At 42.2% G+C, this 135932-nt stretch overlaps 8 protein-coding genes and 1 non-coding gene across 14 annotated transcripts in view; 5 read left to right on the top strand and 4 right to left on the bottom strand.

The window, feature by feature from the left end:
• Positions 1-31301: 31301 nt before the first annotated feature.
• LOC112239598 (GDP-Man:Man(3)GlcNAc(2)-PP-Dol alpha-1,2-mannosyltransferase) lies at positions 31302-34416 on the bottom strand. The gene is made up of 5 exons (XM_024408039.2): positions 34091-34416; positions 33569-33790; positions 33080-33451; positions 32333-32916; positions 31302-32212 (listed from the first exon to the last, which is right to left on the bottom strand). Exons 1-5 carry the CDS (start codon positions 34147-34149, stop codon positions 31932-31934), a joined length of 1518 nt encoding a protein of 505 aa, XP_024263807.1. The 5' UTR covers positions 34150-34416; the 3' UTR covers positions 31302-31931.
• A 1655-nt stretch (positions 34417-36071) lies between these two features.
• Positions 36072-42643, bottom strand: LOC112239581 (leucine-rich repeat-containing protein 63). 2 transcript variants are annotated; one of them, XM_024408024.2, is made up of 10 exons: positions 42489-42643; positions 42035-42157; positions 38948-39445; positions 38578-38736; positions 38307-38461; positions 37884-37982; positions 37307-37443; positions 37096-37179; positions 36698-36937; positions 36072-36558 (listed from the first exon to the last, which is right to left on the bottom strand). In XM_024408024.2, exons 2-10 carry the CDS (start codon positions 42126-42128, stop codon positions 36345-36347), a joined length of 1680 nt encoding a protein of 559 aa, XP_024263792.1. In that variant the 5' UTR covers positions 42129-42157; positions 42489-42643; the 3' UTR covers positions 36072-36344. The 2 variants fall into 2 exon arrangements, with proteins under 2 accessions (XP_024263792.1, XP_024263798.1); XM_024408030.2 differs by lacking the exon at positions 38948-39445.
• Positions 42644-47790: 5147 nt separating this feature from the next.
• Positions 47791-55275, top strand: LOC112239565 (plastin-2). 2 transcript variants are annotated; one of them, XM_024408016.2, is made up of 17 exons: positions 47791-47952; positions 50390-50514; positions 50969-51045; positions 51177-51337; positions 51474-51603; positions 51910-52042; positions 52163-52244; positions 52391-52556; positions 52723-52865; positions 52996-53091; positions 53280-53475; positions 53601-53679; positions 53771-53885; positions 53991-54124; positions 54264-54384; positions 54532-54656; positions 54757-55275. In XM_024408016.2, exons 3-17 carry the CDS (start codon positions 50979-50981, stop codon positions 54887-54889), a joined length of 1881 nt encoding a protein of 626 aa, XP_024263784.1. In that variant the 5' UTR covers positions 47791-47952; positions 50390-50514; positions 50969-50978; the 3' UTR covers positions 54890-55275. The 2 variants fall into 2 exon arrangements, with proteins under 2 accessions (XP_024263784.1, XP_024263778.1); XM_024408010.2 differs by lacking the exon at positions 50390-50514 and having other exon boundaries at positions 47792-47952.
• Positions 55276-55492: 217 nt separating this feature from the next.
• On the bottom strand, positions 55493-61214 carry cnot11 (CCR4-NOT transcription complex, subunit 11). Of its 2 annotated transcripts, none has more exons than XM_024407979.2 (7): positions 60470-61214; positions 60175-60339; positions 59744-59896; positions 56764-56978; positions 56462-56664; positions 56255-56351; positions 55493-56007 (listed from the first exon to the last, which is right to left on the bottom strand). In XM_024407979.2, the coding sequence occupies exons 1-7, from the start codon at positions 60786-60788 to the stop codon at positions 55810-55812; spliced, it is 1350 nt and encodes a 449-aa protein (XP_024263747.1). In that variant the 5' UTR covers positions 60789-61214; the 3' UTR covers positions 55493-55809. The 2 variants fall into 2 exon arrangements, with proteins under 2 accessions (XP_024263747.1, XP_024263752.1); XM_024407984.1 differs by having other exon boundaries at positions 56776-56978.
• A 374-nt stretch (positions 61215-61588) lies between these two features.
• Positions 61589-71992, top strand: rpl31 (ribosomal protein L31). 2 transcript variants are annotated; one of them, XM_024407995.1, is made up of 5 exons: positions 61589-61633; positions 68543-68649; positions 70579-70704; positions 71490-71602; positions 71925-71992. In XM_024407995.1, exons 1-5 carry the CDS (start codon positions 61604-61606, stop codon positions 71954-71956), a joined length of 408 nt encoding a protein of 135 aa, XP_024263763.1. In that variant the 5' UTR covers positions 61589-61603; the 3' UTR covers positions 71957-71992. The 2 variants fall into 2 exon arrangements, with proteins under 2 accessions (XP_024263763.1, XP_024263768.1); XM_024408000.2 differs by lacking the exon at positions 61589-61633 and adding an exon at positions 64027-64098.
• On the top strand, positions 70958-71092 carry LOC112246326. The gene has a single exon (XR_002952905.1). It is a non-coding gene; the product is annotated as a small nucleolar RNA SNORA5 (small nucleolar RNA).
• Positions 71993-75838: 3846 nt separating the features above from the next.
• Positions 75839-103194, bottom strand: LOC112239517 (TBC1 domain family member 8). 2 transcript variants are annotated; one of them, XM_024407965.2, is made up of 20 exons: positions 102808-103194; positions 100376-100486; positions 98311-98429; positions 97867-98095; positions 97514-97754; positions 91843-92050; positions 91159-91344; positions 90853-91005; positions 82987-83137; positions 81050-81264; positions 80799-80916; positions 79831-80116; positions 79563-79704; positions 79367-79465; positions 79206-79274; positions 78822-79068; positions 78227-78292; positions 77953-78039; positions 77754-77881; positions 75839-77649 (listed from the first exon to the last, which is right to left on the bottom strand). In XM_024407965.2, exons 1-20 carry the CDS (start codon positions 102932-102934, stop codon positions 77188-77190), a joined length of 3444 nt encoding a protein of 1147 aa, XP_024263733.1. In that variant the 5' UTR covers positions 102935-103194; the 3' UTR covers positions 75839-77187. The 2 variants fall into 2 exon arrangements, with proteins under 2 accessions (XP_024263733.1, XP_024263736.1); XM_024407968.2 differs by having other exon boundaries at positions 77754-77854; positions 102808-103193.
• Positions 103195-104452: 1258 nt separating this feature from the next.
• Positions 104453-107507, top strand: LOC112239498 (phosducin-like protein 3). The gene is made up of 6 exons (XM_024407949.2): positions 104453-104606; positions 105483-105615; positions 105833-105923; positions 106147-106290; positions 106622-106830; positions 106986-107507. Exons 1-6 carry the CDS (start codon positions 104601-104603, stop codon positions 107126-107128), a joined length of 726 nt encoding a protein of 241 aa, XP_024263717.1. The 5' UTR covers positions 104453-104600; the 3' UTR covers positions 107129-107507.
• Positions 107508-132146: 24639 nt separating this feature from the next.
• The window catches only part of LOC112239480 (LON peptidase N-terminal domain and RING finger protein 2), a 10346-nt gene continuing 6560 nt past the window's right edge, over positions 132147-135932 (top strand). The window contains exon 1 of the mRNA XM_042319719.1: positions 132147-133860. Within this exon, the coding sequence (XP_042175653.1) occupies positions 133101-133860 (760 nt within the window). The 5' untranslated portion in view covers positions 132147-133100. The remainder of the gene's footprint in view (positions 133861-135932) is intronic.

Below are 135932 nucleotides of genomic sequence, written 5' to 3'. Positions count from 1 at the left end.
TGGCGTTGAAAAATCATAATCGGCCGACCTCTACAAGAGGGCATTCTGTCCTTTGCATATGTCAAAGTAGTGCTGGAGTGGTCCCAACAGCTTTCTTCTGCCTCTTACAGCATGCTGCAAACAGCCCTTCTTCTTGTCCAAAACTATGGTCCTCTCGCTCTTCCTCATCAACAAGAGGCACAGCTTGCTCAGTCCCTGTAGCATCTTGCAGAATCAGTTCTGGCAAAACATGTAAAAGCATAGCAGAAACAAAAAGGCCAGTATTAGAGTATTGGTGATGCAGTGGGTTACACTGAAAAAGTATTATTGTTGCAGTCAATTGGATTAAATGATGAGAAAAAGTTACTTTAAACTCAATATTTAGATTTCACTCTTTGTGCCACCTCCTCCTTGACCAGCACATGGTGCTCCACCCACATCAGAGAAAAAGCCAGATCCAAGGCAGCTGCTTTGAGGTAGACTGGATCTGAAAAGGGGGCAGTGATTCCATCTTGAGTTCTGGCCATTTTCACATGGAAGATTCCAATAAATATTTTGTTCAGGGATGCCTGGAAACCTCTGACCAGGCCGCTCAGGAAATGGACTTGAGGCTTCCGCTGCTCCAGGTGGTGAAATCATGGACAGGACCGAGGGAACAACAGAACTGATTGTGACTATCTTCTCCCCTGTGTCATATCTGTTGCTTCTCCAAATGGCTTCAGGATGTCCACCAACTCCTTCAACTTATTCCACTCCCATACTGTGAACAACAACTTCTTGTGCCCAACAACTCCTTGTGCCTAGCCTTTTCTAAAACATGACTGATCTTTAGATCGTCATATTGGATAACTGCCTTCACTTGTCTGTTGAGTTCCATCTTGTGTTAACAGCAGCAGGGATGCCTCTTTCCCCAAATTCAGCATCAAACACATGAATGTTGTGCTTGTATGTAGCAGTGAGCTGATTTTTGATAACTTTGAAAGAGGAGTCATCACTTTTGTTTCTTTCAAACCATCTCCCATCATCAGCTGGAGAGTGTGGGCAAAACACTGCAAGCGCTGTTTTTTTTGCAATAGCAGCATCCACTATTTGCTGGTCTTCCAGGGTTAGGTCATTCCAGAGCTCTGGGTCATCAAGGTGATCTTCGTCATGTACTTCATCTTCTTGTTCAATGGGGAAACACACCATGAATGCTTTTCTCATGTTGGCAGCATTGTCACTAATGATATTGTGAAATGTATCTTCAATGCTGTACTCACCACATATGGGCTCAAATTGCTCACAGATTCCTTCGGCCGTGTGTGGGCCTTTGAAGCGGTCAAAGGCCAAGAGATTGGACTTGAGCTATATTCTCTCTCCATCTTTCTCCATACAGTGCACAGTGACACCAAGGAACCCCCTCATCTTCCGGTCGGACCAAATGTCCACTGTGACTGAAACCTGGTCTGTGTTGCTCAACTGAGTTTTCAGTTTTGAACATCTCTCTGTAGCGAGGTTCTCTACTTTTGATGTCCATGTTCTTTTTTATTTATTTCACCTTTATTTAACCAGGTAGGCTAGTTAAGAACAAGTTCTCATTTGCAACTGCGACCTGGCCAATATAAAGCAAAGCAGTTCGACACATACAACAACACAGGGTTACACATGGAATAAACAAACATACAATCAAAAATACAGAAGAAAAATCTATATACAGTATGTGCAAATGAGGTAGGATAAGATAGGTAAGGCAATAAATAGGCCGTGGTGGCGAAGTAATTACAATAGAGCGATTAAACAATGGAATGGTAGAATGTGCAGAAGATTAATGTGCAAGTAGAGATACTGCGGTGCAAAGGAGCAAGATAAATAAATAAATACAGTATGGGGGTGAGGTAGATTGGATGGGCTATTTACAGGTGCAGTGATCTCTGAGCTGCTCTGACAGCTGGTGCTTAAAGCTAGTGAGGGAGGTAAGAGTCTCCAGCTTTAGTGATTTTTGCAGTTCGTTCCAGTCATTGGCAGCAGAGAACTGGAAGGAGAGGCGGCTAAAGGAAGAATTGGCTTTGGGGGTGACCAGTGAGATATACCTGCTGGAATGCGTGCTACGGGTGGGTGCTGCTATGGTGACCAGTGAGCTGATAAGGGGGGCTTTACCTAGCAGAGACTTGTAGATGACCTGGAGCCAGTGGGTTTGGCGACGAGTATGAAGCGAGGGCCAGCCAACGAGAGCGTACAACGAGAGCGTTCTACGACACACTGGGCTGTACTCACTGTCAACCACTGACAGAAAGTGACGAAAACTCTTGTTTTCCACAATTGACAGAGGCAAGTTGCAATCGATAACCAGGTCGGACAGTATTGCATTGTTGATAGCTTTCTGCTGTGGATGATTCATTCTGTACTGCCCTACACGGTTCTCCATGAACTGTCAGATTGGAGACTGTTGTGGTTCACTTGTGCCACTGTTGTTCATCTGGTATTGTTCAAATCTGTAAGCATATAAAATAAATATTGAGCGGGGTAGTAGCACAATCTTTCCTGGTCTCAATCTTGGGTGCAATGATCACGTTCCCGCACTGGCTGACTGCGTGAAGGCGCATTGATTTAATGTTATGTTAGCCTACATGCTATAGTAGCAAAGTTATATATAACTGTCGGCTATATTAGCCACGACTTACCGTTCTTTGTGCAGCTTCAAATGTCGAACAAAGTTGGAAGTTGTTGGGCCTCCATGTGTAATTTTCTTCTCACATGTTCTGCAAGTTGCAATCTGCCTTTTGTTGACTACAGCGTAGTCTGTATATACAAAAATAATAATTTGGGGTATCATCTCTCCAAGGGCTCAATCTGAATTCACCCGCCGACATTCCTCTGCATAGCCACACACAACTTTTTCTCAGCTGGTACAATTTAATTGGCTGCTGTCCGATTCAAACTCTAATCCATTAAATGAAGAGTTGATGCGCTGTACACTTTATTTAATAGCATCATTTTTATATATTTGGGCTTGGGGAGGGTTATCAAGTCAGGTCGAGTCATAAGGCTCAAGTCCAAGTCAAGTCACAAGTCATTGGTGTCAAAGTCGAGTTGCAAGTCATCATATTTGTGACTCGATTCCAAGTCATGTGACTCGAGTCCACACCTCTGGAAATCTGTCTGATTAAGATCCTAATGAGTTGGTGCTTGTAGAAGGGTGTCATGGGAGAGACGCCAGGTGTTTTTTGCTGGTTCACCTCCACAGTCAATGATGAGGGGCCAATGTGTTTTTCTACAGAGTACATAATGTACATGCTTTTAGTATGTTTGGTGAATAACCAATCCTCCTTACTTTCATTTCTCTGACTGAAATTCTGGGACTCATCTCGAACATCCCTGTTTATTTATTCATATGGATCACATCAAAATAGATTGAAGTTCAGAATATCTAAAAGACCACATCAGTATGACTCATTTTTGTTATGAAAGGCACAGTACAGGTTAGAATATGACGTGTGTTTGCATTGTGGGAACATTGCTCCCAGTTAGAAGAGGAATCTATGAAGCGCATATACACAGATGGCTAGCCATCCACTGACCCTGTGGGAGAGCTCTTGGCACCACACAGAGATGCTGGTAATGCAGGAGATTACATGTTGTTAAATAGTGGAATGAGTCTGATTATATGGAAAGAGTCACTGATCCCTCATGGAGGCCTTATGGCTAGCTGGTGCACATCCTTCTGTCTTTCTGCTCTCAGGCCTGGGCTATAGGCTTTAACTTACATTGACATTAGTTGGTCATGCTGCGCTTTATTCACTGATGTCTGGCGCACACACACTGCCTTGCATTTAAACTTTGGATGTGATATCGGCTGATCTTGTAACAGCAATATTGATCCCTAAGTCTTGAATAAGCCTCAATTCAGCTACCATACCAATACATTCACAGATTTCACAACACACTGTGTGCCCTCAGGCCCCTACTCCACCACTACCACATATCTACAGTACTAAATCCATGTGTATGTATAGTGCGTGTGTATGCGTGTCTGCCAATGTTTGTGTTGCTTCACAGTCTCCGCTGTTCCATAAGGTGTATTTTTCTGTTTTATAAATCTAATTTTACTGCTTGCATCAGTTACTTGATGTGGAATAGAGTTCTATGTAGTCATGGCTCTATGTAGTACTGTGTGCCTCCCATCTCTGTGAAGAGACCTGTTGTGGCATGTCTTGTGGGGTATGCATGGGTGTCTGAGCTGTGTGCCAGTAGTTCAGACAGACAGCTCGGTGCATTCAACATGTCAATACCTCTCATAAATAAAAGTAGTGAAGAAGTCAATCTCTCCTCCACTTAGAGCCAGGAGAGATTTAAATGCATATTATTAATATTAGCTCTCTGTGTACAGCCAAGGGCCAGCCGTGCTGCCCTGTTCTGAGCCAATTGCAATTTTCCTGTCCTTTTTTGTGGCACCTAACCACAAGACTAAACAGTAGTCAAGGTGCGACAAATCTAGGGCCTGTGGGACCTGCCTTGTTGATACCCTGCTAGATACCCTGATACCCTGCTAAAGTCCCCCCTTATCTCAGCTCGCTGGTCACCATAGGATCACCCACCTGTAGCACGCGCTCCAGCAGGTGTATCTCTCTGGTCACCCCCAAAACCAATTCTTTCTTTGGCCGCCTCTCCTTCCAGTTCTCTGCTGCCAATGACTGGAACGAACTACAAAAATCTCTGAAACTGGAAACACTTATCTCCCTCACTAGCTTTAAGCACCAACTGTCAGAGCAGCTCACAGATTACTGCACCTGTACATAGCCCACCTATAATTTAGCCCAAACAACTACCTCTTTCCCTACTGTATTTATTTTATTTATTTATTTTGCTCCTTTGCACCCCATTATTTTTATTTCTACTTTGCACATTCTTCCACTGCAAATCTACCATTCCAGTGTTTTACTTGCTATATTGTATTTACTTTGCCACCATGGCCTTTTTTTGCCTTTACCTCCCTTATCTCACCTCATTTGCTCACATCGTATATAGACTTGTTTATACTGTATTATTGATTGTATGTTTGTTTTACTCCATGTGTAACTCTGTGTCGTTGTATGTGTCGAACTGCTTTGCTTTATCTTGGCCAGGTCGCAAATGTAAATGAGAACTTGTTCTCAATTTGCCTACCTGGTTAAATAAAGGTGAAATAAATAAATGCAATAAATAAATAGTGTTGTTAAGAAGGCAGAGCATCGCTTTATTATAGACAGACTTCTCATCTAACAGGCTGACCACACCGCTCGCGTAGCAAAATACATTTAGAAATCTATGTTATTGGTTTACAGTTGCAGTTCCCTATAAGCATGCTGAAATGTTGTCAACTTGTTTACTGTAAAATAGCATTGTATCTGGTCAAACACACATTTTTTCCAAAAGTTTACTAAGGGTTGGTAACAGGCTGATTGGTCAGCTATTTGAGCCAGTAAAGGGGGCTTTACTATTCTTGTGTAGCGGAATGACTTTAGCTTCCCTCCAGGCCTGAGGGAACACACTCTCTAGTAGGCTTCAATTGAAGATGTGGCAAATAGGAGTGGCAATATCGTCTGCTATTATCCTCAGTAATTTTCCATCCAGATTGTCATACCCCAGTGGCTTGTCATTGTTGATAGCCAACAATAATTTTTTCACCTCTTCCACACTGACTTTATGGAATTCAAAAGTACAATTCTTGTCTTTGATAATTGGCTCTGATATACTTGGATGTGTAGTGTCAGCGTTTGTTGCCTGCATGTCATCCCTAAGTTTGCTTATCTTGCCAATGAAAAAGTCATTAAAGTAGTTTATCATTGGGCTTTGGAATGAATGAGCCATCTGATTCAATGAATGAAGGAGCCGAGTTGGCTTTTTTCCCCCCATAATTTCATTTAAGGTGCCCCAAAGCTTTTTACTATCATTCTGTATATAAATACTATCATTATTTTTTACTATCATTCTTTCTTTGTTTCATAGTGTAGTTTTTTTCTTTTCATTTAGTTCAGTCACATGATTTCTTAATTTGCAGCACATTTGCCAATCAGTTGGGCTGCCAGACTTAATTGCCATTTGTTCGGTAAAGTTCATATTTATATCCAACAATCTTAGTTTACATTGGCGCGTTACGTTCAGTAATGTTTTGCTTCCAAAACATCCGTTGATTTTGCAGAGAGCCACATCAATTTACAGAAATACTCATCACAATAACTGTTGATGACAATACAAGTGTTATGCATGGAATTAAAGATATACTTCTCCTTATTAATGCAACCGCTGTGTCAGATTTCAAAAAAGCTTTCCAGCGAAAGCACACCATGGAATAATCTGAGTACAGCACTCAGAGATCAAAACAAGCCATTATTGATACCCACCATGTTGTGGAGTCAACAGAAGTCAGAAATAGCATTATAAATATTCACTTACCTTTGATGATCTTCATCGGAATGCACTCCCAGTTCCACAATAAATGTTGGTTTTGTTCGATAAAGTCCATCATTTATGTCCAAATACCTCCATTTTGTTTGCGTGGTTAGTTCACAAATCCAAATTCACAAGGCGTGAGCACTAGGTCCAGATAAAAAGTCAAAACAGTTCCATTACAGTTCGTAGAAACATGTCAAACGATGTATAGAATCAATCTTTAGGATGTTTTTATCATAAATCTTCAATAATATTCCAATTCCGTTGTCTTTAGAAATGAACGGGAACGCAGCTCGCTCTCACGGCCGCGCACGTGATTTAGCTCATGGCATTCTGCCAGACCCCTTAGTCAAACAGCTCTTATTCGCTCCCCCTTCACAGTAGAAGCCTGAAACAAGGTTCTAAAGACTGTTGACATCTAGTGGAAGCCTTAGGAAGTGCAATCGGACCAAATTTACACTGTATCTTGGATAGGCAAAGACTTAATCCTACAAACCTCAGATTTCCCACTTCCTGGTTGGATTTTTTCTCCGGTTTTTGCCTGCCATATGATTTCTGTTATACCCACAGACATCATTCAAACAGTTTTAGAAACTTCAGAGTGTTTTCTATCCAAATAATAATTTGCATATCTTAGCTTTTGGGACTGAGTAGCAGTCAGTTTACTCTGGGCACCTTATTCATCCAAGCTACTCAATACTTCCCCCCCAGCCATAAGAAGTTAAAGTCGCAGCTGAACATTTGTCTCACTTAATGATTATACTTGATTGAGCAAAGACCACCTATATTAAATCAAATCAAATCAAATTTTATTTGTCACATACACATGGTTAGCAGATGTTAATGCGAGTGTAGTGAAATGCTTGTGCTTCTAGTTCCGACAATGCAGTAATAACGAACAAGTAATCTAACTAACAATTCCAAAAAAACTACTGTCTTATACACAGTGTAAGGGGATAAAGAATATGTACATAAGGATATATGAATGAGTGATGGTACAGAGCAGCATAGGCAAGATACAGTAGATGATATCGAGTACAGTATATACATATGAGATGAGTATGTAAACCAAGTGGCATAGTTAAAGTGGCTAGTGATACATGTATTACATAAGGATGCAGTCGATGATATAGAGTACAGTATCTACGTATGCATATGAGATGAATAATGTAGGGTAAGTAACATTATATAAGGTAGCATTGTTTAAAGTGGCTAGTGATATATTTACATCATTTCCCATCAATTCCCATTATTAAAGTGGCTGGAGTAGAGTCAGTGTCATTGACAGTGTGTTGGCAGTAGCCACTCAATGTTAGTGGTGGCTGTTTAACAGTCTGATGGCCTTGAGATAGAAGCTGTTTTTCAGTCTCTCGGTCCCAGCTTTGATGCACCTGTACTGTATTAATGAACTTTGTCATTTTGTATCATTTAACACTCAAATATTTTAATTATTCTCCCAGATTTATTTGTGTAATTCTACATTTCTAATTAGCAACACATCTACTCCTTGTTAAAAAATGTCAGTGTAGAGTCCTGAACTATAATAATAAATAAGCCATATCACTCAGCATTTTGTGGCAGGGCAGGCACTTTGTTGATTCTTGATGTTCAGTTGTGGAAAGCGTTCCACAGGTATGCTGGCCCACAGTTGTGCCAAGTTGACTGGATGTCCTTTGGGCGGTGGACCATTCTTGATACAAATGGGGAAACTGAGCATGGAAAAACCCAGTTGCGTTGCAGTTCTTGACACATCGCCACAGTGTTCCCTCCAATATGTATTTGGAAGGCTTTTTTAGAGCATTTTTTTGTTGTTGTTTTAAATGTTTAGAAAACCCCAATATTACACCAAAAAAAGTTGCAAGCTGTCTAGTACATCTAGTCTCTAGACTAGGCTTGTGTGGGCCTGGCGTTTTGGACAATGATGTATATGAAACCTGGATTGCTATTTACAATGTATTGGCAGTTGAGGCTTTCAAGCCACCGGTCGGCCATACTGGCACTCCCCAGTAGGAGCAGTCCTCTTTAGGAATGAATGGAATTCTACAGTATTTCCAATAAATGTTTAGATGACAAAGTAACATGGATTTAAGTATTTTTTGTTTTTGTTGTGGTGGGGACAGTAACAATAGTAATCTCAAAAAAGTATATTTAATTTTTTGTTTAGCTCACATTTTTTCCAAGTATGCACTAAGACATCTGTAGTAGAATAAATGTGCCAGGGCCTCCTGGGTGGCGCAGTGCTAGCTGTGCCACCAGAGACTCTGGGTTCGCGCCCAGGCTCTGTCGCAGCCGGCCGCGCCCAGGAGGTCCATAGGCCGACGCACAATTAGCCTAGCGTCGTCTGGGTTAGGGAGGGTTTGTCTGGTAGGGATATCCCTGTCTCATCGCGCACTAGCGACTCCTGTGGCGGGCCGGGCGCAGTGCACACTAACCAGGTCTCCAGGTGCATGGTGTTTCCTCCGACACATTGGTGCTGACTTCCGGGTTGGATGCGCGCTGTGTTAAGAAGCAGTGCAGCTTGGTTGGGTTGTGTTTCGGAGGACGCATGGCTTTCGACTTTCGTCTCTCCCGAGCCCATACGGGGGTTGTAGCGATGAGACAAGATAGTAACTACTAACAATTGGATACCACGAAATTGGGGTTAAAAAAATAAAATAAAAAATGATAAATGTGCCAAAAACGAATGTAGAAAATAATTAGTTAATTTCTATACCTTTCAAAATATTTTTTTTTACGGGGGAGTGCCAACTTGTCAGCACGGTGGCTTCAACAAGCGCAGTTTGTTGATGTTCCCACTTGTCTGAATTTTCCTTGTTTTACTATCCTTGTGAGGACTTCTGGTGCCCACAAGGATAGTAAAACCAAACACACACACAGACTCATGTAAACTATTTTGTTTCCACTCTCAGATAGTGGATTGGTTCGTACAGATCTCTCTGACTGAAGCACATCCACAACAGGAAGATTTTGCACAGCGACATGAAAGCACAGGTATTAAACTGCTCTCATATTCAGTTAAAAGCCACATAAATATCAAAGCACAGATACAGCTTATAACAACTTGATCTACACTAATCATTGTTTTGTGTCTGTATTGCTTTCTAGAATATATTCCTTGCCAAGAGTGGGATGAATGCCAAGCTGGGAGACATTGGCATCGCAAGAATGTTAAACTAGTGAGTTACTATGATAGTGGCAGAAGACGCACAGCTAGAGAAGAGACTACTGGTATTTTCCCCATGACTTTTCTCCACGATTGTTGATTACAGAGAGCTGCAACATGGTTGAGAAATGCTATTAACATTTTACAGCCTGTACAACCATACAGTTATATTGTTATAAGGTGAGAAAAGAACATTGGTGTGCAAATAATGAGTCTGGATCACTATATCACTTTTATATATTTTTAGATTAAACTGTTGGCTAGTGAGTCCAAGTTTGTTTGATTGTGATTGGTTAGTACCATGGAGCTAGCCAGGACCTGTGTGGGAAGCCAAATTACCTTTATCCTGAGATCTGTGAGAATAGACCGTACAACAACAAAACATATGTACTGTATCATCCTCCCCTCTTTTTCTCTCTGTGTCTAGGCCTACAAAGTGAAAGCCAAAATGTCAGTGTTTTAGTGAAGTGAACTATGGAGGGTCTACCTGGCACACCCACATGTATGCTCTAGTTGGCTGGCCCTCGCTACATATTCGTCGCCAGATCCACTGGCTCCAGGTCATCTATAAGTCTATGCTAGGTAAAGCTCCGCCTTATCTCAGCTCACTGGTCACGATAACAACACCCACCCGTAGCACGCGCTCCAGCAGGTATATGTCACTGGTCATCCCCTAAGCCAACACCTACTTTGGCCGCCTTTCCTTCCAGTTCTCTGCTGCCAATGATTGGAACGAATTGCAAAAATCACTGAAGCTGGAGACCTATTTCCTTCACCAACTTTAAACATCAGCTATCTGAGCAACTAACTGATCGCTGCAGCTGTACATAGCCCACCTGTAAATAGCCCACCCAATCTACCTACCTCATCCCCATATTGTTTTTATTTCCTTTTCTGCTCTTTTGCACACCAGTATTTCTACTTGCACATCATCATCTGCTCATCTATCACTCCAGTGTTAATTTGCTAAATTGTAATTACTCCGCTACTATGGCCTATTTATTGCCTTACCTCCTCACGCCATTTGCACACACTGTATATAGACTTTTTCCCCCCTATTGTGTTATTGACTGTATGTTTGTTTATTCCATGTGTAACACTGTGTTCTTGCTTGTGTCGCATTGCTTTGCTTTATCTTGGTCAGGTCGCAGTTGTAAATGAGAACTTATTCTCTAATAGGCTACCTGGTTAAATAAAGGTGAAATAAAAATAAAATGTTATTCTGTTATATGTTTAGACAACCTAAAAAGTATACGCTGTGTGTCTAAGATCAGTAGGTGGTGATATTTTACCTGATTGTTGTGTGGGCAGGAGGGACTGTAGAGCATTAGCTAGCGGTCTGATCAATCAACTATTTGGCTGTGTGCTCAATTTTATACACCTGTCAGCAACGGGTATGGATGAAATAGCTGAATCCACTAATTTGAAGGGGTGTCCACATACTTACTGTATATATAGTGTACTTCTTTAACCCGTCTACTCCCCTTCATCTACACTAATTGAAGTGGATTTAACAAGTGACATCAATACGGGATCATAGCTTTCACTTGAATTCACCTGGTCAGTTTAAGTCATGGAAAGAGCAGGTGTTCCTAATGTTTTCTACACTCCGTGTACTGTACATTCCATCAATCATTGATTCAGCCATGTCGTCAAGGTATGTATTGATATTTATGTTGTGGCGTATACCATTTTATTGCAATACATTTGTCTCTCATTAACCATGTAATAATAACTGAAAACACAATATATTTTTATGACTAATTTTAGGCTCTTTGAGTTTGACACCAATCGTTTGGATGGGCTCCTGTTACTTCATCTATCTCAGAAATGAACTGTGCTTTCATTTGGTAATTTTGCACAAATGCTAAACATTTGATTCAACATGGCCAGAATATTCCATTGAAAGAAGTGTAACATTGCCATAAAATCGAAATAACCCTCAAATAATTGCGGGCCGTTGAAATACGACACTCATGGTATTTGGCTCCAGGTAGACAATTGTTTGTTTGTTTGTAAGTAAGTCATACCCCTTGCCTTATTCCACATTTTGTTTTTACAGCCTGAATTCAAAATGTATTAAATATTTTTTTTTTCACACAACTACCCCATATTGACAAAGTTAAAACTTGTTTTTTTTTTCAATTGTAGCAAATTTAAATGAAATACAGAGACGTCTAATCTACATACTGTAAGTATTCACACCCCTGAGTCAATACACGTTAGTATATTGTGAGTCTTTCGTGGTAAGTCTAAGAGATTTGCACACCTGGATTGTACAATATTTGCACATGATTCTTTTTGAAATTATTCAATCTCTGTCAAGTTGGTTGTTGCTTATTTCTTGACAGCCATTTTCAAGTCTTGCCATAGATCTTTACGGTGGTTTAAGTCAAAACTGTAACCAGTCCAATCAGGAACATTCAATGTAATCTTGAAAAGCATCTCCAGTGTATATTTGGCCTTGTGTTTTAGGTTATTGTCCTGCTGAAAGGTGAATTTATATCCCAGTATCTGTTGGAAAACAGACTAAACAAGGTTCTCCTCAAGGATTTTGACTGTGCTTAGCTCTATTCCGTTTATTTTTATCTTTAAAAAAACTCTGTATTCCTTGCTGATGACAAGTATACGAAAAGTGGTACTCAGTGATGTTGTGTTTGCCCCAAACATAACACTTTGTATTCAGGACATTAAGTTAATTTCTTTGCCACATGTTTTGCAGTTTTACTTTAGTGCCTTATAGCAAACACCATGCATGTTTTGGAATATTTTTATTCTGTACAGGCTTCATTTTCACGCTGTAATTTACAGTAGGTTATTATTGTGGAGTAACTACAATGTTGTTGATCCATCCTCAGTTTTCTCCTATCAAAGCCATTAAACTCTGTTTTAAAGTGACCATTGGCCTCAGTGAAATCCCTGAGCGATTTCCTTCCTTCCTTCCTGTATCTTTGTGGCGACTGGGTGTATTGACACACCATCTAAAGAGTAATTATTAACTTTACCATGCTCAAATGGATATTCAATGTCTACTTTTCAAATGTTTTACCCATCCACCAATAGTTGCCTTTCTTTGCAAGGCATTTAGAAAAACATATTTTCACTGACATTACGGGGTATTGTATGTAGGCAAGCGACACAATCTCAATTTAATCTATCTTTAATTCAGGCTGTAACAACAAAATGTGGAAAAGGTCCATACTTTCTGAATGCACTGTATCTCTGGTATTTCTCTCTGTTTCCTCCTCTGATAGGTAGACTCAGTGATATGAGCTCATCATAAACAGTGAGGTGACTTTCTTCTTACAGAAATTAACATTCAAATATTTTCTGGTTGAAAGAGTTAAACAAAACTTGCACAAGCCAAATGTGCTAACTCCTCACACTTTGCAGAAGTCTTGTGACTTCTTGTTAAGAACAGATATAATTAGCTTGCGTGTGGGTGTGTGTTCACTTCAGGGTATTGTGCTGTTTCCTCACTCTGTTCTGGATGTTTCTAGGTGATTGAGGAGTTCAGCCACATGTTGCACAGAGAGAGCTGCTGTAGGCCCACAGGCTAGAGTGGGGGCCGCTCCAGCCCAGACCCCAGATACACATATTAGGGACATAACGCTAAAAGATCTGTGTTAAAACCTCCCCTTATCAGAACCATTAGCTTTTATCTGCTTAGTTTCAGCCACACATTACCCAACATCTAGTTTCCTTCTTGCATTCAGTAGGCTTGGCTTCACAGTAGCTGTGGGGAAATGTTGACAGTAGCACCACCTGGTGGTCAGTATCATAGCTTGCTCTCCATTATCTCAAATCAAAATAAAATAAAATTTATTTATATAGCCCTTCGTACATCAGCTGATATCTCAAAGTGCTGTACAGGAACCCAGCCTAAAACCCCAAACAGCAAGCAATGCAGGTGTAGAAGCACAGTGGCTAGGAAAAACTCCCTAGAAAGGCCAAAACCTAGGAAGAAACCTAGAGAGGAACCAGGCTATGTGGGGTGGCCAGTCCTCTTCTGGCTGTGCCGGGTGGAGATTATAACAGAACATGGCCAAGATATTCAAATGTTCATAAATGACCAGCATGGTCGAATAATAATAAGGCAGAACAGTTGAAACTGGAGCAGCAGCACGGTCAGGTGGACTGGGGACAGCAAGGAGTCATCATGTCAGGTAGTCCTGGGGCATGGCCGTAGGGCTCAGGTCCTCCGAGAGAGAGAAAGAAAGAGAGAATTAGAGAGAGCATATGTGGGGTGGCCAGTCCCCTTCTGGCTGTGCCGGGTGGAGATTATAACAGAACATGGCCAAGATGTTCAAATGTTCATAAATGACCAGCATGGTCGAATAATAATAAGGCAGAACAGTTGAAACTGGAGCAGCAGCACGGCCAGGTGGACTGGGGACAGCAAGGAGTCATCATGTCAGGTAGTCCTGGGGCATGGTCCTAGGGCTCAGGTCCTCCGAGAGAGAGAAAGAAAGAGAGAAGGAGAGAATTAGAGAACACACACTTAGATTCACACAGGACACCGAATAGGACAGGAGAAGTACTCCAGATATAACAAACTGACCCTAGCCCACCGAAACATAAACTACTGCAGCATAAATACTGGAGGCTGAGACAGGAGGGGTCAGGACACACTGTGGCCCCATCCGAGGACACCCCCAGACAGGGCCAAACAGGAAGGATATAACCCCACCCACTTTGCCAAAGTACAGCCCCCACACCACTAGAGGGATATCTTCAACCACCAACTTACCATCCTGAGACAAGGCTGAGTATAGCCCACAAAGATCTCCGCCATGGCACAACCCAAAGGGGGGCGCCAACCCAGACAGGATGACCACATCAGTGAATCAACCCACTCAGGTGACGCACCCCTTCCAGGGACGGCATGAGAGAGCCCGAGTAAGCCAGTGACTCAGCCCCTGTAATAGGGTTAGAGGCAGAGAATCCCAGTGGATAGAGGGAAACCGGCCAGGCAGAGACAGCAAGGGCGGTTCGTTGCTCCAGAGCCTTTCCGTTCACCTTCCCACTCCTGGGCCAGACTACACTCAATCATATGACCCACTGAAGAGATGAGTCTTCAGTAAAGACTTAAAGGTTGAGACCGAGTTTGCATCTCTGACATGGGTAGGCAGACCATTCCATAAAAATTGAGCTCTATAGGAGAAAGCCCTGCCTCCAGCTGTTTGCTTAGAAATTCTAGGGACAATTAGGAGGCCTGCGTCTTGTGACCGTAGCGTACGTGTAGGTATGTACGGCAGGACCAAATCAGAGAGATGGGTAGGAGCAAGCCCATGTAATGCTTTGTAGGTTAGCAGTAAAACCTTGAAATCAGCCCTTGCTTTGACAGGAAGCCAGTGTAGAGAGGCTAGCACTGGAGTAATATGATCAAATTTTTTGGTTCTAGTCAGGATTCTAGCAGCCGTATTTAGCACTAACTGAAGTTTATTTAGTGCTTTATCCGGGTAGCCGGAAAGTAGAGCATTGCAGTAGTCTAACCTAGAAGTGACAAAAGCATGGATTAATTTTTCTGCATCATTTTTGGACAGAAAGTTTCTGATTTTTGCAATGTTACGTAGATGGAAAAAAGCTGTCCTTGAAATGGTCTTGATATGTTCTTCAAAAGAGAGATCAGGGTCCAGAGTAACGCCGAGGTCCTTCACAGTTTTATTTGAGACGACTGTACAACCATTAAGATTAATTGTCAGATTCAACAGAAGATCTCTTTGTTTCTTGGGACCTAGAACAAGCATCTCTGTTTTGTCCGAGTTTAAAAGTAGAAAGTTTGCAGCCATCCACTTCCTTATGTCTGAAACACATGCTTCTAGCAAGGGCAATTTTGGGGCTTCACCATGTTTCATTGAAATGTACAGCTGTGTGTCATCCGCATAGCAGTGAAAGTTAACATTATGTTTTCGAATAACATCCCCAAGAGGTAAAATATATAGTGAAAACAATAGTGGTCCCAAAACGGAACCTTGAGGAACACCGAAATTTACAGTTGATTTGTCAGAGGACAAACCATTTACAGAGACAAACTGATATCTTTCCGACAGATAAGATCTAAACCAGGCCAGAACTTGTCCGTGTAGACCAATTTGGGTTTCCAATCTCTCCAAAAGAATGTGGTGATTGATGGTATCAAAAGCAGCACTATGGTCTAAGAGCACGAGGACAGATGCAGAGCCTCGGTCCGATGCCATTAAAATGTAATTTACCACCTTCACAAGTGCCGTCTCAGTGCTATGATGGGGTCTAAAACCAGACTGAAGCATTTCATATACATTGTTTGTCTTCAGGAAGGCACTGAGTTGCTGTGCAACAGCCTTTTCTAAAATTTTTGAGAGGAATGGAAGATTCGATATAGGCCGATAGTTTTTTATATTTTCTGGGTCAAGGTTTGGCTTTTTCAAGAGAGGCTTTATTACTGCCACTTTTAGTGAGTTTGGTACACATCCGGTGGATAGAGAGCCGTTTATTATGTTCAACATAGGAGGGCCAAGTGCAGGAAGCAGCTCTTTCAGTAGTTTAGTTGGAATAGGGTCCAGTATGCAGCTTGAAGGTTTAGAGGCCATGATTATTTTCATCATTGTGTCAAGAGATATAGTACTAAAACACTTGAGCGTCTCTCTTGATCCTAGGTCCTGGCAGAGTTGTGCAGACTCAGGACAACTGAGCTTTGAAGGAATACGCAGATTTAAAGAGGAGTCCGTAATTTGCTTTCTAATAATCATAATCTTTTCCTCAAAGAAGTTCATGAATTTATCACTGCTAAAGTGAAAGTCATCCTCTCTTGGGGAATGCTGCTTTTTAGTTAGCTTTGCGACAATATCAAAAAGGAATTTCGGATTGTTCTTATTTTCCTCAATTAAGTTAGAAAAATAGGATGATCGAGCAGCAGACACCTCGGGGGTTATGCACGGGGGATATGGTCACTAGTGTATGCACGGGGGATATGGTCACTAGTGTAGCCAGGAGGTGAGGCCTCATTTAACACAGTAAATTCATCAGGCTTAAGCCATGTTTCAGTCAGGCCAATCACATCAAGATTATGATCAGTGATTAGTTCATTGACTATAATTGCCTTTGAAGTAAGGGATCTAACATTAAGTAGCCCTATTTTGAGATGTGAGGTATCATGATCTCTTTCAATAATGACAGGAATGGAGGTGGTCTTTATCCTAGTGAGATTGCTAAGGCGAACACCGCCATGTTTAGTTTTGCCCAACCTAGGTCGAGGCACAGACACGGTCTCAATGGTGATAGCTGAGCTGACTACACTGACTGTGCTAGTGGCAGACTCCACTATGCTGGCAGGCTGGCTAACAGCCTGCTGCCTGGCCTGCACCCTATTTCATTGTGGAGCTAGAGGAGTTAGAGCCTTGTCTATGTTGGTAGATAAGATGAGAGCACCCCTCCAGCTAGGATGGAGTCCGTCACTCCTCAGCAGGTCAGGCTTGGTCCTGTTTGTGGGTGAGTCCCAGAAAGAGGGCCAATTATCTACAAATTCTATCTTTTGGGAGGGGCAGAAAACAGTTTTCAACCAGCGATTGAGTTGTGAGACTCTGCTGTAGAGCTCATCACTCCCCCTAACACTCCCCCTAACTGCACAACGCATCACCGGGGGCAAACTACCTGCCCTCCAGGACACCTACACCACCCGATGCTACAGGAAGGCCATAAAGATCATCAAGGACATCAACCACCCGAGCCACTGCCTGTTCACCCCGCTGTCATCCAGAAGGCGAGGTCAGTTGCATCAAAGCTGGGACCGAGAGACTGAAAAACAGCTTCTATCTCAAGGCCATCAGACTGTTAAACAGCCACCACTAACATTGAGTGGCTACTGCCAACACACTGTCAATGACACTGACTCTACTCCAGCCACTTTAATCACGGGAATTGATGGGAAATTATGTAAATATATCACTAGCCACTTTAAACAATGCTACCTTATATAATGTTACTTACCCTACATTGTTCATCTCATATGCATACGTTGATACTGTACTCTATATCATCGACTGCATCCTTATGTAATACATGTATCACTAGCCACTTTAACTATGCCACTTGGTTTACATACTTATCTCATATGTATATACTGTACTCGATATCATCTACTGTATCTTGCCTATGCTGCTCTGTACCATCACTCATTCATATATCCTTATGTACATATTCTTTATCCCCTTACACTGTGTATAAGACAGTAGTTTTTTTTTTGGAATTGTTAGTTAGATTACTTGCTCGTTATTACTGCATTGTCGGAACTAGAAGCACAAGCATTTCTCGCATTAACATCTGCTAACCATGTGTATGTGACAAATAAAATTTGATTTGATTTGATTTGATTTGATAACTGGGAGGGGGCCAGAGACAATTACTCGATGCCGACATCTTTCTAGCTGATTTACACGCAGAAGCTATGTTGCGCTTGGTGATCTCTGACTGTTTCATCCTAACATCGTTGGTGCCGACGTGGATAACAATATCTCTATACTCGCCAGTTTTAGCCTTAGCCAGCACCATCTTCAGATTAGCCTTAACGTCGGTAGCCCTGCCCCCTGGTAAACAGTGTATGATCGCTGGATGATTCGTTTTAAGTCTAATACTGCGGGTAATGGAGTCGCCAATGACTAGAGTTTTCAATTTGTCAGAGCTAATGGTGGGAAGCTTCGGCGTCTCAGACCCTGTAACGGGAGGAGTACAGCGACTGCAATTAGAAGGCATCATGTTAATGTTACTTCTTAGCTTCGGCTGTTGGAGGTCCTGACAAATCGTGTCCAGATAAAGCGTCCCCAGTGAAAAAGTTGAGGGAAAAAAATAATATATATATATATATAAACGGTAATTAAAAAGTAAAAACCGTAAAGTTGTCAGGTAGCAAAATAGGTTGGCAACAAAACGCACAGCAACTCGAAAACAAGTCTGAAAATAAATCCGATGAGGATCTGAAGATCCTCATCACATTCCATTCGCACTAGCTTTTTGGCATCAAAACCAGTTACACCGAACTGAAATGTGAGCCCATTTCAAAGATTCCTGGGCATGAAATGTAAATTACGTCAGCCATATCTCTCAGAGTACAATCATCAGGTGAATATCATTAGACTGTTGTCATTCTCTATGGAAGCATGCCAGTGCTGACATCTCTACTAAGTCTTCTCTACTTTTGGTTGCCTTAACTTCATGTTGTTTTGCAATTATAATATTTACAAAGTTCCAGTGTAACTTTCTGTTTTTCATCGGCAGGTTTTCTTATCATAGTCCTTCATTTATAAACACAATTTTTCTCCACACAGATATTATATATGGAATAAACGGGATATATGGTATAAAAATACTTCTTTGTTTTTAGAATATTGGTTCCGAAATAATATCCTGTCGGTGAGCCAACTGGTAAATGCAGAGGGTCTTTTACTCAGTTAAAAGGAATTCCTATCGCTTTACAAGGTCCCTGTAACACCTAAAGATTTTGCAATTGTTTTAGATGCCATTCCCTCAGGTGTTGCTATGTTATTCAGGAACGTGTCAAGACCTGACCCTCAGAGCCTACCTTCTATTGACCCTGTTGACTCATCAGTAGGAAAGATTTGTTTCTCTTTTGGTCCATTCAACAACAGAGCGATACGAACCTTGTTTCAGCAAGATGTTGTATCTATATACCTTATGTCATGCCTTATTGGAATGGATTTATTGATAATATCTGTTGGGAAAAAGTTTGGATGTTGCCACACATACCTACTTGTTAACAAAAATTAAGGAAGTTCTCTTTAAAATTATTCATAAATATTATCCTGCCAACCACTATATGAAGAAGTTTAAGGAAAACATCAACTCAAATTGCTCCTTTTGTAATGACCACCCAGAAACAGTGTTGCATCTTTTTTGGCATTGTTCCCTCACGTGCTTTATGTATTGATTTGTTGTTAAAAAAAAGAAGAAAAGAAGAAAACCGTGCAGTTTATTTGGCTACAAATCAGCGGCGTAGTCACGGGGAGCCTGGGTCGTGGTCTACCCAGTTTGATCTCGGGTCTACCCCCAAAAAGTTATTATTTTTCAATATAGTTTTATTTGTATTTATTTTATTAGTTTTAAAAGAAATGCATGTGATATTCATTTTCTATGGGCAATTTTAATATAATGTAACAAAAAAAGTCAGCGACAATCAAGTTGTCTTCCGACCTTTGGTTACATTAAAAAGAAAAATCATAAAGGTGGTTTACCTGAACGTCACGTGGATAAACTTTGTAGCGCATAAGCTAGAAAGCTCTTGCCTACCCCACCGTCTCCTCTCGTTCTTGATGCTGCGGGCGGGGGTGAACCTGCAGTAGGTCCACCGACAGATTTGTCTGCCGTTGATGAACCAGCCTGTCAACCAATGCTAGTAAAGTTCCCTTCAAGTATGATAAATGGTTAATCACGTTGCTTCTCTTCAAGGTGGTATGACCAGTACGTGTGGATTGAGTATAGTAAAGCAAAATATGCAATTTATTGTACATTTTGTGGGCACTTTCCTTGGGCAAATGTAGAATTCAGATTTGTACGAGATGGATTTAAAAACTCGATACTCACAAGAAATGCTTGCTGCAAACACGAGAATAGCAAATTACATGCTAGTGCCCTTACAAAATGTGAATCATACAAGGCGACCCATGGGCCTTGAAGTCGTGGGACTGTGTTGAACCAAATACATGATGATGCAAACATGGATTTTATAGAAAGAAACCGTGTATATGTTAAAGTGGTCATAGATATATTTCTAATGTGTGCAAAGCAGGATATTCCACTCAGAGGGCATAGAGCAACCAAAGAGGTAAAATACAAAGGTCACTTTTTAGAAATCTCTAATTTCACCTCAAAGTATGACTCAGAAATACAAAACAGGCTTAATGAGCTACCTCGCAATGCCACTCTTATGAGCCCCGAAGTTCAGAACGAGTTGCTGGAGTGTGCATCATTGTTACTGTGCAGGATAAAAGATGAAGTTCATTATGTGCCTTCCACCTATTTTGCCATACTAGCAGATGAATATAAAGAACAATCTAAACAAGAACTTATTACTGTGTGCATCCGATACATTCATGCTGGACTGATTAAAGAAAGAGCTTTTGGATTTATGGAAACCGCTAATTTGTCTGCATAAGGAATTTCTCGGAAAATACTTGAAGTGTTGCAACCCCTGGAGTTGGATCCCACTCTGTGTGTGGGTTTTTGTTTCGATGGCGCTTCAGTCATGTCAGGGAACAGAGGGGTACATGTCCTACTAAAGCAAACATTTAAGCAAGCGGTATATGTGCATTGCAACTCTCACTGTTTGAATTTGGTTCTGTGTGCCATGGCAAAAGCGTTGGGACATGTCAGTACTTTTTTTGACACAGTAAACAAGCTACACACTTATGAGTGGATCCCACAGACATGCTTGATTCATAGAAGTACAGAAAGAGTTGCATCCTAATAGACCATGTATCGAGATAGAAAGATCCACAGATGTACGTTGGAGTTCAAAATCAGGGTCATTGAATAAAGTGCTGTTACTGCTAGATGTCATTTTAGAAGTTCTTGCAGATTTTTCAGAGGCTTGTTAACAAACCAAACTAGAAGCCGATGCCCTCTTACAACAAATCCAGAACAAGAAGTTTTTATTCCTGTTAGTCACGTTTAGTAAATTGTTTGACACTAGTGATTTTGGTACAAAGGGATTACAAAGCTCTACATTATCTGTGATGGACTGTATTGGTTTAATTGAAATCCTCAAAAGCTGCTTTTTACATTCAGAGATAACTCAGCGGGAGACATTGATAAAGATCTCAAGCTAACTGAAGAGATGATGATTAAGCATGATATTAGTAAATGGGATGTGAGCACATCACTGCAGCGAAAACTACCTGTAAAATTGGCAGACAGTGTAGTCACAACTTCATTAGGGAAAACATCCAGCATCAAGAGTGACAGTGACCTGTGGCAATTTTGGAACAATATTCTAGACAGACAGATTACTGCGTTAAACTCAAGATTTCAAAAAGACACACATGGGATCATGCAAGCGGCAGCCTCCCTTTCCAAAGAATCCCAAACCTGCAGCCTTAAAGAGCAGCCAAAGACCACATGCGATCATTATGCAATATCAATTGAGGATGCTGAATTCACTGTTTTTATTCAGCAGTTGAGTTGCAAAATGAACATGGGAAAGAGTGATTTTTCCTCCATAATGAGTGTACTTGACAGCTGCCCTGATGATATTTTCCCTAATATAAACTCTCTGTTAATGATCATTGTCACACTTCCAATGACATTATGCAGTGTGGAGAGACTTTTCTCAACAGCAACTAGGATTTTAAAAATCATCTTCGCACATCAATGACAAGTGCCCGGCTGAACCACTTCAGTTTGCTGTCTTTTGAGCGTGAACTGACAGAAACATTGGATTATGATGAAATCATCACCATATTCAACTCAAAGCCTCGCCGTCTGCGCCTTGTGATGTAGGTCACGCCTTATGATACGTCTACTAAAGGTAAGGTACCTTTTTATAGTACTACTGCCTGCCGTGGCATAAATGGTAACATCAAATATAGGCTTGTTTGCCCATCGAGATTGAAGTGCACCTGAAGATGAGTTTTATGTTGTTAGCAACTGGTCTAAAGTTACTGTCTTATTTTAATATGCTGGGATAGGTCATTATTTGTATATGTAACGAGGTTGCTCCAAGTACTATGCACTAGTATAAAACTATTGTATTACAAAATAATATACGGTGTACATCGCAAAAGAAATGTAATAAACAAGTAGAAAACACCACTTATTTAAAATAAATATTGAGGGTCTGATTCTAGTGGCATGACAAATACAAAAATTCTCGCTCTTATCCATAATAATGTTATGTAGACTAGCCTACACGCACTGTATCTGTGAGCTGTTGGCTAGAGCGCAAGTGCTAAAACCAGAGTCGACACATTTGCTATTTAACGCAGCAGTTTCTGTGACAAAACTATCCGTAGAGTAAAACATGCGGTGGAACCACATTGAAATTTAGATTTGTATTCAGTACATGAAAACTGAAGCAAAAAAGGTACCATTTTTGTGCACTATGCCATCACGCACTGATTTGTATCTGAAAGAAGTCAGTTTGGTGGAAACATCACTGGTGGATTTTCATTATGGTCATTATGCAGATTTCAGAATATTCGCATGAAAATCTGTCGCCAATTGGATGGAAACCTAGCTATAGTCAATATACACTGAGTGTACAAAGCATTGAGGAAACCTGCTCTTTCCATGACAGACTTGACCAGGTGAATCCAGGTGAAAGCTATGATCCCTTATTGATGTCACTTGTTAAATCCACTTTTTAATTAGTGTAAATGAAGGGGAGGATAAGCTTTGAGACAATTGAGACATGGATTGTGCATGTTTGTCATTCAGGGGGTGAATGGGTAAGACAAAATATTTGATTACCTTTCAATGGGGTATGTATGGCGCACCAGTTTGTGTCAAGAACTGCTAAACTGCTGTTTTTTTCACGTTTAACAGTTTCCTGTGTGGATCAAGAATGGTCCACCACCCAAAAGACATCCAGCGAACTTGACACAACTGTGGGAAGCATTGGAGTCAACATGGGCCAGCCTCCCTGTGGAACGCTTTTGACACCTTGTAGTGTTCATGCCCAAGAGTGGGAGTGGGACCAGATATGCAACTCAATATTAGGAAGGTGTTCCTAGTTTGGTATACTCACTGTATAGACTGTGTTATGTTAACAACAGTGAGAATGGTATTAGAAATGTGTAGTGGTGTTATGCAAATGAGTTACTATTAAGTATTAAATGAGTTACTTAAGTATTAAAAGTAAATGTAGTTACTAAAATATACTTATGTATCAAAAGTAAAAGTATGAATAATTAATAAATTCATTCTATGAAGCCAACCAGGCGGCACACTTTTTACATTTTTTTTTTTACAGATAGCCAGGGTCACACTACAATATTCAAACATTGTTTACAAACAAAGCATTTTTGTTTTAGTGAGTCCACCAGGCCAGAGGATGTTCTCTTGATAAGTGTATGAATTGGTCCATTTTCTGTCCTGCTAAGCATTTTAAATTTATGGAGTAAAAAGCACATCATTTTCTTTAGGAATGTAGTGAAGTAAATGTTGTCAAAAATATAAATAGTAAAGTACAGATACCCCAAAAAACAACTAAAGTAGTACTTTAAAGTATTTTTACTTAAATACTTTACACCACTGATGCAGATATCACGTAGATGTGATTAAGAATGGTAGGGCATAGGGAATGGGAGAGAAACATTCATGTCAATATGTTGTCGTCTTTACCTCAGCGTCAGCTCTCTGTCATCTAATTTTAATATTGCTGTCTGATGTGCTGCAACTGCCGCAGATACTACACATATATGAACCTGAATGCTTCACAAATAAACAATAAATCAGTCACTTTTCTACACCTTCTCCTTCCGTTCAGTTTTACCTGCTGCCCATCCTGCCTCCTAACGTGGGGTATGTATGGGTGTGTAGAACGCCTTGCCCCTTGGTCCTGCTCAGGCTGTCGGTACCGCTCAGCGTCTGCTGTGGAGGGCCGCAGGCCCTGTGGGTCAAAAGAGGAAGGTTCAGGGGTCAGATTCACAGATTTTTAGTTACCATACATCTGCAGCATATCCAGTTTTTCTAGTATTTAACAGAAGCCAGCAAACTGCTGTTTCAGTGTAATACAGCCTGAGACTCTCCAGCTGTTTCTCTGCCATTAGCTTGTACTGGTTGGCCTCCTGTCTCCTCTGGAGGGATTCATTACGAGCAGCAGGAGCCACCCTGAAGGCCAAACATACACACACTAACAAATGCCTGCAAACCCTGTATCTCGTAGGGACTAGACTTGAAGAACACTTCATTGTTCTATGGTTATGCTTGACTGAACACTCACAATTGAGTGAGAAAGGTTCTTTGCGGTTCTCTCTGTCATCAGAGTGCTCCACAGGTCTCTCCTGAACCACTGGAGGATGATGGGAAGAAAGAGGAGGATGAGGACAAGTAGGAAGAGGGGGCAGTTATTAGGTCTGAGTAGTCTAGTATGTCTAATACTAGTCTGACATTGTTAGAAATATGTCTGTTCCTCATGAAGCCAGACAGTTTCATCAATGATTGCATCCAGGACTTCTTTAATTGTTTTTGCAAGTCGTAAGGCTAATATCTTATAGTCATTATTAAGAAGACAAATTGGACGCCAGTTATCGATGAGCAGCACTTATTTTTTAGCCTTAGTTATCAGTGTTATAAACTGAACATTGTTTTTAATACTCTCTAAAAAGACTTCAAATATGAAGGGAGCTACTTGTTCAGAAAATAATTTGTAAAATTCTGATGTACTTCCATCAACACCTGGTGATTTATTGTTCTTTAGATGTTTGATAGACTCTATAATCTCTTTAACTTTGATGGGTTCATCACACTGTTTAGATTCTATATCACTGATAGAGTGAACATTATTCAGTGAGTTAAAAAAGCATATCTGTGGACTCCTGACAGTACGTAGAGCTATACAATTTTCTGTAAAAATTGGTACAGTATTTAGCGATTAATTTTTGGTAATCTATAATAGCACCATCAGTGTTTAACTTATGGATAGTGTAGTTTTTAAGAGTGAAATTTCTCAAGTCTAAAGAAATAGGATGAATTCTGTTCTCCCTCCTCAATCCATTTTTTCCTAGATCTAATAAAGGCTCCTTCTGCTTTTAATCTATATATATTATCCAGTTTATTTTGTAACTCAATTAGTTCCATCTTCTCCTCCCCTGAGAGGCCAGCTGGGGACCTCTGAGAAAGGGAAGTTATCTTAATGATCACCTTTTCCTCCTCAGCTCTTCTGGTCTTAGCAAGATTACTACCATATTTTCTAAGGTATTTGGACACCTCAAATTTAAAGAGCTCCCAGTTCTTGCAATAAGATTTTTCTTCACAAGCCCTTTCCCAAAGTGTGAGAGCAGATCTTTAACCTCAAATGCAACTATATCATTATTTAATAATGAGCTTAGTTTAGTTTCAGTAGGATGAGCTACCCAGGTTAGTATCAGGGGTAAATATTTTGATATCAATGTAAATGGTCCTATGGTCTGTAAGGGGATTAGTACAAATATTTTTAATAACACACTCACTATCAATACATTTGGATATAAGCCAAAAATATATTCTGGATTGTCTGGAACCTGTTTTGTTACTCCAAGTGAATGATCTATCGGCCGGAAACCTCTCTCTCCATATATCAGTAAGATCAAACTTTACCATAAAAAGTATTAAACCCAAATTCTGATTGGTTGGCCTACCTGGGGGCCATCTATCAGTTGAATTATCTATAGTAATGTCAAAGTCCCCTCCTATCAATAATAACAAATTGGGAAATTTAGATAACCAATGAAGGATATGTTTCTCTATAGATTCAAGCAACTCATCATTCTCATGTTTGGTGTTGTACCCGTAGAAGTTTACAGTAATGAGAGTAATGTCATTGTAACTGATCACAAGACAAATAAAGTGACCAAAGGGGTCACAGTCCGAGTGTAGAATATTACCACCAAATGTATTTTTCATTGTAGTGACACCGGTGGAGCGTTCAGATCCTTGGGAGTGCCAAATATCGTTGCCCCACTGTGACCTCCAGAAGTTGGCATCAGCTGAAATTGAGTGAGACTTGAAAAAAAGCAAAAATCTGTTCGAAATTGTTTAGCTAATAAAAATAATGCCTTGCGCTTCACATTGTTTCGTAACCCCCTAGCATTAAGAGAAACTATAGACAAAGACAAAACAACAAATATTATATAAAAGTATAAACTGTAGTAAGAGACGTAGGAGCAGTCAAAGACGTAGGAGCAGTGAACGTAGTCAAAGACGTAGAGGCAGTGAACGTAGTCAAAGACGTAGGAGCAGTGAACGTAAACTATAAGGAACTGATATCTGCACAATTTAAGTCAATTTAAAGTGAAAATAGCTTATTCCATAACCTTTGAGCTAAACGTTATCCGGCTTTGAAATTCAACTCAACTGAAAATTATGTTCAAGACCAAACCAAGGGTTCTTGTAGTAAGAGAGACTAAAAACCCTCTTTAGTGTAATCAGGAACTATTCTGAGAAATAAAATACAAAATAACAATTTAAATAAATAAAAGAGTACCTACTATTTTAAGTGCATATGAAAACTGATCATAAAATAATTGAATAAAAAATGTTTTACATATAAACGTTCCTAAGACCTTTTTTGGAAATAAGTATTAGTAACTAAATAGAACAATAACCGTGTAGTCAGAGCAGACCTGTATGCCCTTTAAAACAGTATCTTAGTTACTGTATACATACAAAATAAATACAGCTTTCAATCTTCTTCGGAAGTTTGTAAACAAAATAGGTCTTCTGGTCATACAAGAACAAACTAATAAATTGAAGAACCTGAGTATTCCTGAAAAATAGTCACCTGATGCTTGTTAGGTAAACAACATAAGGACAATGAGAATACCATGGCTGAAACCATCAACCTGTTCCTTTTAGGGAGGAATATGGATTTCTGAACCGTTGATGAAGCCTCGTTCTCCGACGAATTAAGCGGCCTTTCCCTCATTTCGTGCTATCTTGATCGTTGGCCACAACTTGTTCCTTCTTTCTATGTCCTCCGGGCTGAGATGCTCGGCGAAACGCATACCATGGCTCTGAAGGAAGGCGTTCTTCCTAGCAGCTTTCCAGACAGCATCCCTGTAGAATCTGGCAGTGAAGAGGATGATGATACCCCTAGATCTTGAATCGTTTTGCTGTTGCTTCTTGCCGAGGCGATGCACAACGTCGATGGTATCACCAACTTTGTTCTTCTCTGCAAGCTTAACTTCTTGGCAGATGCGGATAGCCTCTCCTCGCACATCTTCATTCTCCACCTCTGGCAAGCCGTAGAGTCTCAGGTTCCATCTTCTTGTGTATTGTTCCAGATCAGTGAGACGTCTATGGTGGACATAGTTATTATTTTCCACACTTTTTTCAACTTTTGACACTCGTTTTCACATCATTGATTTCACCACATGCAAACTCCAGTCTTTTTCATGCCTTCGATAACCATGGTGTTCGCGCCTACCATTTTCTCAATGGCGTCACACCTGGAGTTGATGAGTAAGGAGAGGGTAGCCACGATGTCAGAGTTCATGTTTTTTTTTTTTTGGAGGGTGGAGGTTTGCACGGAGTAACCGGGGGATTCGTCATCTTCAACAGCATTCGAAAGCATGATATTATCCATAGGGCAAGCGTAGTTATGCCAGTTGTCTATAAGCACGTTTCTCTCTTGTTGATTAGCAATAGAACAGCTAACTTCTTCCTTTCTTTTTTTGTCACGACTGCCTGGACATGCCGAAATAAATTATCCAATTATTATTCCAGTCACAGGAAAGTCTTATATCTTGAACAAATAAAAATAGTAACGACTAAACTTTTTTCACAATCTTTCTGAAGTTTGGCACGGAGCTCGGTAAAAAAGCATCTGTTCAAGCCGCCATCTTGGCACCTGTCCTCAATTGCATGGTTTTCCGAGTCGTAGTGGGAGGACAACACACATCATATCATTGTGATTCCAAGTTTACTTCGATATGGTATTTATATCAATATTTGCGCATACATGCTTTTCCACCATTTCTCGCATAATTAATTTGAAGAGATAAAAAGATCCCACCATGCCAAACGAACAAATTATGTCATTATTTATACAATTATACCCGAAACTGTTTCCATTACAGCTGTAGTGATTTGTTTTATACAGTATGACTTTGCACGCATGGAAACGTGGTTATTGATATTAATTAACAGAACAGACATATTTTCAGCCCAGACACAGAGCCACCAGACAGAGACACCCCAACCTGCCCAGGTAAGACCAGGGGCTTAATGCCTTAATACATAGAAATGTATTGTGTAGAAAATACATGTCATGCACAAGAAATGACCATTTCAGCTTTATATATTAGATTTCTATCTGCAACATTTAGGATATTGAAGGAACCTTGAGACAGATCATTCAGATGAACAGTTGGGAGAGGAATGAACTACAGAGCACAAAGACAAGAAAGGAAAGGGAAGATACTAGTCAGTTGTACAACTGAATGCATTCAACTGAAATGTGTCTTCCACCATAATTAGCAAATAAATTCATTAAAAATCCTACAATGTGATTTTCTGGATTTTTTTTCTAATTTTGTCTGTCATAGATGAAGTGTATTTATGATGAAAATTACAGGCCTCTCATCTTTTCAAGTGAGAGAACTTGCACAATTGGTGGCTGACTAAATACTTTTTTGCCCCACTGTATCATCCTAACCAACTTGCCCACTAAATACACCTCTGCTGTTTTCAACCAAGATCTCAGCGATCACTGCCTCATTGCCTGCATCCGTAATGGGTCAGCGGTCAAACGACCTCCACTCATCACTGCAAACGCTCCCTGAAACACTTCAGCGAGCAGGCCTTTCTAATCGACCTGGCCTGGGTATCCTGGAAGGAGATTGACCTCATCCCGTCAGTAGAGGATGCCTGTTTTTTGTTTTTTTAAACACCTTCCTCACCATCTTAAATAAGCATGCCCCATTCAAGAAATGTAGAACCAGGAACAGATTTAGCCCTTGGCTCTCTCCAGACCCGACTGCCCTTAACCAACACAAAAACATCCTATGGCGTTCTGCATTAGCATCGAACAGCCCCCGTGATATGCAACTTTTCAGGGAAGTTAGAAACCAATATACACATGCAGTTAGAAAAGCCAAGGCTAGCTTTTTCAAGCAGGAATTTGCTTCCTGCAACACAAACTCAAAAATGTTTTGGGGCACTGTAAAGTCCATGGAGAATAAGAACACCTCCTCCCAGCTGCCCACTGCACTGAGGATAGGAAACTCTGTCACCATCGATAAATCCACTATAATTGAGAATTTCAATAAGCATTTTTCTACAGCCGGCCATGCTTTCCACCTGGCTACCCCTACCCCGGTCAACAGCACTGCACCCCCCACAGCAACTCGCCCAAGCCTTCCCCATTTCTCCTTCTCCCAAATCCAGTCAGCTGAAAGAGCTTCAAAATCTGGACCCCTACAAATCAGCCAGGCTAGACAATCTGGACCCTTTCTTTCTAAAACTATCTGCCGAAATTGTTGCAAGCCCGAATACTAGCTTGTTCAAACTCTCTTTTGTGTCGTCTGAGATTCCCAAAGATTGGAAAGCAGCTGCGGTCATCCCCCTCTTCAAAGGGGGGGGGGACACTCTAGACCCAAACTGCTACAGACCTATACCTATCCTACCCTGCCTTTCTAAGGTCTTCGAAAGCCAAGTCAACAAACAGATCACCGAATATTTTGAATCCCACCGCACATTCTCTGCTATGCAATCTGGTTTCCGAGCTGGTCATGGGTGCACCTCAGCCACGCTCAAGATCCTACACGATATCTTAACCGCCATCGATAATAAACAATACTGTGCAGCCGTATTCATTGACCTGGCCAAGGCTTTCGACTGTCAATCACCACATCCTCATCGGCAGACTCGATAGCCTTGGTTTCTCAAATGATTGCCTCGCCTGGTTTACCAACTATTTCTCTGATAGAGTTCAGTGTGTCAAATCGGAGGGCCTGTTGTCCGGGCCTCTGGCAGTCTCTATGGGGGTGTCACAGGGTTAAATTCTTGGGCCGACTCTTCTCTGTATACATCAATGATGTCACTCTTGCTGCTGGTGAGTCTCTGATCCACCTCTACGCAGACGACACAATTCTGTATACTTCTGGCCCTTCTTTGGACACTGTGTTAACAACCCTCCAGATGAGCTTCAATGCCATACAACTCTCCTTCCGTGGCTTCCAACTGCTCTTAAATACAAGTAAAACAAAATGCATGCTTATCAATCGATCGCTGCCTGCACCTGCCCAGCATCACTACTCTGGACGGTTCTGACTTAGAATATGTGGACAACTACAAATACCTAGGTGTCTGGTTAGACTGTAAACTCTCTTTCCAGACTCATATCAAACATCTCCAAATCCAAAGGTAAATCTAGAATAGGCTTCCTATTTTGCAACAAAGCATCCTTCACTCATGCTACCAAACATAACCTCGTAAAACTGACCATCCTACCGATCCTCGACTTCGGCGATGTCATTTACAAAATAGCCTCCAATACCCTACTCAATAAATTGGATGCAGTTTATCAGTGCCATCTGTTTTGTCACCAAAGCCCCATATACTACCCACCACTGCGACCTGTACACTTTCGTTGGCTGGCCCTCGCTTCATACTCGTTGCCAAACCCACTGGCTACAGGTCATCTACAAGACCCTGCTAGGTAAAGTCCCCCCTTATCTTAGCTCGCTGGTCACCATAGCAGCACCCACCTGTTGCACGCGCTCCAGCAAGTATATCTCTCTGGTCACCCCCAAAACCAATTCTTCCTTTGGCCACCTCTCCTTCCAGTTTTCTGCTGCCAATGACTGGAACAAACAAAAACAATCTCTGAAACTGGAAACACTTATCTCCCTCACTAGCTTTAAGCACCAGCTGTCAGAGCAGCTCACAGATTACTGCACCTGTACATAGCCCATCTATAATTTAGCCCAAACAACTACCTCTTCCCCTACTGTATTTATTTTGCACCCCATTATTTCTTCTTTGCACATTCTTCCACTGCAAATCTACCATTCCAGTGTTTTACTTGCTATATTGTATTTACTTCGCCTACCTGGTTAAATGAAGGTGAAATATATATTTATTTATTTTAAGTACAGACGCATCTTGCATTTTTCTAAACTGCAGGTTAAAGTTTTGACCAAGGGCTATCTATTCTTGCCACAGGTTAAAGTATAACATAAGCAAGCATTGACAAGATGTAAATTATTTGGGCATTGAAAATGTTTTGGTATCGTTGTTGCTTGGAGGGACTTTAAAGAGTAAATAAAAATTATATACAAAATACAACAAGTTTACGTTTAAGATTCAGACAAATTAACAATACATTTCCTTTTTTTAAAAAAAAGCATTGTTTGTATAATATCTACAATTCTGAACCATAGTCCCATAACAGAGCAAGAAAAAAAATCACAGTGAGAAAAAAAAGCACAATGTTTGATCCCTCTGCCGTATTGGACTAGATATAAGGACCAAGTGCTTTTTGAGTGTAAACATCAATAGAATTTCCAGCAAGTCCCTTCACTGGAACTCTAGCAAGACAGAGCAAGTTAGACAAGCATCCTTACTTATTCCTATGAATAAAGCCAGCAAAGGTCTCATAGACCATCAGTTTCCCAGCCAATCAGGCCTGTGAGTGCAGCAGAGAGGAAGGGTTTCAGTCTGTGAGGGGGGAGTGATTGGTTTTCCCTCATCACTCCAGCTTTCCCATCAGAGATTCCATGGAAGACAGGAAGCTGGCGTCAAACTCCTGGTCGGAGAAACGGTCTACAGACCGTCGAGCATTGCGCCGGATCTCCAGCCGTGCCGACGGCGACAGTGCCAGGATGGTCTCCATGGCAGTAGCGTAGCTGTCCTCGCTGTCGGCCAGGAAGCCAGTCTGCCCGCCCTCATAGGGAACCACAATGTCCAGCTTGGGGCCGCCGGACTTGTGAGCCAGAATGACTGTCCCTGCAGCCATACATTCTACCACACCTGAGACAGGAGAGAGAGGATGCAGAGAGTAGGAACTGGGATCAGATGGATATGTTTGGAATGTACAACACTTCTCTTAAAAACAGAAGATAATAAGATGGTATAGATAAAAATTAATACCTATGCCAAAATGCTCATTCCACATGGTGTGCAGACCAATGGTGGCATCCACCAGCTCCCTCTTTAACTCATCAAAGGGAACGTTAAGTTTAAACTCAACTCTTTCTGTCACACCCAGCTCCTGGCACAACCCCCTCAGCATCAGCACTCTATCATCATCCTCCTGGTTACGGCAGCCACCAATCAACACCAGCCTCAGAGAATCCCGCCCTCCTGGACCTACCCCTTTCCTGTCCAGAAGCTTCCGGAAGGCCCTAATCTGCAGCCGGTGGTCTTTCTCTGGTCGGAACTGACCCACAGACACTATCGAATGGCACTTCCTGTCATCGAGCCCCTCCCCTTCCACCTCATCCTCCAATGGGATGTTGAGGAAGGAGCGGACGTCACAGGGAGGGTAGACCACACCGGTGCGGCTGGGTGCGCGCCACAGGGCCAGGATGTGGCCCAGTGTCCAGGTAGAGTTGACCATGACGACGTCGCTGCAGGAGCCAGCTAGGCCGTAGATCAGAGCAAAGGCACAGTAGTACATTACCTTGGCCATACTAAGAAGAGGGTTAGCAGAGATATAGTCTGCATTGTTGAACCTGTTGGGATTATAGGAGGGAGTGTATCATCACAAATACTGCAGAGGCAAATTACAAGTTTGATAACAAAAACATCAACCAAACTATTAACAAATACATTATCTGTGTCACAATAAATAACCATATCAACATGCTTTATGCAATTAAAATAAACAGTTCCGACCTTGGGTTTCTCTCTCTCACCACAGAGAGCATGTCAGTACTGACGGTGGGGTAGTGCACATAGCTGCCCACCCTGCATCCTCCCAGGTAGCGGAAGATGGGCAGAGTGAAGGCATAGCCCATGGAGTCCATATAGAGGTCTGGTACAAAGGCAGTGAGGGCCTCCCAGCCCAGGAACATTGAGCCCATGCTCTGCCCCAGCAGGGTGAAGTGGGGGTAGGAGCTAGCCTCCACCAGGAGACGGTTCTTCAGGAATATGAAAGTCACTGGATGAGGCAGCCTGATGTTGAAGCGTTGTTGGGCGCCCTCGAGGATCTGCTCCCCTGTCACCCCATGGTCACCGGTGTACACAACGAATGAAACGTTTGGGTATCTACGGGAGGGAAGACACAGAAGAGACATAACATATCAAGAAGATAGGTTATTAAGCTCATGAGCACTCCACTAATGCATTAAAATCTAACTATAGGCTCAGACTGCGTAAACCTACCTATTCTGAAGCGCTCTGAGGGCACACCAGAGCACCCGCTCCCCGCCCCCTCCTGCATTGCAGTAGGGGTGGAAGAAGGCCACAGTTGGGGAACTGTTCTGAGCCAGGCGGGCTGTCCGACTCCTCTGCAGCCATATTCGGACACCCATGACGAGTAGAAACAGGAGCAGCGCCAGCACCAAGCTCAGATACACGCATGGCAGCACCATGGACCATAGTAATCTGTTTTCAAGACAAAAAATAATTAAGGTTATACTACTAATTATAACACCATGGTGGCTGGGCTGACTGGTTCTGAGTAGCTAGGCAACTAGGAATTTAACTAGTTTTTGACAATGGTTTGTCTATACAAATTACTCCGATTGTAAAATGTCTTCTCTTCATAGATATGGCTACTAACTAACGTTAGGTAGCTATGACGGTCACTTCATTCTTTTTTCATATCCAGTTTCTGTTGGCGAGAATTGTAAGGTTAGACAGGTATCAGAAACAAAGCAGCATCATTTATTAATTGATTATTACCTGATTAAGTCACATAAGCACAGAGACAGATGGTCACGATGATGATCATGGCCAGCCATCTTGATAACACAACACAAACTTTGACACCGGAAGTGCTTGTAAAAGCTTTCTCAAAAATATGTCGTTTCAGCCACCGTCATAAACCTCTACACTTTTTCTACAATTAATCTTCTTAAAATGTGATTTGAAACCGAACACAAACCTTAACCACACTGCTAACCTTAAAGTAAGACCAAAAAGCAAATGTTCATTTGCAAGAATTTATATATAGCACATTTTGACTTTGCCGCTGTGGTAAGTAACGTTAGTGATAGCCCAAAGATGTTCGTCTTTTCCTGTAGCTGTCTGCTCCTCCTCTTCTTCTATGGTATTATGGCGGTCTGCAAACATACTCGTAAATTAGCGGTGCATGCCTCCACCTACTGTGTAGGCTGTGTCTGCCTACTGTTCTGGAGTGTGAATTCACTAGCTTTTTATATATGTATTTGTCATGGATTCCTGGGGTCCAGCAAAATTAAGACAGTTATACAATTATACAAACATTACAATACATTCACAACATATTTCACAACACATTAAGTGTGTGCCCTCAGGCCACTAATCTATTACCACATATCTACAAAATATCTACAAAATCCATGTGTACGTGGGTGTACAGTGCGTATGTTATCGTGTGTTTGTATGCATGTGTCTGTGCCTATGTTTGTGTTGCTTCACAGTCCCCGCTGTTCCATAAGGTGCATTGTTATCTGTTTTATTAAATCTAATTTTACTGCTTGCATGAGTTACTTGATGTGGAATAGAGTTCCATGTAGTCGTGGCTCTATGTAGCACTGTGCGCCTCCCATAGTCTGTTCTGGACTTAGGGACTGTGAAGAGACCTCTGGTGGCATGTCTTGTGGGGTATGCATGGGTGTCTGAGCTGTGTGCCAGTAGTTCAACATGTCAATACCTCTCACAAATACAAGTAGTGATGAAGCCAATCTCTCCTCCACTTTGAACCAGGAGAGATTTACACGCATATTATTAATGTTAGCTCTCTGTGTACATCTAAGGGCCAGCCTTGCTGCCCTGTTCTGAGCCAATTTTCCTAAGTCCCTCTTTGTGGTACCTCACCACACGATTGAACAGTAGTCCATGTGCGACAAAACTAGGGCCTGTAAGACGTGCCTTGCTGTTAAGAAGGCAGAGAAGTGCTTTATTATGGACAGACCTCCCTATCTTAGCTACTGTTGTATCAATATGTTTTGACCATGACAATTTATAATCCAGGGTTACTCCAAGCAGTTTAGTCACCTCAATGTGCTCAATTTCCACATTATTCATTACAAGATTTAGTTGAGGTTTAGTGAATGCTTTTAGTTTTTGAAATTTATGACTAACTTATTCCTTGCCACCCATTCAGAAATTAACTGCAGCACTTTGTTGAGTATTGCAGTCATTTCAGTCGCTGTAGTAGCTGAGGTGTATAGTGTTGAGTCATCCTCATACATAGGCACACTGGCTTTACTCAAAGTCAGTGGCATGGTGCTCCAAAACATTTTCCTATCATTCTTTATCATTTATCTTTGTTTCATAGTGTAGTTTCTTCTTTTTATTCAGTTTATTCACATGACTTCTCAATTTGCAGTGTTTGTCAATCAGTTGTGCAGCCAGACTTATTTGCCATTACTTTGGCCTCATCCCTCTCAACTATACATCATCTTCTCTTTTTCTTCTAAGGTTTTATAGCATACTACAACTAATATTGTATTGCCGCCGCCACCACCTGGACAGGGGTAAAAAAAAAAAAGTATTTTAAAAATGCCATTACACTACTAATAAAAAAGTTACAAAACTCGTCTCACTCCTTCAGTCATTCAAAAAACTATTTGTCAAGCTCTGTTGAGGTGCTGTGATTGGTCCACATTTTGTTTGTTTAAATAAGAAGTCAGGCTTAAAGCGATACACACTACTTGAGGCTGAAATAGTAAAACACAACTAGTATTCAGAAATACTTTATTTTAATTGGAGGTCAATGGAAAATTTAAAGACATTAAAAGTGCCATAATTATGGGAGTTTTCACATGCACTTGCTGTGCAAAATACATGTTTTGCAGACAACTACTCAAGGCTATATAAAGTTAGTGACATCAGTAGACATTATGGTAAGGTTACAATTTGGCACAAGATTAATAGAGCTGATGAGATAGATATTCAGAGGTCTTTGGCTATTAAGGCCAAGATATAGTAGCCTCAGTATTGGTTCCTTCAGTCATGTTAGTTGTTCACTATTGTGAGTTGTGTCTTCTCCATACAGAAGACTGGAGAGACTCTTGGTCTGGATCTTGAAGTTCCAGTGGCATGCTGGGGTGCAGGCATAGAAGATGAAGGGCACCCTGTGTAGTCCGAAGATATTGTAGCAGGGCCGGATTACCTTGAGTCCAGGTCCGTACATAGGACCCCTACAGCAGTCACACACACCCACCCTGGGGACACAAAAAAAAACACACACACCATCAATGAAACAGTCATCTCTTTTACCTTAAAACAAACAAACATGGAGTTCATCCTTTATACTGTGTATTTATTTAGTTGAATCTGATCACGGTCATGTAAATAGGCTACCTGTTAAGGGCCTTCTGTGCCTCAGGGGGAAGGCTGGCGTAGCGCGGACAGGTGTCTGTGAGAGAGAGGGTCATCGTGGCTGAGTGTTGCAGATCCTGGGGAGAGTTCCAGCTGCAGCTCTTCCAAAAGTAGGGGTGCATGTAGTTGTTGGAGATCCTGAGCTGGGTGAGGGAGAGGCGCAGGGCCCCACAGGGCAGGCCAGGCAGCTGGTTCCCCTCCACATTCAGGTACTCCAGAGTCCTGCAGACAGAGGTGTTCTGTTATATTTAAATAATAACACAAAGTGGGTACTTTACAAAGGTGGTGGTGGTAGGTGAGTTACCCCCATACAATATAAGACCTTGGAAAAAGCTCCATATCATGGCCTTTGCAGACTTACTGCCTACTCTAGACTGTACCTGAGTTTTCTGATGTCATTTGTTAGGGATGAGAGAAGGTTGTAGGATACATCTAGAAACTGCAGGGTGGGCAGCTGGTACAACCTGTAGGTAGGACCAACAGCACAGAACTCAGATCTGGGAGACCGACAGAGACTTCTAACAGCAGTGTAGGTTTATAACACTGTGGAAAAACAAGTTCCCAACCCTGTAGCGCCCCCTTGTGGCTTACTCTGACGGCAGGGAGGTGATCTTGCAGAAGGAGATGACAAAGGTTTTGAGCCTGGTGAGTCTGTGGATGCCGGTAGGAATCTCCTCTATGGGGTTGTCTCTCATCTTCAGCACCTCCAACTGTGTGAGCTCATACACCTGTTTAAAGAGAGAGAGAAGACATATTTGGAAGTTGTCTTGCCATGGAATTGCAATAACATTTTGCAACATGCTCAGAATCCCTTTTCAGATAAATAGGCTCTAAAACAGGGTTCCCCAACTGGCGGCCTGCGGGCCTAATTTGGCCCACGGGGGATTTTATTTGGCCCCCCAACTTTTCGGAGCATTTTATTTTTTTATTTTATTTTGTTGGACATAAAAGACTAACAACACCAGCAAATCAGCTCCACGTGATTTTAATTTTGGAAATCTGTTTCAAAGTATTCCGAAACATAATAGAGAGATATACTGTATGTGATCGCATACAAATGTAAGTAAGGTTTGAAATTATTCGTTTTAGTCAAATATCTAGTTGATGATCACCGCTCTAAAACGGTAAGACATGCTCATGGTTTGCCTCAGTTCATAAGGCATCTCACCTCCACTGGGAATATAGTGAAGTCATTGAAGGACAGGTTGAGGTAGAGCAGGCTCTGAGCCAGAGGAGTCAGATCAGGAAGCAGGGCAATGAAGTGGGCCTGAGAAAACACACAGTAAATCAAACACACAGTCAAGGTTCAGAGAAAAAGGGAAGCTCTAGCTTGCATATTCCTCTTCAACTTCCTGTTATGCTAAATTTGAGACAGTCGTTTCATTTCCTTTTAATGTTAGTCAGAATAAGTGATGTCTGTGTTTCTGTCGCTCTCAGTAATGCTGCAAAGAGTCTGAGAACAAATGTTTTCAATACATAAGGAATAAATGATAAAACAATAAGAAAAGGATACATAAATAATTGGCAAACAAGAGACTTGTAGAATTTGACACACACACACCCACACAACACAGTAAGCAACACACAGCACCTTCAGGGTGAGTGCCTTGCCCCCCTCTGTCAGACAGTCCAGTATGGCCAGCTCAGATGGGTTGATGCCCTCTCCAGAGTGCCTGAACGGGGAGTGGGTCCGCCGAGAGCCCTGGAAGTGCTTGGTAGTCACAGAGTTCAGGATCACCTCCGTTCCTGCTCAAAGGAAAAATGTATTTATTTGCTACAAGAAAAACAGAACTTGGCTTTGTACAAACAACTCAATAGTGTTAGTTTTGTTATAGTAAGTTAGAAGGCAAACATGTTCTTGCCTAGGTATAGATTTTCCTGCTTCTGAACAGCTTGTCTTTCCCCTGGGGGTACCCATATCTCCACAGACTTCTGTTCAGACCTGCAGGTCCCATCTCCCAAACAGCTCCGCCGACACATCATCTGAGTTTGCACCTCCATACGGATCAATGCTGCCAGCTCTTATCAGATAACACACAACAAATGCTAACAACACACACAATACGCATGAAGAAACAGTACACCACTGTAACTTACACAAGCAAGCATCCTTGTCACAGAATACTCACTAAATAATACACTAGTACTGGTGCATAATGAACACACCACAATCTGGATTATAGCCTACTACAATGGTAGGTAATCTTTTAACATATTATATGCAGTATGTACCGCATATGATTTGCTTCTGTGGGATCCTGCTCTTGGCCTCTGGCAATTTCTCAGTGGACATCAGCTGCTTGGACACCTCAGTCTGCTGCCCTTTGTGCAGCTCCATCAGGAAAAGCCCAACCAGCTTCCTGTAGTTGCAGCGAGACAGTGCCACTTTCTTCAGGCCCTCTAGTGACTGAGCCCCACAGCCGCCATTAGGGTCCCGCAGAAAGTCATTGAAGCTAAAACTAGGGGGAAAGGGGATGTATCTGTGGTCTGTCTTGAGGAGGTCGAGGAGGGGGATTTTGGGGAGAGTGCGTGGAGGTTTACAGGGGAATCCCTCAATTATTTCAGGTATTAGCATGGATGGGACCGAGGTCAGAGGAGTGGGAGCCACCCTAAAGGCTGCAGGGTCATAGTCCCAAAGAGGAAGCATGTGGCAGCTTGACTCACTCCGCCCGGTGGCACTGTCCTTCAGATCCCTTCTCTCTGTTGAGGGCAATGAGTCTATGATAGTACCTGGAAGAAACAAATGCAAGTTTCCCATGGCACTTTAACAGTTGGATCAAACGTAGATAGTGCTGACCAACATTTTTTTTTTTTTTTCATTTTTTAAACAACTAATTGACCAACAATTCAATTATTTGAATTCCAATTTCATTCATTTTTATTCTGTGAGCTCAATGCACACATTGCAGTCTCTCTAGAGATAAATCAGATCCAGCCTGAACTGTGTGATGTTGTACGGAGTTGTAGTTTCGAACAAGCCAATATTCTCCATAGTTTAGCTCATAAAACGTGGTAATTAACTACAATGACCATAATCCATTGTGCATCTGCTTGTCCAGTCTGTGTTTCTTTTACAAATGCACAATTGTGAGGGGATATTGAGAGCAGTTGTTATTCGCAAGGTATCTCTACCTGAAAATACATGATCTAAGTGATTAATAGTTGGTATTCAGCAGACATAAAAGTATGCCTTATTTACTTTGAAGAACTACAAAATAGTGATTTTGTCAGAAAGCATAGGCAGCAGTGAAAACAAATGTGATTTACACAACTGAAATATTTTATTAACATAAAGTAATGTGAACAAATGGGTAATAAGTTATAAGCAGTAATTTTACATGCATAAGTGTCATATATTGCCTTCCTTTCACCTACACATTGGGGAGAAATAAGAAAGATCAGTTCCGTAATTCTTTGTATTTTGGTTGTTCTCAGAAGAGGCTCAATTTGCCCGACTCACATAAATTGTCTGCCTTTTGGAATGTTCTTGCAATTTTCTCATAAAACATGTCTAGAACATTAATATTGTATATTCTGAGAACATGGCAACCATGTCCTGTGTATGTTTGGTGGGACGTTGATGAAATATTCTTCTACCCTGAAAAAAAACTGGGCACATGAATGTTCTTGCAACGTTCCATAAAAGGCATCAAGAACATCAATGTTGTATACTGAACAAATATATAAATAAACAAATATATAAACGCAACATGTAAAGTGTTGGTACCATGTTTCATGGCTGAAATAAAAGATCCCAGAAATGTTCCACACGCACAAAAAGCTAATTTCTCTTAAATGTTGTGCTGGGGACAATAAAAGGCGACTCTAAAATGTGAGGTGACTGCAGGAATGTCCACTAGAGCTGTTACCAGATAATTTAATGTTTATTTCTCTCGCATAAGCCGCCATAAGCCGCCTTTTAGAGAATTTGCCAGCACATCCAACAGGCGTCAACCGCAGACCATGTGTAACCACGCCAACCCAGGACCTCTACATCCGGCTTCTTCACCTGCGGGATCATCTGAGACCAGCCACCGGACAGCTGATGAAACTGTGGAATTGCACAACCGAAGAATGTCTGCACAAACTGTCAGAAACCGTCTCAGGGAAGCTCATCTGCGTGCTTGTCATCCTCACCAGGGTCTTTACCTGACTGCAGTTGGGCGTCGTAACCCACTTCAGTGGGCAAATGCTCACATTCGATGGCCTCTGGCACGCTGGAGAAGTGTGCTCTTCATGGATGAATCCCGGTTTCAACTGTACTGGGCAGTTGTGTGGGCGAGTGGTTTTCTGATGTCAACGTCGTGAACAGAGGGCCCCATGGTGGCGGTGGGGTTATTGTATGGGCAGGCATAAGCTACGGACAACGAACACAATTGCATTTTATTGATGGCAATTTCAATGCACAGAGATACCATCACAAGATCCTGAGGGCCATTGTCATGCCATTCATCCACCACAATTACCTCATGTTTCAGCATGATAATGCACAGCCCTATGTCGCAAGGATCTGTACACAATTCCTAGTAGCTGAAAATGTCCCAGTTCTTCCATGGCCTGCATACTCACCAGACATATCACCCATTGAGCATGTTTGTGATGCTCTGGATCGACGTGTATGACAGCGTGTTCCAGTTCTGCCAATATTCAACAAATTCGCATAGACATTGAAGAGAAGTGGGACAACATTCCACAGGCCACAATCAACAGCCTGATCAACTCTATGCGAAGGAAATTTGTTGCGCTGCATGAGGCAAATCGTGGTCACACCAGACACTGACTGGTTTTCTGATAAAAAAGTATCTGTGACCAACACATACATATCCGTATTCCCAAGCATATGAAATCCCTAGATTAGGGGTGTATATGAACTCTAACTCAGTAAAATCTGAAATTGTTGCATGTTGCTTTTAGATTTTTGTTCAGTGTATATTCTGAGAACATTGTAACCAAGTTCTAGATAAGTTCTGCTTGACATTAAAGGCACATTCTCCTAACCTTTAACACCAAAACATTCTAAAAAAAGGTTCTAAGAAGTTTTTTGCTAACATAGATAGAATGCTGTTCCCCTAACTAACAGAAAAATGGACACTCAAACATTAGGGGAACATTGGGGGTAACATTACAAATACGTTCCCTCTCCCTAGAATTGTCAACTGGGCAGAAAGATCCGTTTTAAGCTGCTGGAATGACTTTTCAGTTTCACTTTTTTGTATCGTCCAATGGGGCAACCCCCGAGCCGGCTGAACTTGCGGGACTGCTCAATTCACTTGTCCCAGGCAATAGGGCAATCGCTGTATTACAATCCCTGTAACCTACCTGAAAGTATAGGCGAAGGAAGTGATTTCACAATGGGGGGATTCTTTTTAGGGGGCAAAGGCCTCCGAAGAAGCCTTGCACGTTCTGATGGCATAGCGACTCCACCGTGAAAGCTTCTATTTCCTGGCAAAAAAAGTACAGTAGCTAAGTTTACTGTATACATTTACAGTTGCATAAATGTCTGACAATGACATTGATTTTCATGAGGCTGCTGCAGGCTAATCAGAGGGAGCAAAACTGGCAAGCCTAGTTGTTGGCAACATTAAGAAATCAGAGAGCTAAGCTAACCAACCACAAACAACCAGTCATATAATAATAGCAACCAGTAGCCATGAATCTACCAAATAATGACATTTGAAACACGTTCAATATAAACATCACATTCTTAATTTCACATTTAGTTAACTAGCTAGTTTAGCTACATCATATTGTCCCTTTTTGGAGGCAAACTTACCGCTGAGATTTCCTTGGCCTCTATGTAAGTGGTGGAGAGTCAACCTCCCGATTCAGCAGAGCCCTTGGCAACCGCCATAACAACCGTCAAACAAATCAAGAGTCTGAGTCAAAAAACATTTAAAGAAGATTTTTTTTTTTTTAAATAGTCTGAGTCAAATTGGGTGCATGCATATAATTCCGTTAAGAATGAAAATAGTAATTTAATATGATCTATATGTATGCTTGATTGTCTACTACACTAGAGTATGCAAGGTAGAGTAGGTTACTTTCTAAATGTTATCCGTTACAGTTACTACTTACCTGTCCAAAATTGTAATCAGTAACGTAATTTTTGGATTACCCAAACTCAGTAATGTAATCGGATTACATTCAGTTACTTTTAAATTACTTTCCCCTTAAGAAGAAGAAGACAACTGTAACGGTTTTCAGTAGGAAGGATCGGACCAATATGCAGCGTGGTACGTGTGCATGTTAATATTTATTTAAACTGAACACAAAAACAAAATAACAAGAGAACGACCGAAAACGAAACAGTTTTGTCTGGTGCAGACACAGAGACAGAAAACAACTACCCACAAATCATAGTGGGAAAACAGGCTGCCTATGTATGGTTCTCAATCAGAGACAAAGATAAACAGCTGCCTCTGATTGGGAACCATACCAGGCCAAACACAGAAATTCAAAAACATAGAACAACACATAGAATGCCCATCCCAACTCACGCCCTGACCAAACTAAAATAGAGACGAAAAAAGGAACTAAGGTCAGGACGTGACAACAACAATGCATGTTACCAATTGAACGACATCTACTGCAGGATAAATCTATGTTAAAGTTTACATAGCTGGCAGTATATGGATGTTATATTTTACTTTATGGTTATGTAGGCTTCTTCTAACCCATCGCTTTTTACTCCATTTAATAATACGATTAAATTGTAATTTTACATTAAAAACAAAAGTCTTTCAGAATTCCAGTCATTCCAATAAATATGATACCCCTTGATCTTCAAGAATAGGACTTGGAAATATGAAAGTATAGATTAGCCAAATTGTTTTACCTGAGCATAACCAGAAAACGAAGGACTTATTAGCCAGGCCTACTCTGTTGTTTATGATTTTGTTGTCATGGAGGACTGATTGGGCTCATTGATTCGAGTTGAAAAATAAATGCTGTGCTCATGGAATGGCATGCTTTGAGCACTACTGAAAAGTGCTATTTACTGTACATGTGAAAAATTAATGCCATGTGCTGTATTTGCTATAGGCCTATTGTTGACCTTTTTGTTGGTGACACTTTGATATCTTGCGGGCAGCTGTTTAAGTGGCCAATCTACAGATGAAACAATAACAAAACGGTCGCCACGCCTGGTTTAGTAAAAAGCTGAGGGATGGGCCTGGAGAAATGTAACCAATAAAAGCCTCACTTATATTCTATATGCTGGGATCCGCACTATGCATTTGTTGCAAGAGCGCATATTTCACTGGCTGTCCACTGGTTTCAAAAACTATGATTGATAGGCAGCTTAAACTTCTTGAATTCAACCATTATTGGATTCAAATACACATTTAGATTTGTGAACAGTCATCCACAGCAACCCAAATCCGTAAGGCGCAAATAGCTAAATCAAATCCATTTTTATTTGTCACATGCACTGAATACAACAGGTGTATGTGGACGAATGTGGCAGGGTCTACAGACAATCACGGACTACAAAAAGAAACCAGGCACATCACAGACACAGACGTCTTGCTTCCAGACTAACTAAACACCTTCTTTGCCCGCTTTGAGGATAATACAGTGCCACCGACGTGGCCCACTACCAAGGACTGTGGGCTCTCCTTCTCCGTGGCCGACATGAGTAAGACATTTAAATGTGTTAACCCTTGCAAGGCTGCAGCCCAGACGGCATCCCTAGCCGCGTCCTCAGACCATGCACAGACCAGCTGGCTGGTGTGTTTACGGACATATTCAATCTCTCCCTATCCCATTCTGCTGTCCCCACATGCTTCACGATGGCCACCATTGTTCCTGTTCCCAATAAGGAAAGGGTAACTGAACTAAATGACTATCGCCTCGTAGCAGTCACTTTTGTCATCATGAAGTGCTTTGAGAGACTAGTCAAGGATCATATCACCTCTATCTTACCTGTCACCCTAGACCCACTGTAATTTTCATACCGCCCCAATAGGTCCACAGACAATGCAATCGACATCACACTGCACACTGCCCTGTCCCATCAGGAGGCTGAAGAAATGTGGCTTGTCACCTAGAACCCTCACAAACTTTTACAGATGCACAATTGAGAGCATCCTGTCGGGCTGTATCACTGCCTGGTATGGCAACTGCTCCGCCCGCAACCGCAGGCTTCTCCAGAGGGTTTTGCAGTCTGCACAACTCATCACCAGGGGCAAACTACCTGCCCTCCAGCACACCTACAGCACCCGATGTCACAGGAAAGCCAAAAAGATCATCAAGGACAACAACCACCCGAGCCACTGCCTGTTCAGAAGGCGAGGTCAGTACAGAGGCATAAAAGCTGGGACCGAGAGACTGAAAAATAGCTTCTATCTCAAGGCCATCAGACTGTTAAACAGCCATCACTAACAGAGAGAGGCTGCTGCCTACACACAGACTAGAAATAATTGGCTACTTTAATAAATGGATCACTAGTTACTTTAATAATGCCACTTTAATAATGTTTACATATCTTGCATTACTCATCCCATATGTATATACTGTATTTTATACAATCTATTGCATTTTGCCTATGCCGCTCGGTCATTGATCATCCATATATTTATATGTACATATTCTTATTCCATCACTTTACTTAGATTTGTGTGGATTAGGTAGTTGTTGTGGAATTCTTAGATTACTTGTTAGATATTGCAGCACTGTCGGAACTAGAAGCACAAGCATTTCACTACACTCGCAATAACATCTGCTAACCATGTGTATGTGACCAATAAAATTTGATTTGATTTGATTTGTGGATACCTTACCATGAAATGTTTACTTACAAGCCCTTAACCAACAATGCAGTTCAAGAAATAGAGTTAATAAAATATTTACTAAATAAACTAAAGTAAAAAAATCGAATCAATCAATAGGCAACACACAAAATGTACATAACATTAACAAGACTATATAAAGGGGGTACGGGTACCGAGTCAATGTGCTGGGGTACAGGTTAATGGAGGTAATTTGTAAAGTGACTATGCATAGATAATAAACAGCGAGTAGCATTAATGTAAATAGTCTGTGTGGCCACTTGATTAGTTTAGTTGTTCAGCAGAGAACAGTCCATGACTTGGGAACAGTCTATGACTGGAGTTTTTGACAATTTTTCGGGCTTTTCTCTAACACCGCCTAGTATATAGATCCTAGATGTCAGGAAGCTTGGCCCCAGTGATGTACTGGGCCGTACGCACTACCCTCTGTAGCACCTTCCGGTCAGAGGCAGAGTAGTTGCCATACCAGTCGGGATGCTCTCGATGGTGCAGCTGTAGAACGTTTTGAGGATCTGAGGACCCATGCCAAATCTTTTCAGTCTCCTGAGGGGGAAAAGGTGTTGTCGTGCCCTCTTCACAACTGTCTTGGTGTGTTTGGACCATGATAGTTTGTTGGTGATGTGGACACTAAGGAACTTGAAAGTCTCGACCCGCGCCACTTCAGTCCTGTCGATGTTAATGGTGGCCTGTATGGCCCTCTGTTTCCAATAGTCCATGATCAGCTCCTTTGTCTTGCTCACATTGAGAGAGAGGTTGTTGTCCTGGCACAACACTGCCAGGTCTCTGACCTCCTCCCTGTAGGCTGTCTCATCGTTGTTAGGCATCAGGCCTACCACTGTTGTGTCGTCAGCAAACTTAATGGTATTGTAGTCGTGCTTGGCCACACAGTCGTGGGTGAACAGGGAGTACAGGAAGGGACTAAGCACGCACCCCTGAGGGGCCCCAGTGTTGAGGATCAGCGGGGCAGATGTGTTGTTGCCTACCCTTACCACCTGGGGGTGGCCTGTCAGGAAGTCCAGGATCCAGTTGCAGAGGGAGGTGTTTAGTCCCAGGGTCCTTAGCTTAGTGATGAGCTTTGTGGGAACTAGGGTGTTGAACGCTGAGCTGTAGTCAATGAACAGCCTTCTCACATAGTGTTCCTTTTCTCCAGGTGGGATAGGGCAGTGTGGAGTGCGATTGAGATCATCTGTGGATATATTGGGGTGGTATGTGAATTGGAGTGGATCTAGGGTTTCTGGCATGATGTTGTTGATGTGAGAGCAGAGGTGTGATTCACATCAATGCGCTATGTAGATATCAATAACAGGTGATATCCGTATCGCCATTGACTACACTGCTTGTCACGCTCGTCGAAAGGAATGGACCAAGGCGCAGCGTTGTGAGTGTACATTTTACTTTATTTATAATGTTGCCAACAAAACAAGAAATAACAAACATAAAGCTATGTAGTGCTCGCAGGCCACTATACATAGACAACTACCCACAATCACAGGTGGGTAAAAAGGGCTGCCTAAGTATGATCCCCAATCAGAGACAACGATAGACAGCTGACTCTGATTGGGAACCACACTCGGCCAGAAACAAAGAAATAAAGAACATAGAATGCCCACCCAAACCACACCCTGACCAAACAAATAGAGACATAAACAAGCTCTCTAAGGTCAGGGCGTGACACTGCTGTCATCCTTACCTCCAAGCGTTTATTCAAGTTGGATAATCTTTGGATGCCGACAGCAGTTGCACCATTGGAAGCCATAGCTTGGACTGTAGCCTACAAAAGCCTATTCCTGCTCTTTTCCCGCGATCCATCAAACACATTTGGTGTGTCATCATAGTGGTCTCTGACTTGTGGTCAGACTCATTCAGGTGGAACAAACTTAAACTTGCCCTTTTTCTCAATGCTGATATGAATGTCTTTAAGAAAACTGAGAAGTGTCAAAGATTTTTTTCGCAAACATTCTTTCTGAATTTAAAAGTAATCCTCAAAGTAATCATATAGTTTTTCAAAAGTTTCTGTAATCTGATTACTTACAGTTACTGTATTACTCCCCAACCCTGAGCCTGTTACAAAAGCCATTACATTTTTGCAGGTGCTGGAGTTGCTAAAAAAGTCAAAAAATCCGTTTTAGGCTACTGGAATATTTTGCAGTTTCTTTTTTTTTCTTTTTCTTTTTTTCATTGGGGCAACCTCAGAGCAACTTGCTCCCACCTTGATAACTCCGTGGCAGACAGCAGATTGCCATATAAAGACACAACGTCTTTCATTTCTCTTAGTGAAGTTGTCCTGGGTTGCATGTCACTTCCTTCCTAGTACATTCGTTGTCAGTTGATTCTGAGGGAGAGACAGTGCACTGTCTGTCAAGCAGTGAGAGCAGCAGACACACTGAAGGAAGGAGAGTGAGTCAGAGACCACACAGACAGGACTTCCAGTCAACTCACCTCCCTAAGGTAATTCAATCTCCTGACCTTGGGGCCTCTCTGTGTCCGTGTCTGTGTGTGCCTCTGCATGTGTCAGTATTTCATTGAATCTACTGGGAATATGGTCTGTGACTGCATGTTGATTTTGATGAGGATGAAGATGAATGATGATGATAAGGATGATGAGTTTCTGTTGCTTTAACAGTCCACAAGTGTTCATAGATGGTCCTGTGTGTTAATAGATGGTGTCTTCCTGGATCTGAGGGCACCATCTGTAGTTTGCATTGATTTACAGTAGCCTAACAGTATCCTCTTGCTACTTTATCATCCAAGGATTGTTGTTACACAGTCACATAATACATTGATACAGTATTACCAAAATTGTTATATAGCCCTAAGTGAATTCTGATGTTCACAGGAGAATCACTGCCATGTCATGACTTTAGTTTTAGTATCAGCATGGTGGCAGAGAGCAGAAGTAGTCTAAATCATAGCATAGTGTTTAAACAGGAAGTTAGTTGGGTTGTGGTTAGCCTTGCTGCAACTGCTGAAAATTCTAACATGTGAAGCCAACATTAACTTAGTGAAACATTTACATTTTCTAAAAGTTTCCAACATATCATCACTATTCATCCAATAACGTTAAGCATGTAGAATTTGCTGGCACATACACATCTGTAATCTTCAACTCACCACTGCTGTAGTCATTTAGAAATGATGAACAATAAATAACACATACTATATGTTGTCTTTCAATAGTGCTTGAATAATTAATAACACACTACACTTAAAGGGGCAGTGCAGTTAACTTCATTTTCCTTTTTTTAATGATATTTACAAAATATGAGGTCGAAAATAACACTCTTAAATTGTGCAAAAGATGATAATGCCCTTTTTGTGTAAGAGCTGGGTTTTTTTTAAAAGCCTGAAATTTCAGCATGTTTATGTGGTGCAAATCTTTGGGCCCACATCATGATTATAACAGATCAGTGAGTGTTCATCTGGGTAAGGTGGTGGGCTCTAGACCATCCTATCAGCCAATCAGGGTTGTGCATGTAAATATCTTAAAATGTGTTTCCTAACATCCACATGATCAGACTGAGCATTTCAAGGGCCAAAGGAGGCTCAGGGAAATAAATGATAACAAATATATTTTGGCGTTATTTTCATTAAATAAACAGTCATGATTTAAAAATAAAATTACAAAGACTGCATGGGGGCTTTAAAGGAGTGGGCATTTTCATACAGAACAAATGAGAGAAACTGAGTGAGCACAATTGATTGATGTATAAAGATTCATTTGAGAGACAGACAGATTGGCTTTGATAAATGTCCACATCATACATAATATTGTTCCAATAAATCTCTATTTCTCTAGCTAATCCATGCAAACGTACCTTTTCATTTGATTATTTTCTTAGTACGTAATGAAAAAGCTGTCTGTTTATTAAAAGAGACCAAGATTTGCATGTGAAATCCGCGGTACCATGACTGATGTTTGTGGGTATTGCAGTTTTACTTCCGTAAAGGCCCTTGATGATTTTAGTGGCTGAGACCACAGGGAATCCTTGATGATTGATGATGGTTTTAAGGATTTCAAATCAAGGAACTGGATTTGCTTGATGAAAGATAACACCCCTCATGATCAAATTGCAAAGACACATTTACTTCATCATCTAAAAGGCAGGTAGCCTAGTGGTTAGAGTGTTGGACCAGTAACTGAAAGGTTGCTAGATCGAATCTCTGTAGTTCTGCCCCTTAGCAAGGCAGTTAACCTACTGTTCCCCGGTAGGCCGTCATTGTAAATAAGAATTTGTTCTTAGCTGACTTGCCTAGTTAAATAAAGGTTCACTATTATTATATATTTTTTTAAAGTAAAGCCTGGGTAAAGGTCAGCCTTAAAAAGGCAGTAATATCATATCGTTAGATTAGTGAACATTACACTGTGCCATCCAGTGTGTGGTTAATTGAATAATCATAGTGTTTCAGTGCTGATTGGAATGTAGTGCTTACAAAGTTACAAAGCTGGTAATTTTGAGCCATGGTGTATAAAGACATCAGTTTCACTTCTGTTTCTGACCTCTATAGCTATAGTGTGAGAAAGGGAACAAAACCCGGATTTCCTTGTTTTGACTTATTTGAGCATTCAAAACTGTGCTACTACATACCCACTGGGCAAAATGTGGTTGAATCAACTTTTTTCCACATCATTTCAACAAAAAATTGTAATGTTATGATGTTGAATCAACGTGGAAAACTAATTGGATTTGCAAAAAGTCACCCCCCCAACTTTTAACCTAAATCCAATGGCATGATGACATTTTTGTTGATTTCACATTGAAGTCACAGAAACTCAACTGAAATGAAATCAAAACTAGACGTTGAAATGATGTCTGTGTCCAGTGGGTACATTGTTGAATATAAATGAATAATGGTCTCTAGACCCTTCTCCACACTATATGTTTAGAAAACCATCGATGCAATCTCTAGGAGCCAAGCTGATTTGTCCTGGGTGACAATGGAAAGAGAAACATTTGTTACTCATCTCCAAACTTCACACCTCTGAGGCAAGCAGAGCAGACCTAGTTTGAAGTAGGTCTCTGTCTCTAACATTACCTTTTATCTCTCGCTGTATCTGTGGTATACAGCTTTAGCAGCCTCATTGAAACCGCACAGTGAATGGCAACCATTCTTCCTGTCTGTTAACACTACAGCTACATCTACTCTCCTCTCAACACAGACTGGGGCCTGAAATGTATACTCAGTCCTAAGACAGATGAAATAAAGACATGAATAAAGATATGAATCGTGTAAATGACCTCACCACTTTAGCAGAAGTAGGAAGGAAGTAGCTTGCTAGAAGCAGGATGTTTCACAAAGAAATAGACATCAGAGCCCAGAACCTCTGGGTAGAGCACATTTTTTGGAAATTATCACAATGACAAAATGCTAAAATTGAATATTTATTCTAGTTCCTCCCTGTTGAGTATGTTCAGTACCGTATGGTTTAGTGAATAAAGGTGAAGTTATGTGTAACTGGTTTCAGATTCCACAAGATGGCTGCTCCAGCACAGATCTCTCAGGATGAGTTGGAGGAACTGAGAGAAGCTTTTGCTAAGATCGGTGAGAGCCTGACAGGGAAATTCATTGTAGACTCACTTCACTCTCTCACTCTTATCCTGGGTCCCTGATTATTTTTTGCATTCAACAAGGCTACATTCTATGTGACCTTTGACCTATATTTCTTATTCCAGATGTTGATTCTCACGGCCACATTGGCACAGATGAGCTCAATGACCTGTTCAAAGCTGCCAACCTGCCATTGCCAGGATACAAAGTCAGAGAGATCATCCAGGATCTTACCAAGACAGGAGACCTGCATGACGGCAAAGTCACCTTCAACGAGTTTGCCAATGTAAGTTTTCAGAGGTCAATAGGTCAAAATAAATGGCAGTTACAGAAAGTCAATGTCACAGAAGAGCAGACCACACCTTGAGACATCTTGACATGACACCAGAGATACATGGTCTCATCTCTTCTCATTCACTAAGGTGGTCCATGGACTGAAGAGCACAGAGGTGGCTAAGACCTTCAAGAAAGCTATCAACAAGAAGGAGGGCATCTATGCTGTAGCAGGAACCTCAGAGCAGTCCAGCTCAGGCACACAGCACTCCTACTCAGGTGACAGTCCCTACTTGTTTCACTGGCTGAGAATACCCCCAAGATATCTACTTCAGTCTGTCTAGATACATCTGTAGCCAACATCACACAGAAAGCACTTATCATTCAAATGAGGCATACAGAACCACATCTATCTCTATATGTGGAAAAATCCATTAGTACAACAAGACTTCCTGGTCTGTGAAGTTACACATCTATACGTCTCTGATTGGCCAATGTATACAAATATTTCTCCATAAATACAAATACTCCTACATGTTTAATGTTGTGCATTCCCCCCATGCCCACACATTTCTCCACTGACAGAGGAGGAGAAGGTGGCTTTTGTGAACTGGGTGAATAAGGCATTGGAGAAAGACCCAGACTGCAAGCATGTCCTCCCCATGGACCCCACCACTAACGACCTGTTCACCGCTGTCGGAGATGGGATCGTTCTATGGTACTTTCTAACTGGTCTCATGGACTTACTTTAGAGTATGTGCAACCTTGATGATATAAATTAATCCGTACGGAAATATTCCATTGGTATCAACCTATGCACCTCTCCTTCACCTGGTAGTAAGATGATCAATCAGTCTGTTCCGGACACCATCGATGAGAGAACCATCAACAAGAAGAAGCTCACACCCTTCACCATCCAGGTAACCTTTTACAGACTGTTCACCACCAGCTGACTCAAAGGACTGCAGCTTTGTATAACCCATTGACAGTCATTTCTTTGTCATTATATACAGTATATACTGTATGCCATGCACAGGTATCTATACTGTTTTGTGTGCTCTAACAGGAGAATCTGAACCTGGCTCTTAACTCTGCGTCGGCCATCGGCTGCCACGTGGTAAACATCGGAGCAGAGGACCTGAAGGAAGGCAGGCAGCATCTGGTCCTAGGCCTGCTCTGGCAGGTCATCAAGATCGGCTTGTTCGCAGACATTGAGATCAGCAGAAACGAAGGTGTGTGTGTTAAATGTTTATTTGAATACGGATTTTCAATGTTTTGGTGTTTTTTATAACTTTATAACATGTGAGTGTGTATGTATATCTACAGTACTGTACATCACTTGATCTCTGTAGCTATGTATGTTAAAGAGTGTGTTATTTCAATGATGTGTGTGTGCAGCTCTGATAGCCCTGCTGAGGGATGGGGAGAGCCTGGAGGACCTGATGAAGCTTTCCCCAGAGGAGCTGCTGCTGCGTTGGGCCAACTACCACCTGGAGGAGGCCGGCTGCTCCAAGATCAACAACTTCAGCTCTGACATCAAGGTGGGTCATACACACCATGTCTATCCTGGATCGTCATTTGACTGTCAGTCCTGAATCGTCATATGACTGTGTTGGTCCGGGATCTCTTTCTGCATTTGTGATTGTATAAATTTTTTGTTTTGCATAACAGGATTCCAAGGCCTACTACAACATCCTGAACCAAGTGGCCCCTAAGGGAGATGAGGAGGGAATCCCTCTGATTGCCATTGACATTTCAGGGATAAGGGTACATGGTCATCCCACCCTATAAAACATCATCCATTACAATTCCATTTTAGGCAACCTGGTCAACAGACAGAGCCGTTCTTCTTTTTTGGTTAAAAGTGTCTTCTAAATTGACCGTATTATCAATGAGTGATGCATCATAGATACAGTAGATGTTGCTGTTAAATCTCTCCCTACCGCCCCCTGTAGGAGAAAGAGGACATAAAGAGAGCAGAGTGCATGTTGGAGCAGGCTGACCGTCTTGGCTGCCGACAGTTTGTTACAGCAACCGACGTAGTCCGCGGCAACCCCAAGCTGAACTTGGCGTACATTGCCAACCTGTTTAATAAGTATCCTGCCCTGAAGAAGCCAGAGAACCAGGACATTGACTGGAGCTCCATCGAGGGTCAGTGTTGGGACCATCCCAAACCATAACCTAGTTCCTGAGCATCCCCTCTTCCTGATTAAATAATATAAACCATATATACAGTACAAGGCCTGAATCAGTGTGTAATGTTATGTCACTTACAGGTGAGACCAGAGAGGAGCGCACCTTCAGGAACTGGATGAACTCCCTGGGGGTCAACCCTCGTGTCAACCACCTCTATGTGTAAGTACAGTACAGGTCACTCCATCTTATTATACACCATTTCCAATCATTTGGAAACCACACGAATGTAATGTGTGTGCATGTTTTACAGGGACATAGATGATGCTTTGGTTATCTTCCAGCTCTATGAGAAGATCAATGTGCCAGTGGATTGGGACAGAGTAAACAAACCCCCTTACTCCAAACTGGGCAGCAACATGAAGAAGGTGAGACTATGAACAATAAGTGTTCTCCCACAGTGAGATCATGATTAAACTGATCAATTGATTGAATTATTATTCATTGATTTATTATGCATTTGTCTGTGCCAGTTGGAGAACTGTAACTATGCTGTGGAGCTGGGGAAGAATGAGGCTAAGTTCTCCCTGGTGGGAATTGCTGGACAGGACCTGAACGAGGGCAACCGAAAACTCACCCAGGCCCTGCTGTGGCAGCTGATGAGGAGGTAATGCAACAGAACATTATTAAAAATGCTTTAGATATTTTTTCCCCTGTTCAGGTCATGTGATCAGGAAAAACTCATAAGCAGGCTCAGTGCCTACTCCATAATTCCACATTTAGAAGGATCCATCTCTTTCTCTCAGGTACACGCTGAACATTCTGGAGGAGCTTGGTGACGGGCAGAAGGTGAATGACGACACCATCGTCACCTGGGTCAACGACACACTCACACAGGCTGGCAAAGGCACCATCTCTGGATTCAAGGTAGGCTGTAACTCTGCTGTTTAACATTTTCTGACCATGGTACCTTTTTTGAAGTACTAGACTTCATTCTACTTTTCCAAGTAGAATAAGTACAAAAATAAAGCATCCACCACAGCAATAGCTCAGTGTGTGTGTGTACCTCTGTAGGATGGGTCCATAGCCAACAGTATGCCAGTCCTGGACCTGATTGATGCCATCCAGCCAGGCTCCATCCGCTATGACCTAATCAAGGTGGAGGACCTGACTGAGGAAGAGAAGCTCAATAACGCCAAGTACGTACCATATAATGATAACATTTGAGTATTAGCTTGATGAAAGATGACATGTTCAGGACAACAGCTAAGATGTCCCCTAAATCCTGCCTGTCGTCAGGTATGCCATCTCCATGGCCAGGAAGATCGGAGCGCGGGTGTACGCCCTGCCTGAGGACCTAGTGGAGGTGAAACCTAAGATGGTGATGACAGTGTTCGCCTGCCTGATGGCCCGGGGCATGAAGAGGGTGTAGGGGTCACAACCCCACAGAACACATCACATGAAGAGGTGATCAGTATAACAACCAGAATCAGGTTACAGAAGATATTAGCTCATTAGGTCAATACTAATTCAGTAATGTAGCTAGTATGTCTGGAAATCAGTGATTCAAAACTCAGGGCTGATAATGAAGAGCAGAAAACAAATAATAATACTGTACCTGGAGTTATACTGGAAATATACAAAATATATTTTTTAAATGTAGCATCTTATTTTGATATAAGATTTAGCTCTTTTTTAACATAGAAACTTCTTTACTTGATGCTATTCATTTCAAATTGTGACCATTTTGTTTTCAGACTAACATTTGTGAAAAGATATCAGGGAAACAGATTTTTATATAAAATAATTGAAAACGAATGTTGTGTGTCTTGGTTTTGTTCACATGTATTATAATGCACATGCACTACACCTGTATGAGCCGTTCCCTTACAAATAGTTATTCTGCATTGAGAACCTATTCATGTCATAAATCATCTAGTTCCCCCATTCAAAACAGAATCCAACATTCCTGTATCTGCATGTACTGTATGTCTCACCATGTTCAGTAGAAAATACAATCCAACAACCCAGATGGTTCATTACATATCCATTTAATGAAACAAAATCAACAAGCATCAATCTATGGAGGGAAAAAAACAGTTTCAAAATCTATTTTCAAAATATGTCCATCTTTGTCCAGAAAAGAGAGACGAAAAACAGTAACTGAGTTCAAAGCTGGACTCCAAGCGGGTATTGGTGAGATCGTGAGGATTGTCTGGGTGGTTATACAGCCTTGGTCAGTTTCTCTTGGTTGGAACGCTATTTAGCGGGTTGTGCCTCTGTGGGCTTACTACCTGGGGGGTGTTATTTGGCACAACAGGCTACTGCCACGTTCTATGTACTATGAAAGCGTTATTTGGCAGGTTTGACCTCTGGGGGGATTTCTCCTGTATCCAGGGTCTTGAGGAGGCGGAAGAGGCCAGCTGCTTCCCGTATGCGGCTGAACTCAATGCAAAAGGCCTGCACCTCGATGAACAGGTCCTGCACGTTTATGATCTTGTTCCGGATCAGAGACTGAAGGAACACACACACCAGGCGCACCAGGCGGTTCTGCAAATGGAAACAGAGGTTTTACATAAACATCTGGACCACTGACTAACACAGTGGAGCACTGACTAACGTTAGTAAAAGAAACAGTCATCTTGAGCAGGGACAACCCACAAATGAACTTCCTGTTACAAATTTCTGTGAAAGAAAGTGGCATGCATCCTCTGGTAAGACAAGCATTTCAATGTTACTGAAAGGCCTAACAGTAAGCTACAGGCTCTTGTCAAGGCCCTTCCACAGTCCTCCTTACCTGCATGTACTTGTCTTTGATCTGTTCACATGTGGAGATACAGTTGGAGATGTACAGGTGAATGAACTCTGGAGGGAGGTCCACAGCAGTTGTCAGCCTGTGCACACAAAGAATAACCTCACATAAATAAACAGAAAAATAAACACATTTTAAAACAGATTGTAGACAACTGAATTGTATAAATCAAATTCTATCCAAAGTCCACACCTATTGACCACCTCCATGGAGTGCAGAGACATGTCCATGTTGACCAGGACGGAGAAGTACTCCGTGATCTGGCTGGACTGCATCAGTTTGAGAAGCATCTCGATGGCCACCAGAGGGTTGTTTTCCACCAAGTCAGGCAGCTTGGCCGGGGTTAGACCGATGTGGTACACCAGCTTCGGATCCTTCTCCAGCTCACTCAGGAGCTATAGGGAGAGAGCATTATTTAGAGAGACATTCAGGTTGAACTCCCAAGCGAAGGTCATGTTTGAAATATATAAAATACAGTTGAGTAGACAGTGTACCTGTCTACTCACCTGTGACTGCTGCTGGGCAGACAGTGGGCTCTTGAAGGCCTTGGCCATGATGCGTTTGATCTCCACACCCGTGCTGTTCTTCACGCACATGGAGCGGTCCCACTGCACACGGTGGTCGGGCTCCGTGGGGTTTAGCCAAGCCAGCTCATCCTCACACACGTGCAAAGGAGGAGGCGGCCGGATGAACTCTGGACGAAAGTGACCTGGGGGAGGTAGGGTCACAGGGAGATATTACAGGCTGGATATGTGGCTTGTCTTAAGTGATACTTGGGACATGGTATATACTTCATAGTATCATTCCTGTGTCATTACAATACCAAGCTAATGAAAAGACATACCCCACATGACCAGAAGTATGTGGACACCTGTTCGTTGAGCATCTCATTCCAAAATCATGGGCATTAATATAGAGTTGGTCCCCTCCCTTTGCTACAACAAGAGGAGGCATTGTCATGCTGAAACAGGAAAGGGCCTTCCCCAAACTATTGCCACAAAGTTGAAAGCACAGAATTGTCTAAAATGTCATTGTATGTCGCATTAAGATTTCCTTTCACTGGAACTCAGGGGCCTATTCCTCCTCCACCAAACTTTACAGTTGGCTCTATGCATTCGAGCAGGTAGCATTCTCCTGGCAGCTGCCAAAGCCAGATTTGTCCATCGGACTGCCAAATGGTGAAGCGTGATTCATCACTCCAGAGAACGCATTTCCATTGCTCCATCCATCCGCCGCTTGACATTGCACATGATGATCTTAGGCTTGTGTGCGGCTGCTCAGCCATGGAAACCCATTTCATGAAGCTCCCAACAAACAGTTACTGTGCTGACGTTGCGTCCAGAGGCAGTTTGGAACTCGGTAGTGAGTGTTGCAACAGAGGACAAACAATTTTTATGCGCTACGTGCTTCAGCACATGGCAGTCCCGTTCTATTAGTTTGTGTGGCCTACCACTTCACGGCTGAGTTGTTGCTGCTCCTAGACGTTTCCACTTCACAACAACAGCACTTACAGTTGAAGGGGGCAGCTCTAGCAAGGCAGAAATTTGTCTAACTGACTTGATGGAATGGAGACATCCTATGCCACGTTGAAAGTCACAGATCTTCAGTAAGACCATTCTACTGCCAATGTTTGTCTATGGAGATTGCATGGCCGTGTGCTCAATTTTATACACCTGTCAGCAATGGGTGTTGCTGAAATAGCCAAATCCACTCATGTGAAGCGGTGTTCACACACTTTTGTCTACAGTTGAAGTCGGAAGTTTACATATACCTTAGCCAAATACATTTAAACTCAGTTTTTCACTTCCTGACATTTAATCCTAGTAAAACCTCCCTGTCTTAGGTCAGTTAGGATCACCATTTCATTTTAAGAATGGGAAATGTCAGAATAATAGTAGAGAGAATGATTTATTTCAGCTTTGTGTTATTTCATCACATTCCCAGTGGGTCAGAAGTTTACATACCAAGTAGTAATTGAGTGTATCATTGCCTTTAAATTGTTTAACTTGGGTCAAATGTTTCAGGTAGCCTTCCACAAGCTTCCCCCAATAAATTGGGTGAATTGTGGCCCATTTCTCCTGACAGAGCTGGTGTAACTGAGTCAGGTTTGTAGGCCTCCTTGCTCGCACACGCTTTTTCAGTTTTGCCCACAAATGTTCTATGGGATTGAGGTCAGGGCTTTGTGATGGCCTCTCCAATACCTTGACTTTGTTGTCCTTAAGCCATTTTGCCACAACTTTGGAAGTATGCTGCTTGGGGTCATTGTCCATTTGGAAGACCCATTTGCGACCAAGCTTTAACTTCCTGACTGATGTCTTGAGATGTTGCTTCAATATATCCACATAATATTCCTACCTCATGATGCCACCTATTTTGTGAAGTGCACAAGTCCCTCCTGCAGCAAAGCACCCCCACAACATGATGCTACCACCCCGTGCATCACGGTTGGGATGATGTTCTTCAGCTTGCAAGCCTCCCCCTTTTCCTCCAAACATAACGATGGTCATTATGTCCAAACAGTTCTATTTTTGTTTCATTTGACCAGGGGACATTTCTCCAAAAAGTACAACCTTTGTCCCCATGTGCAGTTGCAAACCGTAGTCTGGCGTTTTTGTGGCGGTTTTGAACCAGTGGCTTCTTCCTTGCTGAGTGGCCTTTCAGGTTATGTCGATATAGGACTCGTTTTACTTTGGATATAGGTACTTTTGTACCTGTTTCCTCCAACATCTTCACAAGGTCCTTTGCTGTTGTTCTGGGATTGATTTGCACTTTTTGCACCAAAGTACATTAATCTCTAGGAGACAGAATGGGTCTCCTTCCTGAGCAGTATGATGGCTGCGTGTTGGTGTTTATACTTGTGTACTATTGTTTGTACAGGTGAACGTGGTACCTTCAGGCGTTTGGAAATTGCTCCCAATGATGAACCAGACTTGTGGAAGTCTAAAAAAAAATCAATTCTGAGGTCTTGGCTGATTTTGATTTTCCCATGATGTCAAGAAAAGAGGCACAGAGTTTAAAGGTAGGCCTTTAAATACATCCGCAGGTACACCTACTCCAATATACTCAAAAGATGCCAATTAGCCTATCAGAAGCTTCTAAAGCCATGACATAATTTTCTGGAAATTTCCAAGCTGTTTAAAAGCACAGTCAATTTAGTGCATGTAAACCTCTGACAATACTGGAATTGTGACACAGAGATTATTTCACTTATAATTCAGTCTGTAAACAATTGTTGGAAAAATTGCACAAAGTAGATATCCTAACCGACTTGCCAAAACTATAGCTTGTTATTAACAATAAATTTGTGGAGTGTTGGAAAAACAAGTTTTAATGACTCCAACCTAAGTGTATGTAAACTTCTGACTTCAACTGCATATAGTGTATGTTTTTGTGTCAACATACACTTTACTTATGTCGTCCATAAACATAACAGACAGCCTAATAACAAACTGAATGATGAAATGCTCCACTTACTCTCCAGTGGAGGTCGAGGCCCAGTGACCAGAGACTCTGTGATCTGATTGGCCACTGAGCTGTCGAACCCAGAGTTGGAAGAATCTGGATCCGGGTCGTTGAGGATGCTGGGGAAGCTGGCCTTACTCTGGGTGGGTAGTTCTGACTGGCGCTCTGCAGGTTAAAGGGGAGAGAGAGGAATAAGAGAGTTTATATATGAAGCGTTAGAATTGCTGCATAGTAAAGTGTAAAGAACTGTCTGTTGTACTACAGCAAGGATATGAGAGGTTTTACGTCTCAACACAAGCAAATCTCAATAGGTGGATTCCTAACCAAGAAATGTACAATTCCCCATCATACGTAACTATTTTTGAGTTGTCTAAAATTCTTGAGATTCAATAACCATCCTCCATACAAGATACATGCGAAGTGCATACATTCAGGTACTGTACCTGCCAATGCCAACTGCAGCCCACTAATGTCTATGGACTGTGGCATGTTCCCCACGTCCATGCAGGACACCTGTCTGGGGGTCTTCTTGAAGAGTTCCCTTGGAGGCGCCAGCATTAGCTGGGAGAGGAAGAACTTCTCGGGCTGTGTAATGGGTGGCAGGAATCCTATGAACAGTCACATGATCAGGATATACTTGAGTTGATATGATGACAGCAACACACTGCTGGTAAAAACTTTGGACAATACTTCTTACTATCCAAATGGAATACATTTGATATTTTAGCAGACACTCACCAGACAGTTGTTTCTCCTGCTCATCCCCAACTGGGGAGGGGTTCAGCAAGTGCGCAAAGACAGCGGCAAAGGGATTGGCGGCCAGTGGCTCTGTGCGGTACATCTCCCAGAGGAGGTAGAGGGCAGTCAGGCGCTGTGCAGAGCTTGGCAGAAGGTCCGGCTGTTGCAGTAGCATCACCAAAACCGATCCTACTCGGAAATGTTCGGCCTTCGCGAAGTAATGATGAAAAGCGGATGATAGACTTTCGAAAGTGTTGGTGCAAGCTTCCTCTGAGATGATTCCCAAGAGGTTGGAGAGCTCCTTCGGGGCAAGTGTCATTGTACCTATGTTGTTGATAGCTAGCTTTTAGCTATGTGACCAAAATGATAAATCACTGCTTGCAAGTAGTCTTTTATAATTGTACGTAGGTCGCGTTATTCAGTTCATACTTAAAACGAAGCTAGATACATTTCCACAAACTCCACAGGAGAGCAGATATGGGCAGCTAGATAAATGAGAAAATGCTAGTTAGCTTACTAGCTAGCTTGTCACCAAAGTCATTGTAAAAGTAAGTTATACAGCTAAACAAATTCGACCTTGATCAACTAAAAAAATGCATACCAGACTTACTGGTCGTAAAAGCATTAATGTAATTATTATCAAATGTTTAATAAGAAGTAAGTTAGCTTTTCTCAGCTGTTCTCCCATCAGTTTCCACTTCGTTCACAACATTGCAGCGTTGAGTTTTGACCTTTGACTCGACCCCGGTAACACCGTGCATTACGGGAGATGTAGTAAAGAAGATTATGTGTTTATTTCTGCTTGCTCTGGTATTCTCGTGCACACAACAAACATTTTCTACAAATGACAGATAACACATTACTTAAAAATGTGGTGTAATTGATTTATTGTTTTGGAAAAGCACTGCAAAAAAATAATTTCGTGTCAGAGACGGAAGAGGAAGCGAGACATCCCACTCGCTGTTTTATTTCTGGTTCACATACAAGTCGATAAACAAAGCAGACCAGACCCAGTTTCTATCGCATTGGTTTCTATAGGAGAGCCACCGTCAAGTAGACCGGAACTGACCATGTTTTAAACGGCCTGAACAAAGAGAGAGGAAGAGGCGTCCATGTGAGGGAAGCCTTTTTTGTATGGAGGTCTATGAGAGAGTGTCGAATTACGTGAGGCAGATTTGATCGACTATACGTTTTGTAATGCTTAGACTGTTACAAATGTACTGATAAGTGGATGCATGCATGTGGCATTCTGTCAACTTTGAGAAAAACGACTTAGTGCCTGTTGTGCGCACGCGTATCATTGGTTTGAATGGTCCTACCTGATCTTCCCTGCTTTCAATCATTGAAAATCAAATCAAATGTATTTGTCACATACACATGGTTAGCAGATGTTAATGCGAGTGTAGCGAAATGCTTGTGCTTCTAGTTCCGACAATGCAGTAATAACCAACGAGTAATCTAACCTAACAATTCCCAAACTACTACCTTATACACAAAAGTGTAAAGGGATTAAGAATATGTACATAAAGATATATGAATGAGTGATGGTGCAGAACGGCATAGGCAAGATGCAGTAGATGGTATCGAGTACAGTATATACATATGAGATGAGTAATGTAGGGTATGTAAACAAAGTGGCATAGTTTAGTGGCTAGTGATACATGTATTACATAAAGATGCAGTAGATGATATAGAGTACAGTATATACATATGAGATGAGTAATGTAGGGTATGTAAACATTATATTAAGTAGCATTGTTTAAAGTGGCTAGTGATATATTTTCCATCAGTTTCCATCAATTCCCATTATTAAAGTGGCTGGAGTTGAGTCAGTGTGTTGGCAGCAGCCACTCAATGTTAGTGGTGGCTGTTTAACAGTCTGATGGCCTTGAGATAGAAGCTGTTTTTCAGTCTCTCGGTCCCTGCTTTAATGCACCTGTACTGACCTCGCCTTCTGGATGATAGCGGGGTGAACAGGCAGTGGCTCGGGTGGTTGTTGTCCTTGATGATCTTTATGGCCTTCCTGTGACATCGGGTGGTGTAGGTGTCCTGGAGGGCAGGTAGTTTGCCCCCGGTGATGCATTGTGCAGTCCTCACTACCCTCTGGAGAGCCTTACGGTTGTGGGCGGACCATTTGCCGTACCAGGCGTTGATACAGCCCGACAGGATGCTCTCGATTGTGCATCTGTAGAAGTTTGTGAGTGCTTTTGGTGACAAGCTGAATTTCTTCAGCCTCCTGAGGTTGAAGAGGCGCTGCTGCGCCTTCTTCACGACGCTGTCTGTGGGTGGACCAATCCAGTGTGTACGTGATGTGTATTGAGGACATGTATTAACGGTTGTATTTACATTGTTAGAGTGGTCACTCCCCTATCTTGTCAATATAATAGATATTATTTGCCTGAGTAAACTCAGAGAGGAAGAGGAACCGAGGCCCAACTCGGCGGAAAATCTGTTGCCCTCCAGTAGGTGGCGTTTTTTGTTGCCCCCATCAAGCAAGGAGTTTTTGTATGGATGTTAAAGGAGTGTCGAATTTGGTCACCAAAAAAAATGAATGGCTTATTTGCTACGTGGGTTTTATTTTGATCAAATTGACGTTTCTTGATGCTGAAGTTATAAAAAGTATACTGGTAGAAGTAGTGACATCCTGGCAAGTTTGAGAAAAAAACACTTTATATCGTAGTCATAGTCTTGAGATGGCTATGCCATATTCATGTCTGAGGCTAGTAGCATAACGTCTCTTTCCATTAAATACAGGTGGTTGACGTCAACAACCCTCATCGAATATTCAAGAAAGGATTATAATAATGAGATGTATCCTCTGTGTACAACATAAAACACCAAATAATGCATGCAGAGCAGAATTAGGCCGATATCCGCTAACTATCAAAATCCAGAAAATAATTGTTAAATTATACAACCACACAAAAGGAAGCAATTCCCAAACCTTCCATCACAAAGCCATCACCCACAGAGAAATGAACCTGGAGAAGAACCCACTAAGCAAACTGGTCCTGGGGCTCTGTTCACAAACACAAACAGACCCCACAGAGCCCCAGGACAGCAACACAATTAGACCCAACCAAATCATGAGAAAACAAAAAGATAATTACTTGACACATTGGAAAGAATTTACAAAAAACTGAGCAAACTAGAATGCTATTTGGCCCAAAACGGAGAGTACTCAGTGGCAGCATACCTGACCACTGTGACTGACCCAAAATTAAGGAAATCTTTGACTACAGACTCAGTGAGTATAGCCTTGCTACACAATTGTAAATACAACCTATATTTATGTTATTTATTTTCCCTTTTGTACATTAACTATTTGTACATCATTACAACACTGTACATTTGTACATTCTGTACATACATTTGAAACGTCTTTATTATTTTGTAAGTGTAATGTTTACAGTTAATTTTGTATTGTTTATTTCACTAAGTGTTTATCTATTTATCTTGCTTTGGCAATGTAAACATATGTTTCCCATACCAATAAAGCCCTTAAATTGAAATTGTATCCACCAATATTTCTTTCGTGCGTTTAGAACGACCCGGATGTGAACCATTTTCCGTTGCCTTTTAGTACCCACAAGTCTTTGCAATTTCCTTTCCGACATTTCTCGGGTAGAGTGAGTACTGCTTTGACAAATGCGTGTTATTTATCTAACATCATCCTTACCGTGTGTTAATATAGTCCAATGTTTTATTTACGTAATTGCAAGAGGAGACACTGAGACACAACATTCCATTGTTACGGATGTAAAGTTAGTCAGAAACCAATTGCTGTAGCTCGCTAGTTAAACTAGCAATCCAGATCTATACCAGTGTCATTAGCTAGCCGGCTGTATTGCCTGGCGTCAGCAGCCAGATGTATGCCAAATGATGTATACATTGTTTATGCCCCACAAACATGTATCTAGATGGCGAAAGTTAATGGCATTGTAAACCCATGAAATGTATTTTCTACAACGATCTAATTTATCACTAATGAAACTTCACGTGGGATTGTTTACGTTCATGTTAATGAAAGCAGGCTTTAAGTGGAACTGACAGCCTTCTAACTATTTTGCCGATATAAAACAATCATACCATTCAACTATCAAATTAAGTTTGTTACAAAACCAACTTTATAAGAGGTTTTAAAAATAGATTATATTTGACTTAACATTTCATGACGTCACGTACACGAAGGCGTTGTTTGTTGAATATACTTACGCAGTTCAATTCATGATTCATATAATTCGCCAATACATTTATTGGTGGATCAAAGAAATATCGGGTTGTAAATCACAGATGGCCTGGTAAATTGTTTCCTGCTTCCATTCGGGATGCACTGTTTCAGTTTCAATTACTCTTATTTTGGACCAAAATGAACGAATGTAACTAAGGCTGTTATTGTCAATACAATCAAACTAGCAGGGCAATAATCACATCTGCCAAATGAATTTGTATTTGTCACATGCGCCGAATACAATCGGTGTAGACCTTACAGTGAAATGCTTACTTAACCAGCCCTTAACCAACAATGTAGTTTGAAGAAAATACCTCAAGTAAAACAAGATTAGTAACAAATAATTAAAGAGCAGCAGTAAATACCAGTATTGGGGTAATATGTACATGTAGGTAGAGTTATTAAAGTGGCTATGCATAAATAACACAGTAGTAGCAGCAGTGTGGGGGGTGCAAATAGTATGGGTAGCCATTTGATTGGGCTAGAGTATCTTATCATTCGCTAGCTGCTGGGAGGATGTCATGTCATTGGAGGAGTGGGTGAGTGACTGACTTTTCCCCTCATTTTTCGATGGCAGGTGTAATTTGGTTATCTAGCAAGAACTTGAACGACTGTTGTACAGTTTGCATAGCTCTTGCGTTCACAAATTCACTCTGGCTAATTACTCCGATTTCAGATCACTCTCCTCCGAGTGTGGCAGAGCTAGGCTGGACAATAGAACGAGTCAACGTTCACCCAAGGCTGAAAGGAACGTTGGCTAAACTGGAGCGCTAGCCCATGGCAAATGAATGGAATCGAACGTTAGCAGAGCCTGTTTCGACTGGAGTGATGCTTAGAATTTCATTTTGCCTAAATGGAACAAAAAATATATACCTTTTTTACTTTTACCACAATCTGTTCCTCTGACGAAACTGGGGAAAAAACTACTCGTGTAGAAAGTGAACACCCACACCTTGATTGTGCGTAATGAGAAAGTAAAGAAAAATGAGAACTTCTGATTATTTCTGGTTTAGTGCTCGATGACAAACGAGCTCGCTACCCTGACTTACATAATTACAAAGAGGAGATTCTCCTGATTTAAAATGGTGCCCGACTTGAAATATACACATTGTGAGATATTTGGTGAAATAGACAGACATGTCTATATTTCCCCTACAGGAATCAATGGGATGACCTCAAGATTTGTATTTGTATAAATGTATTAATTTAACTAGGCAAGTCAGTTAAGAACAATTTCTTATTTACAATGACGGCCTAGGAACAGTGCCTAGTTAACTGCCTTGTTCAGGGGCCGAAATACTTATTGGTGGATCAAAGAAATATCGGGTTGTAAATCACAGATGGCCTGGTAAATTGTTTCCTGCTTCCATTCGGGATGCACTGTTTCAGTTTCAATTACTCTTATTTTGGACCAAAATGAACGAATGTAACTAAGGCTGTTATTGTCAATACAATCAAACTAGCAGGGCAATAATCACATCTGCCAAATGAATTTGTATTTGTCACATGCGCCGAATACAATCGGTGTAGACCTTACAGTGAAATGCTTACTTAACCAGCCCTTAACCAACAATGTAGTTTGAAGAAAATACCTCAAGTAAAACAAGATTAGTAACAAATAATTAAAGAGCAGCAGTAAATACCAGTATTGGGGTAATATGTACATGTAGGTAGAGTTATTAAAGTGGCTATGCATAAATAACACAGTAGTAGCAGCAGTGTGGGGGGGGTGCAAATAGTATGGGTAGCCATTTGATTGGGCTAGAGTATCTTATCATTCGCTAGCTGCTGGGAGGATGTCATGTCATTGGAGGAGTGGGTGAGTGACTGACTTTTCCCCTCATTTTTCGATGGCAGGTGTAATTTGGTTATCTAGCAAGAACTTGAACGACTGTTGTACAGTTTGCATAGCTCTTGCGTTCACAAATTCACTCTGGCTAATTACTCCGATTTCAGATCACTCCTCCGAGTGTGGCAGAGCTAGGCTGGACAATAGAACGAGTCAACGTTCACCCAAGGCTGAAAGGAACGTTGGCTAAACTGGAGCGCTAGCCCATGGCAAATGAATGGAATCGAACGTTAGCAGAGCCTGTTTCGACTGGAGTGATGCTTAGAATTTCATTTTGCCTAAATGGAACAAAAAATATATACCTTTTTTACTTTTACCACAATCTGTTCCTCTGACGAAACTGGGGAAAAAACTACTCGTGTAGAAAGTGAACACCCACACCTTGATTGTGCGCGTAATGAGAAAGTAAAGAAAAAATGAGAACTTCTGATTATTTCTGGTTTAGTGCTCGATGACAAACGAGCTCGCTACCCTGACTTACATAATTACAAAGAGGAGATTCTCCTGATTTAAAATGGTGCCCGACTTGAAATATACACATTGTGAGATATTTGGTGAAATAGACAGACATGTCTATATTTCCCCTACAGGAATCAATGGGATGACCTCAAGATTTGTATTTGTATAAATGTATTAATTTAACTAGGCAAGTCAGTTAAGAACAATTTCTTATTTACAATGACGGCCTAGGAACAGTGCCTAGTTAACTGCCTTGTGCAGGGGCCGAAATACTTAGTCGGTTCGGGGATTCGATCTGGCAACCTTTCGGTTACTGGCCCAACGCTCTAACCACTAGGCTACCTGGTCTCATTGCCAAGAATAGTGAAGCGGGCATTGTGACATAGACAAAATAAGCTGGGAATATAACATTCGGAAGGCAAGTTGGTGCCACGGTGCTCAATAGAACTAAAATTAGGCCTGCTTTTTCGTGATTACTTCTAAATGACGGCAAGCAGCTGGGAAATATGGTCATATTATGAAACTGGACTCCACAGCGGATGCAATGAACCAGGTTTTTTTTATATATAAAAAAGCGTTGTTAAAAATGTAATGTGTCCAGTCTACCAGAGCATAGAATAACTGATGAATTTACTGAAGGCACAACACCGGCTGAATATGACTGGTGTCAGTAAACGTAGGCAAAACATTTTTATAGTTAGTCATGAATGCTCTGGATAACATGTAAACAGACTAGCTAACCAGCTCTGCTAGGGCGAGTAAGATGGTCAGTGCTGTGTTCTCAAATTTAATTTGTGCCTGGAAGTAGCTAGCTAGCCAACTTGATTAATTTAGCTTGGGTGCTTGTTTGTAGGCAAGCTGCAGAATGATTTATTTATTTTACCTTTATTTAACTAGGCAAGTCAGTTAGGTTGTCAGGATGTAGTGTATCAGTGCAATTTTTAGGGCCAACTAGCTTAAAGTTTGAGAGGTTTTGTCTAATGTTTGTTTGTTGGGTTTTTAGCTCATCTTGCTCTGGATAGCATTAGTTGTTGATCTTGTTGATGTGCATAACTGAGGGAGAGAGCATACCTTTTCATGGTTGTTTGATAAATAAGACTGTAAAGTTCCCATATGTAAGAGGACATATTTGCAGAAATCCATTCAGGTGTATTTTTTGGCGAATGCGTTCTAATGACCTAAAGTCACACTGTTGTAACAGCTGGTAAACACAGAGTCTAGTTCAAAGTGAATGATGTACAAAAGGCCTACTGTATCTCTGGTTGTCCATGGTGAACCACTCTGCGTAGACTCTGGCCCTGGACTAGACAGTTTTTTTATTTTTAATTTTTATTTACAATGGTCTATGTGAACAGATTTTAATAAGATTTAATGTTGCTAAAATGTTGTCAGTTCCATTTTAAGCTCAGTGCTGACTTGGTAGGGGGCCACTCTCCTTTTAACCGAATAAACAGTGGACACTTGAGGATTGCATGTCTTGTCTCTGGTTATGAGCAAAAGGTTAGTCAATGTTTTATGTGATGTCTTTTCTTAGATGGCGCCAAACAAGAAAGGGGGTGAGAAAAAGAAGGGGCGTTCTGCCATCAACGAGGTTGTGACCAGGGAGTACACCGTCAACATCCACAAGCGCATACATGGCGTGTGAGTACACTGTCTGGGGGTATGGCACTGAGTCTGCTGCTATAGAGTTATGGATGTGTGCTATCTACACACGGTTTCAAATCAAATTTATTTATATAGCCCTTTTTACATCAGCTGATATCTCAGTGCTGTACAGAAACCCAGCCTAAAACCCCAAACAGCAAGCAATGCAGGTGTAGAAGCACGGTGGCTAGGAAAAACTCCCTAGAAAGGCCGAAACCTAGGAAGAAACCTAGAGGGGAATCAGGCTATGAGGGGTGGCCAGTCTTCTTCTGGCAGTGCTGGGTGGAGATTATAACAGAACATGGCCAAGATGTTCATAAATTACCAGCATGGTCAAATAATAATAATCACAGTAATTGTCGGGTGCAGCAAGTCAGCACCTCAGGAGTAAATGTCAGTTGGCTTTTCATAGCCGATCATTAAGAGTATCTCTACCGCTCCTGCTCTCTCTAGAGAGTTGAAAACAGCAGTTGTGGGACAGGTAGCACGTCCGGTGAACAGGCAGGCAGAACAGTTGAAACTGGAGCAGCAGCACGGCCAGGTGGACTGGGGACAGCAAGGAGTCATCATGCCAGGTAGTCCTGAGGCATGATCCTAGGGCTCAGGTCCTCCGAGAAAGAGCGAATTAGAGAGAGCATACTTAAATTCACACAAGACACTAGATAAGACAGAAGTACTCCAGATATAACAAACTGCCCTAGCCCCCCGACACAAACTACTGCAGCATAAATACTGGAGGCTGAGACAGGAGGGGTCAGGAGACACTGGCCCCATCCGATGATACCCTTGGACAGGGCCAAACAGGAAGGATATAACCCCACCCACTTCGCCAAAGCACAGCCACCACCACTAGAGGGATATCTTCAACCACCAACTTACCATCCTGAGACAAGGCCGAGTATAGCCCGCAAAGATCTCCGCCACGGCACAACCCAGGGGGGGGGGCGCCAACCCGGACAGGAAGATCACGTCAGTGACTCAACCCACTCGAGTGACGCACCTCTCCTAGGGACGGCATGGAAGAGCACCAGTAAGCCAGTGACTCAGCCCTTGTAATAGGGTTAGAGGCAGAGAATCCCAGTGGAGAGAGGGGAACCGGCCAAGCAGAGACAGCAAGGGCGGTTCGTTGCTCCAGAGCCTTTCCATTCACCTTCACACTCCTGGGCCAGACTACACTCAATCATATGACCCACTGAAGAGATGAGTCTTCAGTAAAGACTTAAAGGTTGAGACCGAGTTTGCGTCTCTGACATGGGTAGGCAGACCATTCCATAAAAATGGAGCTCTATAGGAGAAAGCCCTGCCTCCAGCTGTTTGCTTAGAAATTCTAGGGACAATTAGGAGGCCTGCGTCTTGTGACCGTAGCGTACGTGTAGGTATGTACGGCAGGGCCAAATCAGAAACATTGGTCGGAGCAAGCCCATGTAATTCTTTGTAGGTTAGCAGTAAAACCTTGAAATCAGCCCTTTCCTTTTGAAGGAAGAATTCTGTTTGTATGCTCTTTGTTACTTTGATGGCTGGTCTAAGGTAATTTGGTGGGCTATCCCACTGAAGTGGATTAAAGGGAATGGTGGAGGTAAAATTATCAGAGGCAGTTGACACTTTTGATTTTGTACATGCTGAATGTTGGAAGTGTGCTGTTGCTTATGGGAAAGAATGTGAGGTGCCAGTGTGACTGGGCTTAGGCTACGTTGTGACTATTTTTCTTTCTAAGGTCGTCATAGGTGGATAAGCAGCTGGTGCTGTGTAGTGTTGTCCATTGCTGGATGCTTATTTTGGAACTGCAATAAGGGTCCTTTTCACAAGGGCTTCCGTTGTTATATTTCTTAGAAAAATAGACATGGCTTGCTCTGACAAATGTGATTTTATCAACCTCTGATAATCCTGTGCATGTAATTAACGTTGCTTCTTGCTCTATCCTGTCAGGTCCTTCAAGAGGAGGGCACCTCGTGCTCTCAAGGAGATCCGCAAGTTCGCCATGAAGGAGATGGGAACCCCTGATGTACGCATCGACACTCGCCTGAACAAGGCTGTATGGACCAAGGGTGTGAGGTAAGCAAACGCTTGTGTTTCTTGCGACAGGCCTTAGCCTGCTGGTCACTGGTACAGAAAAGGTTATGAGCTTATCTTGATTGACTGATATATTTCAAAACTGATACTTGAAACTGTCATCCTAGCAAATCTGAGTGACACTGAGTTGAGGGTACAGTATACTACAGGTTAATGCTTTAAGTGCAATAAGTTTTGGGACGATATGCACTTAACCGTAGTATGAACTGGACTATATTGAATTCCACATTTCCTGTGCAGCCTTGTCAAATTCAGTGCTTCCTCTGCAATGGACTGCACTGGCCAAAATGGCTGCCATAGTGAAACTAGTTCATGGGCCTCGCATTCATTTTCCATGAATGTTGGGGATAAATTTGTGCTAATGACAATTGATAGTTGATTTCAGTGATGCACATTGTCTGTCCATTACGCCTAATTGAATTGAAAGTTGAAAATCAGATTCTCTCCCAGTCTCTATTTCATCTCTATTTTTCCCTCTCCCCCCATCCCTCTCTCAGCAGAAAAAACACACTCAACCCTGTCCTATCTGCTTCATGCAGTGTTCTGATATCAAGGAGTAGAGGCTAGTTAGCCCGGGCGGTTATCCACTTTGACCGAGCCAGCATCAGTGCTGGCTTCAGAGCGAAGTAATATCCTGTTATGCTTGGCGATGGGTGTAGAGTTGGCGCAATTAATACAAGTTGAGGCGTGTAAAGTTTTCCACAATGCCATGCACTAAAACTGAGCACATTTCTCCATGTTAACTGATATTTTGTATGTTATTTCAGGAATGTCCCATACCGTATGCGCGTGCGCCTGTCAAGGAAACGCAATGAAGACGAGGACTCTCCCAACAAACTGTACACCCTCGTCACATACGTTCCTGTCACAACATACAAAGGTAAGTCCAACATTTGCTTGGCTGTGTGCTGTGCTCACTGCTGAATAGTATCCACAAGTGTACTTGCATTCCTGAGGTTGGTGATCTGGCGTATATGAAATGAGCAATACTTGTATGTCACCCACTGGGTGCAAAATACCCCCGTGGGTGAATTTAATGAACAAATTGTGGCAGGCTTATTTTCAGATCAGCTGCATGCAAATGGTAATACAAAGTGGAGGACCTGTAAATGTTCCAACCAAAGCTCAGAGCTAGTCCTGTGCTGTTCCTCAATTGCCTGTTGAAGATGTCACTGATTCTGATTGTTTTCTTTTCTCTACAGGTCTGCAGACGGTCAATGTGGATGAGAACTAATTATTCACTGGTGTTTAAATAAATGTATAAAAGAAACTACAGTCTTGGATATTATTTTCAATCGGAGTTTATGCACTCACTAATTTGGATTATTGGTGGAGCAATTGCATTAAATTATATATATATTTTAAAATCTAGAGCAAGTGTCTGATTAGTGTAAGGATATAAAAGCATGTTTTATATTTTTTTTACCTTTTTTATTTAACTAGGCATGTCAGTTAAGAACAAATTCTTATTTTCAATGACTGCCTTCCCCGACCAAACCCTAACCCGGACGATGCTGGGCCAATTGTGCGCTGCCCTATGGGACTCCCAATCACGGACGGTTGTCATACAGCCTGGAATAAAACCAGGGTCTGTAGTGATGCCTCTAGCACTGAGATGCAGTCTGGAGCCGCATGTTTACTTCTCCTGCATTGCATGTGCTTTTGAGGGTCTTCAAATCTCCTTGGTGAATCAGTCTATGCCAGGTATTCCCACACTGGGGTATGGGGGTACGCCAAATAAAAATGCGATTTAACATAAATAAATAAAAACATTTATTTATATATATATATATATATTTATTTATATATATATATATATATATATATATATACATACATACACACACACACACACACACACACACACACACACACACACACACACACACACACAGTTGAAGTCGGAAGTTTTAGCCAAATACATTTAAATTAAGTTTTTCACAATTCCTGACATTTAATCCTAGTAAAAATACCCTGTCTTAGGTCAGTTATGATCACTTTATTTTAAGAATGTGAAATGTCAGAATAATACTAGAGAGAATGATTTATTTCAGCTTGTATTTCTTTCACTACATTCCCACTGGGTCAGAGGTTTGCATACACTCAATTAGTATTTGGTAGCATTGCCTTTAAATTGTTTAACTTGGGTCAAACGTTTCGGGTAGCCTTCCGCAAGCTTCCCGCAATAAGTTGGGTGAATTTTGGCCCATTCCTCCTGACCGAGCTAGTGTAACCGAGTCAGGTTTGCAGGCCTCCTTGCTCGCACACACTTTTTCAGTTCTGCCCACAAATTTTCTATTGGATTGAGGTCAGAGCTTTGTGATGGCCACTCCAATACCTTGACTTTGTTGTTCTTAAGCCATTTTGCCACAACTTGGGTAGAGGTCGACTGATTATGATTTTTCAACACCGATACCGATTATTGGAGGACAAAAGCTGATACCGATTAATCGGCTGATTTAAATAAAATAAAAAATGTATTTGTGACAATTACAACAATACTGAATGAACACTTATTTTAACTTAATATAATAAATCAATTTAGCCTCAAGTAGATAATGAAACATGTTCTATTTGGTTTAAATAATGCAAAAACAAAGTGTTGGAGAAGAACGTAAAAGTGCAATATGTGCTAACGTTTCAGTTCCTTGCTCAGAACATGAGAACATATGAAAGCTGGTGGTTCCTTTTAACATGAGTCTTCAATATTCCCAGGTAAGAAGTTTTAGGTTGTAGTTATAGGACTGTTTCCCTCTATACCATTTGTATTTCATTAACCTTTGACTTGGATGTTCTTATAGGCACTTTAGTATTGCCAGTGTAACAGTATATCCTCCGTCCCTCTCCTCGCTCCTCCCTGGGCTCGAACAAGCAACACAACAGCCACCACATCGAAGCAGCGTTACCCATGGAGAGCAAGGGGAACAACCACTCCAAGGCTCAGAGCAGTGAAGTTTGAAACGCTATTAGAGCGCGTGAACTAGCCAGACATTTCACTTCGGTCACACCAGCCTCATCTTGGGAGTTGATATGTTTGAAGTCATAAACAGCGCAATGCTTGAGGCACAAGGAAAAGCTGCTGGCAAAACTCACGAAAGTGCTGTTTGAATGAATGTTTACAGGCCTGCTTCTGCCTACCACCGCTCAGTTAGATACTTAGATGCTTGTATGCTCAGTCAGATTATATGCAACACAGGACACGCTAGATAATATCTAGTAATATCATCAACCATGTGTAGTTAACTAGTGATTATGATTGTTTTTTTATAAGAAGTTTAATGCTAGCTAGCAACTTACCTTGGCTTACTGCATTTGCGTAACAGGCAGTCTCCTTGTGGAGTGCAACGAGAGAGAGGCAGGTCGTTATTGCTTTGGACTAGTTAAGATTGCAAGATTGGATCCCCCGAGCTGACAAGGTGAAAATCTGTCTTTCTGCCCCTGAACCAGGCAGTTAACCCACCGTTCCTAGGCCGTCATTGAAAGTAAGAATGTGTTCTTAACTGACTTGCCTAGTTAAATAAAGATGAAATAAAGGTGTAAAAAATAAACATACCGATTTCCGATTGTTATGAAAACTTGAAATCGGCCCTAATTAAATCGGCCATTCCGATTAATCGGCCGACCTCTAAACTTTGGGTCATTGTCCATTTGGAAGACTAATTTGCGACCAAGCTTTAACTTCCTGACTCATGTCTTGAGATGTTGCTTCAATATATCCACATAATTTTCCATCCTCATGAAGCCATCTATTTTGTGAAGTGCACCAGTCCCTCCTGCAGTAAAGCACCCCCACAACATGATGCTGCCACCCCGTGCCTCACAGTTGGGATGGTGTACTTCGGCTTGCAAACATCCCCCCCTTTTCCTCCAAACATAATGATGGTCATAATGGCCAAACACTTCTATTTTTGTTTCATCAGACCAGAGGACATTTCTCCAAAAAGTATGATATTTTGTCCCTGTGTGCAGTTGCAAACTGTAGTCTAGCTTTTTATGGCAGTTTTTGAGCAGTGGCTTCTTCCTTGCTGAGCGGCCTTTCAGGTGATGTCGATATAGGACTCGTTTTACTGTGGATATAGATACTTTTGTACCTGTTTCCTCCAGCATCTTCACAAGGGCCTTTGCTGCTGTTCTGGTATTGATTTGCACTTTTCATACCAAAGTACGTTCATCTTTAGGCGACAGAACGAGTCTCCTTCCTGAGCAGTATGACAGCTGCGTGGTCCCACGGTGTTTATACTTGCGTACTATTGTTTGTAAAGATGAATGTGGGACCTTCAGGCGTTTGGAAATTGCTCCCAAGGATGAACCAGACTTTTGTAGGTCTACAATTTTTTTCTGGGGTCTTGGCTGATTTTTTGGTATTTATTTTCCCATGATGTCAAGCAAAGAGGCATTGAGTTTGATGGTAGGCCTTGAAGTACATCCACAGGTACACCTCCAATATATTCAAATTATGTCAACTAGCCTATCAGAAGCTTCTAAAGCCATGACATAATTTTCTGAAATTTTCCAAGCTGTTTAAAGGCACAGTCAACTTAGTGCATGTAAACTTCTGACCCACTGGAATTGTGATACAGTGAATTATAAGTGAAATAATCTGTAAACAATTGTTGGAAAACTTACTTGTGTCATGCACAAAGTAGATGTCCTAACCGACTTGCCAAAACTATAGTTTGTTTACAAGAAATTTGTGTTATTTAATTTGTTATTGATTTATACTGCTTTAAATGACATTTATGTATTTCTATAAAATCCAAACTGGAATCTTTCCTCAAAAGAATGGTTGTAAAAGTATGCTAGACATTTATAGAATAAATCATACCTAGTTTGATGATTCTGTCATAATCAGGGGAAAACGTTATTGATTTATATAGCTTTAAATGGCATTTTATAGATGTTATGTTTTTCCATAAAATCAAAACTGGAATCTTTCCTCAAAACAAATGTTGTAAATGTATGCTAGACATTTATAGAATAAATCATACCTAGTCTGTTGAATGGCCGAATGTGTGAATATAAAAGCAACTTTACCTCAGTGAATGTTTGAAGGGATAAAAGACTATAAAAAGTTTGGGAACCACTGGTCTATGCAATACATTGAATAAGACAAGGATGCAACATTGTTTTTAATGATTTACAAACAAACCATGTCCGATATTTTGCAGCAGACACGTTAAAGAAGTGATAAATGGCCTGATTTGTGATAATGCACATCAAGTGAACTTGTGAGTGTGCACTACGAATAACATCAAGGTGCATCTGTAGGCAATTAGAAGGCATCAGACTGGTTCTGGAATAACCAAAACCTCAATTTAACACCACCACTGATTTGAAATGGAAAAATCAAGTTCTCTATATAGAAGACGTATTCAACTGTAGTGCATGGTGTAGTTCCGTTTGTTTAGTATCAACTGATTTTAAGAAAGTGTGTAGGACTTTAGTCTATAACATAATACTGGTCACTTAGACTTAAGGCTTGAATGAAGAAATATGCTTGGTAGAATAATAAGGCTCAAACAGTTTTAGAACACCTAAAATAAGACTTCTTAAAGAACAAAATCATTCAATCAATACAGGATAAACACTATTGATTAATGTACTGCATTGTTGAGGAGCTAGCACAAGTATTTCACTGCACCTTTTATACTTGCTGTAAACCGTGACGAATGTGATTTGACAAAATATATAGGTGCACATTTTTAATGTGTCGCACATAAAAGCAAGATTCCAATGTCCATTATTGTATGACAAACATTTGGCAGTTAATAGTTCTTGACTCCTTGGGCTACATATAAAAAAAAAAGGAAAATGAAAAAGCTTGCCAAAATGATACACTGCAGGCGTACACGCATAACATATTTGGGCAGAAAATAACACTTGTCTGCTCTACTTGATTGGACAATATGGCAAACAAGTGTATCACCAACCAGGCAGCCAATGTTAAGTCAAGTAAAATGTCACTAAAACTGGGCACATTTGAGTTTGTTCCCATTTCATAGACCGGATGAAGCAGAATGAAAACGTGTGTATAAATACTGAGCAACGAAAAATAACTATTTTCATGGTGCTATGTGTAGTGCATGGTGTGTGACGTTCTCACAGTAGTATATATGATTATGACTGATGCATCATGTAGTCTCTTGATTATCATGCATGTCTTGGTTTTGGTTAACCTGCTTTCAGACAGTTGTTGATCCCAAAAGACAAGGCCACCTTTCTTCACGGCTACATCAGGAGAGGAAGACCTACACATCTACATTACTTCTCCTTTGTGCTCGACCAACGACTCAATATAGGCACATACGGACTCTTGGTACCCACTCATCCTTTTAAGACGGAGGACACAGACAACACTTATTGGGGACGAAGGTGCCTGGACAGCTAGATAAGAAACTAGATTGGAAGCCCCGTATTGGGCAACACTGTGGTTCTCACATCAAGGTTCTGTTGGCCATGTTGAAATCAGCTGGTCCCTTGCTGGAGCATAAGCAGACCAGCCCTTTCATGGTACTGTTTCACTTTTGCCTCAGCCACCTTTGCTGACAGGTCCATCGGTTTCTCAAAGAAGTTGACTAGCTGCTGTTCTGTGAGGAGAGAAGCCAGGATCTGAGCGTAGCTGACCGCCCACTCGCTCTGACTCTCAGACCCTGAACTCTTGCTGGTCCCCTCCTTTCTCTCTCCTTCTTCTTCGGTGCTGAAGACGGGATGGTCTTCTTGACTCCCCTCCCTGTGATCGTCCTCTACCTCGTCCCCGGCCCCACCCTCGCTGCTGACCTCTGACCCTGAGCAGCGGCTGCGGTGCCCGACCTCGCCGATCTGCAGCACCAGGCTGGTCACTGTAGCGATGGCCTGAAAGAGCTCATTCTCATCTGGGTTGCCATGGAACATGCTGTAGAGGGTCTTACAGAACTGGATGAACTCCCTCTGTAGAAAACAATAATACAAGGTTATTGTGACTTACTTAGTACCTTTCAATGACTCTTTGTTTAATAGATCCCTGATTGAATTCATTGTTTTATTGTATGTACCTGGTTCATTGGAGGTACAGGTTGCTCCACATCCTTCTCCTTCTCTTTAGCCAGGTCTTTCAACATCTGTTTCAACTGTTCCTGAAAGTCTCTCATCTCCCCTTCAACATGAACACACACATCAGGAGCTACATCAATGTGATAATCTAAACAGACCTGCGCTGTAAATGTGAATCTGGAACAGTGTGTGAATACTTACCATTGGGCAGCTCTACATGGAGTGGTCTGGTAGTGGACAGCTGAGGGCTCTTCAGTGGAGATGGGTCATCCTCACTTTCAGTCAGAGCTACAGGAAACAGTCCCATTATGAAGAATGTTCATCTCTAGTTAATTCATCAATCAAATATATTTTATAAGGTCCTTTTTACATCAGCAGTTATCACAAAGTGCACATGTTATTTAAAGATAATAGCATGTCCAACTAAAGTACATGAAAGAGAAGCACAACACCACAGGAAGGCTATGTGACCCACCTGGAGGTATGTGCAAACGATACAGTAGTCTGACCTTTTCATTCAGTTCCTCAAAGTATAGTGTATCTGAAACAGAGAGACACACACACAGAAATGTAATTGGCCTTAAATCATAATGTGTGTCAATAAATGAAAGGTTAGTGCTTATACTGTCAGTAAATTCTAGGTTAGTGTTTATTCTGAATGATAGAGGGCCACAGAGGGAGCCCTTCAGATGTGTGAGTTTAAGAGGAGAATTTACATCATCTTGATCTTCCTCAACTTCAGTGGTTCTCACTGTACTGTACACAACATCTACTCCTAAAAGCCTTGGCTGGATATTGATTCCCATAAAAGCTTTGTGGGCTGAATTCCAGATGCCCATAAAAGCATAGTGGGCAGGTTTCCAATGTTCATGACTTATATGCCTTACAAGGGAATTTGAATGTGAGATAGCCTGGTGTTTGTTTTCTTGGTTTTTGTATATACTCGCAGGCACAGTCACGCACACAAACTCATATTACACACAGTCTCTCTTCAAGCACTCACTTACTCTCCCTCCCTTTAGACACACACCCTCCCTCTCTCTTTCACACACAAACATTCGCTCACATACCCAGCCACCCAGCGAACTCTCTGAAGGTGATGAGTGAGTCTCTGTCCTGGTCCAGTAGTGTGAAGGTCCGGTGGGCCACGGTGTCAGTATGAAAGCCACAAAGCCAGGGAACCAGCAGCATGTACAGGCTCTTAAACTGGACCCGGTCCACTCTGTACTGCTCTACATAGGGCCGGCCTGGGTCATGGTGCTGGAGGGCCAATGTGGTGCCCCCATCGCCCCAGTACAGGTTGATGAAGTGCTCTGTCTATAAGACAAACAGAAACAGAAGTGTTGTTGTACAGTTGGACTATAAGCAGAGTATGTTATTATTGTGTTCTGGCATTGCCTTTCTTAGTGGTCCTGGGGAGATAAATGAAGGTGTATTGAATTGAACTGAAGTACCTTGAAGAGGTCGTAGACATCAGCCAGGTTTTCAGGGGAGAGAGAGACATCTGGGGTCACCACCCTGAGCTAAATACACAGAGAGGGAGGGGCAAGGTCAGAGAAGTTTGGAGAGGAAAAGCATAAGGTTTGTGACTGTTTATGTGAAATGAGAGAACCACCGCATTCTCCTTGGTGGTGTCCTCGTGTGCTTGGAGAACCTGGATCCGGTGTCTGCATCGCAACTTCTCTATTTGTCTCACCGTCAGGTCTCCAAATTTCTGACAAGACAGAACACACAACGAGAACAAAGATCAGCTCCACACTGTCACTACAACCCTCTGGTGGTGTGGAGGGAGTATTGCAGTGCCGTCTTACCTCATAGGAGTCAGCGATGAGGTCAGTGATCAGGGTGTGTTGTTTAACAGGCGGTCTGCCCTCCTCCTCCCCACTCTGAGACGAGAGAGGGTGAGGGGTAGGGGGAGATGGATCCTCATCGTACTTCACCTGGTCCAGAAAACTGCAGACAGAGCCAAGAGTGAAAATAAAAGGCATGATTAACTATTAACATCCCACACATCAGGGTTGGCCAATCTTGTCTACAGAGTGCCTGTGTGTGCAGGCTTTTGTTTCCGTCAAGCATTACCCAGTGAGGATCATGAGTGCCTGGCTGTCATCTGCACTAGCACACAGTGCCGTAGCGTTAGCATCCAGCACAGCTAGCCCCAGCTGGAAGATGGCTTTGATGCCGTGAAAGAAGAAGCAGTCTACCACACAGACAGCGCTGCGGAAGGGAAGCACGCTGAGGAAGAGGGTGAGAAACCAGGACAGGGAGATGGAAGAGAGGGGGGAGAGGTCGGGAATGTGCTCGGCCAGCTCGGGAAGACGATCCCGGATCAGCTCTTCAAACACTGACTGGTCCACCTGAGCACCTGCAAACTCAAACACAAGTGGAAATCTACAATATTATAGATAAACACACACATAGAAGTATAAAATAAAACAGATTTTTTATCCCATCGAAGGAAATGTTTTTTTTCTCATGGAAATACTATGGGTGCATACTCATGATGTATACTCATTGTGAAATACCCCAGATAAGTTATATTTTAAAGACTATTTGAGCCAGGAAGTTGCCTGGAGATTAACAATCTATTTTCTAAGGAGAATAAGTAAACAACTGCCCTTTCAAAGCAGAACAGGCCAGACACTCATTCAGACAGAACAGTTAAAGGAAGAGGAAATGACTTTGAACGCATTTCATATGCGCCATAAATAAATAGCAACACAAAGCAGAGGAAATTAGCTTGTGTTTCAGCACACGCTTCACATGGCTAAAGAAAGCCTTTGGATATTGTTGGCTCAAATGGCAGTCAGGGCAGAAAAACAGCCCTGACAGAATAAACATGCCACAAGGAAACCATATTCAAATCACCTAAACACCAGAACAGCTCTACAGGAAAATGCATGTGTACTAATAGTCTCTCTGCTGTGTCTTTGATAGTACTTCTCTAATGTACAATACTAGCTGAAGTAAACAAACCATCGCTGTAGTAAAAGTACTGTAGTAGCAGTAGCAATGGTAAACCTATACAGGTCAGTTTGACATCTCACCTATGACTCTGCGGTTGAAGTAGTCAGGTAACATTCTCTCACACACAGCCACTAGCAGTGAGAAGGCCTCCTCCTCTTTAGTGTACAGCAGCAGCACAGATGCCAGGATATTCATCGACTAAAAAGACAGACAGGCAGACAGTCAGTTATATTGTCTGTAACTGTATGGTTATGGACACTGGACACACTATACAGTTGACTGTACACATGTGCACACACTGTGACATACTGTATGGTGGTGGATACCTTACCTGGCAGTAGCCAATCTTGGGGTTGCGGTGGGCATATGCGGTGAGGACACGGCGCAACGCGGCAATGCCTTTGACGTTCTGGAAGGCGGGGTGGTCTGGCAGAGAGCGGTGCAGGTCTCTCTCGATCTCCTCCGTGGCCAGACTGCTTTGCCCCATAGACTCTGTCACCAGCCCCGAGTAATAGCCTGGGTGGGATGCCAACTCTGATGAGGCATCTGCGTTTCCAGGGGGAAAGGTATCAGTGTTACACAGCAACAGCATATAACTACATACATGAAGGCCTGGTCAAACAACATCCCCTTTCCTTTCGATCTAAAAGGAATGGATAAATCACCTTTCCGGTTCCTTCAGATATGCAAACACCAAAAAGGTAGGGATTACTTTGGGATTACGCAAGACTTTAGTTCTGGGTTAACCGAGATTACTTTGGGACAAGGCTTGTTTTTTTTTTAAACTAGCTCTTTCCCTTTGTTGACTCCCCCTCTAGGATGTGAAAGGATGCTTTCAGATCACATTGAGAGGGAGTAAACATGGACCTAGGATAGTTTGATATGGGCCAAATAAAACAGTCTGTTCAGTTCTATCCCAGTGAGTGGTGAAGCCACAATCGGTTGCCTGTCTGTTTCTGGTGCAGTGTGTGCAGGGTGCTCACAGGCCTAATTGCTTGTGTTCATTGGAGATGTGGTCACAAGTTATTTGTATGCCCACTAAATCCTGCTGCTCTGGATTCCATATTACATTCAATTTGATGCTAACAGTTATGGCAATGTAGGGTCCCAGAGAATGGACTCTACAATGTTCTAAGAAAGGGAACTGCTTGCCTGGTAAAAGCCACTCCACAAACTTTAAGATAAAATGGCACATACTAGAATTGCTAGGTATGGTACAGTACACAGTAAAGGAACGGAAAGTAGGCAGTAGAACCGAATGGAACAGAACAGCACTCTCTCTCTCTCTCTCCCTCCTCTGGGGATATACAAATATCTACCCTAACCATAACTCTACCATTAAATATACACTATATATACAAAAGTAAGTGGACACCCCTTCAAATTAGTGGATTTGACTATTTCAGCCACACCCGTTGCTGACAGGTGTTTAAAATTGAGCACACCGCAAACACACATGCAATCTCCATAGACAAACATTGGCAGTAGAATGAGCTTACTCAGTGACTTTTAAAGTGGTACTGTCATAGGATGCCACCTTTCCAACAAGTCAGTTTGTCAAATGGTCAACTGTAAGTGCTGTTACTGTGAAGTGGAAACGTCTAGGAGCAAAAATGGCTCAGCCGCGAAGTGGTAGGCCACACAAGCTCACAGAACGGGACCGCCAAGTGCTTCAGCGCGTAAAAATCGGCTGTCAACGGTAGCAACACTCACTACCGAGTTCCAAACTGCCTCTGGAAGCAAAGTAAGCATAAGAACTGTTCGTCGGGAGCATCATGAAAAGGGTTTCCATGGCCGAGCAGCCGCACACAAGCCTAAGAACATCATGCACAATGCCAAGCGTTGGCTGGAGTGGTGTAAAGCTTGCCGCCAATGGACTCTGGAGCAGTGGAAACGCGTTCTCTGGAGTGATGAATCACGCTTCACCGTCTGGCAGTCCAATGGATCACCGTCTGGCAGTCCAATTCAACCCCATTTAACACCTTTGGGATGAATTGGAATGCCGACTGCCAGCCAGGCCTAATCACCCAACATCAGTGCCCGACCTCACTAATGCTTATGGCTGAATGGAAGCAAGTCTCCGCAGCAATGTTCCAATATCTAGTGGAAAGCCTTCCCAGAATAGTGGAGGCTGTTATAGCAACTTATTAATGCCCATGATTTTGGAATGAGATGTTCAACGAGCAAGTGTCCACATACTTTTGGTCATGTAGTGTATGTGGCCAGTCGATATAGTAACCAATAACCTCAGACTCCTCCGTCCCTCACCAGAGAAGGTCATCCATAGCTCTCCCCGTAGCGACTCTGGTATCCCCATGGCAACCAGCTTCTGGATCTTCTCTGTGCGGAACATGTGGACGCCTCGACCGTACTCCGGGAAGTGGTCCTCCCATAGACGCTCTTTCACCTGCTCCATGGTCTACAGGACACACATATAACCTTCAGCAAATTGAATATAGTACTGTAAGCACATTCTTAGCACTATTAACCACAGTAGCCGTGGCCTGTATTAGGAGGTCAAGTTACCCAGGATGCCAGCCAGGGGGAGAACAGGGATCAATATGTGTAAATAATAAAAGAGATGTACAGAGTCACAACTTCATCCCAGACCTGCCACTTTATCACATTTAGCATACCCTGGTTTCCAGTCTGTTTCTGATTCGTTCTACTACATTTTTGGTATGACAACAACAAAGGAGTTGCTGTGTCATTCTTGAATTACGTTGGCATTTGTTTTTTATGTATGCGGGTACATCTTCCCATCCTAAATCTACGAATATGGTAGCTTAATGACTTTAAATAATTTTGTGCGACCATTAGGAGTAGTAACATGAATCATGGTAACACCAATGAGACAATTTAGGTAAATTAGTATTTTATGAAATTAATGCCACAAAAGTTCCTCAATTCTTTAAAAATAATTTACTAAACCGATATGATTCATAATTTTGCTCACAATGTTATTTACCTTAATTTAAATTGACTAACACCAATACACTTTGGAACAAATAAATCAATCATGTACACTGTTTAGCAGTGTTATATATGTTATATGTGCAACCAGAGGGAAAAACATTCTAGACCACATTTCCTCCACACACAGAAACACGTACAAAGCTCTCCCTCGCCCTCCATTTGGCAAATCTGACCATAATTCTATCCTCCTGATTTCTGCTTACAAGCAAAAATTTAAGCAGGAAGCACCAGTGACTCGATCTATAAAAAAGTGGTCAGATGAAACAGATGCTAAACTACAGGACTGTTTTGCTAGCACAGACTGGAACATGTTCCGGGATTCTTCTGATGGCATTGAGGAGTACACCACATCAGTCACTGGCTTTATCAATAAGTGTATTGAGGACGTCGTCCCCACAGTGACTGTACGTACAGTTGAAGTCGTAAGTTTACATACACTTAGTTTAGAGTCATTAAAACTCGTTTAAACCACTCAACACATTTCTTGTTAACAAACTAGATTTTTGGCAAATCGGTTAGGACATCTAATTTGTGCAATGACACAAGTAATTTTCCCAACAATTGTTTACAGACAGATTATTTCACTTATAATTCCCTGTATCACAATTCCAGTGGGTCAAAAGTTTACATACACTAAATTGACTGTCGCTTTAGAAGCTTCTGATAGGCAAATTGAAATAATTTGAGTATATTGGAGGTGTACCTGTGGATGTATTTCAAGGCCTACCTTCAAACTCTGTGCCTCTTTGCTTGACATTATAGGAAAATCAAAATAAATCAGCCAAGGCCTCAGAAAAAAAAATTGTAGACCTCCACAAGTCTGGTTCATCCTTGGGAGCAATTTCCAAACGCCTGAAGGTACCACGTTCATCTGTACAAACAATAGTACGCAAATATAAACACGATGGAACCATGCAGCCGTTATACCGCTCTCTGTCTACTAGAGATGGACGTACTTTGGTGCGAAAAGTGCAAATCAATCCCAGAACAGTAAAAGACCTTGTGAACATACCAAGCCTCCCCAGCTTCTCCTTCACCCAAATCCAGACAGCAGATGTTCTGAAAGAGCTGCAAAACCTGGACCCGTACAAATCAGCTGGGCTAGACAACCTGGACCCTCTCTTTCTAAAACTATCTGCCGCCATTGTTGCAACCCCTATTACCAGCCTGTTCAACCTCTCTTTCGTATCGTCCGAGATCCCTAAAGATTGGAAAGCTGCCGCGGTCATCCCCCTCTTCAAAGGGGGTGACACCCTAGACCCAAACTGTTACAGACTTATATCCATCCTGCCCTGCCTATCTAAAGTCTTTGAAAGCCAAGTTAATAAACAGATCACTGATCATTTCGAATCCCACCGTACCTTCTCCGCTGTGCAATCCAGCTTCCAAGCCGGTCACGGGTGCACCTCAGCCACGCTCAAGGTACTAAACGATATCATAACCGCCATCGATAAAAGACAGTACTGTGCAGCCGTCTTTATCGACCTGGCCAAGGCTTTTGACTCTGTCAATCACCGTATTCTTATCGGCAGACTCAATAGCCTTGATTTTTCTAATGACTGCCTCGCCTGGTTCACCAACTACTTTGCAGACAGAGTTCAGTGTGTCAAATCGGAGGGCATGTTGTCCGGACCTCTGGCAGTCTCTATGGGGGTACCACAGGGTTCAATTCTAGGGCCGACTCTTTTCTCTGTATATATCAATGATGTCGCTCTTGCTGCGGGCGATTCCCTGATCCACCTCTACGCAGACGACACCATTTTGTATACTTCTGGCCCTTCCTTGGACACTGTACTAAGTAACCTCCAATCGAGCTTCAATGCCATACAACACTCCTTCCATGGCCTCCAACTGCTCTTAAAAGCTAGTAAAACCAAATGCAAGCTTTTCAACCGTTAGCTGCCCGCACCCGCCCGCCCGACTAGCATCACCACCCTGGACGGTTCCGACCTAGAATATGTGGACAACTATAAATACCTAGGTGTCTGGCTAGACTGTAAACTCTCCTTCCAGACTCATATTAAACATCTCCAATCAAAAATCAAATCTAGAATCGGCTTTCTATTTCGCAACAAAGCCTCCTTCACTCACGCCGTCAAACTTACCCTAGTAAAACTGACTATCCTACCGATCCTCAACTTCGGCGATGTCATCTACAAAATGTATGTACATTTCTGACCCACTGGGAATGTGATGAAAGAAATAAAAGCTGAAGTGAATAATTCTCTCTACAATTTCACATTCAACATTTCACATTCTTAAAATAAGTGGTGATCCTAACTTTTTTTATTTTACTAGGCAAGTCAGTTAAGAACAAACTCTTATTTTCAATGACGTTCTAGGAACAGTGGGTTAACTGCTTTGTTCAGGGAGAGAACAACAGATTTTTACCTTGTCAGCTCTGGGATTTGATCTTGCAACGCTCTAACCACAAGGCTACCTGCTGTCCCGACCTAAGACAGGGAATTTTTACTAGGATTACATGTCAGGAATTGTGAAAGCCAAATACATTCAAACTCAGGTTAAGGTGTACGTAAACCTCCCACTTCAACTGTACATACCCCAACCAGAAGCCATGGATTACAGGCAACATTCAAACAGAGCTAAAGGGGAGAGCTGCCGCTTCCAAGGAGCGGGACTCTAACCCGGAAGCTTATAAGAAATCCCGCTATGCCCTCCGACGAACCATCAAACAGGCAAAGTGTCAATACAGGACTAAATCGAATCGTACTACACCGGCTCTGACGCTCGTCGGATGTGTCAGGGCTTGCAAACTATTACAGACTACAAAGAGAAGCACAGCCGAGAGCTGCCCAGTGACATGAGCCTACCAGACAAGCTAAATAACGTATATGCTCGCTTTGAGGCAAATAACACTGAAACATGCATGAGAGCACCAGCTGGTCCGGATTACTGTGTGATCGCGCTCTCCGTAGCCGATGTGAGTAAGACCTTTAAACAGGTCAACATTCACAAGGCAGCAGGGCCAGAAAGATTACCAGGACGTGTACTCCGAGCATGCGCTGACAAACTGACAAGTGTCTTCACTGACATTTTCAACCTCTCCCTGTCTGAGTCTGTAATACCAACATGTTCCAAGCAGACCACCATAGTCCCTGTGCCCAAGAACACTAAGGTGACCTGCCTAAATGACTACCGACCCGTAGCACTCACGTCTGTAGCCATGAAATGCTTTGAAAGGTTGGTCATGGCTCACATTAACACCATTATCCCAGAAACCCTAGACCCACTCCAATTTGCGTACCGCACCAACAGATCCACAGATGATGCAATCTCTATTGCACTCCACACTGCTCTTTCACACCTGGACAAAAGGAACACCTGTGTGAGAATGCTATTCATTGACTATAGCTCAGCGTTCAACACCATAAGCTAAGGACCCTGGGACTAAACACCTCCCTCTGCAACTGGATCCTGGACTTCCTGACGTGCCGCCCCCAGGTGGTAAGGGTAGGTAACAACACATCCGCCACGCTGATCCTCAACACGGGGGCCCCTCAGGGGTGCGTGCTCATTCCCCTCCTGTACTCCCTGTTCACTCATGACTGCATGGCCAGGCACGACTCCAACACCATCATTAAGTTTGCTGATGACAACAGTGGTAGGCCTGATCACTAGCAACAATGAGACAGCATATAGGGAGGAGGTCAGAGACCTGACCGTGTGGTGCAAGGACAACAACCTCTCCCTCAACGTGACCAAGACAAGGCAGATGATTGTGGACTACAGGAAAAGGAGGACCGAGCACGCCCCCATTGTCATCGACGGGGCTGTAGTGGAGCAGGTTGAGAGCTTCAAGTTCCTTGGCGTCCACATCACCAACAAACTAACATGGTCCAAGCACACCAAGACAGTCGTGAAGAGGGCACAACAAAACCTATTCCCCCTCAGGAGACTGAAAAGATTTAAAATGGGTTCTCAGATCCTCGAAAGTTTTTACAGCTGCACCATCGAGAGCATCCTGACAGGTTGCATAACTGCCTGCGGCCTCCGACCGCAAGGCACTACAGAGGGTAGTGCATACGGCCCAGTACATCCCCAGGGCTAAGCTTCCCGCCATCCAGGACCTCTATACCAGGCAGGGTCAGAGGAAGGCCCTAAAAATTGTCAAAGACTCCAGCCACTCTAGCCATAGACTGTTCTCTCTGCTACCGCACGGCAAGCGGTACCGGAGCGCCAAGTCTCGGTCCAAGAGACTTCTAACTAGCTTCTACCCCCAAGCCATAAGACTCCTGAACAGCTAATCAAATAGCTACCCAGACTATTTGCATTGTCCCCCCCCCCCAGTCTACGCTGCAGCTACTCTCTGTTAATATCTATGCATAGTCACTATAATAACTCTACCTACATGTACAGTTGTGGCCAAAAGTTTTGAGAATGACACAAATATTAATTTTCACAAAGTCTGCTGCCTCCGTTTGTATGATGGCAATTTGCATATACTCCAGAATGTTATGAAGAGTGATCAGATGAATTGCAATTATTTGCAAAGTCCCTCTTTGCCATGCAAATGAACTGAATCCCCCAAAAAACATTTCCACTGCATTTCAGCCCTGCCACAAAAGGACCAACTGACATCATGTCATTGATTCTCTCGTTAACACAGGTGTGAGTGTTGACGAGGACAAGGCTGGAGATCACTCTGTCATGCTGATTGAGTTCGAATAACAGACTGGAAGCTTCAAAATGAGGGTGGTGCTTGGAATCATTGTTCTTCCTCTGTCAAACATGGTAACCTGCAAGGAAACACGTACCGTCATCATTGCTTTGCACAAAAAGGGCTTCACAGGCAAGGATATTGCTGCCAGTAAGATTACACCTAAATCAACCATTTATCGGATCATCAACGACTTCAAGGAGAGCGGTTCAATTGTTGTGAAGAAGGCTTCAGGGCGCCCAAGAAAGTCCAGCAAGCGCCAGGACCGTCTCCTAAAGTTGATTCAGCTGCGGGATCGGGGCACCAGCAGTACAGAGCTTGCTCAGGAATGGCAGCAGGCAGGTGTGAGTGCATCTGCACGCACAGTGAGGCGAAGACTTTTGGAGGATGTCCTGGTGTCAAGAAGGGCAGCAAAGAAGCCACTTCTCTCCAGGAAAAACATCAGGGACAGACTGATATTCTACAAAAGGTACAGGGATTGGACTGCTGAGGACTGGGGTAAAGTCATTTTCTCTGATGAATCCCCTTTCAGATTGTTTGGGGCATCCGGAAAAAAGCTTTTCCGGAGAAGACAAGGTGAGCGCTACCATCAGTCCTGTGTCATGCCAACAGTAAAGCATCCTGAGACCATTCATGTGTGGGGTTGCTTCTCAGCCAAGGGAGTGGTACCAACACATCCTCCGAGAGCAACTTCTCCCAAACATCCAGGAACAGTTTGGTGACAAACAATGCCTTTTCCAGTATGATGGAGCTCCTTGCCATACGGCAAAAGTGATAACTAAGTGTCTCGGGGAAACAAAACATCGATATTTTGGGTCCATGGCCCGGAAACTCCCCAGACTTTAATCCCATCGAGAACTTGTGGTCAATCCTCAAGAGGCGGGTGGACAAATAAAACCCCACAAATTCTGACAAACTCCAAGCATTGATTATACAAGAATGGGCTGCCATCAGTCAGGATGTGGCCCAGAAGTTAATTGACAGCATGCCAGGGCGGATTGCAGAGGTCTTGAAAAAGAAGGGTCAACACTGGATATATTGACTCTTTGCATCAACTTCATGTAATTGTAAATAAAATCCTTTGATACTTATGAAATGCTTGTAATTATACTTCAGTATACCATAGTAACATCTGACAAAAAATATCTAATGACACTGAAGCAGCAAACTTTGAAAATTAATATTTGTTTCATTCTCAAAACGTTTGGCCACGACACCGGTGCCCCCACACATTGACACATTGACTCTGTACCGGTACTCCCTGTCTATAGCCCAGCTATTGTTATTTACTGCTGTTCTTTAATTATTTAAAGAGCTGCAGTAAATAAGGCGGTAACACCAATGACATAAAACTGAGTGACACACATTATTCTGGTAAAAATATGGTATTTTAATAGCCTTATTTGTTTTTGTTGATCTATACAATATATTAAATACTTTTGCTCACTGTCTAGGATTCAAAATAGTAGATAGATATCTCTAAATCCCCAAAATATTTCACTATACCTCTCTCTACATATCACCAGTGGGACAAGCCAATTTGCTTGCCTCCAGTAGGTTTTTACAATGAATACAAATAAATGTTTTGCAGTATAAAGGACTTACATATGCTCTTATTAAATAACAGTCAAATAAATAGAACATTTATTTGTAATGTTTTTGTGATTTTAAAGTGTTTTTACATGGTGCCAAAATCAAGGGACAGCATTTACCACCGGAATCCAAGAATCACCCTATTTCAACTAGAAACTGGAAACCGAGCTAAACCTTAAACCAGTCCTAATTCACAATGCTAAACATCAAGCCTATGTAACAGTATAACTTTAGACCGTCCCCTCGCCCATACCCGGGCACAAACCAGGGACCCTCTGCACACATCAACAACAGTCACCCACGAAGCATCGTTACCCATCACTCCACAAAAGCCGCGGCCCTTGCAGAGCAAGTGGAACCACTACTTCAAGGTCTCAGAGCAAGTGACGTCACCGATTGAAATGCTATTTAGCACGCACCACCGCTAACTAAGCTAGCCGTTTCACGTCCGTTACACTCACCCCCCTTTTGACCTCCTCCTTTTCCGCAGCAACCAGTGATCCGGGTCAACAGCATCAATGTAACAGTATAACTTTATACCGTCCCCTCACCCATACCCGGGCGCAAACCAGGGACCCTCTGCACACATCAACAACAGTCACCCATGAAGCATCGTTACCCATCGCTCCACAAAAGCCGCGGAACCACTACTTCAAGGTCACAGTGCAAGTGACGTCACCAATTGAAACACTATTTAGCGCGCACCACCGCTAACTAAGCTAGCCGTTTCACATCCGTTACACCTAGACTGAAAACACATTGGCCAATGTAGTCCTGATATGGCAGCAGATACCATAATAATGGTGGCTGCTATCTAAACACCATAATAATAGAGGCCCTATTCATATCAGGGCTACAGCCTATGGTGCGCCAGTTTCCATACTCACAGCCGTGCTGTTGTTGGGGTCAGGTTGAGAGTGATGGTAGCATGCCATTAGAGCCTCTGTGTTCACTGTTTGACGTAGTGCTCTCTCCTCGATATCCTCCCCGTCACAGTACATGGTGTCATAGCAGAAGGTGTAGTAGGGAGACGAGGAGGTCTGGAGCAGCCAAACACCAGAATTAGTCAAATATACACAATTAATATGCAGCAATTCTGCTTTGTGGACTAGGCCTGTTGGGCATCACCATGAGATGTGATGTGTGTAATTGACAACAGACATTTAGCAGTTAGTAGTGTTGCTGTAGTATACCAGAGATTTCTTGCTGCGGAACATGGAGTGTTTCCACTGGAGGGCTCTGAGGCGTGATGTCAGGCCGTCCACCAGGCTGTCTCTGTCCTGCAGCTCGATCAGCTGGAAGGCTTTCTTACTCCTCACGCTGACGATCACTGGGTTCGGCAGCAGGCTGGTGCTCTCCGCCTTCTCTATGGAGATCACCTGACAATAAAACAGGAGTAGACAGGGGTCAGAGGTGAACAGCCAAAGAAATAACTGTAGCGCTATTTACTTGTAAAACAGTAATAACACAGTAATAAACTATGAATAGCTTTTATGTATAGCAGAGCCATACATACATTTATATATAGCTTCATGTATGACTGACTGGTATATAATGTAGATAACCATGGTAAAGCTAAAGGTGTAAACTCTAACACTTCCAACAACACTGTGTAAACAGCAGTAGCCACATTCCACCTGCGTTACACTTTAACCAGCAGAGAAGCAGGGTCAACATAGTATGTAGCCAAAATACACCACCCCTCCAAAATACACTACCTCTAGCACAAAATACACTGCAGTACACTGATAAAGGCTCTCCTCTGGGAAGGCTGGATTAACCTTAAGAGCTAAGCTAGGGGAACTTGTGAGGGATTTTTGTGTGAGACCTTTCTATAAATCAAATAGGGAGGCACTGCAATATGGTACAATGGGTACCTCTGAGAGAGGGATAAGCAGGCTGCAGTGGCCCTCCTCTCGGCTGGCGAAGCATAGGTAGCTGTCGGTGGTGAAGAGTGTTCCTGTCGTGTGACAGCGGGCATGGGGCGTCCACACTGAACACAGCGCCACCTCCTGAAGACGTTCGCCCCGTGGTAGCCGAAATAGAGCCAGGACATACGTCCTTAATGCCTGCTCCTCCAGAACCCTGAGGGGGAAGAGTTAGAGGGACACTCAGAAAGAGATACGTAGCTGGCAGGGGAGAAACAGATACAGTGACACGTTCTGTTGCAAATGAGTGACAGCTAGGGGCGGCAGGGTAGCCTAGTGGTTAGAGCGTTGGACTAGTAACCGGAAGGTTGCAAGTTCAAACCCCCTGGCTGACAAGGTACAAATCTGTCGTTCTGCCCCTGAACAGGCAGTTAACCCACTGTTCCTAGGCCGTCATTGAAAATAAGAATTTGTTCTTAACTGACTTGCCTGGTTAAATAAAGGTTAAAAAAAATCAAAAAAATAAAAAAATCTCCAGGATAGAGAGAAGGAGAGTGTAAATGATAGATTGTGGGTGAATTGTTGTTGCCTTTAGTGACCTAGACATTTCTGACAGAAAGTCAGGAACACTTGAATGGTAAATCCACCAATTTTCAATCTCATATTCATTATCTCCAGCACAATACAAGTGTCTACATATGTGGAAATGGCGTATTTCTACATTTGCTTCTACTCAATGACATCATCAAAAGTTTAAACATTTAAAAAACATTGATTTTCAAACACTATGAGATTCACGGTGACGTGGGGAGCAGGAAAATACCCTCCTTATGGCTAGAAACTCATTGCAGGTTTTGAAAATCACAGTTTCTTTACTTTTAATCGTACCCTGGTGGTTTAGGACCTTTTGTTCTTATCTTTTTAACCAATGATCATAGAAACGCGTTTTCAAATCAAATCTTATTTGAAAAAAAAATAATAATAATTGTCACATGCGCCGAATACAACAGGTGCAGACCTTACAAACTGGAGCCTCGCGAGTGGCGCAGCGGTCTAAGGCATTGCATTGCTTGAGGTTCGACCCCAGGCTGTGTCACATCCGGTCGTGACCGGGGGTCCCATAGGGCGGCACACAATAGTCCCAGCGTCATCCGGGTTAGGGGAGGGTTTGGCTAGGGGGGGCTTTACTTGGCTCATCGTGTTCTAGTGACGCCTTGTGGGGGGCCGGGCGCCTGCAGGCTGATTTCGAACGTCAGCTGAATGGTGTTTCCTCGACACATTGGTGCAGCTGGCTTCCAGGTTAAGTGGGCGGGTGTTAAGGAGAGCAGTTTAGCGAGTCATGTTTCGGTGGATGCATGACTCGACCTTCATCGCTCCCAAGCCCATTTGGGAGTTGCAGCAATGAGACAAGATCGTAACTGGATCACAATTGGATATTTCGAAAATGGTGGAGAAATAGGTGGACAAAAAAATAAAAAAAATAATTTACTAATTAAACTAAATGAAAAATAGTAACACAATAAATTAACAATAACGAGGCTATTTACAAGGGGTACCAGTACTGAGTCAATGTGCAGGGGTACGGGGTAGTCGAGGTAATTGAATACCCCGTACCGGTCCAAAATTTTTTAACACCTACTCACACAAGGATTTTTCTTTATTTTGACTATTTTCTACATTGCATAATAATAGTGAAGACATCAAACTATGAAATAACACGTGTCACACCCTGATCTGTTTCAACTGTCTTTGTGATTTGTCTCCACCACCCTCCAGGTGTCGCCCATCTTCCCCATTATCCCCTGTGTATTTATACCTGTGTTCTCTGTTTGTCTGTTGCCAGTTTGTCTTGCTTTTTCCAGTCTCTCTTTTCTCACCCTCCTGGTTTTGACCCTTGCCTGTCCTGACTCTGAGCCCGCCTACCTGACCACTATGCCTGCCCCTGACCCTGAGACTGCCTGCCGAACTGTCCCTTTGCCCCCCTCTGGATCACCAACCTCTGCCTTACCCTGAGCCTGCCTGCCGTCCGGTACTGTTGCCCCACATCTGGTTTACTGAACCCTGCCTGCCTTGACCTGTCTATCGCCTGCCCCTGTTGAAATATGTTTATTCGACGTGGTCTGCATCTGTGTCTTACCTTCATACCTGATAATATGGAATCATGTAGTTACCAATTATTATTTTTTTAACAAATCTAAATATATTGTACATTTGGAATTCTTCAAAGTAGCCACCCATTGCATTTATGACAGCTTTGCACACTCTTGGCATTCTCTCAACCAGCTTCACCTGGAATCCTTTTCTAACAGTCTTGAAGAAGTTCCCACATATGCTGAGCTCTTGTTGGCTGCTTTTCCATCACTCTGTGGTCAGACTCATCCCAAATCATCTCAATTTGGTTGAGGTTGGGGGATTGTGGAGGCCAGGTCATCTGATGCAGCACTCCATCACTCTCCTTCTTGGTCAAATAGCCCTTACACAACCTGGAGGTGTGTTGGGTCATTTTCCTGTTGAAAAACAAATGATAGTCCTACTAAGTGCAAAGCAGATGGGATGGCGTATCGCTGCAGAATGCTGTGGTAGCCACAGTGGTTAAGTGTGCTTTGAATTCTAAATGAATCACAGAGTGCCACCAGTAAAGCATCCCCACACCATAACACCTCATCATCCATGCTTTACGATGGGAAATACACATGCAGAGATCATCCGTTCACCCACACTGCGTCTCACAAAGACACGGCAGTTGGAACCAAAAATCTCAAATTTGGACTCCAGACCAAAGGACATATTTCCACCGGTCTAATGTCCATTGGTCATGTTTCTTGGCCCAAGCAAGTCCCTTCTTCCTATCGGTGTCCATTAGTAGGGGGTTTCTTTGTAGCAATTCGACCATTAAGACCTGATTCACACAGTCTCCTGTGAACAGTTGATGTTGAGATGAGTCTGTTACTTGAACTCATTTATTTGGGCTGGAATTTCTGAGGCGTGTAACTCTGATGAAGTTATCCTCTGCAGCAGAGGTAACTCTGGGTCTTCCTTTCCTGTGGTGGTCCTCATGAGAGACAGTTGCATCATAGCGCCTGATGGCTTTTGCAACTGCATTTGAAGAAACTTTCAAAAATGTTCTTGAAATGTTCCATATTGACTGACCTTCATGTCTGAAAGTGATGATGGACTGTAGTTTTTCTTTGCTTATTTGAGCTGTTCTTGCCATTATATGGACTTGGTATTTTACCAAATAGGGCTGTCTTCTGTATACCCCCTTAAGATGGAAAGAAATTCCACAAATTAACTTTTAAGAAGGCACACCTGTTAATTGAATTGCATTCCAGGTGACTACCTCATTAAGCTGGTTGAGAGAATGCCAAGAGTGTGCAAAGCTGTCATCAAAGAAAAGGGTGACTATTTGAAGAATCTCAAATATACAATATATTTTGATTTGTTTAACACTTTTTTTGGTTACTACATGATCCATATGTGTTATTTCATAGTTTTGATGTCTTCACTATTATTCTACAATGTAGAAAATAGTCAAAATAAAGAAAACCCTTGAATGAGTAGGTGTTCTAAAACTTTTGACCAGTAGTGTACATGTAGGTAAGGATAAAGTGACTGCATAGATAATAAACAGAGAGTAGCAGCAGCGTATGTGAAGAGTGTGAAAGATTGTGAATGTATATCTGCAGTGGTGGAAAAAGTACCCAACTGTCATACTTGAGTAAAAATACCTTAATAGAAAATGACTCAAGTAAAAGCAAAATTATTCTTGAGTATGAGTCTAAAAGTATTTGTTTTAAAATATATTTAAGTATCAAAAGAAAGTATAAATAATGACACTTTTCTGATGTTAAAAAACCTGATGACACTATTTTCTTGTTTTGTTTTTTCATTTAGGGAAAGCCACGGGCACACTTCAACATTCAGACATAATTTAAAAACGAAGCAGGTGTGTTTAGTGAGTCCACCAGACCAGAGGCAGTAGAGATGACAAGGGATGTTCAGTTGATAAGTGCTTGAATTTCACAATTTTCCTGTCCTGCTGTAAGGTTCTGCTTTTCTTTTCTTAGTCAACCTTGTGTTCTTTTTCTTGTGTTCTTGAACATAGCCCTGTTTCTTTGTGTTCTGGAACGTAGCCCTTGTCTTTCATTTTTGGTCATTGATTTCACCTGTGTTTGTTTCTCACTAGCTCCTTATTTAGTTCATTTATTTCTGTTTGTATGGTTGTGAGGTATTGTTTTTGACTGCCTACCTGTGTTTCACCATTGCCTGTGACCACGATTCCTGACTTCTGCGAAGGCTTAATAAACATCTGCGTGTGAATCTACACCTTTTTCTACCTGAGGATTCATTACACCTGCTAAGCATTCAAAATTTAACGAGTACTTTCGGGTGTCAAGGAAAATGTATGGAGTAAAAAGTACAATATTTTCTTAAGGAATGTAGTGAAGTAAAAGTAGTTAAAAATATAAATAGTAAAGTACAGGTACCCCCCAAAAAAGACTTAAGTAGTACTTTAAAGTATTTTTACGTTAGTAGTTTACACTACTGTATGTGTGTGTGTTGGAATGTCAGTGTAGTGTGTGTGGCTAGATTTCAGTGAGTGTACCTCAAGCCTGTGCAAGAGAAAAATTAGAAGAAGTAATGTAGACATTGTTTTGGTGCTGGAGATAATGAATACGAGGTTGTGATTTACATAAAGTCACTAGTTTGAATGATGAGGAGGGACAAAAAGATCACTCATTTGAGAAGGGTTGAATGTGAGGAAGTTACCAAATGAATGATTAAACAGTCTGTTACACCCATAGAGAGAGAACTAAATGCTCTAGCCTAGCTCAAGTACAATGTTTACCACCACAACCTGTCATTTTACACACAAAACCTGAAACTGTTATGGTGAATGTACTACAGGTGGAACTTAGACACACATGTACACACACATGTACACACACATGTACACACACATGTACACACACACACAGAACTAAGACTGAACGAAGAACAGGGGTGTATTTATGACCTACCTCTCCAAGCGAAGGTATAATTTCCCACAGGATAGAGCTGAAGTGCCTTCCAGTCACACTGAGACAAACACTGATTTATAACGTATGGTGCAGTGCTGTGTCGTGGAACGCGGCCTATCAATCACTACACAACTGTTCTGAGACCAGCCGGAACCCAATACACAGGCAGTGGAAGGAAGGAACATTGTAAAAAAACATATATATTTTCCCATAGACTAACACGATACGCTGTATTCCTGTTATGGCTGCAACACCTAGGGGCAAAGTCTAGGTATTTACAAGTCTTTATGAGCTCATCAGCCTCATATAATGTCTGTCTGAAGAACATGACTGAACGTCCCTCTCGGCTCAAAGGAAGATCAGTTGCACTATGATGCTATGGTTATACAAAGGATGGTCGGAAACTAAAGGGAAGTAAATCAGTTAAGATATGAGTGGTTTTCAGGAAGCGATGAGGTCTCTTTTGACCAAAACAGATAAGAATGAGAACCTTATTAAATTACTGTTTATCAAACTGATTAATCAGGCAAGCAACTGTTCTAATCCTCTCAGATGATGTGAATCTGAACAAAGTGAATGATACAACCACACAAAATCCCCTGCCCTCCTTTACACTACAATACGATACAACTTTAACTTTTTTTGCGTTGCCTGCTGACCTCTTGGTGATGTTGGAGGACTGCTGGAGGACTCGGTCCAGCTCCAGGCCTTCACTGTCCAGCAGGCGTCGCAGGGCAATATCAGCCAGCTGACCAATGACCCCAAACGCCTCATCCAGGCTCAAGAACATGGAGAAGTCCAACTGGCACCGCCGCGTCATCACACGCACCATGTCCGTCATGAGACCCGTAGAGACCCGCTCCAGCCTCGTCACCTCCGCCCACGGGATCACAAACTTCACTGAGGGAGAGAGAAGCGGTCAAACATTCAAAGTTCACAACCAGTTCACAACCAGTAATACTGGGGGCTATTCTGTGTGCTAATGAAAGGAAGAGCATTTAAGGGGACTGACCTTCTTTTCCCAACAGGAAGGAGTAGAAGGCCATGTGGTTGATGCTGAGGTAGAGCCAGCCCTGCCGGGGGACCCGCCCCTTCCAGCAGCAGCAGGAGTAGGTGGTGACCAGCTTCTCTGAGGAGGGCAGGCCGAAACATAGCTCAAACTTCAGCAGCGCCTCCCGGAACTTCTCAGGCTCCTCCTCCTGAGCCGCCTGCCTCCCCCTTACCTCCTCCGCTATCAGACCCTGGAGGAGGAGGAGAAATAAATGAGAGAAAGAGAAAATAAAAGGAGGGCAAGAGACACAAATAGAAAAGAAAGTCAGGAGGAGAGAGATCAACAGTTGAGATTAGGTTGAGAGATTAGGAGATTAGGTAATACTGTGATTTTCGATAGTAGGCCTACAAAGTATTTACAGTGTATCACAGGTCTATAGTAGGTCTTATTCTAATAGTACAGTACCTTGACTTTCCCTTTTACGAAGCTGGCGACATCCTCCTTGTTCTCAAACACTGAGAGAGAGTGTAGTAGGTTCTGGACCAGCCAGTCCCAATGTCTGTTCATCTCTCCGACAGCAGCACCTGTATAACAACACACACACATACAACACCCATCAGAGCTGGCCGGTGTGTTTACGGACATATTCAATCAATCCCTATACCAGTCTGCTGTTCCCACATGCTTCAAGAGGGCCACCATTTTTCCTGTTCCCAAGAAAGCTAAGGTAACTGAGCTAAACGACTACCGCCCCGTAGCACTCACATCCGTCATCATGAAGTGCTTTGAGAGACTAGTCAAGGACCACATCACCTCCACCCTACCTGACACCCTTGACCCACTCCAATTTGCTTACCGCCCAAATAGGTCCACAGACGATGCAATCTCAACCACACTGCACACTGCCCTAACCCATCTGGACAAGAGGAATACCTATGTGAGAATGCTGTTCATCGACTACAGCTCGGCATTCAACACCATAGTACCCTCCAAGCTCGTCATCAAGCTCGAGACCCTGGGTCTCGACCCCGCCCTGTGCAACTGGGTACTGGACTTCCTGACGGGCCGCCCCCAGGTGGTGAGGGTAGGCAACAACATCTCCTCCCCGCTGATCCTCAACACTGGGGCCCCACAAGGGTGCGTTCTGAGCCCTCTCCTGTACTCCCTGTTCACCCACGACTGCGTGGCCATGCACGCCTCCAACTCAATCATCAAGTTTGCGGACGACACAACAGTGGTAGGCTTGATTACCAACAACGACGAGACGGCCTACAGGGAGGAGGTGAGGGCCCTCGGAGTGTGGTGTCAGGAAAATAACCTCACACTCAACGTCAACAAAACTAAGGAGACGATTGTGGACTTCAGGAAACAGCAGAGGGAACACCCCCCCATCCACATCGATGGAACAGTAGTGGAGAGGGTAGCAAGTTTTAAGTTCCTCGGCATACACATCACAGACAAACTGAATTGGTCCACTCACACAGACAGCATCGTGAGGAAGGCGCAGCAGCGCCTCTTCAACCTCAGGAGGCTGAAGAAATTCGGCTTGTCACCAAAAGCACTCACAAACTTCTACAGATGCACAATCGAGAGCATCCTGGCGGGCTGTATCACCGCCTGGTATGGCAACTGCACCGCCCTCAACCGTAAGGCTCTCCAGAGGGTAGTGAGGTCTGCACAACGCATCACCGGGGGCAAACTACCTGCCCTCCAGGACACCTACACCACCCGATGCTACAGAAAGGCCATAAAGATCATCAAGGACATCAACCACCCGAGCCACTGCCTGTTCACCCCGCTGTCATCCAGAAGGCGAGGTCAGTACAGGTGCATCAAAGCTGGGACCGAGAGACTGAAAAACAGCTTCTATCTCAAGGCCATCAGACTGTTAAACAGCCACCACTAACATTGAGTGGCTACTGCCAACACACTGTCAATGACACTGACTCTACTCCAGCCACTTTAATCATGGGAATTGACGGGAAATGATGTAAATATATCACTAGCCACTTTAAACAATGCTACCTTATATAATGTTACTTACCCTACATTATTCATCTCATAAGCATACGTTGATACTGTACTCTATATCATCGACTGCATCCTTATGTAATACATGTATCACTAGCCACTTTAACTATGCCACTTGGTTTACATACTTATCTCATATGTATATACTGTACTCGATATCATCTACTGTATCTTGCCTATGCAGCTCTGTACCATCACTCATTCATATATCCTTATGTACATATTCTTTATCCCCTTACACTGTGTATAAGACAGTAGTTTTTTTGGAATTGTTAGTTAGATTACTTGTTCGTTATTACTGCATTGTCGGAACTAGAAGCACAAGCATTTCGCTACACTCGCATTAACATCTGCTAACCATGTGTATGTGACAAATAAATTTGATTTGATTTAGAGAGATAGATACACAGAGAGAGAAAGAGAGAGAGCTAGAGAGAGACAGACAAATATGAGAATCAGAGAGATAGAAAGCAAAGGAGAGAAATGTCAGAGAGCTTACCACAAGCTATTGTCCAGCTGACCTGTGACCCAGGCATCTGTAGTAGGATACGGAACGGTGTGACCCGGGCATTGGAGTCCAGCACTGAGTCCAGAGCTCCCACCAGAAGACCTGGACAGACCAGAGCAGTCAGACACAGAAAGAGACCAGAAAATACTGAGAAATACCATCTGACAACACATACATGTCAATGAGCTCATTGACATATGGGAGAGAGAGGCCACATTATACCAACCCATATAAACTGAAATCACATTTTCAAAGGATAAGACAATTGTATTAAGCTCATAAGGCATTAATAAGATATACTCTAACATACATAATCAATGGTTAGCATTAGTGGAATGACTTTTGAACAGCAGGAAGTTTACAGATTGTGCCTTTAAGCAGATGGGACACAAAGGTACCTATTACACATAACGCCAGAAGGCTAAAGTCATTACCATGTCTATCACAGACCAAGACATTCCACAGTGAGGTACCAAGCAGAAGAAGATTGGCACTGGATAGGACATAAACTTGTACAACTTACGGTCACTAACAGTCTCATAATGGCCACATTATGTGAGAGCATAACATAGGCTTACAAGCTATTGAGGGACTCAACACAAGTATTGCTGTTCTCTGTTTGTCACTATATTGGTCCACTAGAACCAATGGCTAATAGTATTGGATTGGAGACCCCCCCCCATATCCTCCACATATGAAGCCCCAAAGCCATGGTCTAAAAAATACAAACTTAATACAGAGCCCCTAACATCCCATCCAATATGGTTGACAGTGACACCCCAGTTGACGTTCAAGAGAAACTGCACTACTCTACCCCAAGCTTTCAATTTCCATCCAGACCTAACTCATTTGTACCTATTAGGCATTGCGAAGGCTACATTAACCCTGGAACCAGCATTTAGGGAGAACTTACACATCCAGTCATCCCCACCAGTCATCAGCCTAATGGAACCAGATAGGCTCACGAATACCCTGAGGTAACAGAGCCTACACTCATCATCATAGTATCTCTTTAACTCCACTGCTATTCATGGTCATGCTTTCCCACGGAGGCCAAAGGCACCAAACACTAGTCCCTCTTGTCTAGTTTTTATTCTGGGTTTTCTTTGCCATTTTCAACAGAATGGAGCATTTAAGGAGCACTAGTAAAAACAGTCCTAATAGCAACACATTACATCCCTCAACTACAATAAAAAATCAAGTTAGCAAGAACAGTCTGTTAATGATTTGGCCAATCAAATGTGTAATAAGCACACAGCAGGCAAGACAAGGCTTACTACGTTCAATAGGCTACAGTCTAGTCTGTATGAGATCACTATCTAGTGTTTGGCATTCTCACTCCCGCCCAACCGCCCGCCACAAAAGAGGAGAGGGACGGAAGACAAACTGAACTCCTGACAAATAACCCTCTCCTAGAGCACTGCCCATTCCAGACCACACCAGATCTATAAGCTCTGCCCATCTGCCGCTCTGAACCATGACACCCTGGCAACACAAACTTATTTGTCACCAAACCGCTTACATTGTAAGACCCAACTTAAACTACTGTAAATCATGTATCGTGTTCTGCTTATATAGTTCACTGAGTTTGTATGGCTGTGGACAATGGACATGTAGAGTGTGCTCAGATGTAGAGAGAAAATAAACCCTATCTATATAAATAACTAAAAATTCCCTTGTAGCAAAGTGCTCTTTGTGAAATAGGAAGCAGAAGATACTTTAGCTAGTGACACAAAATGATAGAGGTTGCAGATGTTTTTATGTTCTATCTTAATCGAATCATAGATTTCTTCTTCCAATTGATATTGTACTTGTTATTCTCTTCATATAACAAAACATACTATGGTGTGGTTTTGTAAGAAGAGCCAACCCCAATACAGCTAGGGCTTTGTCTTACCTTTCACCATGGTGACAAACAAACACTGTAAATCATAACCAATTGCCGGGCCATTTTTATATTGTTCCTTTTATGAGATGTCTACTCTCTATCCTCCTGTCCTTGATGTGTTCAGTTAAGTATGAAAGTCCCAATGGTGATTAAACAAAAACAAGACCAGGTGGCACCTTATCAAAGTTCATCATCAGACAAACACTGTATCGAACTTAAAGAAATCAAGGAAGACCTGAAACAAAATAAATGTCTAAATACTATATGCAAAAAAGTTGCCTGTTATTGCTCCAAGGTGTTGACGACACCGAATATGGAGAAAACACTTGTTTCCCAAGTAATGCTGTGTAAAAATCCTGAGCCTATTTAAAGTGATACATTGTTGCCCCGATTATGGCAAGTTGCAAAATTGTTTATAAATGATTTGTTACTGTGTTGCAAGTGTATTCCGTAGACTGGTGTATCCGTATAGGCTGCCAAAGCTGCTGAAATCAGACGACAAACAGTGAGATGAAGATGGGAGGGGGCGTATTACCTGTAAATTTCCCCCCTGTGTCTCCATGCCCTCTTCTGCGCTGCAAAAGGAAGAATTCGTTAGATTTTTCGGTAACCCAAAGCTTCAATGCATTTTTCAGCAAAACTTCCTCCGGATTCAACCACATGCTTTCAAAACAAGAGATTTACAAAGAGAATGGACGAAAACAAAACAAAGCCGATTGTAGTTTTTGTTGTGCTATTGATAGAATGCACACTTCTTCAGCAGTTCCACGCGTCGGAGAAAATTAGGTGATTTCAGAATCATCCATAATTGATCTCAAGCGCGGTCCGAGATAGCAGGCGTCTTGTGCTCATATTTTCTCTCACACCGGTTGCAACTGTAGCCTACACAGCGAGCGTCTTATTTCCGCATTTAACCCAACCTTTCCTTCCCAACATCCTTCCCATAGTTCCGGCGAAAGCGAGGAAGTTTAATTTCACCGTCCCTTTGCTTTGTGAATAGTTATTATGCAGTAGTAGCCTATTCATTGAACATCATACACAACTAAATCTGGGAATATAATTGGATTGTAAACACATTGTTTGCCCATAGTAAAGGGGTTTAGTCATGTGCCATATGCTGTCTGATGTGTGCAAAAAATACGTCAGAAGATGATGTACAGCACCTATTATCTCAATGCTGCATTATGCTTACAATGACAGAATATTTGTTTGCTTTCGCTTTATATTATAGTTTTAAATGTCATAGTCTTTGATCATACCCCATATTAATGTAATGACATCAATGCCATGTCGGTAACATGGTCACTTTGCTTTTCAATGATAAAGTACCTATAGAGTCTAGACAATATAACAATTTACATAATGTTCTATATGGACGTATATACCCATCCCTATAGCCTACTTCTGTGGTAAAATAGAGGTTGCAACATGCATGCTTGACATGTAATCAACAAATAACAAATACAGGATTTCATTATGATGTCTGTTTTAAACTATGGTTGATTTGATTAGAATAAACACACGAGGTCAGAGTTGTCAAAGGCCCCTATCATAAAATACTTTATTCAAATCAAATGTTATTTGTCACATGCTTTGTAAACAACAGGTGTAGAGTAACACTGAAATTAAGGAAATTATCATAATTTAGAGAAGCAATCTCATTGAGTTTCACAAGATCAAGACTGACATAAAGATTTATAACCATACCCATAATAAAGGATTTGAAAATATATTTGCACAGTAGAAAATGTACCTAAGTATATGATTCATAATTGCGTCGTCTATACTTGCTATAGTCATCATAACTACATTGAAAATAAACAAATACAGTATAAGGATATCATATTGAAGCATATCTACACACCAAAAAACAGGCCAACAATTTTCAGAGATGTTTGGACCTCTATGCAACCCCCATAAATCTATGGTCAACCCAGACACTGACAGCACAGCAGTGTGATTTTCAGGTGCAGCTGTTGTCTCAATCAGATGCCACACATGGAATGTAGTACAGCTTTCCCACTCCTAATATAGACATACAGGACCTAAACCGGATATTGGTGCAACCTTTATTATTGTCCCTTGAATGTCTTGCCCTAGCCAGGTTTATGATAATAATACATATAAAACAGGTGATAGAATAGATTTGTCCTCAGAAAATAAATTATTTTGTAACGATTCTATATTTGAGATATCTGACAAGTATTTAAGTTTTGTCACATTAAAGATCTTGTTTTACTCCGGAATAAATATGGGTGAGGTCCTTCTATTTCCGTGTCTGGGAAGAGCAGTGGTGTTTTCAGCGTCTGTTTTGAACGGTTAAAAAAAATGCAGGTTGGTAAACTTCGATAACTTTTTCTAGCTATAACTCTGATCGTATGAAGGACATAGCCGATGTTTCGATTAATAGGATTCTGTTCGCACGCCACCTCGATTGGCACATAACGTTATTTAACCCTTGATCATGACTCCCAGTTCCACTATAACGTTACATAAAGTAATTGTTGGAGGAAGGCGTCTTCTGTACAGGGACGTTTTGTTAAGAGCCCCAACGCTCAATCTGAACATTAACACGCGTCTCTTGCGGTACGGTTTTTGATGCATATCATATCAGCGATAATTAATTTTCTAAAAACCAAAATGTTACATGAATACACACACTGTTACTGTTCCCACATGGCGATATATCCATGTTGCAGCGCTTGTTTACGATCACGGACCATCTGTGATAATTAGTGATCTAGCGTGCTCGAACACCTGTATGTAAGTTAACTCGGGAAATGTAGTTTCGTCTGATGGAGGCATCTCTAGCAGTATGGATCTGTGAAAAAAATGATACACTTTTACTGTAGCAGTTTATCAGAATTATTATTATTTTTCTCGCTGATTTAAAGATAAGGGCCATGGTTCGAAAGCCATATCGCCACTGATGATTTACGTTTCTAATAGTTAAAACATAGTGTCCTGATTGTAGTTCACATGAGCCAGTCGGGGGCAAAGCTAATGACTAAACTGTAGGGAGAATGCAGAATGCTTAGAGTTTGAGAGCTAAATGTTGGCTAACTAGATGGCTAAACATTAGGTAATGTTCGCTAGCAGTAATACCAAAGGGCCTAGCTATATAAATGTTGTGTTTTTAACTCTGTGGTGGTACAGAATGGCAAACAGCCAAGTTACAATAAAATTCCAACATGATCTCTTATTTCTCAGGACCCTAATGCAGATACAGAGTGGAATGACATCCTGAGAAAGAAGGGGGTCCTTCCTCCCAAGGAGAGAACTCAGGATGAGGTTGAGGAGGAAGCTCTAGAGAAGCAGATAGTTCTTGAGCAGTCATCTGTTGGTAAGAGATGGCGAGTTCTAGTTGGCTACTTCTATGGGACTAAGTTTCTACTGAACTGATCTAGGGCAAACAAATTCTGATGTTATTCTTAACTAACAGGACATGGTTTAGGAAGGCTGATTCTTGGCCAACATTTAAGAGCAACAAATGTTGTTTTAATAGCTTAAATTGTACTTTAAAAAAAAAACTTGTGACGCATATGGTGTTTTGTGACCAGTGAAAACCTATGAGAGCATGACTCTGAACGAGCTGGATGAGAACGAGGATGACTTCAGTGAAGAGGACGAGGCCGCCATCGAGATGTACAGGTCAGTGATCTCTTCAAAGCATCACTTAGATGGTACATACAACAGGGGTTGATAAGAATGAATGGCTTCCCTATTGCCTGGGGCATGTGAGCTGAGCAATCGGGCAAGTTGACCCTGTTCTGTGATTGTTTGTCCCATTGGGCAGATGTTTTTCAGCACCCTAAAACTGATCTTTCTGATTAGCCTACCTTTCTTTACACCCTCTGCATTTCCCTCTTACCAGACAGAAGAGGCTTGCAGAATGGAAAGCCACCCAGATAAAGAATTGCTTCGGTGAAGTAGTGGAGATATCTGGGCAGGACTACATCAAGGAGGTGAACAAAGCTGGAGAGGGAATCTGGGTTGTGCTCCATCTCTACAAACAGGGGTGAGTCTTCTGCCATTCTCTACCCTCTCTCTCTCTCTCTCTCTCTCTCTCTAAGGGTTGCAGTTGAGCACACCAATTCATCCTCTCAAAAAGTGATGTTTGATTTTTGACAAGATCTGATAAACCAAAAATATGTGAAAACATTGATGACCAAGACCTTATTTGAAAATCATGATTTCAAGGTTTTCATTTAGCCTAAGCCTGATTTAGTGGTGCATTTTTCAATTTGCTCTGAATAGACCTATCTACCAAAATATCTGATTTAACTAATTTACTCATTGTGACATCTGTTCTCTCTAACATGTCCTGTTCTAATCTTCTGTCCTCCCAGAGTACCTCTGTGTACCCTGATAAACCAGCATCTGTCAGAGCTGGCCAGGAAGTTCCCCCAGACCAAGTTCCTCAAGTCCATCTCCACCACCTGCATCCCCAACTACCCTGACCGCAACCTGCCCACAATCTTTGTCTACCACGAGGGAGAGATGAAGGCACAGTACATCGGGCCTCTGGTCTTCGGAGGCATGAACCTCAAAGTTGAAGGTAAGCTATACTCTCAAGAAGGACTTTTTATTTATACTAAGTTAGGATGGTATTAGTTACATGATATGAAATCTAGCATAACACCCTCAGTTTTATTTGTTTTATTAGTGACAATCTTTTAGATATTAAACTATCCATTATCCTATCATCCTCAGAGCTGGAGTGGAGGTTATCGGAATCTGGCGCTGTCAAGACAGACCTGGAAGAAAACCCCAAGAAGCAGATTGAAGACAAGCTGATGTCGTCGATTCGATCCACTCTCCCCACACGGAAAGACAGTGACTCAGAAGAGAACTAGCCCCCTAACCTCCAAATAACATTAATCAAATGCTCCACGGTCCCTGAATGGGGATGGCTTTCTCCTGTGGTGATGTATTAAAATGCACACCTCTTCCTATGCTTACCGCAGAGAGGCTCCGTCGGTTCTATGCCTTTCCGGTTAAAGGATCTCTTGTGTTAAGTGATCATTCTCCTAAATCAGATCAGACTCTTCAATAGGGTTTCTACAGAACCTTTGGTTGAATATTGTCCTTTTTTTGCATATACGTTTTATAATATGACAATATAAATGTATACATCTAATTGTAAAATGAAATGTAAGTAGCCATTCACCCATGCCATAATCACAGTTGACAGTTTTTAAAATAAAGTGTTCGTTGTGATCTGTGTAACCATCACATGAAGGCCTGCTTTGGCTATATTTGACTCTTGTGTATGTTCACTGTTCTGATAGCGATGTACTTAATGCTTGTATGTGTAATTGCCACCTAATTTTAAATCACAACATATTTCTGGTAATCAGGAAGACACTTTACATTCTGCAATGCAGTCACATTTATCTTAATTTATTTCTCAAAAATATCAAGTCCAGCGAGAGCTGAGAATGCTGTTTCTGTCTGTCCACCATTTTGTGTTCAGGGGTATGCAGCTTGCTGGTGTCTGCCTTCAAGTTATTCCACAGTCGGATTTTTACATCACACCTTCAGTGAGATCCCGGAGCTTCTGTGTAATAGGGAAGAGCGAAAGCCTCAGTTATAGTTTTTGTACATTTGAATTGTCTTCCTTAAAATAATGGTTTTAACACCGGTCTGAGGTTCCATATACTGCGTGTCTTAAATACATTAATGTATGCCTTGATTGAGCCTTACTGACTGGCCTCACCCACTGCAAAAACTGGTTGAATCAATGTGGAAAACTAATTGGATTTGCAAAAAGTAATCAACGTAATGGAGTTCTCTTTCACCAAACTTTTAACCTAAATCCAATGACATGGTGAAATGTTTTGTTGTTCACATTGAACTCATGTTATTGGATAACTCTACAAACTAGATGTTGAACTGATGTCTGTGCCCAGTGGGCAGGCTGTGGTCCTCTGCATCGCTGATAGGGAATAACACTGTCTCAAAGGAACTTTTTCAGTTTCCTAAACTTGAGCTTCAATAATATTATTCTGCTAACCATTCAAGTTGAAAAGGTACAGGATTCTTACCAAAAGCAGGAGCTGCTTCTTTCTCCTCTGAGACAGTTTTGGTGACAGGCGCATCAATGGGTGCACTGAATGGGACTAGAGAGGGAAAGGCCTGTTAGACCAATCGCATATCAATCAATTGCATAATGTTGCAATATTATAATCTAAAGATCCAGTGTATTCGGAAAATATTCAGACCCCTTGACTTTTTACACATTTTGTTACGTTAGCCTTATTCTAAAATATGTTCCTCCCCCATCAATCTACACACAATACCCCATAATGACAAAGCAAAAACAGGTTTTTAGAAATGTTTGCAAATATATTTAAAAAAAATTGGAAATATTACATTTACATAAGTATTCAGTACTTTGTTGATGCACCTTTGGCAGCTATTACAGCATTGAGTCGTCTTGGGTATGACGCTACAAGCTTGGCACACCTGTATTTGGTGAGTTTCTCCCATACTTCTCTGCAGATCCTCAAGCTCTATCAGGTTGGATGAGGAGCGTCGCTGCATGGCCATTTTCAGGTCTCTCCAGAGATGTTCGATCGGGATCAAGTCCGGGCTCTGGCTGAGCCACTCAAGGATATTCCGAGAAATCCCAAAGCCACTCCTATGTTGTTTTGGCTGTGTGTGTAACAGTATAGCTTCCGCCCCTCTCCTCGCCCCAACCTGGGCTTGAACCAGGTACCCTCTGCACACATCAACCACAGTAACTCATGAAGCATCGTTACTCATCGCGCCACAAAAGCCGCGGCCCTTGCAGAGCAAGGGGAACCACTATTTCAAGGTCTCAGAGCGAGTGACGTCACCGATCGAAACGCTATTAGCGCGCACCACCGCTAACTAGATAGCCATTTCACATTGGTCACGTGCTTAGGGTTGTTGTCCTGTTGGAAGGTGAACCTTCGCCCCAGTCTGAGGTCCTGAGCGCTCTGGAGCAGGTTTTCATCAAGGATCTCTATGTACTTTGCTCTGTTCCTCTTTCCCTAGATCCCGACTAGTCTCCCAGTCTCTGCCACTGAAAAACATCCAAAACAGCCTGATGCTGCCACCTCCATGCTTCATGGAGGGATGGTGCCAGGTTAACCCCAGACAAGACGCTTGGCATTCAGGCCAAATAATTCAATCTTGGTTTCATCAGACCAGAGAATCTTGTTTCTCATGGTCAGAGTCCTTTAACTCCAAGTGGTCTGTCATGTGCCTTTTACTGAGGAGTGGCTTCCGTCTGGCAACTATCATGAAGGTCTGATTGGTGGAGTGCTGCAGAGATAGTTGTTCTTCTGGAAGGTTCTCCCATCTCCACAGAGCAACTCTGGAGCTCCGTCAGAGTGACCATCGGGTTCTTGGTCACCTCCCTGACCAAGTTTGGCTATGCGGCCAGCTCTAGGAAAAGTCTTAGTGGTTCCAAAGTTCTTCCATTTGAGAATGATGGAGGCCACTGTGTTCTTAAATCAATCAATCAAATGTATTTATAAAGCCCTTTTTTACATCAGCAGATGTCACAAAGTGCTATACAGAAACCCAGCCTAAAACCCCAAACAGCAAGCAATGCAGATGTAGAAGCACAGTGGCTAGGAAAACCTCCCTAGGAAGAAACCTAGAGAGGAACCAGGCTCTGAGGGGTGGCCAATCCTCTTCTGGATGTGCCGGGTGGAGATTATAATAGTACATGGCCATTTAAGGCCAGATTGTTCTTCAAGATGTTCAAACGTTCATAGATGACCAGCAGGGTCAAAAAATAATCACAGTGGTTGTAGAGGGGGCAACAGGTCAGCACCTCAGGAGTAAATGTCATTTTTGTCATTGCCGAGCTTTCAGAGGGGTCCTTCAATGCCAGAAAAATGCTTTGGTACACTTCCCCAGATCTCTGCCTCGACACAATCCTGTCTCGGAGCTCTACGGGCAATTCCTTCGACCTCATGGCTTGGTTTTTGCTCTGACATTCACTGTCAATGTCACGATCGTTTGTAGAAAAGGACCAAGGCACAGCGGATGTTGAGTTCCACATAATTGATTAAACGTGAAACTTTAAACAAAACAAGAAACAAACAACAAACCGTGACTACAGAGGTGCTACATACACTTACTCAAAATACTAAATTCAATATCCCACTAAACACAGGTGGGAACAACAATACTTAAATATGATCCCCAATTAGAGACAAGGATTACCAGCTGCCTCTAATTGGGAATCATACAAATCACCAACATATAAAATTAAACCCCACATAGAAATAATAAACTAGAACACCCCCCGGTCAAGCCCTGACCTACTCCACCATAGAAAATAAAGGCTCTCTATGGTCAGGGCGTGACAGTCAACTGTGGAACCTTATATAGACAGGTGTGTGCCTTTCCAAATCAATTGAATTGACCACAGTTGGGCTCCCATCAAGTTGTAGAAACATCTCAAGGATGATCAATGGAATCAGGATGCACCTGAGGTCAATTTCGAGTATAAAAGCAAAGGGTCTGAATACTTACGCAAATAAGGTATCTTTTATTTTTAATACATTTGCAAACATTTCTAAAAACCTGTTTTCCCTTTGTCATTATGGGGTATTATGTGTAGATTGAAGAGGATTTTTTTTACTGAATCCATGTTAGAAGAAGGCTTTAACGTAACAAAATGTGGAAAAAGTCAAGGGGTCTGAATACGTTCCGAAAGCACTGCAAGTTGCCAATTTGTACAGTGAGGAGTCTTCCTTTACTTACCGCATGCTGTATAGAGCCTACTGAGTTTGCCTTTGAATAGTGGAACAGGAACTGACAAAAAGAAAATATACAAAGTAAACACACTGTTCCAAAGAGTGTATTGCCTTTTTGAAGGATACAGTATACATGTATAGGGTAGGAATAACATTTTTATATTGTTGAGGAACTTACTCTTTTGAATACATTCTGAACTTGCTGCTGTGAGGGAAGAGGGAAAGGGAGAGAGTAAGCATCTTGACAGAACTGATATTATTTGTGATAAGATTGAGTCATGCAGTTACTTAGCCTTACCTCATTCTGATCTCTCCACATATCTCCCACATCAGTCTGGATCCCAGGACCCTGCAGCAGGCAAACCAATGGCAATCAAACATAAGTCTATAAGACATCACTAAACCCAAGAAAACCTTAAATCTGTTGGACATGAATCCATTATGTACTATACTATACTATACAGGTTGCAAAGTAATAATCATGTCTCTGTACCCTGTGTATCCAGCTAATGAGAGCAGGTTAAAGTCATAAATGTTCTTATGCCCCTCATGTCTCATCCCCCACCAGTCTAATTCAAGTTAAAGTGTGACTCACTTCTGTGTTCTCTACCCCCTCAACACATCTACCCTGCCCCAGCCACCACAAGAAAACCATTTAATTTGAATGGAATTACCTGCAGACCACCTACTCAGACGCAGAATAGATTTTTCTAGAGGTGTGCAACTAAAGCAACCCATGATGTTTAAACAGTGAGAGGCTGTGTTTACACAGGTAGCCCAATTCTGATATTTTGCCCAATTATTGGCCAAAATATTGTCAAAAGATCTGATCTGATTGGTCAAAAGACCAATTAGTGGCAAAAGATCAGAATTGGGCTGCCTGTGTAAAGACAACCGAAGATACAGCCCGAAAGCCAATTTATGCTTGATCCGGATTGTAGGCATGCAGAGGCCAAATTGAGTTCCGTACTGCAATGCCATGTGCCTCCCAATTTTTGTAACAATGCAGAGTGCTCCGTATAGCTCTGTATAGCTCCGCATTGACATGATTGGTTGACGGTAGGTGGTGTATAAACACAAACTCACTTCCTTGACAACTTACTTCACAGCTCAACTCAACAGCTCTGTGCTGCTTCGTGAAGCGCAAAAAATAATGAATGCCCTGACATCTGCAGAGGTCGTATCAATGTAAATGATTCACCGCCAATGCAGCGTCTTTAAGTCCGCTCATAGACAGGGAGGCCAAGTTCTGATATTTTTTCCACTAATTGGTCTTTTGACGAATCACAGATCTTTTCACATCAGATCTTTTTCAGAGTTGATTGATGAAAATACCAATTAGTGAAAAAAACATCAGAATTTGGCTGCCTGTCTAAACGCAGCCAGAGTGATTCGCATTCAAGGCATATATTGATCGTTTTGTGTCTAGTACACCTTCAAAATGTTGACACTGGTATCAAATAAGGGAATGTAATGGTAATAAATGAATAATTATTTGTTTGAAAACTAATTTCACAATAATCTATTTGTTTTAAAAACTAATTTCACAATGGCCAATTCTGATCTTTTTTTTCACTAATTGGTCTTTTGACCAATCACATCAGATCTTTTTCTCAGCTGATCTGATTGGTTTAATAGACCAATTAGCGGGAAATAATCTGAATCGGGCTGCCTGTGTAAATGTAGCCTTTTTCCCATACCTTTGTCAAAACAATTCCATGTTCACACTCTTTGCTGGGATTAGCCTCTAAAAATAGATAGAAAATTGTCAGTTTAAAAAGCATATATTTATAATGTTATTAACCTATAATCAACATCAACATTAACAAAATGCATGTAATTGTCAACTATTATCAACAATATCAATGAATAGCTAAACCAAAAGAGAAATCAATTGAATGTTGAAAAACATTTTTAGAAGACTTACAATTAAATGATTAGTTTAAAATAAGTTATATTGAAATATTGAAGTTAACTTAAATTATATAAATAATATTCTCTCACCTGTCACCTTCCAACATCCAAGGCACCAGACCAAATGAAGGAGGCAAAGTTGTCGCAGATACGTTGCGCTCATCTCGAGCTATCAGATTCTCATGCGCTTTGGTGAGAGTATAGCTTCTCTGTGTGTGGTTTGGTGCTGCAGGAGTAAGTCTTGTTATATCGCAAAATCAGGTCCTAGAACTGAACACTAATGACTTTCTCAACCGAGAGAATTATATAGGCTATAACTTTGATGGGAGAAGCATCATCTCCCACGTAGAAGTGACCAATCAACGTCCCACTGGTCTCCTTGATCATCATCTGAGTCTTAGAGCGCAGGTGTCCTCTCTCTTGCCTGTCAGACAATAACAACTTGTGTAAGTCAATTTTGATAATGGTTTTTAGATACATTTAGATCGGAAACTAAATAAAATAAATTCATCAAAAACAGGATGCCACTGAATATAAAATCAAAATGGAGGTTATAAAATTGGTCTCCATTTTTTTCCCAGTGCACTTGATTAAAGGAAATTATCTTTGGATGACCAGATGATGCTCATGTTCAGTCATGAAGTAGGCTACCAAATAAATGTATTATGTAGGCCTAACTGTGTTAACAACCTTTTTACTCTGTGATCCTGTGGAAGTGACACAGAGTTGAAATGTCAACATTTATTATTATATAATTTGTCTCCTCTAATCTCACTACATAAATTTATCAGTGTTGTGTACATTTACTGATAAATTAGTATTTTTCATTAGATTGACTACAGAGAGTTATTGTGACTGCTGGGGCCCGGTTTCCCTGTGTAAGCATGAAAGCTGAATGTGTGGGTCAGTGGATTGAGTTTCTCCTGGATGAATCTGAAACAATATTCCAGAGAGACTGTGGATTAGCTGTACCTGCCCGGTGGTCCTTGAATGGAAAATAGCGTAGAACACTCAAGGGGGAGACCCAGACCCATACCCTTGAACATATAACGTCTCTATTCTGGGTCAGTTCAGTTTGTGTTAATTAGTAGTTATGGTTGCATATAACATGGTTATGAATGCTTATGAAATCCTATAGTCACTTCGCTCTATGATGGAACCAATAGAAAAACAAGAGCTTTTGCAGTTACACTTCAGCTCAACATATTGATCATTACATTTAGAATGGGTCTTTACTGTATGTTTGTCTTTGTTATAGGTCCCCTGAGCAGTGATTGTATGTTATATCAACCATATTGGAAAGGACTCTTCAGTTCATTTTAGAGACGAGCATCACAGACAGGTGGGGGAGATTTATACCGTTAATAAGCCATTGTATCGATTTGCCAGCACTTTCATCTGGACTGAGGGACCAACTACAGCCAACCCAGAGACATGATGGACACCCTTGTGTGTGTGTCTATCTTTCCTCAGTTTTTTATTTGAATGACATTCATTGTGAAGGAATATTTTGTGTTCTTGTGTTTCCCTCATGGAAACTTACAATCAACAATCAGATGCTTTCCCAATCACCATCACACGAGTAAAACAGCACACGTCACACAAAAGCATTTGAGACAGCAATCATCCCCACAATCATCCCACAGCCACACACACAGACTGACATACAAACAAAATAGCATACACTCAAGCAAACACATTAATGCACAAACAGAAAGGGGTGTACTGTCTGGGATGACTTGACCCACGGCATTGATCAGCCCCCTGCATTTAATTAATTATTCCAACTGATTCTAATCACCGCTAGTCATCAATAGGAACCTTTCCTGTTCAACTCTATTAATGGCTTCCACTGTTCCCACAGGAAACTCCAGAGAGATTCCACACATAAAGCTAAAACCTCACATGAGAGTGATAGAGGGGGAGATGCAGAGAAAGAAATGCCAAAAAGGAGAGAGGTGGAATGAGAGAGAGGGCAGCCGACTGATAGCCTATGCTCATATTCCCCATCAAGGGTGAACCTTGTTTTGTATGTGCAGCGCTGAGACTGCCTCAGGGTCTGAAGAGTCCTCTAGAGGGCCACCATCTCTCTCAAACGGCCTCTTCATCACTAGATTCCTGTTTTTGCTGTTGCTGTTATTTTCAGGGCAATCACACTGTACGATGATTAAAACATTTGCATATGCTTGACACTGCATGACTATTGAGTGTTACATTGACACAAGTGTTCACGTCACAGAACTCATTGCTCCTCTGTTCGATGATAGCACACAAAGAGTTTCATTCAAAAACGTTATATATCCATTTTCATAAATGTTGGTAAATTAGCTTTTATTGTTTAAAGAAATTCTGAAAAATATTGGTGTGTTTTTTCATTATCTAATCATGGCATGGGGTTGCTCAATGGCAGACATGTATTTGTTTGAAATTTTGATGGTTTAATATCAGAGAGACAAATAATCACGTTTTTTTTTTGATAAATGCTATATGTTTATCTGCTTCACTTCCAGATAAATAGTTCTGCTAGGTACCTCAATTCATTACAGTAATATGAGATCTGTATGTAAAACATTTTACATTTGAGTCATTTAGCAGATGCTCTTATCCAGAGCGACTTACAGTAAGTGCATTCATCCTAAGATTGCTAGGTGAGACAACCCCATATCACAGTCAAATATATAGGATACGAACATTCCATTTCAGCTAAACAATGAATATGCACTGAGTGTACAAAACATTGTGAACACCTGCTCTTTCCATGACATAGAATGACCAGGTGAATCCAGGTGAAAGCTAAGATCCCCTATTAATTTTACTTGTTAAATCCATTTCAATCAGTGCAGATGAAGGGGAGGAGACAGGTTAAAGACCTTGAGACAGTTGAGACATGGATTGTGTATGTGTGCCATTCAGAGGGTGAATGGCTTAAGTGCCTTTGAATGGGGTATGGTAGTAGGTGCCAGGTGTACCGGTTTGTCATGAACTGCAATGCTGCTGGGTTTTTCCACGCTCAGTTTCCTGTATCTATCAACAATGGCCACCACTCAAAGGACATCCAGCCAACTTGACGCAACTGTAGGAAGCATTGGCGTCAACATGGGCCAGCATCCCTGTGGAATGCTTTTAACACCTTGTGCATGACCCAATGAATTAAGGCTATTCTAAGTATAGAGTTTTGCAAAAAATCAAATTTTCATACACATCTAAAATCTATGAATAAAAAAAATCTGAGAACAGTAATATCTTACACACACATGAAGGTACCGATAAGCAATCATTTCTGATGAAACATTGGTGGATATAATGTTTTGGAAATAAACTCTTCACTTGCTCCTTCGTAAATATCAGAATACAGAACACCAATTAAACCTGTTGTTTTTCGCGTTCTACTCATTTTGCCATCGGGCAGATGGACATTTTTGCAGCTTTAAAGCTAATTTCCTGCAATTCTACGCATTTTGCCATGCATTATGCCATGTTAATGATACGAGTGAGAGTGTCTAACAAAATCAATGCGGGCCCCCTTTTGGCCCGGGCCCATGGACACGTATCCGATCGGTATTCGGCCATGATTAAACTTTAGATAACTAGCTAGACTAACTTACCAATCTAAAAATTGCTAGCTGACATGGCTAAATGAGTGACTGTCAGTGACTGACAAAACAAGAAAAAAGCTGCTGATGCACAGCAAAATGTTGAACTTGCACCTTGTATATTCTGCTATTTTAACTCTCAACAGTAAGCCGAGACCACGACTGAGTTCCCAGCGGCCGGGGGCCCTAAGCGACCGCTTATGTCGCTTATTCCTGGAGCCGGCCCTACGTGTGTGTGTGTGTGTGTGTTACATTGATTGAGAGAGAGTGTGTGTATTTGTGTCCTTGAAAGGATCTATTTGTGTTGTGTGGGTATTGTGCTCTCTAGTAAGGATTAAGTAAGCCCTCCCTTGGTCAGACCTGTCAAACAGCGAGCAAACAACAGCTGGGGGAGAGATGGATGCACAACAATAAGACACAAAGTGATGACCTAACCCATTTCAGTGAAGGACTCAAAGGACAGTGATGCACCTCTCCCACAGTGCAGCAACCCAACACACTAGTGTTAGGCTGCATCTAGTCTCCGATTTGCCATTGGCCTTCATGGGACTATGGGGATGGCTGAGGAAGAAGATTTGCCTCAGGCACTGCACTTCAATGGAATCTCCCATGATTCATCCATTTCAGTTTAATTTTCCACAAGTATTTGATGTGATTTGATCCTGATCTCCTACGCACACTCAGCTGAGTAGTAAAAGTTAACATCACACAAATTGTTGAGTTTCCTTAATTATATACTAGTTATTTGCTCCCAATCCTTTAATTATTGGCTCCCAATCCTTCCTGTGTTTTAGACCTGTCGGTAAATGTTACAATATCCACCTCACTCTCCCTGCCATTGCTCGGTATTAACCTCTGAGGGAGTAGAGAGTGTTAATTGAGCCTAATTGAGTGAAGGTGTGAGTCATTCAGCAGTGTGTCAATTAGCCTCACAGAGAGACATGGCTATAACGGAGTATGACATTAGCACATAGCAACATGACCAGTTCCAGGGACAGGGCACAAATGAGTCAAATGTCAGGGGAACCCTAGGAGTCAAATCACCTGTCCCTGTTCTTTCAGACAGTGAATATTGTTTTATTGACTAAATGACTCCAAACACACTGTCTCACAGCTGAAAATGAATGTTGTCTTGCCTTAAAGGCCCAGTGCATTTCCTGTGTTTTATTTATATTTCCACACTATGTGGTTGGAATAACACTGTGAAACTGTAGGGGGTGCGTACTGGGGGCAGAGAAGTCAGGCACAGGAGAGCAAAAACTGATTTACAACGGCGCAGTTTAATAAACAAAACCACCGTAAACAGAACACTAACTCAATGGGTAAACAAAACATGTTACACACCAGCATAACGTGCACAAGCACTACAATAAACAATTTTGGACAAGGACATAGGGGGAACAGAGGGTTAAATACACAACATGTAATGATGGAATTGAAACCAGGTGTTTGGGAAGACAAGACAAAACAAATGGAAAATGAAAGGTGGATCGGCGATGGCTAGAAGACCGGCCCAAACACGGAGAGGGACCAACTTCGGCGGAAGTCATGACAGTACCCCCCACTTGACGCGCGGCTCCAACAGCGCGCTGACACCGGCCTCGGGGACTAACCGGAGGGCGAGGCGCAGGGCGATCTGGACGAAGATGGTGGAACTCCTGCAGCATTGAAGGGTCCAACACGTCCTTGACCGGCACCGAGCACCTTTCCTCCGGACCGTACCCATCCCACTCCACGAGATACTGAAGGACCCTCGCCCATGCCTCGAATCCAGTATGGAGCGAACGGAGTACGCCGGGGTCCCTTGATGTCCAGAGGGGGCGGAGGAACCTCCCGCACCTCAGACTCCTGGAGCGGACCAGCCACCACCGGCTTGAGGAGAGACACATGGAACGAGGGGTTAATACGGTAATCTGGGGGAAGCTGTAACCCATAACAAACCTCATTCACTCCTCAGGGCTTTAAATGGCCCGACAAACCGCGGACCCAGCTTCCGGCAGGGCAGGCGGAGGGGCAGGTTCCGGGTCGAGAGCCAGGTGCGAACACCGGGGCCTCACTGTGGTGACGGTCTGCGCTCTCTTTTTGGCGCAGTACGGCCCGCTGAAGGTGAACATGGGCAGCTTCCCATGTCTCCTCCGCGTGCCTGAACCAGTCGTCCACCGCAGGAGCCTCGGCCTCGGGAAGATCGGTATGAAAATCCACCGACAGGTGCGACCAAGGCCGTTGTGGAACGGGTAAGGGGTGTAGCTACCCTCTGGGCAGGTGCCTAGGAGCATTACACTGGGCTCACACCGAGCAGGAGGAAACATAAACCCTCAAGTCCTTAGCCAAGGTAGGCAACCAGTACCTCCCGCTCAATCAGCGCACTGTCCGACCGATCCCAGGATGACTAGAGGAGGGTGACGTGTGGGCCCAATAGATCAACCGGTCATGAACAGCAGACAGGTCGTACAGACGCCCAGCGGGACACTGGACGGGAGCGGGCTCTGCACGTAACGCCTGCTCAATGTCTGCGTCCAGCTCCCACACTACCGACGCCACCAGGCAGGAGGCGGGGAATATGGTAGTGGAATCCATGGGCCACTCCTCTGTGTCATACAGCCGGGACAATGCGTCTGCCTTCACGTTCTGGGAGCCTGGTCTATAGGAAAGGGTGAACACAAAATGGGTGAAAAACATGGCCCACCTTGCCTGGTGAGGGTTCAGTCTCCTCACTGCCTGGATGTACTCCGGATTGCGGTGGTCAGTCCAGATGAGAAAAGGGTGTTTAGCCCCCTCAAGCCAATGCCTCCATGCCTTCAAGGCCTTGACGACAGCCAACAGCTCCCGGTCCCCCACGTCATAGTTTCACTCCGCCGGGATGAGCTTCTTTGAGAAGAAGGCACAGGGGCAGAGCTTTGATGGTGTACCCGAGTGTTGAGAGAGCACAGCTCCTTTCTCAGCCTCGGACACGTCCACCTCCACTATGAACGCCAAAGAGGGATCCGGATGGGCCAGCACGGGAGCCGAGGTAAACAGAGCCCTCAGGTGACTAAAAGCCCTGTCCGCCTCAGCCGACCACCGAAAACGTACCGGGCCCCCCTTCAGCAGTGAGGTAATGGGAGCCGCCACCTGACCAAAACCCCGGATAAACCTCCGGTACTAGTTGGCAAACCCTAGCTGCACCTCCTTTACTGTGGTGAGAGTCGGCCAATTACGCACAGCTGAAATGCGGTCACTCTCCATCTCCACCCCTGAGGTGGGAATGCGATACCCAAGGAAGGAAACGGACTGCTGGAAGAACAGGCATTTCTCAGCCTTGATGTACAGGTCATGCTCCAACAGGTGACAAAGCACCCTGCACACCAGGGACACATGCTCGGCGCGTGTAGCAGAGTATATCCGAATGTCATCAATATACACCACTACACCCTGCCCATGCAGGTTCCTGAAAATCTCATCTACAAAGGCTTGGAAGACTGATGGCGCATTCATCAACCCGTACGTCATGATGAGGTACTCATAATGCCCCGAGGTGGTACTGAAAGCCGCCTTCCACTCGTCTCCCTCCCGGATACGCACCAGGTTGTAAGCGCTCCTGCGATCTAGTTTGGTGAAGAAGCGCACCCCGTGCATTGACTCAATCGCTATGGCTATGAGCGGTAGCGAGTAACTATACCTCACCGTGATCTGATTCAGACCCCGATAGTCAATACACGGGCGCAGACCCTATCCTTCTTCTTTACAAAAAGAAACTCAAGGAGGCGGGTAAAGTGGAGGACCGAATGTACCCCTGACACAGAGATTCGGAGACATATGTTTCCATAGCCTCCGTCTCCGCTTGCGACAGGGGATACACGTGACTCCTGGGAAGTGCAGCGTCTACCAGGAGATTTATCGCACACTCGCCCCGTCGATGGGGTGGTAATTGAGTCAAATATGCCAAATCGGCATATTCAGGGGGAATACGCACAGTGGAGATCTGGTCTGTCTGGACTTTCCACCGTAGTAGCACCAAAGGAAACCCCTAAACGCCTCCCCGAGCACTCCTGCGACCACCCCATGAGAGCCCTCTGTGGCCAAGAAACAGTGGGGTCATGACAAGCTAACCAGGGTAGGCCTAGCACCACGGAAAATGCAGGAGAGTCAATAAGGAAGAGACTAATTCTCTCCTTTTGACCCTCCTGCGTCACCATACCCAGAGGAACCAACCAGGTACCGACCGGCAGTCTGACCTCTACAGCCACAGATGGTGCACGAGCTGGAACCCCCTCCGGTCTCCCTGGGCACCGATCCTCCCAGCTCCATGAGTATCGGAGAGGGGGTGCGGGGGGATGGAACCAACAGACCCCGATCTGAACGTCCGCGGGTAGCCAGCAGGTTATCCAGCCGGATGGATAGGTCCACCAGCTTGTCGAACGTGAGGGTGGTGTCTCTGCAGGCTAACTCCTGACGGACGTCCTCGCGCAGACTGCAGCGATAATGGTCGATCAGGGCCCTGTTGTTCCATCCCACGCCGGCAGCCAGGGTCCGAAACTCCAGGGCGAACTCCTGGGCGCTCCTCGTCCCCTGCCTCAGATGGAAGAGGCGTTCACCTGCCGCTCTACCCTTGGGCGGGTGGACGAAGACTGACCGGAAGCGGCGGGTGAACTCCTCAAACTGGTCCAACGCCACATCTCCCTCTCTCCACACGGCGTTGGCCCACTCCAAGGCTTTCCCGTTAAGGCCCGAGACGAGGGCGGACACCCTCTCACGGCCTGAAGGAGCCGGGTGTACGGTTGCCAGGTATATTTCCAGCTGCAACAGGAACCCCTGGCAGTTCGCAGCCGTCCCATTGTATTCCAGGGGAAGGGAGAGATGAATCCCACTGGGTCCAGGAGAAAGAGGGGCGTGTAGTGGAATTGTTTTAAGGTTATACCAAGGATCATTTAGCTATTTAGAATTTTAAGATCGTTTGAAGTATCCCAAAAATATATTTACATTTTTTTTGATGAACAAATATTTTGGGCCATACAGCTATTAGCCCAGACAAACACATTGAAAAACAGATTCACTATGTGGAACAACCAACCGATAGTCCCCCAAAATAATTTGTTCTGAAGTGTCTGTCCTATATCTGAGAGACATAAGAAAGATCAGAAAACATTTGTTATTTTTATATATATATATTTTTTTACATGTATTTAATCACTTATTTTTGGTACTGGAGACTCATATCTCCCTCACTAGCTTTAAGCACCAGCTGTCAGAGCAGCTCACAGATCACTGCACCTGTACATAGCCCATCTGTAAATAGCCCATCCAAGTACCTCATCCCCATACTGTATTTATTTGTTTATCTTGCTCCTTTGCACCCCGGTATCTCTACTTGCACATTCATCTTCTGCACATCTACCATTCCAGTGTTTAATTGCTATATTGTAATTACTTCACCACCATGGCCTATTTATTGCCTTTACCTCCCTTATCCTACCTCATTTGCACATGCTGTATATAGACTTTTTCTACTGTATTATTGACTGTGTTTGTTTATTCCATGTGTAACTCTGTGTTGTTGTATGTGTCGAACTGCTTTCCTTTATCTTGACCAGATCCCAGTTGCAAATGTGAACTTGTTCTCAAACAGCCTAGCTGGTTAAATAAAGTTGAAATAAAATAAATAAAAAACTAAACAATCTCCTGCTGAGGGCTGGGACTAAAAACAAGCAAAAGACAACTAATGTAAAATACACTGTGTCTGTAAAATGTATATGTAAGTATTGTTGTACATTGTTCACTCCAATTAGAGGAGGTGTGGTAGGGTTACAGGAAAATAATAAATAAGGAAAATATATTAAAAACATATATATATTTAAAATTACATATATATTTACAAAAAATATATATCTGGGACTGGAAATGATGGATACAATTACATTGATAGAAGCCACAATCTATCTGTAAAATTAAAGCTGATCTGTGAGGCATGTGTCCGTCCTAGAGCAAAATAACAGACATGTAAGTGTTTATGAGAGTCTCACCTTTTCCACAGAGGGGTCATATTAGTGGGTAGCCCAAACTGTTTGAGCGCTACTGTCAGGAGTTGACAGATTTGTCTGTACAGCCAGTCCCAAGACACTTGCGGGGAGTCTCATCTTTCCATAGAGGGGTCCTAACTGTTCAGGCGCTACAGACGATGTCTTGTGATAAGAACGATTTTTGGGAAGTCTCATGGTCTGACAAACACCAGTCTAGCCCTGTCACCTTTCATCTCAGATGCGGAAGTGCGACATCGGAGAATGCGGTGGATTGAGACAGATATTGCTAGTTTAAACAGACAGATTGTTATGGTGATTTGTTTATTATGCTAATTAAATTTCCGCAGGGGCAGTGACATCGACTCTAGTTTTTTAAAATGTTTGTCTAGTCAGCCATGTAAACTTCCATTGGTCACATAACCACCTCTGTTGCCAAGTCTCCATGACAATATATTTTATGTACAACGTTAACTAGGGATGAGTCAGTCCGGGAAGGGAAGAACCAAGTCTAGATATGATCCAGTTGATTGACGGTCATAAAACTTCCTTCCAAGAATTTGACACTGTGATGCTGTCATCATGAGTCTGTTAAACTGTATATAGATTGACTAGGTTTGTTATCCTTGCCCAATCAATGACAGAACACTTCTCTCTTCAACAAAGGTCATATTCTCAGTTTATGCCAGGCTGGAACCTACGCATCTGTCGATGACTAAATGGTTTATTGTCTTACATCCAACGGTATAAAAGGGTTTAAAATGTCAAATGAAAACAAAACTGGAATAAGGAAGTAAAGGACATGGTGCCATCTTGTGGTGTAAAATGGTGGTAGACAAACCTCTTCTGTTTAGAATCAGATAATGGACATGTTAAGAGGTTAAAGAGCTCTTGGCACAAGCACTAGTGTCTGCTTGAGCTCTGGCGAGATTTTTCATCTATCTCATCAAAGCCTAATTTATTTCATATGAGGGACATAACAGTCTAATGAACTATGTGACTGAAATGTTACGGACTCAAAAATATGACAGTCTCCGTGGTCCATGTCCCAGGACACTACATATACTACATGATCAAAAGCATGTGGACACCTGCTCGTCTAACATCTCATTCCAAAATCATGGGCAAAAATATGGAGTTGGTTCCCCTTTGCTGCAATAACAGCCTACACTCTTCTGGGAAGGCTTTCCACTAGATGTCGGAACATTGTGTTATTGACTCTACATTTGTTTATCCCATGTGTAACTCTGTGTTGTTGTTTTTGTCACACTGCTTTGCTTTATCTTGGCCAGGTTGTAGTTGTAAATGAGAACATGTTCTCAACTGTCCTACATGGTTAAATAAAGGTGAAATATATATATAAAAAAAAATTGCTGCAGGGACTTGCTTCCATTCAGCCACAAGAGCATTAGTGAGGTCTGGCACTGATGTTGGGCAATTAGGCCTGGCTCGCAGTCAGAGTTCCAATTGATCCCAAAGGGGTTCGTTGGGGTTGAGGTCAGGGCTCTGCGTAGGGCAATCAAGTTCTTCCACACCGATTTCGACAAATCATTTCTGTATGGACCTTGCTTTGTCCACAGGGGCATTGTCATGCTGAAACAGGAAAGGGCCTTCTCCAAACTGTTGCCACAAAGTTGGAAGCACAGAATCATCTAGAATGTATGACATAGCGTTAAGATTTCCCTTCTCTGGAACTAAGGAGCCCAAACCATGAAAAACAGCCCCAGACCATTATTCCTCCTCCACCAAACTTTACAGTTGGCACTATGCCTTCGGGCAGGTAGAGTTCTCCTGGCATCCTCCAAACCCAGATTTATCTGTCTTACTGCCAGATGTTGAAGCGCGATTCATTACTCCAAAGAACGCTTTTCCACTGCTTCAGAGTTCAGTGTCGGTGAGCTTTACACCACTCCAGCCGACGCTTGGCATTGCCCATGGTGATCTTAGGCTTGTTTGTGGCTGCTCGGCCATGGAAACAAATTTCATGAAGCCCCCGACGAACAGTTATTGTGCTAAAATTGCTTCAAGAGGCAGATTGGAATTCAATAGTGAGTGATGCAACCGAGGACAGATGATTTTTACGCACTATGCGCTTCAGCACTCCCGTTCTGTGAGCTTGTGTGGCCTAACACTTCAGGGCTGAGCCGTTGTTGCTCTTAGACGTTTCCACTTCACAATAACAGCACTTAGAGTTGATTGGGGGAGCTCTAGCGGGACAGAAATTTGACAAACTGACCTGTTGAAAGTCACTAAGCTCTTCAGTAAGGCCATTCTACTGCCAATGTTTGTCTATGGAGATTGCATGGCGGTGTGCTCGATTTTATACACCTGTCAGCAACGGGTGGCTGAAATAGCCAAATCCACAAATTTGAAGGGGTCTCCACATAAATGTATATTTATAGTGTAAGAAGAGACTATAGGCAATACATAGTGTGAATCATTGATGAACCTATTTCAGACTACGTCATCCACACATGACAATAGGAAAACTGAGCTTTAAATGAATTTAGTTTTGACAGAGACTATATCAAAATGGACCATGCTATTTTGCTCTGAGGTTGAGATAGTCAACACCAGAACAAAACGTGTAGCCTATAGACACAAACATACGTCACAGTTTATAATGATTGCTGCTGGCAGGAAATACAATTACCTCTAAATGCTCAAGGGAATGGAAAAAGGTTTGTAAAATTGATGAGCATTTGATGTGTCATTCTCAAGGATAATGTGTTGCTATTTTACCTGGATAGAATATGGCATAATATAAAATTAGGTTTATTTTTGACACCTGCTACACTGGGGATCAACTGAACACTGCTGCCATAGCAACAACACCATGAGCACTCTAAACCCCCTGACTGCAGCTGTGTTTATGTGTGCCTGCGTGAGTGTGAGAGAGAAGAACTCATTAAACAATCATCCCACTCAGCCCCTCAGTGGGATAGATGGTTGTTGTGGATGTTTTGCTGTTGCGTTTTCTTTCATAACCTCAGTGAAACACAGGCAGTAGGACTCGGAGGCTGTGTTCTTTAATGATACCCTGACTGCCACGTGCTGTGCTGCACATGGTGGAGGTGAGGAGACCGTGCTGCAGGTGGGAGAGAATCTGACAGGTGATCATAGAGAGAGAGAACAGGGACATGCGGGGCCGGTTACCTCGTCCAGCTGGGACTGCATGTGGTGAAACGGACTGGGGATATGGACAACCGTAAAATAACATTGTATGTATTCACTCCCTCAATTGAGTGAATTACAGAAGAAAAAAATGGGATTCTGCCCAAAAACAAATATGGGTTGTTGTTGAATTGCTTAGGCATTTGCATCTCTCTCTTTTGCAACCCTGAAAAACATTTTGAAATGTAAAATAGTTACACATCATACATGTTTTCATTAACATTGAACTGTTGATGATAAAACATAATGCAAGTCCATTATCGTGCAAAACTTGGTGTTTATGCATAGTTTAAAGTTCTGAAGGTAAGCAAATTGGCTTGTTCCCGTAGATATCTATTATCTTGAATGCTACAATGTAAACAAGAATATTTAATATATTGTAGATCAATAAAAACAAAGAAGGCTATTAAACTACTTTTTAATCTTTTTACAAATGTATGTGTCTCTAAGTGTTATGTCACTGGTGTTAATGAGTAAATGTCTTGTAATGGGTTAATGACCTTAGATTTGAGCATCTGTGGCCTCCATTCAAGAAAATGAAATCCTAAATGACCTATAATTTCATCATTGGTGTTACTTACACCTATTACTGGTGGCCCAATGTTATCATAATTGTAAAAAAAAAAAAAAAAAGCTTAAAATTAAGCTGCCATATTAGTTGACTTAGTATGGGAAGATGTACCCAAATACATTTAAATATATATATACAGTACCAGTCAAAAGTTTGTACACACCTACTCATTCAAGGGATTTTCTTTATTTTTTACTATTTTCTACATTGTAGAGTAATAGTGAAGACATCAAAACTATGAATTAACACATATGGAATCCCGTAGTAAGCAAAAAGTGTTAAACAAATCAAAATATATGCACAATCTTGGCATTCTCTCAACCAGCTTCATCTGGAATGCTTTTCCAACAGTCTTGAAGGAGTTCCCACATATGCTGAGCACTTGTTGGCTGCTTTTCCTTCACTTTGCTGTCCAACTCATCCCAAACCATCTCAACTGGGTTGAGGTCAGGTGATTGTGGAGGCCAGGTCATCTGATGCAGCACTCCATCACTCTCCTTCTTGGTCAAACAGCCCTTACACAACATGGAGCTGTGTTGGGTCATTGTCCGGTTGAAAAACAAATGATAGTGAGACTAAGTGCAAACCAGATGGGATGGCGTATCGCTGCAGAATGCTGTGGTAGTCATGTTAGTTAAGTGTACCTTGAATTCTAAATAAATCACAGACAGTGTCCCCAGCAAAGCACCCCCACACCATCACACCTCCTATTCCATGCTTCACGGTGGGAACCACACATGCGGAGATCATCCGTTCACCTACTCTGTGTCTCACAAAGACACGGCGGTTGGAAGCAAAAATCCTCTGAACAGTTGATGTTGAGATGTGTCTGTTACTTGAACTCTGTGAAGCATTTATTTGGGCTGCAATCTGAGGTGCAGTTAACTCTAATGAACTTATCCTCTGCAGCAGAGGAAACTCTGGGTCTTCCTTTCCTGTGGCGGTCCTCATGAGAGCCAGTTTCATCATAGCGCCTGAGGGTTTTTGCGACTGCGCTTGACAAAACTTTCAAAGTTCTTAACATTTTCCGGATTGAATGACCTTCATGTCTTAAAGTAATAATGGACTGTCGTTTCTCTTTGCTTATTTGAGCTGTTCTTGCCATAATATGGACTTGGTCTTTTACCAAATAGGGCTATCTTCTGTATACAGTACCACCTCTACCTTGTCACAACACAGCTGATTGGCTCAAACGCATTAAGAAGGAAAGAAATTCCACAAATGAACTTTGAACAAGGCACACCTGTTAATTGAAATGCACTCCAGGTGACTTCCTCATGAAGCTGGTTGAGAGAATGCCAAGAGTGTGTAAAGCTGTCATCAAGGCAAAGAATCTCAAATATAAAATATATTTTGATTTGTTTAACACTTTTTGGTTACAGCATGATTCCATATGTGTTATTGTAGAAAATAGTCAAAATAAAGAAAATCCTGGAATGAATAGGTTTGTCCAAACCTACTGTATCAATTTTTTAATTAAGTTGACTTCCCCCAAATTGCCATGCCCAAATGCCACCGCAATCCAAAAAAACCCCATTCACATTAGTAGTGACAAGCAATAACAATAATAAAAGGAGATGGAAGAAATTCTGTTTAAAAATATATATATAAATGTCATATGTAGTGTCAATTCAATTACGTTGCAGTCAATGACAATCAAAACAATAACTATGCCAATGGCATTCCACAAATTCAAAAAAAATCTAGCAATGAAATAGGTATAGCCTTGATTATAGGGGATTTACATGGGGCCAGCCCAATGCACTAGTGGCTAAGCCTTCACTTCCTGAGTATGTGAGTGAGTGAGTGAGTGAGTGAGTGAGTGAGTGAGTGAGTGAGTGGTGAGTGAGTGAGTGAGTGAGTGAGTGAGTGAGTGAGTGAGTGAGTGAGTGAGAGTGAGAGAGAGAGAGTGTGAGTGAGAGAATGAGAGTGAGAGATTGTATTCTGGAAGTACAGTATCTACCTGTGAGGGTATCTAACTGGGCTGGTGGTAGAATGTTTTTAATGTAAAATCTGTCATTTTATTTGACCAGGGGAAAAATAGCTAATGGGCAAATACTGGAGTACAGGTTTGATTGAACTAAGCCTTTAGAGGAAGTATAGCTATCTTCAGCCTCAAGTTTCTGTCAGCCTAGTTACCAGACCTGACCGTCACGTGTAGCCACTGAAGGCATATCCCAACCCTGGCTAATCACCTCATCAAGTGTTTACATCACGTGTAGCCACTGAAGGCATATTCCAACCCTGGCTAATCACCTCATCAAGTGGTCACGGCTGGCAATTTGAGGCTAAAGAAGTGCAAAACCAACATGACTGTTGTCCTCCCATAGCCCTGTTTGCCTCTTAAGCTCAACAAAAAGCCCCTAGTTATAAACATTATATCTTCAGGGGGAGGTGGTGATTGCATCTCTCACGGAACTAAACAACTGAGAGATTGTCTGGGAACAGCTTTATCAAAAACCATGCGGATGAGGCCTCAACCCTTTCCTTTCAGATTTGCCCTGTTCTTTCTTTGTTTCGGACTATTACCAAAACCACTGATGTATGATAAAGTTGCCTATAACACAGACTATAGTACAGCAGTCTTTGAAGATGTCAGAGGATTCATCAGCAATTGTTAGTGGACACGGACTGTCCACTATCTGAAGCTCTTTTCCAGCACACCTTAATCACACCATTACTTTTTAAATCTGATCATGAGACTTCTCAATTTCAGGCCAATGGCAACATACTAAAACCAAACACAGGGAACCCATTATACTCAAAATAATTTTGTGAATTCATTTTATCCATTTGCAGGCTAGTTTAATACATACATGATCTGTCTGTGTACCTTTTTATTATATGTTAATGTTTCCGTTTTTTAACATTGTGTCAGTATAAAGTGTCGATAGAAAGGGTGCTTTTTATTTACTTTTACCCCTCAGAACTACAGCTGTGGATCTCTGCTGATCTAGGATCATTTTTACCTTTTTAAATCATAGTGAAGAAGATTATGTGGACAGATCCTGGATCAGCACCCCTACTCTGATGCTTTGTGGATACAGGCCCTGATCTCCACAGGTTAGCATTGTGTAGACTAACTGATTGATTCAATGGTCTAGCCTGTTATGATGGACTGTATAAACCTCAGACTTGTTCTATGCCTATTTCTAATGATATTTCATGTTAAATGTATTTTACTGGTATTTCAAGATGGGCAATATAAACCAGTGACTTGTCACTGCCTTAGGTTTCTACATCTATAATATCTATTCTAAAGGATATGTGTTTTCTTATTGTCATGAAATATCATTTGGAAGTTTGATGTAAGTGTTTGTAGTAAATTCAAATTGTAAAAAGGTTGTGATTAGTTTGACTTATGACTTAAAACAATTGCCAGCAGCATACCACCCTTGCCCTGTGTAGGGTGCAGTCTTTCGGTTGGGATGTTAAATGGTTGTGCTAAAACTGGGCATTAAAAATGGCACTTATCTTAAGAGTAGGGGTGTTAACCCTGGTGTCCTGGCTAAATTCTCAACCTAGCCCCATTCCATCAAGGCCACCTAATCCTCCCCCTCATTTCTAATTGGCATACATCCAAAAATGGTCGCCATACATCACCCAGGTTGGTGGTGCACATTGAAGGTGGGTGAGGTGATTTCCCCTCGTACTATGTAAAGTGCTTTGAGTACCTCAGTTGGTGGAAAAGCGTTATATAAATCTAATATATACAGTATAATATGTCATCCACACAACATAGGTGATGAACCTTGCATAAAGTGTTAGGGAAGGGCAAATTAGTTAGTATTGCATTATCACTGTTTTACCCAAACAGGTATGCCAAGCGAACAACTTTCCTGTCTGATGCTCCAGATTGTTTTTTAATTCTAGGTAAGTGGCACCTGGGACTTTTCCCAAATAATTTTTTTCTTTTTTCTTAATACTTTGAAAAAAGGGCTACAAAGGGGTTTTTCGGCTGTCCCCATAGGAGAATCCTTTTTGGTTCCAGGTATAATTTATTTGGGTTCGTTCTACCTGGAACCAAAAAACGTTTATTCAAATGGCTATCTTATTGGGACAGCCGAATAACCCTTTAAGGTTCTAGATAGCACCCCCTAATAGTGTAGGCATAAACATCCTACATTATCCTGATAATGTCAAAACCTGTTCTGTGTTTGTGGTCTCCAAATACTAGTAAATGATATGGTCAATAACCCCAACTGTATTACTGGCTCAAATCTGCCATTTTGCTCAAACAAGTTCAGCGCATCTTGGCATTATTTTATGCCAACTATTATGAAATCTAACTCTTATGTCAGCATCTTATAACATTACTACAGTAGTCATGGTGACTCATGAGATACTGTGTAAATACTCATTACTTAACTGTGATGAATGTGGTGAAACGCATATAATAGTGAGTTTCTTCCTTAGGGGAAACCTACGGACTACTCTTCTTAACCAGAATCTCAGGTTGGCCCTGGATTATTGTGCTACGGGGATTAAATGGTTCTTGTAGCGGAGGTTTGGGCTTCCCTTCACCTCTCTGACTTCTGCATGCATACTAACCAGAGGAGACCCTAAGGGCCTGTTCTGCTTTTGCCTGAGTTTGTGTGCCCTGTTATAAAACTGTTATACATTGTTATACAGTGCATTACATGAAAATAACCCTAAGTATTTAATCAGACGTGAGCAATAGATCTCCTTAACAGGGAACACTGTGTTCCTTCCTATGACGGATGGGTTATGTCATAGACAAGACAGGTCACACAAAATGAGAGAAGTAATGAGTTTACCCTGAGGAGTGCAACATCTGTGTCATGTAACCTTAAAATAAAACATGTTTTCTTAAAGAAAAAGGATTTATCTTCCCTGTGATTGTTAATGTTCAAATTTCTATTTACTTTGTTAAGTTTAGACCATCCCCTCATTAAGATTGGTAGAGCAGCAGCATCATAAGTGTGTGAAATGTTGGGAGATGTGAGTCATCATAAAAGCTCATCCTTATGCAACTTTGAAATTACATAAACATTGTTACCTGGCTGAGAGTTGGAGAGAGGAAGAGATAGTTAGGGAGAGTCATCCACAGCAATTACACATTGACTCTGAGATATGATGATTTGTGTTCTTATTTGTAGCTACTTAGTAGTAGCCTGCTACCTGAGGTGGACATATTCTTGTCATCATATTTATCATATTGAATAATGGCTAAGGTTTCTGTTTTGACAATGGCTAAATGTTCTGACATCCACCAGTAATTCTGCCCACATTTTCAAAGGATAGGACTACACTCAGTATGATAGACATTGAATTTTAAAAAAATTACAAATCCATATGCTAAGAGTATAAGAATGACAAAGCTTTTTTGAACCACAACAAAATAGATTGCACAAATTATTCAACAGATTATTTATAGTATACAAATAGCCTGCTGCCTAAATTACATTTGTTAGGTACTGCATATCATTTTGGACATCATTTTCTTTATCTAAAGCAATAACCTTTTGCTGTTTTCTGTGTCTTTTAAATCACTGCGATACGTTTTGGCAGTGTTCTCAAACAAATGTAAGGGTAATTCTAGCTCTGCTTCTTATATAAAGGATTACATAAAACAATGCACCCCTCCCCCTCAGAACAGTGATATAACCAGTGCAATTCTAATGAAGATGAAACAACTAGGTCTAGGTAGTCTATTACCATACCTGGATAGTCTCTCTAGTCAGATATATTTCTCTAAAACATCGTGTAACGATGATAAATGTCAGGTTGTTACATGAACTGAGTGCCCGGCGATCTACACTGACGTTAAGTGTTAAGTGGTTACGCAATGTTGATATGTTATACAAGTGAGCCATTTAATGGACCAATAACGTTTCACACTTACCGTCACGTGCTTCCCTGCGCTTCGTTCGGCGAATCATCATAGCTGAATTTGAAGTCGCTAACTGAGCAACAGTATGGAGTACGGCGAGGACCAGATACTTTCATTTTAATAGTATTTTGGCATCAATTGTTATAACCGAACAAGAAAAGTTTGAATGTCAAGATCCGGGCAGAGAAACTAACTAAGCTTTCCAGCTACAGTGAGCGCGAGAGGTTAGCCAGCTAGGGAAATGAATTGGGTTGTTTCGGGTCTTACATAAAAACAGGTAACGTGAAATTGCACTCGGAACTTTGCTCCACAGAACGTTACTCCCAGGAAACCGTCCTTTTGCCTTCTAATGACTTTTAAAGCCTGCCAACCTCCGATGAAGGATTTGAGTTGCCAACAATGTTTAGCTGACTAGAAGTACATACCTAGCGTTACTTGCTGTTATTTGGGGAGGCGTTATGCCGTGGTCAGCCAAACAAGAGGATTGACTCGACGTTTAACGTGACTTCCTCAGTCCGTGAATTACTGTACTGGTTTATTCAGCAAAGCTGGGTAGGTAAATAGGCATTACAGTGCTGTAACACAGAGTCCGAATATATCGGGTTTGAAAAACGGGAAGTCTACATACAAACTAGTTTGACATTTTAGCAAATGATTGGTGCGTAATCTATTCGGCTGTCGTGTAATGAGGCCTCTTAATAACCAGCTCTTCTCTTGGAAAACGACACGAATCGTTCACTATGGCACATGCAACGTTATAGTCTGACATATTTGGGAAGTCTACATACAAACTATTTTGAAATTTTAGGAGTCACCAGTTTGGTGCGTATTCAATTCGGCTATCGCGGAACGAGGCCTAACCAGCTCTTCTCTTGGAAGACGACAGGAGTCTTTCACGATGGCACATGTAACCTTATAACGCGAGTCTGACGACGTTTGGTGAGAAGGAGTGTTTTTGAACACAGTTTGCTATGTGTAATATTCCAAGATGAACATGGAGACAGTAATCCAATCTCACCAGTCGGCGCAGTTTGTCCACCCTGTATACGACCCTGGAGCAGCGGGTATATGCCCTGAAATGCTCGAGGTAGCAGAGGAAGCAAACCGGGCAGGTGACTACGACCTTGCAGCGGAGATCTATAGTTCTCAGCTGGCGGACCTCCAGCATCCAGACCGGGGCCTCTGTTTGCGCAAAGCTGACGCTTTGGCCCAGACCGGGCGGATAGCAGAGGCGCTTGACTCGTACTGCACCGCGGCCAACATTGGCGAACTTCGGCCAGGCGAATTGCAGCTTCTGGTTGAAAACATAGCACGGACTCTTCGCGAGAAGGAGCTAACGTTAAACATCAATTCGAAGGCAACGAGTTGTCATAATAGTGGGAATGGAAACGATGGGGTTGAGGCCGATGGGACGTTTGAGGAAGAACCCTTGGACTTGTTTTCATGCCGCCTTTGTAGGTGTTTACTGTCAGAACCAACCACATTGGAGTGCGGCCATACGTTTTGCAAACATTGTTTAGAAGAAGAAACTGTCAAAGACTGCATACAATGCAAACATAAACTGAACAAAAAAGACGGACAGATCCTGTCCATTGGGTTTAGAGTAAACGTCATTCTCAGTAGTTTGTTGGATAAATGTTTCGACTCTGAAAGTAAAGCCAGGAGACATTGGATAGAAGGTGAGGGCTCACGAAAGAAGCACGATTACACCGATGCCCTGGACAAATACAACAAAGCCGTAGAACTGGGTAAGATAATGTAACATTTACAGTGAGTTTGAATAAGCAATTGTCGAATTCATATGTTTTAGAACAGATTGTGTATTTTATGTTTTCCTTTTACCTATTTAAAACCAAATATCTGGGAGTCTAGATTACCTACTTTTCACGACTCCGCATTGTGACTTGCCTAGTTAAATAAAGGTTACATTGTGTCACCGATAGTGGGTGACACTGTACCCATTTCAGTTCTCGAAGAAATCCTTTCATAAACCCAGTAGCCCCCATTTATTGCCAAACCCACATTTCTACCCTGAGTCGCATACCCCATGGATTTATTTAATAATATTCACACTGGTTATGCTGTTAAATTTAAATTGACTGGCCTACATGTTGTCTTTTCCTCACTGGCTATGTAGAATAAGTAGTCCTTTTATTGGGACATATTACATTATTGGATGTAAGCATGTTGGCATTTGTCATGAATCTTGACCTGGAGGCAGCTCTGCAGAGTGGTCACTAGCTAGCATTTTGCACCTTTTAAAGCCAAAAAGGAAATAGTTGTTTTCTAGAATTTCTATGATATAGCTAATTTTGACTTAGGAGCTGGCCCATCTAGTGAAAATTGCACTGCCTCCAGAGCAAGATTCATGACAATAAATGTCAACCTGCCTTGGGCAACATGGTCTCTGAAACATTTACCAAGCTAGCTTGCTGTTGGTAGCTAATTTGTCTTTGGGTATAAACATTGGGTTGTTATTTTACCTGAAATGCACAAGGTCCTTTTTTTCTGGATCTTTTGTAGAATTTTCACCCATTTTGAGTCACACACAATTGTGTGTTTTCTACTCCAACAATTAATCCTCAGATAAAAGGGGAAACCTAATTAGTTTATAATAATCTCTCATCCTTCAGTCTTATTATTCTGTGGACTTTATATGGTGGTTGGCAACCAACTTTGACTGGAATGTGTACCTCATCTTTCAATCACCCACGTGGGTATATGCTCCAACAAAAACTTTCAGGACATCAAGCGTCAAATGGAACCACGTTCTATTTTTGCGCCTGGCTACGCATACGCTCTCTAGCAGTTTGGATGAAATGATTGAATCACATGTATGTGTAAATTTATTTTGCAACACGGGCAGTGTGGTCAGCATGTATGCTAGCCTGGCAGACACGCGACCCACGTTTCTACACAGCCAGCTGCAAGCACGTAGAGAGGCTGGTGTTAGCAAGATTAAAGTTACTCTCCATTAGCACCCTTTTTACACCAGGTCAAAGAAAGTTATTTGCTTACCAGGTGACCCAGCATATGATTTCTAAGATGATATAATGCTACTACAGAAAGATACCTATTTTTTTAAACATTCATTTAGTTTTGCATTTATTGCTGATTTTAAATGTAACTGTATTTCAAACCATGTACAAGTCCATTAGTATATTGGCATTTGGTAATTGTTGCATATTATTTGCTCCAAACACAATCAAAATGCAATGTTGTACGTTATGGCATCTGTTATTTCATTCCATCGGTGAGATTGTGTTGCATAGGGAGTTGTGTGTGCAAACAATTCCGTAATGGATTCTTGCCTGGGCTTTGTTTTCTCTTGTGATGGCGTTTGTTGGCCTCGTCCTAAGTTTTCGGCATTCATCCGTCATGCTGTATTACCTACCTGTTTTTCAAATGGTGGAATAAGTTGCTTGTATTTCCTCGAGTGGCATCACCTGCAATATGGCCATTATTTAACCCAGTAAAAACAAGTCCTCTTTTGTAACTCCTGATGTAAGTTGGACTCTTATGAAAGCTTTACCATGACAATTAATGCATTACCCGTATCTCTCTAAAAGACACTACATTTTAAATTAAAGGATAGTCCACGACTTTTTAAAATTATTCCTAAGTTATGTTAAGGTATTATTCATTTAGGTTTTCAAATTCACTCCCCTTTTGAATGAAAAACAGTATAAACCACAGACAGGCCCCAGTTTTATTTTCTCCAACATGCTCCACGTGTTTCTCATTTTAGGCAAGATGCAGGCATGCAGGTCACTCCTAAAGTCTACTTGTGAGATTTTACTGCATAGTCGGAACTAGAAGC

This window comes from Oncorhynchus tshawytscha, linkage group LG03 (assembly GCF_018296145.1).
Source record: "Oncorhynchus tshawytscha isolate Ot180627B linkage group LG03, Otsh_v2.0, whole genome shotgun sequence".
Taxonomy (NCBI): domain Eukaryota; kingdom Metazoa; phylum Chordata; class Actinopteri; order Salmoniformes; family Salmonidae; genus Oncorhynchus; species Oncorhynchus tshawytscha.
The sequence above is the reverse complement of the archived record's forward strand: the minus strand, read 5'-3'. Positions and strand labels throughout refer to the sequence as shown.

Bases quoted from the DNA above. Each gene is read 5' to 3' on its own strand.
- LOC112239598 (XM_024408039.2), bottom strand. From the start codon at position 34,149: ATGGCTGGCCATGATCATCATCGTGACCATCTGTCTCTGTGCTTATGT. The intron at 33,452-33,568 runs GTAGGTTTACGC...TCCCTCCCGTAG, and splicing joins CTCAGAGCGCTTCAGAATAG to ATACCCAAACGTTTCATTCG. The intron at 32,213-32,332 runs GTATTAATTTTT...CTCCTGTCTCAG, and splicing joins GAATGAGCATTTTGGCATAG to GTGTGGTAGAATGTATGGCT.
- LOC112239581 (XM_024408024.2), bottom strand. From the start codon at position 42,128: ATGCCATCAGAACGTGCAAGGCTTCTTCGGAGGCCTTTGCCCCCTAAA. The intron at 38,737-38,947 runs GTACATACTGCA...TTATCTGATAAG, and splicing joins ACAGAAGCAAATCATATGCG to AGCTGGCAGCATTGATCCGT. The intron at 37,444-37,883 runs GTGAGATGCCTT...CTCTTTAAACAG, and splicing joins TCACTATATTCCCAGTGGAG to GTGTATGAGCTCACACAGTT.
- LOC112239565 (XM_024408016.2), top strand. From the start codon at position 50,979: ATGGCTGCTCCAGCACAGATCTCTCAGGATGAGTTGGAGGAACTGAGA. The intron at 53,680-53,770 runs GTAAGTACAGTA...CATGTTTTACAG, and splicing joins CGTGTCAACCACCTCTATGT to GGACATAGATGATGCTTTGG. The intron at 53,886-53,990 runs GTGAGACTATGA...TGTCTGTGCCAG, and splicing joins TGGGCAGCAACATGAAGAAG to TTGGAGAACTGTAACTATGC.
- cnot11 (XM_024407979.2), bottom strand. From the start codon at position 60,788: ATGACACTTGCCCCGAAGGAGCTCTCCAACCTCTTGGGAATCATCTCA. The intron at 56,352-56,461 runs GTGTGGACTTTG...TTGTGTGCACAG, and splicing joins TCCATGGAGGTGGTCAATAG to GCTGACAACTGCTGTGGACC. The intron at 56,008-56,254 runs GTAAGGAGGACT...TTCCATTTGCAG, and splicing joins TCAAAGACAAGTACATGCAG to AACCGCCTGGTGCGCCTGGT.
- rpl31 (XM_024407995.1), top strand. From the start codon at position 61,604: ATGGAGGTCTATGAGAGAGTGTCGAATTAC. The intron at 61,634-68,542 runs GTGAGGCAGATT...GTCTTTTCTTAG, and splicing joins ATGAGAGAGTGTCGAATTAC to ATGGCGCCAAACAAGAAAGG. The intron at 68,650-70,578 runs GTGAGTACACTG...CTATCCTGTCAG, and splicing joins CACAAGCGCATACATGGCGT to GTCCTTCAAGAGGAGGGCAC.
- LOC112239517 (XM_024407965.2), bottom strand. From the start codon at position 102,934: ATGTGGTTGAATCCGGAGGAAGTTTTGCTGAAAAATGCATTGAAGCTT. The intron at 91,345-91,842 runs GTACCCATTGTA...TTTTATTGTCAG, and splicing joins TGCTTATCCCTCTCTCAGAG to GTGATCTCCATAGAGAAGGC. The intron at 80,917-81,049 runs GTAAGGTATCCA...CTGTCTTTTTAG, and splicing joins CCAAGATTGGCTACTGCCAG to TCGATGAATATCCTGGCATC.
- LOC112239498 (XM_024407949.2), top strand. The intron at 105,616-105,832 runs GTAAGAGATGGC...TTTTGTGACCAG, and splicing joins TCTTGAGCAGTCATCTGTTG to TGAAAACCTATGAGAGCATG. The intron at 106,291-106,621 runs GTGAGTCTTCTG...CTGTCCTCCCAG, and splicing joins CTCCATCTCTACAAACAGGG to AGTACCTCTGTGTACCCTGA.